Source organism: Ammospiza caudacuta, chromosome 7, assembly GCF_027887145.1.
Source record: "Ammospiza caudacuta isolate bAmmCau1 chromosome 7, bAmmCau1.pri, whole genome shotgun sequence".
In the NCBI taxonomy this organism is placed as follows: domain Eukaryota; kingdom Metazoa; phylum Chordata; class Aves; order Passeriformes; family Passerellidae; genus Ammospiza; species Ammospiza caudacuta.
The window spans coordinates 19309584-19429281 of record NC_080599.1 but is presented as its reverse complement, the minus strand read 5'-3'; the positions used below and the strand labels follow the sequence as shown (position 1 = coordinate 19429281).

The 119698-nt window shown below is 45.1% G+C and overlaps 3 protein-coding genes across 11 annotated transcripts; all 3 read left to right on the top strand.

Moving 5' to 3' along the window:
• The first annotated feature begins 27819 nt into the window (after positions 1-27819).
• Positions 27820-37442, top strand: FMO1 (flavin containing dimethylaniline monoxygenase 1). The gene is made up of 9 exons (XM_058809049.1): positions 27820-27867; positions 30007-30161; positions 31008-31196; positions 31904-32066; positions 32405-32547; positions 33634-33833; positions 34306-34661; positions 35218-35290; positions 36448-37442. Exons 2-9 carry the CDS (start codon positions 30036-30038, stop codon positions 36788-36790), a joined length of 1593 nt encoding a protein of 530 aa, XP_058665032.1. The 5' UTR covers positions 27820-27867; positions 30007-30035; the 3' UTR covers positions 36791-37442.
• A 1679-nt stretch (positions 37443-39121) lies between these two features.
• Positions 39122-48065, top strand: LOC131559927 (dimethylaniline monooxygenase [N-oxide-forming] 2-like). The gene is made up of 8 exons (XM_058808496.1): positions 39122-39283; positions 40729-40917; positions 41840-42002; positions 42354-42499; positions 43617-43816; positions 43996-44348; positions 44857-44926; positions 46222-48065. Exons 1-8 carry the CDS (start codon positions 39152-39154, stop codon positions 46595-46597), a joined length of 1629 nt encoding a protein of 542 aa, XP_058664479.1. The 5' UTR covers positions 39122-39151; the 3' UTR covers positions 46598-48065.
• Positions 48066-49670: 1605 nt separating this feature from the next.
• Positions 49671-117430, top strand: PRRC2C (proline rich coiled-coil 2C). 9 transcript variants are annotated; one of them, XM_058808489.1, is made up of 35 exons: positions 49671-49804; positions 65581-65748; positions 66836-67013; positions 70341-70444; positions 73311-73442; positions 75352-75524; positions 75873-75952; positions 76560-76693; positions 76775-76862; positions 77114-77255; positions 78210-78284; positions 78997-79600; positions 80408-80574; positions 81612-81858; positions 82887-83100; positions 83702-86068; positions 86704-86912; positions 87504-87658; positions 88143-88476; positions 88822-88907; positions 89799-89987; positions 92333-92584; positions 97165-97254; positions 98970-99071; positions 102963-103170; positions 103979-104182; positions 104860-104972; positions 105510-105646; positions 107461-107695; positions 108056-108163; positions 109579-109797; positions 110579-110653; positions 111803-111906; positions 113130-113256; positions 115599-117430. In XM_058808489.1, exons 2-35 carry the CDS (start codon positions 65634-65636, stop codon positions 115863-115865), a joined length of 8034 nt encoding a protein of 2677 aa, XP_058664472.1. In that variant the 5' UTR covers positions 49671-49804; positions 65581-65633; the 3' UTR covers positions 115866-117430. The 9 variants fall into 9 exon arrangements, with proteins under 9 accessions (XP_058664472.1, XP_058664474.1, XP_058664469.1 ...); XM_058808491.1 differs by having other exon boundaries at positions 80405-80574; positions 87585-87658; XM_058808486.1 differs by having other exon boundaries at positions 80405-80574.
• Positions 117431-119698: the final 2268 nt, after the last annotated feature.

Sequence of the window (119698 nt, the reverse complement as noted above, 5' to 3'; positions counted from 1 at the left end):
CCTCCCTCTGGGCTCTGGAGGCCTAATTAGCACCTAATTAATTTATCTCCACGAAGAGCAGAGGAGATGCAGCCCAAAAGGGTTTTCTTCCATGTGATGGTGTTCACAGGGGTTCTTGGATTGGGGAAGAGATGATGATCTGACTCCATGTTTCAGAAGGCTTGATTTATTATTTTATGATATATATTACATTAAAACTATACTAAAAGAATAGAAGAAAAGGTTTCTCATCAGAAGTCTAGCTAAGAATAGAAAAGAAAGAAATGATAACAAAGGCTTGTGGCTCAGACAGAGAGTCCAAGCCAGCTGACTGTGATTGGCCATTAATTACAGACAAACCAACATGAGACCAATCACAGATGCACCTGTTGCATTCCACAGCAGCAGATAACCAATGTTTACATTTTGTTCCTGAGGCCTCCCAGCTTCTCAGGAGGAAAAATCCTAAGGAAGGGATTTTTCATGAAAAGATGTCTGCAACACTTCCACACAAACATCCTGAGGAAATCAGGATCTTCCTCATTGCTGGTGATGCTGTCTCTGATGTTTGGGGGAGGAAGAGGGGTTGATTTGTGACAAACAGCACTTGTGTCCAAGCTGAGATGGGCAAGGCCATGGCACAGCCCCACTGAAGGCAGCAGAGCTGCTCCATGGCCCAGGCTGGACCATCAGGGAAGGAGGATGGAGCTCAGCCATGAGAAATACCAGAGAGGCTTGGCTCTCCAGCCTGGTGGTTGCTGCAGACACCCTGGGCATGTGGGGATGTCTGACAGTGGGCTCTGATAGTCTACAACAGCATGTTGCAGGAAATGAGGAATTAATCTCTTTAAGGTGTAGGAGAAAATTAAACTGGCAGAGGATGAATGGAAATCCAGCCAAAATATTTGAACTAGCACGAGGGAAAAAGCCCCAAATCCACACTGGAGTAAGTTTTGCCTGTGATTGTGTGCATTGCTGCTGGATTTATTTTTTTTTTCCTCCCTGTGTGGGTATTTTTGAGGAAAAAAACCCCTAATTTTGATCAGGACAAAAAGCTGAAAGTCACAGGCAGAACCAGGAAAAGGGAGGCAAGGTGAGTACTGTGCTTTAAGAAATCCATCACATTCTGTTTGATCCCTTTTCTTGGAGAACCTCACATGTGTGTAAACCAGAATATTTCTGTCCTGCACAGTGCAGGTCCAGCTCCTAGAGCCAAGCGATGATGTTGGAAATCTCAGCCTGCACTGAGAAATTCACTCCTGCTCCCTGCGCCCACACAAGCACACAGCAGAATTGGTCACAAAGGACCCAGTGCCTTTGAGTATCACCACCCAGAGGCTGAACTGAGTACCTTGAGCTGGTGCTCTCCCCTCCCTTGCCCTGCTGCCTCCTCCAGAGCCCACCCCAGCAGTGCCAGCAGCCTGGCTGGATCCCCCTGGGCTGCCCTGAGAGCTCTCCCTGCAGTTTCAGCTCTTTCCTTTTCACCTTTCAGCATCCCTCTGGCTTTCCCCCAGGCTTTGCTCAGCTTTGCTGCAGTAGAAAAACCCCCCTGAGCAGCTTTTGTAGTTGTCTGTGTAGGGACAGCACTTTCTGAGGGTATCAGGGGAGCATCCCTGTGCCCACCCTTTTTCAGCCTCCTTGCTTTATCTGCATTGTCCTGCATGGGGCTGCTCCTGCAGTGAGGCTGTGGGAGCTGCTGCACCTCCAATCTGAGCTTCATCTTGCCTTGGGTTGGGCTGCTTGGCCAGGGGTGCCACCACAGCTGGCTGGGCTGTTGTCAGTTCAGATAAGACCTTTACATCCCCAATCTTGCTCTGTTTACATGGATTTACTGCCCAGGGTCCAGCTGGATGGACAGACAGCTTCTGGTGTTGGCTTGTTGATTGCTGGTGACCTCAGTGAAAAGACAGCGACTCTTCGTCCATCAAGCCGAAGTGAAATTTGAGAATTGCCTGTGTCTAATCTGTATTTTATTAAACCATGTAAATATATGTGCAAATCAAGGGCCTTATCCTCAAAGAGCGGAGTTCTCCAGGGTTTCAGCTGGATTCAGGATTTCCAGTTGCAGCTCTGGGAAGTTGCCATGGTTACCATGGTTCTCATTAGGTTTGGGTACCATTCAGGGCAGAAAATGTGTCTGAAGGCATTTTCCTCTTGCCTGTTTTCTCAGGCTCCCCCTCTCCCAGCAGACAAATAGGTGACTGGTTCCCTCCAAGTGGGAATTTTGTGCATGGCAGGGATGGTTGGTTGGTGAATCCATGGGATTTCCAGATGGGAGCATATCCTGTAAATTATCTCTTGCTTTGTGATGTAAAATGTATAGTGTTTGCCCTAGAATAGAAATTATAACTTTCAATAAAAAGGGGGAAGAGACTCCTCCAGCCTTTCTGTGAGCTGCCACATCTGTGCCATGTGTGGGTGTCCTGCAGCCTTGGCTGGGGCTGGGAACTCTCTGGAGCCCTTGAGGGGGGATCAGGAGCCCGTGGAGCTGGGCTGGGGGTTCAGCAGCAGTGCAAGGCAGGAAACATCCACAAAGCCTTCTCCTGGAAGAGATGGAGTTCGGGAGGGATGGAGACACAGCCATGGCTTTGTGCCAGCTCCCTGCACCCCACAGGGCTGGTGGGGCTGAATGTGGGGCAGAAAGGGAGCAGGGAAGGGAGGGAGGGAGGGAGGGAGGGAGGGATGGAGATCCCCCTGGGGGTGCTGGACATGGCTGACCAGCAGGGACGGAGGGAGAGCAAGAAATGAAGATTTAAAAAGGTTTGAGTCCCGTCCCTGTGCAGGAGTGAGCAGAGCTGGGCTCAGCAGGGAGATCCCTCCTCACAGCAAGGCAGGGGGGCAGAGGGAGCTCAGAGGGTCATCAGGGCTCATTAGTGTTAAAGCAGGGTGGGAGTGGGGCTGGGTTTGTCTCCTGAAGATGAGGAGCTGGGCTGGAGTCTCTGTTGGGAGCTGTAGCTGGCTGGGGGGAGATGCTGGGGGGCTTCTGCAGCTTCCCCTCTTGGTCACTGAATGATGGATTCAGGTTTGAGGCAGCTGTTGGGAAGCTGTGTCTGGCTTGGCATCCTATTTCCCTGCTGGTCTGCCTTCTGAGCCTCCCTGGGCAGGTAAATTTCAGCAGAGCAATCCCCAGAGTTAAGGGGAGATGGGTGTCTCTGCAAGGCCCTCAGCACTCAGCCCAGGCGGCATTCCTTGGAAAGCAGATTATTCCCTCCTCTGAAGCTGAAATAATAATAATATCACCCTCTTGCTTATTATTTGTTTTTGCCAAAAGAACTAGGCTTGTAAATAGCATCACTTCCCAGTTGATTTAGAGACTGGAGTGGTTTGGGGAGAGTTGAAACAAGGCTGGGTGCCCATGCGTATTAAGAACTTATTTTTGTTGGACACAGGAGCACAATTTCAACCAACTTTGCCCTGCACACTGTGGTGCTCCCATCATGGACCTGGGTCCGGCTTCAGAGCAAAACCACACCTCCTGCTCAGGAGGAGCATCTCATCTCCCTCAGGGGCAGCAAAGTGTCCCCATGGCTGAGGGTTTGTGTCACAGACACATTTTATGGAAAATCCTTTCCTTAGGATTTTTTCCTCCTGAGAAGCTGGGAGGCCTCAGGAACAAAATGTAAACAATGGTTATCTGCTGCTGTGGAATGCAACAGGTGCATCTGTGGTTGGTCTCGTGGTTGTTTCTAATTAATGGCCAATCACAGTCAGCTGGCTCGGACAGAGAGCCGAGCCACAAACCTTTGTTATCATTCTTTGTTTTTCTATTCTTAGCCAGCCTTCTGATGAAATCCTGTCTTCTATTCTTTTAGTATAGTTTTAATGTAATATACATCATAAAATAATAAATCAAGCCTTCTGAAACACGGAGTCAGATCCTCGTCTCTTCCCCAATCCAAGAACACTGTGAGCACCATCACAGGGAAGGGTTCCTCCCCTGGGACAGGGAGCAGATCCCATTCCCACATCTTCCCCTGTCCCTGTGGGATGGCAAAGCCCTCTTCAGTGTCCTGGCCTCCATTCCTTACAGCAGCACATATCCACCAAAATCCCACACCTGGCAAGGCTGGGAGGCCTCAGGTTGGTCTAAGAGCTCCCAACCTGCAAACCCAACAGCACCAAACAGGCAGGAATGACATTTAAGTGCAAAGCTGGTTGAAATTGTGTTCTCCTGTGTCCAACAAAAACAAATTCTTAATAGGCATGGAGCTAAGTGGAGTCACCCAGAGTCACAATTTCCTTTCAGCAGATATTTCATCCCCAGGCTGTCATTTCCACTCAGTATGCCATGACTGAAACAGCAAACCCTGGAGAAGCCACCCTGCTCCCCCAGCAGCAGCTGCTCCTCCTCCATCCATCACCAAAAAATGGAGGTGAAACAGAGACAGATTGTTGCTATTTATTGTTCCTAAAGCCATGTTTGGGCAGCTAGCTGTCCCTGGTGAAGTGAGGCTGGCCACAGCTGCAGAGTGAGGAGGGAGAAGTCACCCTGTGGTGCAGGAGATGCACCAGTGCTGCACCAGTGCTGCCTTCACCTCTGGCCTCTTGTGACATTGCGTTGGAAGGATTCTCCCATTTACCTCTGGAAATCTCCTTGGGCGTCTGCATTCCATCAGTGAAACCCCTCCTTGACAAATGGTTTGCAAAGGGAATGGGAAGAAAGGGAGAAAAAAAAAGGGGGGGGAACGGGGAAAAAAAAAGGAGAAAAAAAAAAAAAGGAAAAAAGGGGGGGGAAGGGAAAAAAGGGGGGAAAATGGAAAAAGGGAAAAAAGGGGGGGAAGGGGGAAAAGGGAAAAAAGGGGGGGAAAGGGGGGGAAAGGAAAAAGGGGAACAAAGGAAAAAAGGAAAAAAAAGAAAGAAAAAGGGGGGAAAGGGAAAAAAGGGGGAAAAAGGAAAAAAAGGGGGGGAAAAAGGAAAAAAAAAAAGGAAAAAAAGAAAGAAAAAGGGGGAAAAGGGAATAAAAAAGGGAAAAAGGGAAAAAAAGAAAGAAAAAGGGGGAAAAGGGAATAAAAAGGGAAAAAAATGGGGAAAAAAGGAAAAAGGGGGGGAAAGAGGGGAAAAAAGGAAAAAAGGGAAAAAAGATAAAAAAGGGGGGAAAAAAGAAAGAAAAAAGGAGGAAAAGGGGGAAAAAAGGAAAAAGGGAAAAAAGGGGGGGAAAAGGAAAAAGGGGGCAAAAGGGGGGGAAAGGAAAAAAGGGAAAAAAGGAAAAAAGAGAAAAAGGGAAAAAGGGAAAAAAAAAAGAAAGAAAAAGGGGGGAAAGGGGGAATAAAGAAAAAAGAAAAAAAAAGGAAAAAGGGGAAAAAAGGGAAAAAAGGAAAAAAGAAAGAAAGAAAGAAAAAGGGAAAAAAGGAAAAAAGGAAAAAAGATAAAAAGAGGGGAAAAGGAAATTAAGGAAAAAAGGGGAAAAAAGGAAAAGAAGAAAGAAAAGGGGAAAAAAGGGGAGAAAAAAAGGGGAAAAAAAAGGGGGGGGGGGAGGAAAAAAGAAAAGGAAGTATCATGCATCGCCAAAAGAAGCAGTTAGCACATTCACCATGGTTCCTGTGCTTTTGGGCAGCCCATCCCTCCTGAGGTTCTGCCTTTCCCACCCTGAGTTTCAGCCTGGACAGCACTGGGAGGTCATCATGGCCATAAAGAGCCATGGGCACGGTGCAGGGACACGGCTGTGCTTGGGTTTGCCAGGCTGTGTTGTCCATGCACTCCATTTCCTGAGAAGATCCATCCCCTGGGCACTCACAGGAGACACCAGCACTGCCCCACAAGAGAGAAACCAGCCCAGGTCCTGCCCAGCTCAGGAGCCCTCCCTGGGGGCACAGACATCACTGAAATACAACAATTTTCTTGGGGTGTTTTTGTTCCAAAAGCTCAACGTGCTCCACTTCAGCAAGGCTTCCAAATCTCCAGTGTCAGCTCTTCTGCCATGCCTGTGCATATCTGCATTTTCCTTGCAGTATTTTTAGAGATTTTCCCCTCCCCAGCCTGATCTGGGACAAAGTCAAATATGTAAATCTTGGAAGCTGCCACAGGAAAGGAAACTCCATTTTTCAACCAGCCTCAGATACAGCCTTCAGCCACAGCCACAAATCATCTGCCAGCCTGGGGAGCTGTGCTAACCCCTCAGATAAGGGCTCCAAACGTGGTGCAGGAGGTGTTTGTGCTGCAGCCAGCTTGGGGAGGTGCTGCTGTCCCACCCTGCAAGGATGGGCTGGATATTCCCACAGGATGCTGGTGGGAGGCAGCAGAGAAGGGGGCAATGGCAGAGTTCCAGATGTCCCATCCAGATGAGCAAAGAGCTCAGCTCTCCTCCAAGACACCCCCTGAGGGTGCTGGAGCTCCAGGACTCGCATCCCTTTGCTGAGGCAAGGGAGGAGCTGATGGGTGAAGGGTTCAGCTCCCGGGTCTGGAGCAGGATGAGCCCCAGCTCTGCCACACCAGCACAGGGGGCAGCTGAGGAGTGCCCAGACACAGACACAGACACCACTGCACCGCCCCCAAACTGGGGGTTCAGTCCCACAAATTTTGGGGTGCAGCCCCACAAACTCTGGGAGTCGCCTCCTTCCGACGTGGGATGGATCTCATGCCTTGTGCAGGCTGACCCAGAACAGAGGCTGGACAGAGCTAAAGAATAAAGCAGGGATTTATTAAAGGCCTCAATGGATCCACCTTGGGCAGCACAAGAGCCCAGCCAGGGCTGCACCCAAGATGAACCAAAATGGTCACAAAATGCACGACTGCTCACAGGGTCTCTCACTTTTATAAGTTATGCTCCATTTGTGTATTGGAGTTAATTGTCCAATTCCAGCTTTAGCCCATGCAGTCCCATCCTTGTTTTTCTCTCTCCAGCCCACGTTGTTTGTGCTCTTGGGGCTGAGATTTGGATCATTTGTCCTTGGTGCCCAGCTGGAGCAGGAATTGTTTTGCCTCCCTGCTCTGTGCACAGAGCTCACCATCCCCTCATATGAAGCCCAGACCCCCACACTAAAGCAGCACAGAACCTGTGCTGTGTTAAACCTCTCCTGGTTTAACACACTGGTCTGTGCTGAGCTTCCCAGCAGGACAGCTCCCACCTGAGCTCCTCCTCTGGGGACTGAGAGCCCCCCTCATCCTTGAGGAAAGCTCCCCAACCTCTTCTGCTCTTGGGGGTGGCTGTGGAGAGCATCATCTCTTCCTACAGCAGCTTTCTGGGCAGTGGCACTGAGCCCATCTGAGGCCACTGAAATGTGGTGCTTGTGACATCCCAGGATGGGTTTATGGAGCTGGTGATGCCCCAGGAGGGGTTTGTGGTATTTGGTGTATCCCAGGATGGGTTTGTGGTGCTTGGTGTGTCCCAGGGTGGGTTTGTGGTGCTTGGTGTATCCCAGGATGGGTTTATGGCCTGGCTGGTTTTAGCACATCCCATTTGAAAGGAGGGCTCCACCTGGCCCTGCTCTGGGCTGTGGGACAACATCTGGCACAGCTGGGGCAGGCAGAGGCAGGAGGCAAAGGAGAAGAGTGTCAGTGCAGCCTGCAGGGACTGCAGCATTTGGACAGGACGCTGGAAAGAGCAACTCTGATCCTAAAAAAGTTATTAAAAAAAAAAAAAAAAAAAAAAAGAATTAGACATCCTAAGGTGCTGGCTGCCATTTATCACCCTTCAGGCTGCTGTGAGCTCCCTGCCATGGCACAGAGATGCCCATCCCTGCCCCACCAGAGCCACTTCAGCTTTGATTTCACAGCTGGAGACCCTGGGGCCCATCCCAGCAGAGCCCCAAGGTGTGGACAAGGCACAACCATCTCCCAGCCCCCCCTGGGAGGGACCACTCCTTTCCATGGCGTTTCCATGGCATTTCCATGGCGTTTCCATGGCATTTCCATGGCGTTTCCATGGCGTTTCCATGGCATTTCCATGGCGTTTCCATGGCGTTTCCATGACCTTTCCATGGCATTTCCATGGCGTTTCCATGGCGTTTCCATGGCATTTCCATGGCATTTCCATGGCATTTCCATGGCATTTCCATGGCGTTTCCATGGCATTTCCACGACCTTTCCATGGCATTTCCATGACCTTTCCATGGCATTTCCATGGCATTTCCACGGCGTTTCCATGGCATTTCCATGGCGTTTCCATGGCGTTTCCATGGCGTTTCCATGACCTTTCCATGGCGTTTCCATGGCATTTCCATGGCGTTTCCATGACTTTTCCATGGCATTTCCATGGTGTTTCCATGGTGTTTCCATGGCATTTCCACGTCACTTCAGAGCCAGCACCTGGCTCTTGGAAGATCCCCAGATGTCAGGAGCCAGGACATCCCTCTGGCTGTCCTGAGCAGCCCAGACCCCTGCCAGGGGGCTCAGAGACCCCAAAATGCCCCTGTGGGTTTGATTATGGCCCATGAAGCAAGTTACCAACCTTGTATGAAGATCAGCAAGCCACAACAGTTCAGGCAGAATATTGGTGAAGTTATCACGGGGTGGAAAAGTAGATTTTAGGGTTTTTGGTATGGGGGTTCAGGAGGAAAGATGGAGGGAACTGGGCATGTCCAGCCTTTCTCCTTCTTCTTCTTCTTCTTGGCCTCCATCTTCTGCTGTGATATATATATATATATAATTACTTTATATATAAAATATATAAAGTAATATAAATGTAACTACTTTTATACATCAAATAATATAATTACTTTATACCTCCCCTACCTACTTGGATTTTTTTGCAAAAAAAACCTTGCAAAAATCCTTATCACCTATATTTGTAGCTGAAATACAAAAAGGGGGAAGTGTGGATGAGCTCAGCAGCTGGTCTGCAAGCCAAACAACCAAGAAATTGATAAAATATGAGTTTATAATAAATAATTGATAAAATATGAGTTTATAATAAATAATTGATAAAATACGAGTTTATCCATAGCAAGGAAGAAAGCAAGGCTGTTAGCATGGAAACCAACAAAATAGACACAAAGGGGATATTTACAGTTGGAGGATCCATGCCTTAGTGAGCAGTCTATATGCCTCAACAATTTGTAAATAATGTTGTAAATAATGTAAATTATTTGTAAATAATGTAAATAAATAATGTTGTAAACTCTTACCAATTAATTGTTGACATTAATTGCTTTGTACCAATAAAATACAATATACAAATATTGTACAAAAATACAAAATACAACACAAATATTGCTCTGTCCAATGAATAGAACGAGCTGGTTTGATGTAACTAATGACCTAAGATCACACTTTGTATAAAATTTGTATAAAATTTAAGAACAATTTGCAATAAAGAAGCCATTGTTGGCTTCCCCCACTGTTGGCAGCCTCCAAGGGGATGCTGGTTTTGGGGATTCTCCAGGGACGGATCATTACTGGTACAATTACCCACTCAGGATGTCTCACCAGCCTATCCCATCCCATAATTTCCAAGTGGACACTCACACATGTAAGCCATCAAAACCAATAAATGCTTCTCTTTCATCTGTGCTCCTCTCAAAAAAAAACATTTGCAGCATTATTGGAAGATCTCAGGAGGTCAAGCCCTCAGTTAACCTGCTTGGTAGCATGTCCAAAATACACAGGACCAGGTAATCAAAACTTTTTGTGAGCTCACTGGGTGCATGCAGCCACTCTCAGTTCCTGAAAGCAAGAATAAAAAATTACTTTTTTTTTTCAGAGTTAAAAATAAACACAAGGATTGCTGATAACTTAATTGGGAAAAGGGCACATGGAAATGTCAGCCCTTTAAAGATTATGCTTTAAAACTGGAACATCTTGCAAATGCCCCAAGAGCCCCAGGAGACTGGTTTCAAAACCCTTCTCTTGGCAGACAAAGTCCCTTTGAGACAACGTGGTCAAAAACCAGCTGGTTTTGAAAGTGGAAGTTGGGTGTGTGCAACAGGCTGTCAAACAGCAGCCAGAAAAAAACATTTTCAGTACCCCAATACTGAAAACATTGGGAAAAAACTGAAAACATTGGGAAAATACTGAAAATATGTTCAAAGGAGCCTCACATCATCCTGCCCCTTGCTCAGAGCAGCCCCACAGTGCCAATCCATGGGGCTCCTTCGTGCCCAAAATCTTGGCATCCTCTGGGCAAGCAGCACCTGGCTCTGGCTGGTAAAACCCCTGACACTGCTGGGTGGTCTGGAGCCAAAATCTGAGCACAGCATGCAGGCTGAGCCCTTTTGGGGGCTTGGAAGGAGAGGCACAGCAGCTCCTTTTAATAAACCCAAAATCTGAGCACCACATCCAGGCTGAGCCCTTTTGGGGGCTTGGAAGGAGAGGCACAGCAGCACTCACTGATATACTAAAACGATACTAAAGAAAGAGAAAGGAGACATCAGAAGGCTGGAAAAGAATGAATAATAAAAACCTGTGACAGAACAGAGTCCTGACACAGCCGGACTGGGATTGGTCATTAAGTTAAAACCATTCACACGCTGAGTAAACAATTCTCCAAACCACATTCCAGAAGAGCAAAACATGGAGAAAGTGAAGCTTCCCAGCTTCTCAAGAGAAAAAAATCCTAGCAAAGAGATTTTAAATGAAATACCACAGTAACAGGAGTGGTGTGGCCTTTCCTCCCTCCCCCAGTCCCTGCAGTGTGCCTGGAGGCTCTGTGGGTCGGATGGAGCCCTCTGAGCCCCTGGTGCTGTGGGAAGCTGCTGCTCTGGAGATGTGGAGCAGTTTGGGTGTCCCTTTGGGTTCTTTGTCCCCTTTGGCATGGCAGGTGCCCAGCCCTTGCAGCCTTTCCCTGCCTGCAGCTGCTCCAGGAGCAGAGCAGCTCTGGTGTGCTCGTGTTTGGAAACCCCTCTGGGAGAGCTCGAGCCATCCCTCTGGTGCCTCTGTGTTGGACATCCCTGCAGGCTGCTGCTGCTCCTCTCACACCCCCGAGGCTGAGCTGGTGCCAGCAGCCCTGCCCTCTGACATGGACGTGGCCAAGCTCTGTTTTTGGTGTCCCCGCTGCCTTTGAAGTGCTGCCTGCTGCCCCCAGCCCAAGCTATTCCCTGAGGTGCCCCCTCTGTCCCAGCAGCCATGAGAAACATCCTCCTCGTGGTGCTTCCAAAAGGACAAAAATGTCCTTGGGTGCTGTAAATAGCGCGGAGGAATGGTTTCTCATGATCCTGCCAGGGCCAGGGATTCTGCTGCTTGAGCCTGGGCAGAGTCAGCAGAGCCCTGCTCAGTACTGGGGCCCATTGCAATGCTGGGATGGCCCCAAAGAGGGGAGAGAGTAATGAATCTGAATCCATGGGTATCAGAAGGCTAATAGAATAGAATAGAATAGAATAGAATAGAATAGAATACAAATTTCATATACTATATTATATATATTAATATATAAAATGTATATTGATATGTAATTATACAAAATTAAGTATAATATAATATAATACTATATAAATAATACTATATAATATTATACTATTATATTACATAGTATTATATTATATTATATTATATTATATTATATTATATTATAACATAATATTATATTATAATATAATATAATATAATATAAATATACATAATATGGTATACTATGTTATATTTATATCATATTATATTATATTATATTAATAATAAATATAATATAATATATACAATATAATATAATAATATATATAATTATAGAATAATAACATATATAATATAACATATTAATATATTATATATACATTATATTATATTATATTATATTATATTATATTATATTATATTATATTATATTATATTATATTATATTATATTATATTATATTATATTATATTATATTATATTATATTATATATCTAAACTGAATCTGCCAAGCACTCCTGTGGGAATTTGCAGGCAGCCCTGACATGGGAAGAGATGAGAATCTTGACTCCATGTTTCAGAAGGCCGATTTATTATTTTATGATATATATATTATAGTAAAACTATACTAAAAGAATAGTAGAAAGCCTTCATCAGAAGGCTTGAAAGAAAAGAATGGTAATAAAATCTTGTGACTGACCAGAGTGTCTGAGTCAGCTGACTGTGACTGGCCATTAATTAAAAACAAACACATGAGACCAATCACAGATACACCTGTTGCATTCCACAGCAGCAGATAATTATTGTTTTTCTTTTCCTCTGAGGCCTCTCAGCTTCTCAGGAGAAAAAATCCTGGCAAAGGATTTTTTCAGAAAATACCATGGCTACACACTCACTCTGCACACAACTGCACACTGCACACTGCATCTCGTGACTGTTACCCAACAGTCCCAACAAACACACACGCGTATAATAATATATTATATTATATATTGCCTGACAGGCCAAGGAAACAAAACACCATCACTCTGGGTAAACAATCTCCATATTGCATTCTACTTTTGCACAAACACAGGCACAGCGAGTGACAAGAACCGTGTTTTCCCTTTTTTCTGAGGTTCAGCGAATGCGAAACCCAGAAATATTCTTGGGAAGAACTGTGCCTTGCTTTTCTCTGTGATGAGAAACGTGGGGCCACAGTGGCCCTTCCTGCCCGTGCTGCTGCTGCACCCAGCCCTGGGAGCCCCTGGGATCCAGGAGAGGCCCAGGTGCTGTGGGAAACAGCCCTTTCCTCTGGGAAGGCAGAGGGAGGGTCCCTGTGCCTGTTCTGCACGTGCCAGATGAATCCTGGACCCCTCGTTGACCTCAAGCTGCTGGATAATTAGATGGTGAATCTGCAGGAATGACTCTGGGGTCCTTTCCCATGGATAGGAACTGACCCCCTGATTGTCTGTGCTACCACAGGTGTCTCAGAAGGTGCTCAACAAGTGCTGCTGTCAGATTATGCTCTTTTCTGACCCAGAGATGGGGCAACTGAGAGGTGTTTTAAAAACTTTTATTCCATTTTCAGTCTCATGTGAAGCATAAGACAGTACAGATGTTATAATTCATGCTATCACAATCAGCAGCAAATTATTTCTTAATTACAATACACTAGAAGTCTTTCTTGGCCTATCAACTTTTACCACACCATGCTGTAAATTGCCTTAGAGCCAATAATCTAAAATTACCCCTCTACAATGCACCTCTCATAGTTCTATTTCTCTAAAGTACCCAGTCTTATTTGCAAAGCCATCTTTTAAAGCTTGTTTCTGGTTCCATTTCTCTCTCAGCAATGTCTGTCCCATTCCAAGGCATTTCTAAGCCAGCATTTCTTACCTCAAGGTTTGCATACGGATGTGGGCCTTCAGTCAAACTTTAAGAATTCTCTACGAATCCATTTCCCACAAGCTGGCAGTGATGTCTGTGGTGGGATGAGGTGATCCCTGTCCCACGGGGGACAGTGAAGCACATGGAGTGTGCCTGCCCCTCTTCCTCTCCACGGGTTCCACACGGCTCACACCTGTTGCATTCCACAGCACCAGATAACCAATGTTTACATTTTGTTCCTGAGGCCTCCCAGCTTCTCAGGAGGAAAAAATCTTAAGGAAAAAATTTTTCATGAAAAGATGTCTGCGACACAGTGACAGCATCTTCCAGGCCACCTGTGTGGCCACAGGCAGGACAGACCATCCCAAATTCACACCCACGAGCTGTGCAGAGATCCAGCAGCACACCAAAGCTGTCCTGGCCAAGGAAGGCACAGGGAGCGGTGGAGCCACCACTCCCTCTGCAGGAGGGTGCTCATTCCCTTCCCAAGGCAGTGGCAAAGTGTTCCCAGAGCAGCCCAAGGGCAGGCTGGCACCAAACAAGTCCCTTGCAGGGTGTTCCTCGCTTCTGAGGCTGGCACAAAGAGAAGATTGGCATGGGAAAAAGGAGGGCACTTCCCATATGGAAATAGGGCCATGCCCAGGGAGCTCTGCCCCTATGGATCACCCTCCTCCCAGCCCCTGGGGGGAATGTGGCATCAGGGGCAGAGCTGGCACATGGGAATTTCAGCTCTGAAGTCAAATATTATTTGGAAGCTAATGACAAACAAAAACCATTTTTGCAGTGGCCTTGTTTAAAATATTTCCCCTTAATCCCCTTTGCAAGAGCAGTAATTGAAAACGGGTCCCTGCCATGCCAGGGCACACTTCTTTAATTACATCCTTCACTGCCTGTTTCCAATGAAAGGGCCCTATCTGTTTGCACTTACTGGCCTTATGAAAACCAGGCTTGGCAGGAACCCAAAATAAAAAACATTTCCCTTCAGAGGCATCATTTGAGCTAATTAACTTCAATCAGCCCAGAAACATCTCTGAGATTTCTTCCCTCACCTTGGAGCTGGGGCTCTCCCAAGCAGCCCCAAGGGGGATGGTGATGAGCTTTGACTTCCCAAAAATGCCCCCAAAACGCTGGGACTGGGCTGGTGCTGTCACCCGGGGGCACGTGAGGCTGTCCCACAGGTTAAGGGGGTGATGGGGACAGGGTCTCATCCCACTCCTCCCACCTTGGCACCAACCCAGGGACAGCAGCTCTGTGCTGGACCACAGTCAGCTCATCAAAACCTCAGCCCCAGGCAGGGTTTGGAGAGATGGGCAGGGGCTGAAGAGCAAACCAAAGTGAATTAGGAGCCACCACATCTCCCCATGTGGCTTGTGGGGGCTGCTGGAGGTGCTGGTACCCAGACAGGGCCTGGTGCTTGGAGCATCACGTGAGGGAAGGAGGGGGATGCTGGCTGTCTGCTCCATGTGCCCTCCCCTTGCCCATGTCTGGTGCCTGGGCTGTGCATGGGGTGGGATTTGGGGCAGAACCAACAGGTTTTCCCCATAGCCCAAAGCCCAGAGTGTGACCATGTTCACAGGGGTCTGAGGATGAGGGAAGAGACGAGGATCTGACTCCGTGTTCCAGAAGGCTTGATTTATTGTTTTATTATATATATTACATTAAAACTATACTAAAAGGATAGAAGAAAGGATTTCATCAGAAGGCTAGCTAAGAATAGACTAGCAAAGAATGACAACAAAGGTTTGTGGCTCGGGCTCTGTGTCCGAGCCAGCTGACTGTGATTGGCCATTAATTAGAAACATCTAACATGAGCTAATCAAAGATCTACTTGTTGCATTCCACAGCAGCAGATAATCATTGTTTACATTTTGTTCCTGAGGCTTTTCACCTTCTCAGGAGGGAAAATCCTAAGAAAAGGATTTTCCATAAGAGATGTCTGCGGCAGTTGGATATTAGGAATAAGTAAAAAACTTTTCCCTAATATCAGCCTGTATTTCCCTTGGTGCAGCTTGGGGCTGTGTGCTGTGGTTCTGTCAGTTCCTGCAGACAGAGCCCAGCCCCAGCTGAGCACAGGCACCTTTCAGGAGCTGTGCAGAGCGATGGGGGCACCCCTGAGCCTCCTTTTCTCCAGGCTGAGCACCCCCAGCTCCCTCAGCGTGTCCTCGCAGGGTTTGTGCTCCCAGCCCCTCTCCAGCCCCACTGCCTCCTCTGAGTGTCTCAAAATCCTTCCCAAAGTGAGGGTGTGCTCAGGGCGTGCCCTCAGCGCAAGGACAGGGCCACAATGACCTCCCTGCTCCTGCTGCCCACCCCACTGAGCCTCAGGGAAGAGCTGAACTCGTCCATTGAGCGTCTGAGGGATGCTGGGCTTCAATTGCCCCAAGGAGACCCAGCTGAGCCCTCCCCAAAACAACACTCAGTGCTGCCAGTCTGATTGCAGCCGAGACTCAGAAATTTGTCTCTTCCCTGAGACTTTTCTCAAGCCAAAAAATTCAATTCTGCATTAATTTTGGGTAGAAGGGTTCAGTTTGACAGACTTTCTGCTGCTAGGGGTCAGGTTTTTTGGGTTTTTTGGTTTTTTTTGTTTTTTTGCCTTCTCAAGGACAGTGTGCCTCCCCAGTCCAGGGTGACTAATTTTCTGGGGGGTTTTTGTTTGTTTTTGGGGTTTTTGGTTGGTTTTGGTTTTGGTTTTGGGTTGGGTTTTTGGGGATTTTTTTTTTGTTTATTTTTTACTTGGTTGGTTTTTGGGGTTTTTTTTGTTTGTTGGTTTGGTTTTTGTTAGGCTTTTTTGGGGGGGGTTGGGGGGTTTTTTTGTTGTTAGTTATTTTGGGGTTTATTTTGTTTTGGGTTTTTGTTTGTTTGGGGATTTTTTGGTTGGTTTTTGGGTTTTTTTTTGGTTTTTTGGGGTTTTTTTTTTGGTTGGTTGGTTTTTGTTTGGTTTTTTGGGGGGGTTTTGGAGGTTTTTTGGGGTTTTTTGTTGTTGGTTATTTTGGGTTTTATTTTGTTTTGGTTTTTTGGGTTTTTTGTGGTTTTTTGTGTGGTTGGGTTTTTGGGGGGGTTGGGTTTTTTTGTTGTTGGTTTTTTGCATTTTATTTTGTTTGGGTTTTGGGGTTTTTTTTGTTTTTGGGGGGGGGGTTTGTGGTTTTTTTGTTTGGTTGGTTTTTGTTTCGTGGGGTTTTTGGGAGTTTTGGGGGTTTTTTGTTTGCTGGTTTGGTTTTTGTTTGGTTTTTTTTGGGGGGGTTTGGAGGGTTTTTTGTTTTTTTTTTTTGTCGTTGGGTTTTTTGGGTTTTATTTTGTTTTGGTTTTTTGGGTTTTTTTTGTTGTTTTGTGGTTGTTTGGTTGGGTTTTTTTGTTTGGTTTTTGGGGTTTTGGGGGGTTTTTTGGAGTTTTGGTTTTTTTTGTTTGGTTGGTTGGTTTTGGGGTTTTTGGGGGAGTTTTGGGGGAGGTTTTGTTTTGGGGGTTTTTGGGGGTTTTTTTGTTGTTGGTTATTTTTGGGGGGGGTTGTGCTTTTTTGGTTTTTGTTTTGTGTTTTTTTGGGGGGGTGGGGGTTTTTTGGGTTTTTTTTTTGTTTGTTTGGGTTTGGGATTTTGGGGGGTTTTTTTGTTGTTGTTGTTTTGTTTTGTTTGTTTGGCATTTTTTGGTGTTTTTTTTGGTTTTTTTGGTTTTTTTTGTTGTTGTTTTTAATTTCAATGGTTGTTTTTCATTTCAACGAGCATCCAGAGATGTAAAGGACCTGCTGGAAAGGAGCAGGAGGTGCTGTAGCAGCCCTGTGAGTCCCTGGCTCTCCGTTTCCCAGGGCTGGTGATCCAGGGAAATCCATCAGCAGGAGACACTGGCTGTGAATAGAAACCACTGGCACAGAAAATGGAGGGGGGGGGGGAAACATTCTTGTGAGCTTGTTGGCAGGGCATTTAAAAGCAGTTACAGGAGCAGAAATGAGTGATTGCTCGCTTTGCTGTCTGCTCCCTGAGCACTTGGGGAGATTTATTAACTGGTAGCAGAAGATCAGATCCCTTCATTCCAGACTGTGTGTGCAACTGAGCACTAATTATGGTTAATGGCCGTACTGAAGTGGAGCATTTTTTTTTTTCCAGCGTGACAGCAAGAATAATATGATTTAGCAATATCCCTACAGCAAAAATAAAAAGGGCCAGGGACTGTTCTGAGGTTATTTCTGCAAGCTTTGCACAACGGGCAGAGCAATGGCGAGGAGACAATGGGAAAATGGCATGGAAAGAAATCAGTCCCGCTCTTGTGGGGCTTGGGATGGGCTCAGCCAAGGGAATTGCTCATCCACAGCTCCTGGGGCTGCAAACCACAGAGGAACAGCCCCAGCAGAGCTTTCCCATGCAGAGATGTTTCTCTCCAGCTTCCAGGGGCTGTTCACAGAGCCGAGAATGAGGGAATGGGGGAGCAGTGACAGCCACAAGTCCTCTCCGGCCAAAATCTGCCAGCTCCTTCTGAGTAGGAGACAAAAAAAAGGGCAGAATTCTGTAGGTGAGTGGAAATGCAGGTCCCAGACCCAAGGGATGTGTGTTGCACCCATTGCTGGTCAAAGTGTTCTGTTTGTGCCACCAGGAATTTGGTGCTTTTTCTTCAATCCCCACCTGCTCATTGGGACCATCTGGGAATAGGGAATGGGGAATATAAACAGGCTGTGGAATGGGAAATAAAAATATAAACAGGCTGTGGGTGTTGAGGTGAGCAGGACAAGTAACACAACACAAAAAACATCCTAACAGTAGGGATATTCCTATTGAGTGTGTGATTAGGGAAGGTTATAATTATATAAATCAGCTCACAGAGTTATGGGGTATTATAGAGATATTCCTTTTGAGTATGTGATTAAGGGAAGGTTATAATTACATAAATCAGCTCACAGAGTTATGGGGTATTATAGAGATATTCCTTTTGAGTATGTGATTAGGGAAGTTTATAGATACATAAATCAGCTCACAGAGTTATGGGGTAAACACCCAAATACACCTTGGAGGAATCTGAAAATCAAATAAAATGTGTGCTGGGGAAGCTCCTCTGGGCTGCCCTCCTTGGGACAGCAGGGATTTAGGATCCTGAAAGGCCAGACCCAGTTGGAAGGAGAGTGTGGGTGTGAAAACCCAAATGCAAGGTGCACTTTTGGATTATAAAATCCGGGTTTGGAGAGGAAAGGCATCGGTGTTTCACCTGCTGGTTCAGAGCTTCTCCCAGGTCTCCTGGCACAGCAGCAGGACAAACTGGATCCTGTGTGTGATGTCAAGGCCCGTTTAAGCATCTGGACCCATTTTACTTTAATTGTGTGTTAAGTAATGCTAATACATGACTGGGAGCTATAAATATTCCCCCAGTGACAGTAGGAAAACTTTATCCAAACCCGGATTAGAGCCTGGTTTTGGATAGGACAGGAGTCACAAGAGGGAGCTCGAGGTGAACTTTAGGGATTTTTTTAAGGTGTAATTTTTTTTCTCCTTTGCAGCAGGCCAGAAATCCCTGGTGTAAAGAAAGGTGATGCTCCGTTTTAGCAGCTTTTCCCCCAGATTGTGAGGACCAGGCTGGGCATTGTGCCACTGCCTCAGAGGAAACAGCCAGGAGAGCACTGAAGGTGTCCAGCCTGCAGGAGCCCATCATCCTGGCAGCCCTCAGAAATTACGGAATGGGGAAAGCTTGGGAATTCTGGGTTTGCACCAACCTGCACCCTGTGTTATTGTATTTGCAGGGTGCCCCATGAATCTGACTCCATGTTCTCAGAAGGCAAATTTATTACTTTGTTATACTATATTATATTAAAGAATACTAAACTAAACTATACTAAAGAATACAGAAAGGATACTTACAGAACGCTAAAAGGATAATAATGAAAACTCATGACTCTTTCCAGAGCCTCGACACAGCTTGGCCTTGATTGGCCAAAGAGTCAAAACAACTCACAGCAGAATCCAATGGAACAATCACCTGTGGGTAAACAATCTCAAAAACAACTCAAAACCAAAAGAAAACAACCCAAAACAATCTCAAAACAACTCACAGCAGAATCCAATGGAACAATCACCTGTGGGTAAACAATCTCCAAACCACATTCAAAAGCAGCAAAACACAGGAGAAGCAAATCAGATAATATTGTTTTCCTTTTTCTCTGAGGCTTCCCAGCTTCCCAGGAGAAAAACCCTGGGTGAAGGGATTTTTCCAGAGAATGTGAATGGCACACTGGGTCTCATTTCCACTGGAGGAGGTGGGACCAGAGCTGCCCCCATGGAAATGCAGCCCTGGAGGGGCTGGGCTGCCTTCTTTTGCAGCCCTCATCCCACTGAATGTCCCAAATCCCTGGAAAATTTCTCTGCAGAAGCAAGGAGGGGATCCTTGAGTTAAATGTAGTGGTTCAAGCCATGGATGGCAGCTGGTCTGTGCCCCAGGGGCTGGGAGGCAGCAGGTGAGGGTGAGGGGTTTGCTCTGGGTTAGTCCCTGCTCAGTTCCAGGGGGTTAAACCAGACCCCTCCTGCTAGGTGCCTCTCTCCAAGGACCAAAAAGAAGCACAAATAATCACCAGGAAATGTGGGAGCATTAAATCCACAAAAACTGTGCGGGCAGGTGGGGCCACAAAGCATCCTGGAGCAGCTGGGTGCTAAAGCTTGAGCTGCTGGTGCCCTGTTGCTGAGCAAAGGCTGGGTTTGTTCCTCACACAGAAAAACAGGGCAAACCTTGAAATCCCAGCCTCACCAAGGCCTGGGGCCCCAAGCAAGGCTTGCTCATGGGTGACAGAGGACAGCCCTGTCCCTGGGAAGGCCACTGACAAAATCCTGCTAATGCTTTTTTGGGCTTACCCAAAAACAGAGGCCAGACAAAATTGAGGGAATAAAAAAACTGTTATATTTATTGATTTTGATATTTTTTTAATATTTATTATATTTATTTACCTTCAGGTACATTTAGGGCAGACAAAGCCCCCCAGGGCTTTGTTACACCTAAAAATGGATGATGGATCACTGCTTTTCAGATTTTTATAAGTTTGGTCCGTTTGCATATTGGGGGTGAATCTTCCAATTACAGCTTCAGCTAATGAAGTCATTTACCCCAAGTTTGCTCCCCCCTAACTCACTTTTGGTTACATTTCTCAAGGTCTGAGACAGTGAGGTGTCCTTGATTGCCAGGCCTGGAGAGGAATTGCTGTGTCTGACCAAAATGGGAGAACAGAACTGGATGTGGAGTTTAGAGCTATACACTAAAGACTCTCTTTGTTTTATTGTCTCATATTGTCCTAATCCAAATTGTCCAAATTATTATTACTCTAATTATATTACTATTTTTATAACCATTTTATTACTATTAAACTTTTAAAATTTTAAATGGCGTTTTTCACACTAGGGAATGGCAAAAACCAACTTCCAGGGCAGATGGAAGCCTTAAGGAGGATGAAGAGACACTGTAACATTTTCTCCCCTATCACAAAGCATTAGCTTCCCCTTGGGGTGCTCCATTCAAGCACCCCAGACCTACTGGGAGCAGCCCTGCAGCCTTTTCTTGGAAGGATTTTGCTGACCAACAAAAAAGTGGGAGAAGGGTGTGGAAAAGCAAATGAAATATGGACCTTCAGCTGCGCTCAAGAAAAACAAGAGCTGGCTGGGGATGCAATTAGAGCAGAGCCAAGGCCAGGGGAATGCTTTGTGCCTGGCTTTGTGCTGCTCCAGCTGCAGATTTATTGTCCCCTGAGCAGCCTTGGCTGGTGCTGCTGCTGGCAGCTCCCACGGCTCCAGCCAGGCTGTTCCTCATCTGGGGCTTCAGAGCTGCTGGAACAATGCAGCTGCACATCAAAGGGCTGAGGGAGGGATGAGGGGGCAGAGGAGGATCCACAGGAGCTGTGGGTGTCTGTGAGGCAGAGTCCCAGTGCTCCCAGTGCTCCCAGTTTGGAGCATCCCTGGCTGATGAGTTGGGAGCTGTTGAAGATTGCAAGGCAAGATGTTTTCCATCCCCATCTGTATGGCAGATTACCTTTTGTCAAGTGGGCAGTTTGCCTTATCTCTCTCTTTGAGTGACCACAGTTACACCTCCCTCGGGAGGGGACATTGCTGATAACAGCTATTGAATGTCACTGCATGGCTGATAAGAACTACAGCATCCCATTGGGAGATGTGAGCTCAGAGGGAGGAGCCAAGCATTCCTGCCTGGATACAATCTGAGGTTTCAAACATTCCTACCTGGATACAATCTGGAGCTCCAGGAACACCAGCACGGGTTTCTCCACTGGATTCCCCAGAGGAACAGCAGCTGCCTCTTCTCCCACTGGATCTTCAGAGGAAGAATACATCCTTCTCTACAGATCCCTGCTCCCGCAGAACCACCCCTGACACTGCAGGAGGGCTGAGCCACATTTCCAATGGGACTGCCACCAACACCCTGACCCACAGGGTGTCAGGCTGGGTTCTGACTCTGTCAGTGTTGTTCTAGTGTACTGCATTGTTTATTTTATCCTTTTATTTTTCTTCCCTATTAAAGAACTGCTATTTCCTGCTCCCATATTTTTTACCTGAGAGCCCCTTAATTCAAATTTTATAGCAATTCAGAGGTGTGGGGAGGGTTCACATTTTCCATTTCAGGGGAGGCTCCTGCCTTCCTTAGCAGACTCCTGTCTGTCCAAACCAAGACAGAGCCCAGCTGAAGCTCTCTGGCCAAAGCACCGTGCTGAGGTTTGGTCCTTTGAGGTACAGTGAGGAATCCTTCTGTTCCCACTGGAATGCTCCCTGGGGGAGTGTCAGAGACATCCTTTATGAAAAATCCTTTCCTTAGGATTTTTCCTCCTGAGAAGCTGGGAGGCCTCAGGAACAAAAGGTAAACATTGATTATCTGCTGCTGTGAAATGCAACAGGTGGGTCTGTGATTGGCCCATGTTGGTTGTTTCTAATTAATGGCCAATCACAATCAACTGGCTCAGACTCTCCATCTGAGACAGAAGCTTTTGTTATCATTCCTTCTTTTTCCATTCTTAGCCAGCCTTCTGATGAAATCCTTTCTTCTATTCTTTTAGTATAGTTTTAATATGGAGTCAGATCTTCATCTTTTCCTTCATCCTCGGACCCCTGTGAACACAGTCTGGGGGTGTTGGGGCATGAGCAGCACAGCAATGGGGCAGCAGCTGCCCAGCCTGGGGATTCCTGCAGCTCCTGCCCCAGACAGTCCCTGCAGGCAGCCAAGGCATCAAAGCTGGATGGGTTTTCCTCTCTGCTTTGCTGCTGCTCCCAGTGGGAAGGTTGGGGATGGCCAGCCCAGATGTCCACCTGCCCTCTGGGAAGGAATAACGTGTCCTGGAGCAGCACACAGAGCTGCAGTCACAGCAGCTGTGCATGGTGCATGGCCCCAGGGTCACACTGTGCCACTGACCTCCTGCAGCTCCTGCCACTGCACCTTGTCCCTGATGCCTCAGGATTTTGGCTTTTATATTTTCCAAATCTTGCACTGCTTTAGTGTATAACTGTGAACTCTATAGAGTGTCAGCTGCTGTCTTCACATTTTGGTCAGACAAAACAATCCCTCTGGGCCTGAAACTCAAGGACACCCCACAGCCTCAGGCCCCAAAAAATGTAAACAAAAGTGAATTGGGGGGAGCAAACTGGGGGTAAATTACTTCATTACCTGAATCTGTAATTGGAGGATTAACCCCTGATATGTAAATAGACCAAACTTTAATTGTCTGAAAAACTCATGACCTTTGTTCATCTTGGGTGTAGCCCCTCTTGGAGGCTTCTGGCTGCCCAAGCTGTGCCTATTGAACACCTTCTATAAATACCTGTTTTTATCCTCTTAATCTGGTCCAGCCTCTGTTCTGGGTGCCACTCCAAGGCTCCATCCCCAGCAGGATCCCCCTGTCCTGTTGTGACACCCCCGAGCACCTCAGGAGGCACCTCCAGCCCCAGCCAGGGCTGTGGGGCAGCTGCAGCCTGGAGGGTGCCAGGATTTTGTGGGTGAGATTCCATCTCTTTTCCCAACTGTTTGTGCTCTTTTGGATGTTGGAAGCCCTCTCTTCTTGTTTTCTTCCATTATGTGACAAAAATTCCATCAGAAGTTTGCAGATGTTGAGCAGAACTACTTCTATGGACATTGGAAATGTTGAAGCCTTTGATTTTATTTTTCTCTCTCTCTCTGGGGATATTTGACCACCTTTTCTTCTTTTCTCTGCCTTCCCACACCTGCAGTTCTTCTTTCCTTTGTTTCTCCTTCTTAGAGAGGAGAGGAGAACATCCACAATGCAGATTTTTCTCTTTTGAGGGAAACTGCAGTTGGGAAATGATGAGTTAAGAGGTCCATGGCCTTTCCCTGTTTCAGCTGCTTGACATGTGTGTCAATCCAGGTAAATGATTAACTTTTCCTGCAGCTTCATTCCCCTCCCTCTGCCCTGGGATGACCTTTCCTGTCCCCAAGCCCGGGGCAATGAGGCAATGAGGCAATGAGACAAAGTTCTCATACTGTCCATCACTCCTGGGTGTTGTTTTCTGACAAATCTTTTTTATTTCCTAGAAGTCCTCCTGCAGGTTACAAATAGGAAACAGCAGCCAGTGGGGTTCATTTCCAGTGGTGCTGAGAAATCCAGGAATTTTCAGTGGCTCCGGGATCACCTGTGGGTGCCCAGCAGCTTCTCACATTAATTAGCAACCCAAGGCATGAGCCAGTCAGAGCTGCTCCATCCCATTAATCAGTTCTCATTTAAAATGAGGGAGGGGTGAGGCTGCAAAATGCTCTCAGTTATCCTCAAGTGTCAGCCTGGCTTGGATGTGGGGAGAAAAGATAACTCAATAAAAACCAAAAAAAAGAACAAAAAACCAAACAAAAAACAAACAAACAAACAAAATCCCAAGAAAAAAACAACAAAAAAACCCCAAACCAAAACAACACCAAAAAACAAACAAACAAAAAACCAAACAAAAAAACCAACAAAACCAACAAAAACAAACAAGCAAAAATAAAAAACACAACAAAACAAAACACAAAGTTTAAAAACCCACAAAAAACAAAAAAAAACCAAAAAACCAATCAAAAACCCTACTAAAAAACCCAACAAAAAACAAACAAAAACCATAAAAACCAACCAAAAAACCAACAAAAACCATAAAAACCAACCAAAAAAACCCCAAAAACAAACAAAAAACAAACCAACAAAACCCAACCAAACAAAAAAAAAAAAAAAACAAAAAACCACAAAACAAACAAAAAACCCAACAAAAGAACCAACAAAAAACAAACAAAGAAAACAAAACAAAAACAACAAGGAAAACCAAACCAGACCAGAAACCCAAACAAACAAACGAAAACCCAACCAAAAAACCAACAAAAAACAAAAAAAAAAAAAAAAAACCACAAAATAAAAACCAAGCCAAAGCAAAACAAAAACACCACAAAAAAAAAAAAAAAAAAAAAAAAAAAACAAACCACCAAAAAAGCAAGTCTGGAGTTGTATGGGAGTCTCCAAAACCAGAGGTTTTTAAACCAGGAGATGGAGACAAGGTGGTCCAGGTCAGCTGGAGCTTAGCTGGGAGGAGATGGATCAGAATCCCTGAGGTCCCTCCCCATGTGGGGGCTGGTGGAGAAGCTGGATGTGGAAGCTATGCTGGCTGCTGGGAGCTCCTGCAGCTCCACAGAGCCTGGGCTGGCTCCTCTGAGGGCTCTGGCAGCACTGCCTTGATATTTTGGAGGGTTTTCCTCCTAAAACCCTAATTTTGGGCAATAAATGCACAGAATTGCCCCTAGTGGGAGGCTTGGGGGTGCAGGGGCACATCTCTGCCTGGATTGGGAGTGCTGCTGTGTCCCTGTGCCTCAGGAGACGCTCTGGGAGAGGCAGCAGGAATTGGAAGCATCCAAAGTGCCTGGCCTGGCAGCTCAGTCAATATTTAAGGGAAGGGTCAGCACTGAGTGGAATTTTTGAGGCTCAGCTGAGTGGAATTTTTGAAAGCACTCAAAGGCTGATGGATGCCTTCAGCTGCTGGTGGTGGTGGCACCTCCTGCTCAGGCTGTGCTGCCTTAACTTTGTGCTCCCCAGACAGCTCCTCTTAGGATTATTCTGCTCAGGAGTTACCAAAATCCTGTTTGCTGTGCCATCCCTCCAGCAGCTGTGGTTTATTGCCTGTGGTTTATCCACTCTGAGTCCTGGTGGTGCTAAAGGGAGGGTGTAAATGTCCATGGAGGTTGGGAAGATGTAAAATGTACATTTGGAAAGCTCCAAAGAAGTTAAAACCTGCAGCTCTGCAGGATCTATTAACACAAGCAGCCTTTTCTTTAGAAATTCCACAGGTTACATGCCTGGAAAACATGGTGACTTATTAAATCAGGTTAAATTTTGCCATGGATGTTGGAGTAAAACCCTTCAGAAACCTCCATGCTTAACAAGCAAATCCCTCTCCCAAAGTCACTCTACAGCCCATGTCTGCTCCAGTGCATCCTTTGGATCTCCTTAAAAGTGGTATCTTTTGAGAGGTTTCAGAGAGAGTTCAAGATATTGAACCTATCCAGCTCAGTTTAAGCAGAAACAGAAGAGTTTGTCACTGGAATTATCCTCTGTGTGCTGGGAATAGTAAACAGGACAACAGCCTCCTTGGGGAGGGATTTTCTTTGGTTTGGGGCAGGAAAATGCCTTTTGGCCTTGGAAGTGAAGGAAAAGCTTTTTTATTTTTTTATTTTTTTATTTTTTAAAGATCAAAATCCAGGCTCCAAGAAATGGGGGGGAAATACATTTTTATTTTTCCAGCAGCAGCTTCTTCCCTCACTCTGTGCATGGCCTTGTGCTGTAGCTCTGCAGCAAGCAGGGGAGGCAGCTTTGGGGCAATAATGGCGATTAAAGCCCCTAAAGGACAGTGAGGGAGGCAGTGAGAGCTTTGGAGAGGGGACAATGAAGTTCTTCAGTGATGAGCCCAGAGCTCCCATCCCACCAGGTGCTGAACAGCTGCCTTGCTCTGAGACTGGCATAACAAGAAACTCCACTTTTGTTTTCCTTTTTCTGTTCCCCCTTCAGCATGGCACATGTCCAGAAGCTGCTGAAAGAAACCTAGAAAACAGCAAAGTGGGCTGTGCTGAGACTTGTTTGTGCAGAGATTTGCCCCTCCTTGGCCTGAAGTGTCATTTTAAACAGAAATTGTAAAACTGGTGCCAGAGTTTCCCAGAGAAGGTGAGTTTCTCAGAGAAGGTGAATTTCCCATCTGATTCAGACTGAATGGATATATTTAGTTTCTCCTTCCTCCTGCTTTAAGGATTAAAAAGGCTGTTTCAGAGCCCAGGTTTGTGCCACAGTGCTGGACAGCTTTGCTTCTCAAGGGGTTCACCAGTGGACCGGCACATGAGGATCCCATTCCTGGTTCAGGCACATGAATTTCCCATTCCTGGTTCTCATCCTCAGCCACTGGATATTCACTGCTCCTCGCTCCTCCTGAGCTGTGCCAGGGCTGCCATGCCCAGCAGAGGTGAGGAAAGGAGCAAGAATGCCTCTCTGCTTTCTGACAAGGCCTTTGCAGTGCCCTGGGCATGTGTGTGCATAATTGCAGTAATTGCTCTCTGCTATCTCATCTCCATCTCCTCTGAGACGTTGTTCTGCACACCTGGCCCAGACCCTGGCCTGGGATATTTGTGGAGGGGAACACCACAGCCCTAAGGCAGATGATTGAGGTTTTGGAGGTATTTCTACCCTAAACTCACATGGTATCACTCCCTGCTGGCAGCAGCTGCAGCAAAGCCACCTGGTCCCATTTCTGCACCAGCAGCTCCTCCTTGCCAAAAACAACTTGTTCCTTCAGAAAGCTTCCCTGAGCTGCCCTCCTGAAAGCACTAACACCATTCCTGGAGTGCTGCCATGGCATCCCTCTGAGTGCAAGTCACTTGAACCCCTGCTGAGGAATTCAAGAAAAGCAGAAGCACATCAAGAACAGAGTATTTGCCTTAGTGGATTCCTGACTCTTTTTCTGCTGAGTGCTGGTGAGCATCTTTGCAGGAGCAAGGTCCTGTGCACCCGGGAAGGGTCCAGTTTTTGGTAAAAACATCCCTCAGCAAATCAAACACAAATGACACAAATTCTTTGTCTTTTTCTAAACACTGCTTTTCCTAAAGACCCAGTCCTCCATCAACTGCCTCTCCATGGCTTCTGCATTCTCCATGCCCAGCTGGATTCATTTGCAGTGATTTCATACTTTCTCCCCAGCCACCCTTAAAAATATTGAATATCTGACCATCCAAAGCCTCTCTTATAATTTCCATGATCACTTACTCCTGGGAGACACCTGGATGGGCTCTATGTCCTGCATGACGTTTCAGCCCTGATATATTAATTATATTATATTATATTATATTATATTATATTATATTATATTATATTATATTATATTATATTATATTATATTATATTATATTATATTATATTATATTATATTATATTATATTATATATTATCCTGTTTGTCTGCACCTTCAGCCCCTTTTTGGCAAATGAAAACACTTGGCAAATGAAAACATGGGGCAAGTGAAAACATGTGGCAAGTGAAAACATGTTCCAGCTGGAGCTGCCCCCTCACCCATGGGTGCCCCTGGAGCACAGCTGGATCACCCCACTCCCTTCAGGGAGCCACATCTGGGCTGTGCAGGGACAGCAGGACACTGCAGCCACTCCTCCCCCAGCAGTTGTGTAATTCTCTGGCAGTGCCTGCCCTCCCTGCCCCTGCCCAGCTCCACGTCTGGCTATAAATCCCAGCAAGAGGGACCCTCCATTCCCACAGCAGAGGTGACACTGAGCTGCCTGGGGCTGGAGGTAAGTGCTCCAGAGGGGTGAGAAGCCTTTCCTTCCCTCCCTGTGCCACACCTGGGCGCTTCTGAGTCTGGCTGCTTGCAGGGTTAGTGTGGAAAGTGTGGCAGGATTGGTATTTTTTGGTGCTGTTTGTAACTTCTCCTCGAGAAGGCAGGGAATCAAATAGCAAATGTAGCTGGGAGGTGTTTGTGATATAAGTTAGTTCCCACCATGCAAAAAAAAAAAAAAAAAAAAAGCTCCCAAATAGTTAACAGTGAGCAGCTCTTGCTAGTGCTTTGTTGATTTACAAAGGGAAAAGTCCAGGTTTTATTCCAACCTGGCAAAGCAGAGTATTCACTGGGTGTTGCTTTATGACTGAAAGTTGAAATAATTCTGGAGAATTTGGTGGGCTTTAGAAAATACTGTGTCCAACCCCATTTTTTTTACTGAAGACTGTGGGGTTTTTTTTTCCTTTTTCCTGATGATTACACCACCCTCTGTGTGTGGTGGGAACTGAAAGCCCTTCTCAGGCTACCCCAGTGACATCCTGCCATGCTGAGTGAATCACTCACCTGAGCGGGGGGTTCCATCCAACCCTGGGGTCACACCACAGATGGCAGCAGCACCCCCAGGACACCTGGGTGGGGGTCCTGCCTCTGGAATTGTCCAGCCCAAGCCACAGAACCTGGCCTTCATCCCTTCTTTTATTCCCTGACACTGCCAGGGATTAGGATCCACCGTCCCCACTGGGAGTTTTGTAGGGCTGGATGCCAACCCAGGGGCTGTTGCCTTTCAAGCCCTACAAGGGACACAAAATCATCCTCAACCCAAGGTGTGCCACACCTGCAGCCCCTCTGTCACCCCAATGGCCATGTCAAAGCCAGCCACCAGGGACAGGACCCTGCCAGAGAGGCACAAACTGAACAGCTCCAGTGCATTTCTTATATTTGTCTTCTGAGAGAGGCAGGGGCAGATATCCAAAGATAAAATACAGTGCATTTTCAATTACAGTGAATTTTTATTTTTTTTTAATTCTGTGAGAGGCAGGGGCAGATATCCAAAGATAAAATACAAATATTTGCTAGTCTGATAAGGCAGGATAGTTTAAACCCAGCTTGTAAATACAAACTGGCAGCGAATTGTGGCTCAACTACATTCTTTCAAAGCCAGTTTTCCAGGGCAGCTGCAGGGGTTTGGAAGCAGCCCAGGGAGCACGCTGTAAAAGTGGAGAGGTTTTTTAAAATAAAGGGGAAAAAAGAGAAAATGATTAATTAAGACATTTAATCTAACTTGTAAACAAAGAGTGCTGGGAAATGAAATGGGGTTTGAGGGCAGCCCAGGGAGCACACTGTAAAAGTGGAGAGATTTTTAAAAAATAAAGGGGAAAAAAGAGAAAATGATTAATTGAGACATTTAATCTAACTTGTAGACAAACAACCCAGAATGCTGGGGAATGGAACGGGGTTTGGGGAAAGAGAAATTGGGAAAGCAGATAGAGAAGTTCCCTATGGGGGGGCATGCCAGGAGCTGCCCCCTGAGAGTGTGATGATCATCTTGTGAAAAAGGCCAATCACTTGCTTTTAAATTTTTAAAAATGTAATAGTAATAAAATGGTTATTAAAATAGTAATACAATTAGAGTAACAATAATTTGGACAATTTGAATTAGGACAATATGAGACAATAGAGTCAAAGAATTATGGATGTCTGGGTACCTTTTTCTGGGCAGCACGAGAGGATTAACTTTTAAAAGCAACAGCCTGTTGCATATTCATACACCTCATCCATGATGCATAAATTCCATTCAAACACAGGATTCTGTCTGGCCAGTGTCAGCTTCTTCCTCTGAATCCTGACAGTGTCTTCAAGGCAGGAAGAAGTTCATTTCTTCTGATAATGGAGCAATAAATTCTTTTTCTCTGAAAGATTCAGGTGTCCTGTGGCTGCTATCTCATTGCAAGCCCTTTCTTTAGAAAAAGTATCCTACATAGCATCGTTTCTATTTTAACAATTTTTATAACCTAAAACTATATTTAACACGCTACTTAAGAAAATTAGTACAGCATTACTTTCTAACACAACACATATAATATTCATTTTAATATTTGCGACAAGGTAATCATAAAATACATGCAATTTTCACAATCTGTGGGGTTTTTTCCAGCTCCTGGGAGCCCAGCAGAGCCCGCAGGGATGCGAGTGGCCGTGGTGGGCGCGGGGGTCAGCGGGCTGGCAGCCACCAAATGTTGCCTGGACGAGGGGCTGGAGCCCACCTGCTTTGAGCAGAGCCAGGACATCGGAGGGGTCTGGCGCTACACGGTGAGCCAGGGGACATGTCCTCCTCCCTGCCACTGAGAGGTGGGGACACACCACACACACACACATTTCTGCAGTAACAGCAATGGCTTCTTCTTTATTGCAAGTTGTTCTCAAGTTTTATACCCCTAAAGTCATTAGTTACATCAAACCAGCTCGTTATATTCATTGGACAAAGTGATAGCTTATTGTATTTTATTGGTACCAAGCATGATTATATGATATGATATTATATTATATTACATTACATTACACTATATAATATCATATTATGTTATATTATACTACATTATACTACACTAGAATTTTACTATAGAAAGAGAAGAATACAGACAGAAGGCTTAACAAGAATGAATATTAAAAATTTGTGACTGACTCCTCAGAGTCTGACACAGCTGGCCATGATTGGTCATTAAGTAAAAACAATTCACATGGAACCAATCAAAGATGGTCCTGCTGGTAAACAATGTCCAGAGCACATTCCAAAGCAGCCAAACACAGGAGAAGCAATCAGATAATTATTGTTTTCATTTTTCATTTGTTTCTGAGGCTTCTCATCTTCCCAGGAGAAGAAATTCTGGGAAAGGGGATTTTTCACAAAATATGACAGTGACATCTCTTCTGTTTTCTCAGTTGTTTGGCCTGCAGACCAGCTGCTAAGCCCATCCTCACCTCCCCTGGCAGCTGCAGCTTTGCAGGGTTATGGGGTGGCTGTGAAGGGCTGTGAGGATTTGCTGGGTGCTGAGCTGCACCCCTGAGGCCAGGGCAGCAGGGGGACAGTGCCCAGGGCAGCAGGGGGACAGTCCCCAGCCTGGGCACGGGGCTGATGCACCCGGGGTGCCGTGGCAGGAGCACATCGAGGCCGGCCGGCCCAGCCTGTACCCATCAGTGATCAGCAACACCTCCAAGGAGATGTCTGCCTTCTCTGATTTCCCCTTCCCCGAGCACTTCCCCGTGTTCCTGCCCAATGCCCTGCTCCTGGACTACCTCCGGCGCTACACCGAGCACTTCGGCCTGAGAGAGCACATCAGATTTGGGGTGAGTGATGGGTGCCCTGCCCTGCCCTGCTCCCCACCCACCCTGGGTGCCCGTGGGCACTTGTGGTATTTTCGGGGTTCCCCATTGGAGGGGGAATTGATGAACCTGACTCCATGTTCTTAGAAGGCTGATATATTATATTATATTATATTATATTATATTATATTATATTATATTATATTATATTATATTATATTATATTATATCATATCATATCATATCATACTTTTATAATATTTTGTTATATTGTTTCTATTTTATCATATTATTATAATTTTTATATTTTATTATATTTTATAATATCATATTATATTACTTTATTATATTTTATTATATTATATTTTTATTCTAGCATATTAGTAAATGCTATACTAAACTATGCCAAAGAATGGAGAAAGGATACAGCCAGAAGGCTACAAAGAATGATAATGAAAACTCGTGACCCCTTCCACAGTCCCGACACAGCCTGATCGTGATTGGTCATTAAGTTAAAACAATTCACGTGAAACCAATGAAACAAGCACCTGTTGGATAAACAATCTCCAAACCACATTCCAAAGCAGCAAAACACAGGAGAAGCAAATGAGATAATATTGTTTTCCTTTTTCTCTGAGGCTTCTCAGCTTCCCAGGAGAGAAATCCTGGCAAAAGGATTTTCCCAGAAAATATGATGGTGACAGTGACTTTTCTTCACTCCCACGTTTCAGAGCACCGTTGTCAGCATCCGGAAGCACCCTGACTTTGCCACCACGGGCCAGTGGAATGTGGTCACAGAGGCAGGAGGGAAGCAGACATCACACGTCTTTGATGCTGTTATGGTTTGCAGCGGCAATTTCTCGGAGCCATCCCTCCCCCTGCAGTGTTTTCCTGGTATGGTATACAAGGAAATGTTGTTACCTGCTTCAGGGACTGGGGAGGGAAGATTTAGGGGTTGTTCAGGGAAAATTTCCTTTCTTTTCTTGCTTCCGCTTTCCAAACCTACTGGCATTGACAGCAATACTGTCCTGTGCTTCAGCAGCTTTGTCTTTGAGACCCTATTTTGGAGAGGAAGCATCAATTAATTCTGGAGGGCTGGACCTCTGAGACCCTGGTGGCCAGAGATTGCACATCCTTGCTCCTGCCATCTGGATTGCTTTTTAACACTAGTTCTCCCAACAAAATCCACAACTGCTTGAGTGCTTCAGAGCTCTGTTTCTTTTTCCCCCGAGGCATTGAGAGGTTCCGAGGGCAGTACTTCCACAGCAGGCAGTACAAGCATCCTGACGTGTTCCAGGGCAAGCGTGTCCTCATGGTGGGCATGGGCAACTCGGGAGTGGACATTGCCGTGGAGGCCAGCCGGGTCGCTGCAAAGGTGCCACCACCCTGCCACCCCAGGCCTCTGGGGACAGGGACACTGGGGACTGTGGTTATTAATTGTTGGGGTGTCATTGTGGGTTTCAGGATGAGGTGGGAGATGAGAATCGACTCCAAGTTCTCAGAAGGCTGATTTATTATTATATATTATATTATATTATTTGAAAATTATATACTAAAACTATTGTGAAGGTGCCATCTGTGACCGTATTCACAGGGTTCTTGGATGAGGGAAGAGACGAGGATCTGACTCCATGTTTCAGAAGGCTTCATTTATTTTATGATATATATTACATTAAAACTATACTAAAAGAATAGAAGAAAAGGATTTCATCAGAAGGCTAGCTAAGAATAGAATAACAAAGAAAGAACGATAACAAAGGTTTGTGGCTCAGGCTCTCTGTCCGAGCCAGCTGACTGTGATTGGCCATTAATTAGAAACAACCACATGAGACCAATCACAGATGCACCTGTTGCATTCCACAGCAGCAGATAACCATTGTTTACATTTTGTTCCTGAGGCCTCCCAGCTTCTCAGGAGGAAAAAATCCTAAGGAAAGGATTTTTCATAAAAGATGTCTGTGACAAACTATACTAAGGAAAGAGAAAGGAGACATCAGAAGGCTAGAAAAGAATGAATAATAAAAATTCAGAGAGTCCAACATAGCTGGCTGTGATTGGCCATTGATTAAAAACAATTCACATGTTGGGTAAGCAATTCTCCAAATCACATTCCAGAGCAGCAAAACATGGAGAACCTGAAGCTTCCCAGCTTCCCAGGAGAAAAAATCCTGGCGAAGGTATTTTTTCATAAAATATCACAGTAACAGGGGACAGTAGCTCAGTGTGCTGACATCACAAACAGTCTTTCTGAGCCTGAATTTTTTGGTCAAAAAGCTACCTTGAAAGCAAGCTGGTTTTGTTCTTGTCTCCTGTTTCACCTCCATCACCAGCAGCCAGAAGAAATTAAAGATGCTGTTGCTGCTTTTCCATTGCACAGCTGTCTGTGCTGTGCCCCTCTGAGTTTCTTTACAAAGGGAAAGCAGCAAATTCATCACCTGAAGCATTGGTTCTTCTCTTGCAGGTCATGATTAGCACCACTCGAGGAGCCTGGCTGCTCAGCCGTGTGTTTGAGCACGGCTACCCTTGGGATATGATTTTAAACACTCGCCTGATGAGCCTGATCAAAACCAACCTCCCCGGACCCCTTTCATGGTGGTTGCTTAATTATAAGGTGAACCAGTGGTTCAACCATGAAAACTATGGCCTTCAGCCAGAGAACAGGTACCTCTTGGTGGTCCCCATCCCATGCTGAAGGGCTTGTGGTGTGGGCAGGGGGAGATGTTCAGCAAGCAGCATCAACCAATGCCCAGACTGAGGTGATCTCCAGCGGGGAGGAGAAAATAAGCTGTAGCTCCCTTAAGTGGTGAAAGATTGGGCACGCTGGAAAAACCCAGGAAGGCCCAGAGGAGGGTCTGTGGGTAAGGAGGAGAAGGAAGGCTTAAAGCATGGATCAGTTCTGGAAAGAGATGGTTTGAAGAGTAAATGAGTGGAGGGAATAAGGCGGCAGGAGATGTCCATTAATCACTCACGCTGTGGGGCAGGGTGACATTGGTGACAATTGCTTGGAGGTGGGAGGCAGGGCTGTTTGCTCAGAGAAAACGACAGCAGGAGGTGTGAGCTGGTGGGAGGAGGAGCAGGGGAGCAGCAAGGCTTGTTTGTGGTGCCCCACTCTCAGAGCCCTGGCTCTCCACAGCTGGCTGGTGCGGGAGCCCGTGCTGAACGACGATCTCCCGAGCTACATCCTGACAGGCAGGATCACCATCAAGCCAGGTGTGAAGGAGTTCAAGGACAACTCAGTGGTTTTCCACAACTGCCCTGAGGAGGAGCCCATCGACATCGTTGTCTTCTGCACGGGCTACACCGTCTCCTTCCCCTTCCTGGAAGAATCCATCGTCAGGGTGGAGAACAAGCACGCGTCCCTCTACAAATACGTGTTCCCACCCCAGCTGCAGAAGCCCACCCTGGCTGTCCTTGGGCTGATTAAGCCCTTAGGAGCCATCATGCCCGTGGCAGAGATGCAGGCACGCTGGGTGAGCCGTGTCTTCAAAGGTAGGGGAGCAAATGTGAGCCCTCCTGTGCCCCAAAATGCAGCTCAGACAAAACTGGAAATGGTTTTCCCCTTCACCCAGGGAGATCCCAGAGCTAAAACGCTCAGAGTGGACAAGGGAGCTTTTCCCAGGCTCAGACTCCCCAAATTATTTCACTTCAGCTAAGCTACAGCAACATGAGTGAGGAAAGAAACCCACTGGTGTTTTTTGGGGGGGGGGTTTAATAAAAATAGTAAGAATAACCTTGTGGAGGGCTGGGTCAGGACTGCTCCACAGAGATGAGAAGCTCTGGGGTTTCTCTTTGGGAGGATCCTCTCTGGGGCTTGCACTGCCCATCTGCCCCCACATCACCTGCCTGTGCCCCGACAGGACACATCTGTAAGAGCAGGAGGAGGTGCGGGTGACTTTGGAATACTGGTTTTGGGCAGGACTGCAGCACTGCCAAATAAACTGCCTGCAATGAGAGTTTCCTGCCCTCCCAGGGAAGCGATTCCCACATTTTGCATCACTTTCCCCCAGGAGTTAAACTCTGCAGAACACTCTCCTCTCTCTTCCAGGCCTGTGTCAGTTGCCTCCCCAGGCTGTCATGGAGAAAGAAGTAAATGAGAAGAAGAAAAACCAAATCCAATGGTAAGTCATTCCCCAGAGCCCCAAAGGTATTTTGGTGGATTGAAAAACCTCTGGAGTTTTTGGGGCTTTCACTCTGTGCCTGTTCCCTGCAGGCATGGCAGGGGAGAGGGGAGGATTCCTGGATCCAGCTTCCCCTTTACTCACTTGCAAAGAGCCAATGTAACCTTTGATTTAACACTGATATTTTGCCTGTTGGTGACAGCAAGAAATTAATTCAGGGTACTCAGGGCTATGGGAGTTGGGGAAGAATACCAGGATCCCCATGGACTGGGAGATAAAATAGAGAAATTAATGGTAATAAATGCAAAGTAATTCAGCTTGGGGGGGAAAAAACCAACCCATAACCAGCGAGGTGTACACACTGATTGTCTCATCTCACAGCATGGAGACCTGACTCACTGTGAACAGGCGTCTGAGCACACTGGTGTGTGGTTCACAGGCAGGCAAAAGGCTTAAAAGGTTTAGGGAATGAATGAGCCAATCCCAGGAAACTGGGTGATAGATAAATCCAAGGCTCAATTAGATAGCTATAGGAGAAAAGGTGTAGGAGAGTGAAGTACAGAATTGCACAGAATACAATACAAGGTGAAGTACAGAATACAGAATACAATACAATACAAGGCTGAGTGGATATGAGCTTTTGCAGACCTCTGAAGGTGGGACAAGAAGCTGTGAATTCTGCAGAGAAGGTGAACTGGAAGCAATTCTCCAAGCCACTGTGTATTCTTGCAATATTTGGAGGAAATGAACATGAGGGATACTAAAGGGTGCCACCTTCCTCACGCTGCATGTGACTTTTCTGCAAAAAGCAAAGGGATTTGGGTTGGAGGGGTTTTTTGTTTGCTTCCTCTGAAAAAGACTCCAAACTGGCTTGTCAAAGTCTGCTAACAAAGATTCACCAAGGGGAAGGGGAGGAGCAGGTGCAACTTGTGAGTGCAGAAGAGAAAGATTGACTGGAGCCAGCATCACTTCACAGGAGCTGTGTGGGGGCCAGGATTTGTGTCCCAGGCTCCCACTGCACCTACATCCAGTCCTTTCCCAGAGAACCCAGCTGCATTCCAGATGCAATAAGGATGCAGAGGATGCCCACCCCCGTTCCTCCAAGCCCTGCTGACACCAACCTTCCTCCTGCCTCTTTCTCCTCTCTGATCATTCAGGTTTGGCCTGACCTTTGACGAAGTGCTCAAAACCGAGTGGCTGGTCTACCTGGACACCCTGGCCTCCTTCATTGGTGCCAAGCCCAGCGTGCTGGGGCTGCTCTGCACAGACCCAAGGCTGGCTCTCACCATCTTCTTTGGGCCCTGCTCCCCGTACCAGTACAGGCTGGGGGGTCCTGGGCGCTGGCAGGGGGCACGGCAGGCCATCCTCACCCAGTGGGACCGCGTCCTGAAGCCCACCAGAACACGAGTCCCTGCTTGCTCCTCCAGCTCCTTCCTGTCCCTCCTGACTGTGGTGGGATTCCTTCTGCTCCTGGCTGCTGTGATTTTCGGTTTCCTATAGCTTTTTTGTTTGTTTATTGTTTGTTTGAGTTGTTTGGGTTTGTTTTGTCCTGAGGGATTTTATCTCAGGTCAGACAGCCCCACGGGACTGGGGAAAAGGATTTCAGTAGCTGGCAACAAACTTTCATCTGAAACCTGCAGCATAAACCTCCCTTTGTTCCAACCCAACCCCAAGCCCAGCTTTACAGGCCTCATTAACCAGGGATGGCAGCCTTGCCCAAGTGTATTTTGCCCCTCTGCTCCCCTGCCTGCTGCCAGAAGCAGAGCAGGGATTGATGCCACAATTGTGCCTGGATCACATGAGACAGGACTCAGAGAGGACGAGACCAGCAAAAGTGGTAGTGTGTCCCAGGAGCAAGAATTATCTGGGAAAATATTCCTGTGATTATCTATCACAGGAACTACCTGGGCTGTGTACACAGGTCAGGCTGTCCCCTTCTCCAAACCTAAACACTGTAACCCCAAAATCCCAGCTGGGGTTGAATTGGTACATCTTTCCAGTTGTCTGGGAAGATTCCAGGTTTGTCCCACAGGAGCCTGCGGGGCTGAGCACTCCTGCCTTTGCTTCCCTGCGTGCCCCCCCACTGGACAATCCTGAGGCTTTGTTTTGTGCGTGGAGAGACTTTAAATGAATAAAATCTCAGTGGCTGTGGCGGGAAGTGTGCTGCAGATGCCTCCCTGTGCTTTCCTTGTGTGCGTGGGGGGGAGAGCTGTGTCTGAGTGGGGCTGTGCCACCAATTGCTGTGGGCAGCTCACAAGGCTGGGGCTCTCAGGGCTCTCCCTGGCTGCCCAAAATGAAGCTGCACAGTGCTCCATGTCCCACATCCACGCTGTCTGCTGGCCAAGGGAGCATGTTCTGCTGTCTCCTGGGGATGCCAAGGGAACAAGAGCCCAGCACAGGCACCACAAAAGGATCAGCACAGCCCCACGCTGCTGCCTGGGCTGGAGCAGGGACGAGTTACAGCGTGGGAGTCCTCGCAAGCAAGTTCACTTTGGGATTATCTCTGAATTTTCACCTGGCACTGCCCCAGGGAGGCTGAGAACTTTCTTCCAGTGCATTTAAGCCCACAGGGCAGGGGGAATGCAGGTGTAAAGGTCAGTGGTGCAAGAGCTGGGGCTGTGCCTGGACTTCAGCCTTCCCTTCCAATCCACGGCCAGAGGAACTCAAGGGAAATCTGGAGAGGGCAGAGCGGCAAAGGCACAGCGCTGTCCTGCAAGGTTTGCTCCTCAATTCTCTTGGGTGGGCTTGGCAGGGTTTAAAAGTGGGCAGACAGCTCTCCAGGGTTTTGGCATTCACTGCTGGCTTTGCCTTGCTGCTGGTGGGGGGAGAGGGGTGTTGCAGGGACCCTCTGGAGCGAATCCATCTGCAGGCAGCGCTGGAAAAGGGGGGTGGCTTGAGCACCCTGAGCTTGCCAGCCCTTTCCTGAAGCCAAGGAAGGCTCCAGAAACGAGGCAGGCAGCTGTGGGCATGTCCTGCCCTGTTCCTGCAGATCAAGGAGTGGCTCAGGCCAGGCTTGTGGATGCCAAAGGGGTTGTTTTGCACCTCCGTCATTTTTCTTTCTTCGGTTTCCTCCAGGTTCTGTTTGTGTTAATTTAATTTTTGACACAAAACCGGTAGAAAAAGTTACAAATTACTCTTTCTGCTGACCCTGCAGTAGCAGTATTTTTTATCTAATCAAAGTTCATGCGAGTTCATTTTTTCCTAGCTTGCTTTCCACTCAAGCTCGGTGCCGCTCAGTTTACACAGCCCAGCTTTGAGTTCCTCCCATTTATCCCCAGCGTTTCCCGGGTTCCTTACCTTTTGTATACCCTGTAATCCCAGCCTTGCTTTCACAGAGCTGTCTAACTTCTGAATGGCTGCACCCTGCTCCTGCTCAGTCAGGCATTGCTTTGCTTTCCCCCCTCTTTTTAAACCCTTTTTGTTTTCAAGAGATTGCTCTTTAATGGGAAGTTAAAAGGGAAAGCGTGAAAACGAGCCAGCTTAGCTGGAGTTGCTTCTCCCAAAGGCCTCAGGATGATCAGGCAGAAGAAGATAGCTGCAACTCCTTTGCATGCATGCAAAAGAGAATAAATTAAAGCAGCAGAACAGCAAGGTATAAAAGTGCCTCCTTTTTCATCCCATGGAAGAGAGAGATTCCTGGACCCCCAGAGTGGGTTTAGGAGGGTAATGAGCAGCATCTGTGCACCAACAGCTGGCTGTGGGGTTCTCCCAGGACAGTTTTCCTTCATGAACACCTGCAGCTGGAGAAGACCAGGGGTGTTTTGGTGGGGATGGGAAGAAGGAAATGGCATTTCTGCTGATCCCTGGGCTGTTGTGCTTGCAGCTGCTGTCACACCAGCCTGTCACCTGCTGCAGGCCACCATGGTCCGGCGTGTGGCTGTGATTGGGGCTGGGGCTGGGGGCTTGGCCTCTATCAAGTGCTGCCTGGATGAGGGGCTGGAGCCCACGTGCTTCGAGCAGAGCCAGGACATCGGCGGCGTCTGGCGCTACACGGTCAGTGCCTCCCGCGTCTGCCCCCGGGCTTGTCCCTCTCAGGAAAATTAACCCACAAACACCAGAGGTTTATGTCCAAAAAGGAGACAGAGGAGTCCTTTTATTTTATTTGAATAAAGGGAGAGGCCATGGGGCATTCTCCTGGGATCTCTCGAGTTTTTGGAGGATGCATCCTCCCTTTTTATCCCAGTTTCCCAGCTGCATTTCCCTTCTCTCTTTCCCCATTTCTGAGGGACTTGAGAGGTACAGACTTCCCAAAACATCTGATCCCAAAGATTCCCCTGTAATGTACAACCTTCCCTTTTAATTTTTAATTCTTTTGGAATTTAGGGGGTTTTATTCCCCATTGTTTCTTTCATCTTTCAGTATCTAATTTAATTTATCCGCAAACCTAAAGTTTATTTGTAAAATCAAATCTCTTTTTCCATTCATCGGTCAGTGGAATCCTTCCCGTTGTTTCTTTTCTCTCCCAGTGCTGGTTTTATCTACCAGCAGACCCACAGCTTGTTTGTAAAGACAAATCCACTATTCCTCCCATCCCCTTCCTTGGATGCTCTGGGACTGCAGCAAAGAGGAAAGGGTGGACTTGCCCTCAGGGACTGTCCCTGTCCCACTCTTGGGGCTCCTCCTGACTCCAAGATGGAGAAGGAAATGGAGGGGGTGGGAAATGGATGGAGTTTTGCACCTTGGCTAAAGGAGCTTTGCAAAATAGGTTTATATGCCTTGATTGTTGTAGTGACAATGTTAATGATTGTGCCTTATGTACTTCACTTGAAAACGATAAACAAAACCATCAAAGAAGTTTTTTCCATTCAAGAGAGAGGAGGAAATGTGGGAAATGGATTTGTAGAGAATTCTCAAAACCTGGCAGAAGGCTTACATAGTGTGCATCTGTATGTAAACCTTGAGATAAGAAATGCTGATTTAGATATGCCATGGAATAGGACAGACATTGTTGAGAGAGAAATGGAACAAGAAACAAGTTTCAAAGGATGATTTTGCAAATAAGACTAGATACTTTAGAGAAATAGAACTATGAAAGATGTATTGTAGTAGGATACACGAGGGGTAATTTTAGGTAATTGGCTTTAAGGCATTTACAGCATGGTGTAGCAAAAACCGATAGGCCAAGAAACGCTTATAGTGTACTGTAATTAAGAATTAGTTGGCTTCTGATTGTGATGGTGGGAATTATAACATCTGTACTGTCTCACCCTTCAAGTGAGACTAAAAATAGAATAAAAGTTTTAAAATGCCTCTCAGTTGCCCCATCTCTGGGTCAGAAAAGAGCTTAATCATACAGAGGGAGCAGTAATGATTGTCTCCAAGTGCTAGTCCTGGCTTATTCCTTGTACCAAAATGTGAGGAAGAAAAATACTTATATACTTGATGGGGAGAAATTCTTCCCCTGCACACCTGGAAACATCAGCACTGGCTTCACACAGGACTCCACAGACAGCAAGAGGATCACTGTGTACCGCTCAGTCATCACCAACACCTCCAAGGAGATGTCCTGCTTCAGTGACTTCCCCTTCCCAGAGGATTTTCCCAACTACCTGCCCCACAGCCTGGTCCTGGAATACCTCAGGATGTACACCCAGCACTTCAACCTCCTGCGGCACATTCGCTTCCAGGTGAGCAGCTCTCGGGTTTTGTGTTGCTGCAATGGCTCCCAAGGTGTAAAAAAGTTTTTTTCCCAGCCCCATGACCAAAGAAGAAGTTGAGATTCCTCAGCTCTGCTTTTCAATGTTGTTTATTTTCTCTTATCTGTTCCATTCTTTCTCTGACCTGCTGAGATCTGTCCAGCAGGTCGGGTTATGGCACAGTCCCTGCCCTTGGGGTGGTGTCACCTTTTTATACTAAGAACTACGTGTACTTTATTTACAACAATTTTCCAATACGTATCACCTATGTTAGACAGTCTGTCTCTACTTTAAACCAATCCAGAAGTGTCACCATCACAGCAGAAGATGGAGGGAAAGAAGAAGAAAAAGGACAGGACACCCTCAGATTCCTCCATCTTGCCTCTTGAACCCCCATTCTAAATCCCCAAAATTCTACTTTTTCACCCTGTGACAAATTAGCTATCATTCTACTCAAACTCTTGTGGCTTTTAAATCCTCACACAACGTTGGTAATCATTTCCATGGGCTAAAATCAAAGGCACAGGTGTTTGTGACTCTGTGCCAAGGTCTCTGAGCCCCCTGCCAGGGTCTGGAATCACCCAGGGCAGCCAGAGCAATGTCCTGGGTTCCGACAAGCAGGGACCTCAAACCCATGGGGAGAAGAACCATGCACAGCTGCAGATTGGAGGTGGGATGGGACCAGGCTGGGTGCCAGCCCTCAAGGGCCTTTTGAGTCCTGAATGCAGACTTTAGGCCCATGTTTTAACTAACGCTGGTTTAACACAGCCTTGCCCCCCAGTGCCATCACCAGGAGAAATGCAGGGTGGGCTTTAACAGCTTCAGAAGTGTCACGCAGCTCCCCAGGGACCCAGCATTTCACAGGCACGTCTCTATGATCCCTGACTGCTGTTCTCTTGGGCTTCTGTGCAAGACAACAGTCCTCAGTGTGAGGAAGTGCCCAGATTTCAGCACCTCAGGCCGGTGGGAGGTGGTCACCGAGAGCCACGGTGTCCGTGAGTCCCACGTCTTTGACGCTGTCATGGTGTGCACCGGCCATTACCAGGAGCCCTACTTGCCACTGGCTTCTTTCCCAGGTAAGGCCTGTCCCAGCAGTGGGGTTCCCCCAGCAGCCATGGCTGGATTTGGTTCCCCCAGTCCCTGGTTGGATTTTCCTCTGTGAGCCTGCCTGTTCCATGAAGCCCCATGGAAATGGTGGGGGGCATTGCAGGGAATCGAAAAAACACCTTGTAAAGGTGCAGCCAGGCTTTTCCCTTAGGATTTGCAAAGCAAGACTGAGCTGAGGAGGTACAGGGCACTTCCATGGGCTTCTCAGCTGCCAGGGGAGGTGGGAGCAGGGACAGTTGGGGGCTGCAGAGGATCTGAGCATGAGGCTGGGGTGAGTAAATGTATCTGGCAGTAGGAAATGCTCCCTGCTCTCTGCCTAGGCATTGAAAGTCACTTTAAAGGCCAGTATCTGCACAGCTGGGAGTACAGGGACGTGCAGGCTTTCCGAGGGAAGCGTGTCCTGGTGCTTGGCATCGGCAACACTGGCGGGGACCTCTCCGTGGAGCTGAGCCGAGTGGCTGCCAAGGTACAGTTCCATGGTGCTCCAGACAGGGCCTCTGCCGCTCCATGGTGCCCCAGACAGGGCCTCTGCCAAGGTACAGCTCCATGGTACCCCAAACAGAGCCTCCCCCAAGGTACAGCTCCATGGTGCCCCAAAAAGGCCCTCTGCTGCTCCATGGTGCCCCAGACAGAGCCTCTCCCAAGGTGCAGCTCCATGGTGCCCCAGACAGAGCCTCTGCCAAAGTGCAGCTCCATGGTGCCCCAGACAGGGCCTCTGCTGCTCCATGGTGCTCCAGACAGAGCCTCCCCCAAGGTACAGCTCCATGGTGCTCCAGACAGGGCCTCTGCCAAGGTACAGCTCCATGGTGCTCCAGACAGGGCCTCCACCAAGGTACAGCTCCATGCTGCTCCAAACAGGGCCTCTGAGAGCCAGTGGCTCTGATGCCTTGTGAGGGCTGACCCAGAACAGAGGCTGGACAGAGTTAAAGAATAAAATAGGGGTTTATTAAGAGGCCTCAATGGATCCATCTTTGGCAGCACAACCCAGAATGGCCACAAAAATGCACGACCGGTCATGGGGTCTGTCACCTTTATAAGTTCTGCTCCATTTGTGTATTGGAGTTAATTGTTCAATTCCAGCTCCAGCCCATGCAGTCCCATCCTTCTTGTTTCCTCTCTCCAGCCCACGTTGTTTGTGCTCTTGGGCCTGAGATTTGGGTCATTTGTCCTTGGTGCCCAGCTAGAGCAGGAATTGTTTTGTCTCCCTGCTCTGTGCACAGAGCTCACCATCCCCTCATATGAAGCTCAGACCCACACACTAAAGCAGCACAGAACCTGAAAAATATAAAAGCCCAAACCTGAGGCATCAGCTCAAGGTACCTCAGGGAGCTCTGCCCCCAGGTTCCTCTATAAATTCCACTTCTCACTGAGGGCAGTTGAAGAAGCTTTACAACTCCTGGAGAGTTTGGGCTGCCTGAGGAGTGGCAATTGAGCAGCTGTGGGAACTTTATCAAAGCTGTTTGGTTCATCTGGATGTCATCTCCTCCCCTTGTGTTAGCTCAAGTGCAGGAGATGGGATTTGCCACTTGGGGCAAAACCAAGCAGATGCCTGGGCAGGAGGCTGAGACCTGCTCTTCCCCCAGGTGTTCCTCAGCACCAGGAGCCACACATGGGTCGTCAGCCGGGTCTCAGACCAGGGCTTCCCCATGGACATGGTCAGCACCACCCGCTTCAACTCCCTCCTGGACTGGCTTCTCCCATCAGCCCTCACAAGGAGGATCAAGTTTCGGAAGTTCAATTCATGGTTCAACCACACAAACTATGGCTTGGCCTCCAGCAAAAGGTGGATTTTTCTGGTTGTTTTGTTGGGTGCTCAGGGGGTCTTTATAATATGAAATGCTTAATTCTCAGTTTTGGGGGATATTTTTGGGATAGCAAACCATCGGAGGGGAATTCTGACCATAAAAAAAGTCATTTTAGGTCCCTCCCAGATATTAACACCTCTCTTTTCTCTGCTGCAAGCTCCAAATTTAAGATAATTATCAATGAAGAGCTGCCCTTCTGCCTCCTCTCTGGAGCTGTGGTGTTGAAGCCCAACGTGAAGGAGTTCACTGAAAGCTCTGCTGTTTTTGAAGACGGCACAACCGAAGGAAACATTGACGTGGTGCTCTTTGCCACGGGCTACAACTTCTCCTTCCCCTTCCTGGAGGAGTCTGTTCGGGGCTCCATCCACGACAACCGTTCCCTCTACAACTGCATCTTCCCTCCCCAGCTGGAGCAGCCCACACTGGCCATCATTGGCCTGATCCAGCTGACAGGCTCCATCATGGTGGGCTCAGAGATGCAGGCTCGCTGGGTCACAGGGGTCTTTGCAGGTAGGACATGGGGGAGATCTTCTGGCTGGGAGGTTTGGGGCAGCCTGAGCTGCTGCCCACACAGCTTAGGGTATATTTCAGCTCTGTGGGTAGCTTCTGTCCACCAGCTGCATCCCACACCTCAGGAAAGGTGCCGGGATCTTGGGAAGGAGCTGAACATGTCTCTTAAGGTGCTGCTGGAGCTATTATATAATTATGAATATTGTCTAGGTTTACCCCTGCTAGAATCAAAAACTCTGACATAATTGAGACTTCAAGCTTTCAGAAAGTGAAAAGATAATATAAAGCTCTAATCCAGCTTCAAATCAGTTAATGAGACCCCTTCTAGACTTAACAAATTGGCTCATATAAAGTGCAGGTTGAAACTAAATTGAGGCATTTGGAAAACATTTTTCTTTGCATCCGTGGTATCTCCTCCTGATACAAAATAGAAAAGACCAAGAGTTAAAATCCCAAGATTCTTATTTATTTTGATTTCATGGGCAGTTGCTGGTTTCTCTGTTCTCAGGCTGGAACAAGCTGCCTCCCCCCAGCAGGATGATGGCTGAGGTTTTGAAGAGGAAGCCAGCAGTCAAAAGGTGTGTGATGCTCCTGCAGTCGGGATGAGACAGGTTCTGTGTGCCAGGACAAGCTCAGGGAAGGGGGGAACTTGATGGCTGACATGGCAGGGACCTGCTCAGCCCACCCAACTCTGCATTTATTACCTCACCACCCACAGTGGGCTGGGAAAATGCTCCCATGGCTCCTTTATGGAACAAGACACCAACTCCCCTTCCCTCCCTTCCCATCTCCTTTGCTCCCTCCCTTTCTCTCCCGTTCTCTGGAGATCCCCCCCTGCCAGGCTTCCCAGCCATGTCCTTGTTCCCAGCACATCCAGATGAAGGTTTGGTTTCCTCCAGACTGAGGGTGCCATCTCGTGGCTTCTCCCTCCCAAATCCAGGCCCTGGGGAGAGCTGGGTTCCGTCCAGATTCCATCCAGCACCCCCCTGGAGCCGGGAAGTGTGGGTGGGGAACACTTTGTGTCACTTTTTGGCAGGTCAAGGTGAGTGTCCCACCAGGCTGCTGTGTGTGTGGGAGCTGGCAGCCTGCCTCCTTGGCACTGGGATTGATTTTACAGGAGGTGGAGATGTGTCCACGGGGATGTGGGATGGATGATGATGGGGCAAGGAGGAAACGTTGGGGTTGGGTTTGCCAGCAGGGCAGGGCTGGCTCATGGGACATGGGGGAAAAGCTGGGACAAAACAGAGCCACAGGGGTTATGAGCAGGAGCCCAATGACTGCACCATGGTGCTGTTACACAGAAATATGGAAATTGCTGTTACACAGAAATATGGAAGCCTGAGATGCACAGGGAACAAACTTGAGGCTGTCCCAAACTTTCCTCAAGCAGATCAGCACGTCCTTCCTTCTTGTGAGGGAGATAAGGTTTCAAGCAGAGAAATCCTGGAGGTCCCTCCCAGCATGGGAAGCTTTCTGCATTTCCCAGATTTCCCCTTGGCATGGTTATCTCTGAAAGTCTATATCTCTACTTCTCGAAATCAGGCAAATCCACACCCCTGAACCTCAGGGAAGGACACAGCAGGCTGCTTGTGGCATTACGATGATGCTACTGTTAAGTTAGAGCTGATTTTGAAGCCACAACTATGCTGCAGAGACAAAACAGGTTTCTGCTTATCCTGTGCCCCAGGGAACTGCTAGCATCAACCCCACAGAGGCTCCTTCAGTGTTTTTGGCTTTGTTTGGGGCTTAGAGGGCTCTGCTCCAGAGCCTGGGGCTCACCTGGTATCTGAACCTGAGGCTTTTGGTGCCCATGGAGCTGGGAAATGAAGGAAGATGATGCCACCTGACTTTTGTTTCTCACATCCCATCAAAGGAACCCATCTGAGAGGGAGAACCTGAAGATGAGTTTCATCAGCTATGTGGACAAAATCGCTGCGTGCGCCGGCGTCAAACCCAGTGTGCTGAAGCTGCTGCTGACAGATCCCAAGCTGGGCCTGGCCATCTTCTTTGGGCCCTGCTCCCCCTACCAGTACCGGCTGCAGGGCAGGGGCAGCTGGATCGGGGCCAGAGCTGCCATCCTCACCCAGTGGCAGCGCTCCCTGCGGCCCCTGAGGACCCGAGTACTACGTGACAGCTCCAGCAGCTCCTGGGGATGGAGCTGGATGTGCCTCCTGGCTCTGCCAGCAGCTCTCACTGCAGCTTGGCTCTGCTCCAAACACCCCCAGGCAGGCTGGAGCCCCCGGCTGTAGGAGGAACATGGAGAGATGCGATGCCAGGTGATGCGGGCATGGTGCAGAGCTGTGCCAGTGTCTTGGTTTGGAAAGCCAGGAGTCTGCTAAGGAAGGCAGGAGCCTCCCCTGGAGAATGTAATACATGGAGAATGTAAACCCTCCCCACCCCTCTGAATTGCTATAAAATTTAAATTAAGGGGCTCTCAGGTAAAAAATATGGGAGCAGGAAATAACAGTTCTTTAATAGGGAAGAAAAAATAAAGGATAAAATAAACAGTGCAGTACACTAGAACAACACTGACAGAGTCAGAACCCAACCTGACACCCTGTGGGTCAGGGTGTTGGTGGCAGTCCCATTGGAAATGTGGCTGCAGCCCTCCTGCAGTGTCAGGAGTGGTTCTGTTGGAGCAGGGATCTGTAGAGAAGGGTGTATTCTTCCTCTGAAGATCCAGTGGGAGAAGAGACAGCTGCTGTTCCTCTGAGGAATCCAGTGGAGAAGCCGTGCTGGTGTCTCAGAACCTCTGGATTATATCTGGGTAGCAATGCTTGAAACCTCAGATTGTATCCACGTAGGAATGTTTGAAACCTCAGATTGTATCCAGGTAGGAATGTTTGAAACCTCAGATTGTATCCAGGTAGGAATGCTTGGCTCCTCCCTCTGGGCTCACATCTCCCAATGGGATGTTATAGTTCTTATCACCCATGCAGTGACATTCAATAGCTGTTATCAGCAATGTCCCCACCCGAGGGAGGTGTGATTGTGGTCACTCCAAGAGAGAGATAAGGCAAACTGCCCACTTGACAAAGGGAATCTGCCGTACAGATGGTAATGGAAAACATCTTGCCTTGAACAGCCAGGTGCTGCCAGAGGGATGGAGCTTGCACCAGCAGGAGCCTGGGGCTGTCTGTGTCTGTCACTATAGGACATGGAACAACACAAGCACACACTGCTGCTCTCAAGGTGAAGAAAAGGAAAGTTTATTTTCTGACCTTAACATTTATCGTTTTCTAAAAGTGACAGTGGGTTGGAGGATGACAGTGCCACCTCTCCAATGACACTGGACAAACCAACAGTCCATCAAATTTCTCTTCCTCCATAAAAGAATGCAAAACAATAAGTTATTTACAGAAAGTGTGTGAGAAAGTTTGTTACAAGAATGTAAACATCAGAAGGCTTAGAAAATCTTAAAAAATCAGGGTGACATGTGTCCAGCCATCTCCTGCTGATGTTCTGTAGGAAAGGCATTTTGTGCTGCTCTTGTGAGCCAGCAAAGGCTTCCTGAAGATAAGGAAAGCCCCGTAATTGTCTCCAGGAAGACACCAAGGCTGTCCCCATGACAACGTGATGGAAGAGGGAAAGTTCAAAGATACGGACTCGAGCTGGCTCACACAGAGTGACCTGGCTCCTTGCTCACCTACTGAGAACTTTGTTTCTTTCTTATGACCAACGGGCAGTGAATGTGTCTGTTCAGTAAATGTAAATATCTTGAAAAACCACAAAGGCAACATGTTGCTGTAATAAATCTCTCTTATGCACCCTTCTGATGGAGTCTTGGTGTTTTGCACTGTGTCACACCCTATAGTGACAATGTTCCTTCTGACATTGCACCAAAGGTGACACAGAGAGCTCACCTGAACCATTCTGAGCATGAAGCCAGCCTTTGGAGAAATGAAATTTCCTGCTCCCTGAAATTTGGGCAGGACCCACACCACCTTGAGGTTTCATGAAACATGAACTGTCTGAAGAGAGCTATTCTGTGTCTGGTAACTTTTGGGACGTGAAGGAGGGAGCCACAAATAAACCTCACAGATCTGCTCTTTGCTGATGGATTTATTGATGGTTCATTATCAGGGGGTGTGAGGTGGATCCCAAGCTGTGACAGAGAGGAGAGTCCTGCCCTAATCTATCCATTGTATAGATAGAAATATCAACAAATAAGGTATATGAGAAATGTTCTATATGTTCATATATTGATATACAGTAATTAATTATACATACAGCAACAAAGCCAAGCAGGGATCCCTGACATTGCCCCAGCAGCCTTAGGATTATAGGGAACCCTGAATTCCTATGATGGGGACCAGGATGGGAAGCAAGGTGGAGCTGGGATGGGAGCAGGGATAGGACTAGGATGAGAACAGGGATGGAAAGTGGGATGGGACAGGGCCAAGATGGGAACTGGCATGGGGCCAAGATGGGAACAGGGATGGGGCTGGAATAGGAACCAGGATGGGAACAGGGAAGGGGCCAGGATGGGGATTGGGAAGGGGATGGGATGGGAACGGGATGGGAACCAGGATAGGACTGGAATGGGGTCGGGATAGGGCCAAGATGGGAACCAGCATGGGACCAGGATGGGATTGGGATGGGACCAGATGGGAACAAATATAGTACTGGGATGGGAACTGGGATGGGGCTGGGATGGGAGCAGGGATGGGACCAGGATAGGGCCGAGATGGAAACCAGGATGAGGCCAGAATAGGACCAGGATAGGGCTGGGATGGGGCTGGGATAGAACCAGGACAGGACTGGGATAGAACTGGGATAGGACCAGGATGGGGCCAGGATGGGGTTGGGACAAGACTGGGACAGGACCGGGATAGGACAAGATGGGAACCAGGATAGAACCGGGACAGGACCGGGCTAGAACCAGAATAGAACAGGATAGAACCGGGACAGGACCGGGATAGAACCAGGACAGGATTGAGATAGAACCGGGACAGAACCGGGCTGGGGCTGGGATGGGAACAGAGATAGGAACCAGGATAGGACCGGGATAGAACCAGGACAGGATTGAGATAGAACCGGGACAGGACCGGGATAGAACCAGGACAGGATTGAGATAGAACCGGGACAGGACCGGGACAGGACCGGGATAGAACCAGGACAGGATTGAGATAGAACCGGGACAGGACCGGGACAGGACCGGGCTGGGGCCGGGGCCGGTTCCGCTCGGCCCCGCCCTCCGCCCGCGCCGCCAGGGGGCGCTCCTGTCCCCAGGAGCCCGCGCGATTGCGGCACGGCTCCGTCACGTGACCGGCGACGCGGGGGCGGTCCCGGCGGCTCGCGCTGTGCGCGGTGACGTCAGACGTCGTTGGCGCCCGGCTTGGCCGCCCGCCATCTTGGCCCCTGTGTGCGAGCGGCCGAGGCGGCGGCGCCGGGAGAAGCAGCGGCCCCGCCGGCACCGGGACCCGCGGGCAGCCGAGCGCCGCCCAGCGCGCCCGGTAAGCGGCGCGGCTCCTCCGCTTCCCCGCGGCGGAGCGCGGGCTCGCGTGGCGGCACGGCGCCGGCAGGAGCGGGCGGGCGGCCTGCGCCGCATGGCCCCGGGCGGGGGCGGCTTCCGCCCGGGCGGGCCCGCGGCCGGCGGGTGAGGGGCGCCCCGGGCCGGCACAGCCGCCGGGCGGAGCGGGGCGGGCGGCCGGGCCGGGGTTCGCCGGGCCGCCCCGCATTGGCGCTCGGGGCCGGCCGCGCCCCGCCGGGCACAGCCCGGGCCGCGCCCGGGGCCGGCGGGAGAGGCGGCCGTGCCGGGAGCGCTCCTGCGCGGCTGCTGCTTCCTTCTCCCGCTCTCCTTTTTGCCCTCCGCTTTTCTCCTTTTTTCAACAGCGCTCGGTCTGCTCCTTCCTTCCTTCCTTCCTTCCTTCCTTCCTTCCTTCCTTCCTTCCTTCCTCTCCCCCTGCCTTTCTCGCTCTGGGGTTCCCAGGAAGGCGCCGAGCCCTGCGCGCGTTGGCGCTCGCTGCGCGCTGTGATTCCTCTGCAGGAGCGCGGGGGGAGCGCAGCCCTGTCCTGCGGCTGTAGAGGCAGAGCGCCTCGCTTTTCCAACTTGGGATCCGCATCCCGGCCTCTCTGGCTCCTCGCCTACGGTAAAAGGCGGCTCTGGGGGGGGGGGGTTTGGTGCGGGGTGAGTGAAGGAAGGCATTGTTTGTGCTCCCGGGGTCGGGGTGCGCTCCTGGAGAGCGCTCAGAGGATGGGGGAGCGTGCTGAGATGACACGGCTGAAATTCAGGCAGCTGCTCTGCAGTGGGCATCATCCAGGGATGCGGGGATTGAAGATTTTCAGGCTAAAAGATCATTTTCAGGCTAAAAGAGAATAGTTTGGGCCCTCTTCCCGATAAAGGGGACGTGCACCAGAGCGTGGTGCTGAGCCCCGAATGGAGCATCATGGCTTTTCTTCCTTTTTGTGTTTCACGTGGGTTCTGTAAATATATTATTCGGTGGAATGTCTTGAAGTCAGTATTTTCAAGTATTTTTCTCCTTGTAGCCCTGATTATTGGGGTTAAATAGGTATATTCCAGCAACATTTCCAACAGAAGGAACGAGGCTGTGATTTTTAATAGTTTTTATTCCTTGTGCAGTGAGGCACCTGGCCTGCTTCATCTTCAAGAGCTCTGTGCTCAGACAAGAAACTGCTTCTGAAGGGGCAGGAAACAGGACATGATCTCATTTGTCCATGTATGAGAAACAAAAGGATTGACCTTAAATACTGACTGCCAGGAGCTCTGTGTGCCTGTCAGATTTTTTTATTTTTTTTTTTTTAATTCTGTAGTCTGGAGAATTTTGCTTCTGCATTAATTTTGTGGTGTTTTGGTGCAACTCTGCAACCATTTGGTTGAGAATAAAGAATCTCAAAGTTTTGGGAGTTGGATGAATGTTAAGTGGGAAGGTGATTTGGTGATGTGGGCTTGAGAGGTGACTCTTAAAACTGAAGTGAGAGCTTGGTTCTCTCTTAGAGGATTGAGGCTCTGTCTGCCACCTCAAGCTCTGCCTTGCTGGGTGGATTTGCCTGTATGAATTTCTTGGCTTTTGTAGATAATAGGCCATGAAATATGTATAACTCAATATACAGTTGCTTCTGTGACTCTTGCTAATATAAATATTCTGTGTCTTGGCAGTTTAGTAGCAATTTATAATATCTTTGCTCTCAATTAGACTTTCCATAATGGGAGCCCTGGTTTTTTTTGTAGAGCAGAATGTTGCATCAGTCTCCAGTTTTAACTTTTAACTGCAGTTTTAACTCCTGCACCAGTGCTAGGGATTTATGGGATGCACCTTCCATGGGTCCTGTGTCCCTGGCAAAGTGAGCAAGGGAGGGATGATGCAATTCCAGAGGGAGCTCCCTGTGGGTTTGAGGCTGTCTGGATGAATTCTGGGTGGCAGTTAAGAGAAAGAATGGAAGCCAGAGCAGGATTCTGGTCTGTGGGGCCCATTTCAGCCAGGTGTCCTGCAGGACTGGGAATTGCTTTGCTCCAGGCTGATTTCCAGGCTAAGGAATGGCAGGGATGTGAGAGTGGAGAGAGGATAGGATAAATACCATATAAGGGGTGCTGTGGATAAAATGAGGAGATCAAAATCTCACCCAAGAGTTCAAGCCTTGCACAGTGTGCTCTTGCAGAGGAGGAAATCCTTGTGTAGGAAAAACACTTCTCTTCAGAGGCTCCTGCAGTGGTGGAGGGTTTGAGGGGAAAAACTCCAGCACCTTCCCACTAGCTGAGGATGGATGCTGGGCTTGTAATGACAGCACTGCTGGTGGTGTTTTACTGGTAGAACCAGTTCATCCTCTGTAGGAAATTTTTCCTTTGCTCAGCTTCGTGTGCTCTCATTGTTTTTTGGGTTTGGGTTTTGCAAAATGCCCTGGAAGCTCATAGCTGAAAGCAGTGTGAAAATAAAAGCTGAAATTCGTGTGAGGACGTGGGAGAAAAGAAAATAACACTGAGCATTGGTGAAATGAAAATGGAGTGCACAGGAGTCTTAAAAAATGCATCAAGAGCAGAGGAAGATGAAGTCCTAATAAAAATCAGATGAAGACAGCTTTTATGTCTCTGAAGAACAGGCTAACAGAAATAGACTGTTTTTATTACAAATACCTCAGCCATTACATAACATTCTAAGTCAGTGCTAACGAGCTCGTCTGTTACACATTGCAAACACACACTGGAGGGAGAAACTGTTTAACATTCCCATTGTTCATGGTTTAAATTATCTGCCACTGCCTTGATTAACAGGCAAATTAGAGTGCAGAATCAGCCTTACATGTCTTCAGTCTGCAGCATGATGGTGAGAAATTTTAACTGATGTTTATTTGAAAATAATGTGGGCTGCATTTCCAGCATCAGGGACAGGAATGGCTGCACTTTGTGTTCAGCTACAGCAGTGATGCCTGAAGAACTGGGTAACTGAGTGAAGAGGGGGTCTCTTCAATACCAGTTTAATCAATGTCCAGCTGATTCCCAAGTGAAATGGCAGCCTCACTGGGGTTTTACAAAGTTGGGCTGTAAATTGTAATTTGGCAATGATTAGGCTGCCCTTTTTTGCTGCACTGCTTGCTGAAGTTAGCAAACCAAACTTTGTGTGCAGCCCTTCTCAGGCTGTCCTCATGAAATCAAATAAATCACTACAAAATACATCACTTGATTTAAGATTCATATTTTGTAAGCAAGTGACTGTTGCTAGATTTTATTGTTTGTACATTTTAACTTACAATTTCAGTCTACAGTTAAAATTTTAAGGAATGTTTGCAGCAGTGATGATTTAAGATGCACTTAAAATGATTTGTGCCTTCAGTTAAGGTGGAAGTGCAGCAACATTTGCTTTTTGTTTGAGGTGCCAATAATTTCCTCTCAGTTAAAGACCTGATACTGCTTTAGGACTTCTGTTTGAAACTCACTGAAGGACCTGTCTTAATATCAACGAATTGATGCTTTCATTTTGAAAAATAAATAAATACTGATTTACAGGGCTTGTTTTGTAGTCATGTTTAGGACAGGCTGTGCACAGCAGAAGTGAAAAGGAGCAAGAACATTCCTCTAGTGAAAAGGAGCAAGAACATTTTTCCTTGACAATGCAAATAAGAAAGATGTATTTTAGCAGGAAAAGCTTGCCTTTGGCTTGTGGCATTTCTGAGTGGTTGCTTTGCTGGAGTCACCTTGGTTAAGAGATGTTTTTCATGCCAGGGATGAAGCCACCAGCATGGACAGAGCTTCACGGGACACACAAAGCTCTGGATAACAACAAGTTCCTTGATATGTTTTTTAATAATGTCTTGAGCCTGAATTGTTTACTGCATCTTGAAAGCAAAGTGTCAAGGGATGTGTGGGTTGGGTTTTTTTTCTGAACAGAATAAACAGAAGCCAGAGCAAGTGAAGATGTTAAAGCTGCTCTGCAGCCATTTGGCAGATGCAAGTTAACTTCCATGGAAAATGGATTCTGTGGTGCTGAGAGACACATGCATAAAGCTGCCTGTGCTGATAAGGCTTTTTGAATTTAGCTTCTCATCTTTTTTTCCCCTTCTTTTTGTGGTCAAACCCAGTCTGAAGCAGAGATCTGGAGCCCACCCTTACTGTAATGAACTGCTGCTGTCCAGAGCTGTTGTCAGTGTGCTGTTGGCAGCTGCATCTCTTCCATGCTGAGCATTCCTCAGTGAGCAAGGAGATGTGTCTGTTCCAAGAACTGGGTGAGTCACAGGCAGAAGCATGCAACCAGAGCTCCAGAGGATAATGGGCAGCAGGTAGAGAGCCTGTGAGTGCCTGTGAGCTCTCTCCAAGCTGGACCACACCGAGGAACAAAATTGTACCACCTTTATTTGCATTGCAGGGAGATTTTTGTACTGCTGCTGACAGTGTGTTGCAAGCTGGAGGGTTTGGCAGCCCTGGCTCTCACTATCACAGTGGGAGTATCTTAAAAACCTTCAAAATGTGCTGTTACATCTCTTTAATACAGACAATAAATTGTGGGGTTTTTTGATGTACATGGGTCTGGTTAGGAATAATAGGAGTAATGGGCAGCAAAGAATTTGGACAAGGTGGGAAGTTTTAAATGTGACAAGTAGCTTAAGTCATTACATAAGTGATTAGAGTAACTGTTTTAAACTTTTTTATATAATGCTGAGGTTGTACAAGAGTTCAGAACTGGTTTTTCTGTAGGTTCTTCTTGAGTGCTTTCATCTTCAGGTTGGACCCTTCACAACAAAATTACCTTGAGAAGATGAACAGAAAAGAATTGGGGGGAAAAGCTGGCAAAGAGGGGAATAATTTTGGCACGTGTGTTCTGAAGAAGAGGGGAAATCCTTAAGGATGTGGCCCTAGAGTGGTTCTTGTGCACTCTCAGAATATTCTGTAGGAGCTCATGAACAGAGGAGCTTGCCTGAACATTATTTCAAAGCAACTAATAAATTTCCAAAGTAAAACCCCTTACATGTAATTATTTCTTATTTAAACATTAATTTATGAATAGGGGCTTTGGAAAAACAAGTATAAAATTTTTTTACTTATTTGCAGTTGAGGTCAGGGATACTTTAAAGATACAGAAAAGCTTGATGAGGAATCTGCTCAATGTTGTTGTTCCTGGGGAAGAACACTGACAAAAGGTCTTACTTCCTCTGTGAAAAAACATGAATTATTTCATGGGGCTGGAAATTGTGGTAAATGAGTAGGAAATGGAAGTTTTGGAAGAGAGTTATTCCCAGCAAAGGAATGATTGAACTTTTTTCTCCTGATCTGTCCTGCTCTCTGTCCACTGCCCAGGTTTACATGGGGTGGGTGGGAAGGGTTGAAATGTTCCACCAGCTCAGTGAGGGTTGGCAATAAAGAGGTTTTTACAGTAAGTATTAAAGTGTAAGGGAAAAATGAAACAGTGGAAGGATGGGCATTGGCTGTAAATGGCTGCAGCTTCTGCTCATCTGTTGGGAATCTGGTCCTTTTTCCTGTATTTATGGATTTTCTTTCATCAGCTTCCTAGAAGGAGGTGTTTTGCACCAGTTTATCACTGGGAGCAGCTTCAGGAGGGGATCCTGCTCAGCTCAGCTGTTCCTCTGGTAATTTCCCCCAGGCAGCAGCTGCAGAGGAGCACACCCAGCTCACCTCAGCGTGCTGAGGCTGCTGCTGTAGCCTCTCTGGATTTGTCTTTTGTCCCCATTTTCCCAGCCTGACACAGCAGCCACTCCTCAGGATGCCACCAAGGAAGATGCTCCCCATGTCACTTGGTGTGTGGGGAGAAGGATTTGCTGATATTTTTGCCTTTCCAGGCTTCTGCTGGGTGGTGTGGTTCAGTTGAGCAAGAGACAAAGTGGTGCTTGTGACAGTGTGCTGAGTGTGTTTGTAATTTTTTATGGGATTGTTTGTGATCCTAACCATTAACAGATGCCTTTACAGAGAGCTGCTGGGGTCTGGATAAACTGAAATCTAAATCTAAATGAGCTATGAAGAAGCTTGGTAAATAGTTGTAATTTTTTTCAGTTTAAAATCTTTCTGACAGGAAAGACAGGTCATGCTAGTGTTCTGTATTCACAGAAAATGTTGCCTCCCAGGCTGCTGTTTGAATCCTGCACTTTGATAGCAGGTACACAGCTTCTTTCTGCAAGAATTACCCTTGATTTATTCCCTTATCTTGTGCTCAAAAATAGGCAGCAATTCAGTTTGGTGAGCTTTGAAGTTTTCTCATTCTTCCAAATAATGGAAATTTCTTTAATAAATGGTTTTGCAAATCTTAAAAATAAGTCTCATTTGGCATCTGCAAGTTGAAAAGCTAATTGGGCAAAAGCACTTGCATTGTTCTGTTCCCAGAAATAATGAGAACTCTTATCATTATGATGCTCTCTTTAATTCTATAGAAACTGTTTGGGGTTTTTTTCTGGCCCTGGCTTTCTTCCAGAACTTCAAAACTCCTGCCTCAATTGAAAATTTACAATTTATGAAAGTTTCTTAACCAGCTGCATGAAACTGGAAAATCAAAAATCTGTCTTGCAAAAAAATTTGCTTAATGTTTGATGTCAAAGAAATCAGAAAAGACTCGTAAAGACATTGTCAGGCTAAGAAGAAATAAAATAACCTGCTCTAAAAGTGACCCGCAGAGAAATCTGGGATGTTAGGTTCTCAGAAAAGAATAGATTTTTGGTTGGAACATGTTTAAAATGTCTAAATTGTAGCTGTGTTGGGTTGGTGCATTGCCTTGTCCAGTTGGGTTCTGCCCTAGGTGGGACACTCACTGGCGGTCTCTTTACTGGAATGTCTTGAAAAATCCTTTCTGGCAGAGAAAGTGGGATAATTTACAAAGGGCTGCTGTTGAAGGAGTGTTTCTTGTACAGGGTATTGGTGGTTAACTCCTCATTTGCACTCGGGCTGTGCTTGTGGTGTTGGGTTTCTCTGCACTGGTCTGGTTGTGTAGAACAAATGGGAAAATGAACTGGACACCTGCAGTACTGTGCTTGTATTTACCTGCTCACCATATTCCACTGTGCTCTTCCCATCCTACAGTTTAGGAGGCTCTTTGACATCTGACAGCTTTTTATCCACGTGCCAGTGAGCAATAAGGTTTGTTTTGCATTGCTGCCTTGCTGTGCCTCAACCCAGACTGGGAATTGCCCTGATAAGAATTAGACAAGTGAGATGTTTGTTACTCTTGGAATCTGCAAGCAGAACATGTGGAGAGCTGTTTGATTAAACACAATTCCACATCACCTCCATCAGCAGTGAGCAGCCTTACAAACCTGTGCACAGACAGACAGACAGACTGTGCTGCAGTGTTGAGCTGCTGTGCCTCTGCCAGGACCAGTCTGGACCATCCCAGCAGAGGGGAATGCTGAGCCCAGGCTGCATTTGGCACATGCAGGCACATTCTGATGCTCATGACTTTGTGTAGTCAGGTTCACAACTCCAACCTTTAAATCCCTTCTCTTTATTATTTGATTGTATGCAAATTCCATCAGTCTGATAGCCTAAAGAAAAAAAAAAAGTTAGCACTATTCCTCGTTGCAAAGAAGTTTGAAAATAACAACCAAAGGAAAGTAGATTTTCTGAACTCACAAAGCTAATTAAAATCACTTCTATCTAGATCTTTTAAACCAGTCATCATTTTTTTTTTTTTGGCTAAGGATTTGAGCCTTAAGACTGAGTTTGGACATCATGTGTTTCACTTCTTCAAGGTACCTGACCACCAGAGTAGTATTTTCTGTAGGAGTCTTACTTGCTTAAAAGTGCTGCTGCTTGAGGTGGCAGATGTTGGGCTTTTAGTCCAGAATACCAAAAAAACTTTTGTTAAAACTCTCTGGTGATTCTTGTACCATTTTTCATTATCTAACCTCTGGAAATTCAAAGAATTACCAGACACAAAATTGGCTGAAGGGAATTTCTTAATTTGACCTTGTTTGATACTCCACTTTGAAAATCAATATTATTTGAAATCAATTTTTGTTTTCATTGTAAAGTTGTCATTGCAATAGAAATACCAGTATTTCATTATAAAGCTACAGCAGACAGGGATATTCTTCTGCATGTGCAGTAGTTGAGAACTGAATGAAATTTTTAGGGAGGAACTTCCTAATTTCAGCATTTTATTTTAAGAATAGCTGTATTTATACTTGAGTGCATCTCTAAATTGTCTCCTTAGCTCCTTGTAAAAGGCAGAAGTCAGTGTAAGGGGTGTGTTGATGAACAGCTTCACTTAGTAGAAAGCTTAAGACCAAACTTGGGCCATTGGTGTGAAACATGGAAGAAAGAGACAAACATTGAAAGCATTGAATTCCTGGATAACTGCATTGTTGTAGGTAATATTTAAATAGTATTTGTGAGGATACTGAACAACTTTATTTGTTGTTCTGGCTATAAACATGCAAAAAAATCCAGTGAATGAAATGAAAACTGCTTTATTTCCACCCAAAGTTCCTAAATAGCTGCATTGGCATCATTTCTGCCTGTGAGGGGAGGGAATGGGACCAGAATCTCTCACTTACCTGAGGTCACCTAAAAAGGAGAAGATTTCCTAAGCACTAGAGACACCAGAAATGATCTTAGCTGAAAGAAAGCAGCTGTGTGAAAGTATTGAGTGCATTTTTGACAGCTTTATTGGCAGTATGAATTTAACCTGTCTGTGGCTTTTTAATCCCTTGTTATGTGGACACATTTAAGTCATGCTGATTCTCATTGAGCCTGCTGATCAAGCTGCTTTTGTCAGGGCTGTTCCACAGGAATATGGTTGCATTGAAATATTCATGCACATACAGTTAAGCAGATATTTAAATCTGTGGTTAGAGACAAATTTAAGGTTTGCTGTACTTGGATCTGTGAGGTTTTTAATTATTTTTTCTTTTGTGCTCAAGAAAAAAAAAAATTGAACTGACATAATTTTTTTTTCTGCAGTAATCATCCTAAAAGTTTGTTTGGTGCCATGTTAGCCTTAAAATGCTCCCAACAAAAATTCCCTGAGCTGTTGTGGTTTGTTGCTGGTTTTCCTGTTGGAAAGCCAGGATTTAGTTGATTTCTCCCAAAAAATGGGTTCCACAAGGTGCCTTGCAGCCTTTCTAAGGCAGCAGATTTGCTTGCTCTGTAGATTGCTGGTTCAAAGTAACACATGCTTTGAAGTACTTTCTGAGCTGAGAATTTTTTGTGGGTGGCTAATTTGGGTTGCTTTTCATTGCTTACTTAGCTTAGCTCTATTTAGATTGCTGTTGCATGTCTGTTAAAACTGATGCTGACATATTTGTGGATGCCCATTTCTGGCATCCCCAAATTCCATTTTTATAGGATAATGCCCTAAAATGGCTGTCTTGTGTCATGGTGTGTTTCCCACCTCACAGACTCAGCTTTGGTGTAGTTTTGGAAAGACTTTCTTAGGTTTTAAAGAGGAGCAGTTTGAGGAATAATTGAACTAGCAAAGCCTGCTAGTCTCAGGATGAAGTGTCTTGGTTCTGAAGAGCCAAACTAATTTTGATTTTTTTCCATTTGGTGGCTGTAACTCCTCTGTAGATTGTGCCCATCCTACAGCTCTCCCAAGGAGGTGATGGGTACATGGAGATGGTTATTAAAGAGTTTTTTTGTCCTTCTTAGCTGCCAATCTCCATGGATTTCACAGAGTCCATGCAATCAGTGCTTTGTGCCCTCTTTCAAGCTGTGCTGGAAACCAGTGAGCCCAAAATCTAGAGATGGAAGAGTGAGACTTCCTAAAGAAATGAAACTTGTATAGAATAAACTGTACTGAGATCTACCCAAGAACTCTTCAAAAATTTGAGGAGTTTCTCCTCTTGGAGGTCATAGAGCCTTGATGGGGATACATGAAGGAAAAGCTTGGAATTCCCAAAGTTTTCCTGCAATTTTCAGCCTACTTAGCAGCAACCTGCTTGATAATGAACTTTGCTGCAAGTGGCTCTTGAAGGAAAGGGAAATCCTGATTTCAGAGGCTTTATTAGATACTTAAATTTGACAGAGATTTCTTTGCTGCCTGAGTGTTACCAGAGGTTCTCCAAGCTTGTTTTTGTGTCATATTAAGCTGACAGTGCTGCAGTTATTAAAATTTCTTAATAGTGGGATAAATGGCCAGAGCTTTTGTGTATTTGTTTTGTTGTTATGTTTTTGTAAACAAAAATGGGCTAAAAATGGTGGCTCCAGAGGGGAAAATATAAAGCCATCAAGAAGAGATTGTTGATAAACATCCATGTCAAAGGAATGTTTAATTGTAATTCCGTTTTTTATCTGTGTGCAACCTTCCCTCTTCAAAACCACATCCAAACCCCATGTACTAAATAATTGCACAGTATTTTGGAGTGTCCTTTTAAAATAATAGGATTCCATGAGACTGGGTTACAAAAAGCACAAAAAAAGGCTTTCTTGGGTTCCAAGTGCTTTGACTCCAGTATCCTCTGTTTCTTTGTTTTAAGTTGTCATTCTCTTTCTGTAATTGATTTAAATTGGTCTCTTTTCTGAAGATCACACAGTTGTTTTTCAAAAATTCATATCTAGCTGGAGACTATGCTTAGATTTTACAGTAGTGGGCAGTTTCTTCAGTTCTAGAATCTAAATATGCCAGACTTACAGTTGAAATGAAAACCTTGTCTAAAATTTTTAATGCCACATTTTTATGTGCAGTGAAATTTTGTTTTGAATTTGATTTGGGAGCATCTGCCTCTAAAACCAATGGCATATGTGGTTGCCATAAATGTTTAATTTTATATATATATATGTGTGTGTATAAATATATATATTTAATATTTATTTAAAATGTATGTATAAATATGCATATTTTATATATTTATATATAATTTTTAAATTTTTTTGGTAGTTGTATTTGGTTCCAGGATTTACCAGAGCCACATTGTTCAGTGTCCCAGAAACAAAGCTATTCTTAGAAAAGTGAAGTTATGGCTGGATACAAATAACAGATTTGTATAAGATGAGTTTTACCCTTTCACTGCTTTTAGTGTGCTTAAAATAGTGTATGGAAACTCTTTCTGGATTGGTTTCTGTTTTGAGAGAGGTGCTAATGTGTCCCAGTTATGAATAAACTTTCATGTAGTGTTTTTGGTGATGTTTCCCACTTCACAGATGGATTTGAGGCACTGAGAGTTCAGATCTCCAGCTGGTTTGAGTCCTGAGTGGTTCTCTTTGCCTTCCATCATTCCAGTGCATCTTTCTCCAAATGTGGCCAAAACTCAGCCCTTGGAGTAGAGGTGACAGGGACTAGAGATCCTTGCTGTGTTGAATAGGAATTGTGAGAATTATTGCAGTATTTTTAATGCTTTAAATTTTGTGAAACTCCTGTCCAGGTTACCTGTTCTGATTGAGCTTGTAGGCTGAAGAGGTGTGGTCTGAGGGTTAAGATGGAAGGACTGTATTAAATCTAACTGGAATAATGCTGAAGAAGTCTCTTGACATGTTGCACTAAAAACCAGACCTTTTTTGTCTAAGGGTTTAAATATGCAGTGTATAAAATATGGTTTGTCATCTGGTCTGACAAGAATTTAGGAGTCAAGCTGTTAAATGTTTTATACTTCTTGCTGCTCAGTCCTCAAAAGTGACCTCAAAATATGGAATATTTTTACCTTGTTTAAGTAAAACTTTTTTCTGAAGCAGAGGTGGCACCTTTTAAAGGCTGCACTTGCCCCTAATGGAACATTATCCAAAGTTTGCAGGAGTAACAAATTGTATCATTAAATTCTAAACAAGTCATAGAAGTGAGTTCTAAAATGATCAGGAGAGCTAGGAATTTAGTGGGATATGTGTGGGGTTTTACTATTAAAAACATGTTTTTGTAGTCTGGAACCCACTGCATTCAGTTTGTTCTTTACCAGATCTAAATGTCTAAGAGGACACAAGTAAATGTTCCTTAACAGAGACCAGGATATTTAGAATTTGTGGCAGCCCCTTTGTGTGCTATTTTCTGTACAAAAGTTTCTGAGTTCCTTGAGGATTTAAAACAGTTGGAGTCTGAAAAAATAGTCTGCTACAGAAATTAGAGTAATAATTTTTACCCTGAAATCTTCAAGACACAGTGAAGTGATTTAATAACATTGCAGAGCAGGTTTGCTGCAGAATTTTGGGAGCACTGTGCTCTCTGTAGCTGTAATCATTCACAATGAACAGCTGACTTGCTTAAATTTCTTGAACCCTGCCAAGTGCCATTGTGGCTTGTGCTGTTCCTGTGCTTCCTTAGCTTGGAAAGTGCTCCTGACACCTTGTGTGTGTTCTCAGGGCTGCTCACAGCCTAAGCCTGGTGCACAGCAGCACTTCACTGTGAGGGTTTGAGTAATAATAACAAAATATGGAAATATTGGGCAAATTGGGAATCACCTGGGGAGGAAAGGGCTTGATGTGTCCTGTGTTGAAACACCTCAGGTGTTCTGGTTCCAGTGCTCAGGTATAGGGATGTGGCACACACAGCTGAAGTTTGGATGAAAAGTCTTGGAGCTGGATGGTTTTACATGGCTCAGAGTCAGGCATTTGTCTCTTCATGGCTGATGTCAGGTGGATCTGAGTGCTTTGTTCAAGGCTCTTCAGAGAGGGAGAGTTTGTCATCCCTGGCTTCAGTACCTGGTCTAAAGTCTAATTTTGTAAGAATATCTTCTTTGGCAACCAGTATCAGGTCTAAATATACTTAAATATAGATATATTGTCAATTATTGAGTATATTGACCTGCTGAATTGAAATTATTTTTGTGCAAGTCAGATTACTGAGGAATGTGCAGCTTTAATCATTGTAAAACGGTTTATTTTCCTGTGTAATACAAGTTGGGGAAAAAACTTGTCAAACAGTATGAATTTTAATGGTATAAAAGGCTTAGAGCTCAGTTGTAATGAGCAGACAAATTTTTCTAAATTAAACATAAAAAGGGATATTCGGGGAATGTGTTCACTGCCCCGTTCTTGGAGCTGTCAAATGTTCTCGAAAGAGCAGTTGTTACAGTGAAGGTCTGCCCAAGTATGAAATCTGTATTGCTCTGTAAAAAAGAGTGTTATTATGATGAAGATTTTCCAAATTTCATCTTTACCAGAGGTGCAGGCTTTGGAAGAATATGACAGAAGATTATCTTAAACCACCCTCAAACTGCTTTCTGCTTGCTTTGTCTGTTTCTGTTGAGTCTTTGCTGCTGTTAACAATTTTGGGGATAAAAAACGACCCAAGTTGTCTTTTTTTAATTTATTTATTTTGTTTGCCAGTTTCTAGATTATTCACCATTGTGAAGCTACTTCTTGTTACAAGCTCCTTGGCTGGGATGAGTCTTGGGCCAAAAATTAAAGTTCTGGATGAGCTGTTTGCACTTGAAAGAACATGTAAGCACAGGGATTGTAGTTTATGACTTGATACAGTTACAGGCTCACCTGAAAGCTGGTTTGCCACCCTCTGCACTGGGCAGTTACTGCCCAGAACCTTCTGTGATGCTCCGGGATGATTGTGGTGGACTCTTTATCATAAATACAAAATCTAGATTCCAGCCACAGACTTGGCTGCTAGGCTGTCCCTCATCTATCCAAAAAAACAAGCTACACTGCAAGGTTCCACTGGGAGCCAAAGCTCAACACTCAAATATCTTTACAGGAAAAAACCCACCCAGTCTGAAAGATGAATTATCTTATCTTAGCTTATCTTTGGAGTTATCAGACAACCTTTCACTCTTGAGGCTGCCCCAGTGGTTAGTTGCAATCCAGCATGTCAGGCTTTGCCCATCGCTGTTATTCCTGGCCAGACTGCTGCTTCCAGCCTGTCTGCAGCGCTGAATCCAGGCAGACTCGTTTAGCAGGCTGGCTCTGCATCACACATGAGGCTCTGCCTTGGCCCTTTCTTCTGGAAGGAGATTCAGTTTACCAGAAGGAGTTCTGTGAAAGGGCCTGGCAGGCTCTGTCCCTTCCACTCCTCTGTTCCTCTCTGTTCCCAGCCTTGTATTTATGATAGAAAATCCACCACAGTTATCCTGGAGCGCCACAGAAGGTGCTGGGCAGTAACTGCCAGGAGCACAGGGTGGCAAACCAGCTTTCAGGTGATCCTGCAACTGCAATCACTGTGCTCACACGTTCTTTCAGGTGCAAACAGCTCATCCAGACTTCTGATTCCCAGCCCTGTTTCACCCTGCTCCGGTCCTGCATTTTGTATTTTTGGATGACACATAAAATAACTGTTGGTGTAACAGTTGCTGTTGAAATAGCCAAGTGCTGACTAATCTGGAAGAAGAATCTGGGAGTTGCTGTCTTTTTCTGAGGGGAGAATATTTTCTTGGCCCCATACAAGGCTGGAGATTGTCCCCTTTGCAGCAGTCTGCATGGATTGTAACAGAACAGCTTCTGGCCCAAGTTGTGCTGAAGCTGAGCCATCCCAAGGTTATTTGCCATCTTCATTTCTTTTCAATCATGGCTTGGAAATTGAGGTACAAGGCAGAGGAGGATGGAAATGTTATCATACCTGTATAAATTAAATTTCCATGGTATTTGACATTGCTGAATGTCTGTCATGACCAAGTAGGTGCTTTGTTCTTTAGATTGCTTGTCCTTGCAAACTCTTAATCCACGAGCACCTTGCATGGGAATCCCATTCCCTTTGAGGATCTGGGTTTGACATGGGAGTTTGATCACTAAAAGGTTTGAGCAGGATGTCTTGCTTCTTGCTGCCTGCTTTTAGATTGAAACACAAGTCTTTGGGCATATATAACTCTTCTGGAATTCATATAGAAACAGATGAAAAATTGTTGTTGTAAAGAGGGGTGGCAGGATTTTTGTCTGTGAAGAGAAATCAAGGTGTATAATAATGTTCTGTTTGAGGGAATGCTCACTTGTGTTCCTGCCTGGTGATGAGCAGCAGCTCTGCAAGTTCCTTCCAAGAACTTCTAGAGAAGGATCACAGTTAATTACTGGGTTCTTTCTCTCCAGGCCTGTTATTCTGGGGGAAGGAGGGAGGAGAGGAATGACCTGCTCCAAGAGCCCTGTAATTTACTGCTGCAGAAAGAATAGTGTAACTCTTGGTTTAAGGAATTCTCACTCTCCTCCTCTGAGCAGACTGTGTTCTGGTTTTGACAAACAAAAAATCCTTACTCTGTGTATTTAGTGTCTCTGGCTGCTGTGTTCGTGATGGTTTTAATTGGAGAAAAAAGAAGCAGATTCCAGAAATACTGTACTGCAGTAACTGTTAATTGTCTCAGTACTTGGCTTTGGGAGTGGGTGAGGTCACTGAGCTTCCCCAGTGGGGAAGGAGCTGCTGGTAGAAATTCTGTGTCTTTGTGGGCTTTGGGATTGGCTTTTTATTATTCATTTTCTAGTGAAATCATGGATGGTATTTACCATTTTATCAAATTCAACATCAAACCAGTGTTTGATGTTAATTAAATGCTGACCCTCCTGATTTTGTGACATTTATATTGAAGAGATAGAAATACTTTAAAATTCCTGATGTTACATAAGGATAAGGTTTCTGGAGTTAATGCATTCCTTGGCACCCTGCAGAATTCTTAAATGAAACAGTGCTAATGGTGTTAAATATGCTGTCCACTTCTGCCCTGTGACCTCTGACTTCAATCTTGGCTCCTGTTGAGATTTTTTCACTTTTGTGTTGTTTTTCTCCACAGGCAGATTTTGGTTCAGGTTGTTTCACTTTTGTGTTGTTTTTCTCCACAGGCAGATTTTGGTTCAGATTGTTTCACTTTTGTGTTGTTCTCCACAGGCAGATTTTGGTTCAGGTTGTTTCACTTTTGTGTTGTTGTTCTCCACAGGCAGATTTTGGTTCAGGTTGTTTCACTTTTGTGCTGTTGTTCTCCACAGGCAGATTTTGAGGAGCGCACGGAAGGTACCGGACTCGATGAGTTTCCAGCGAAATGTCGGAAAAGTCAGGCCAGAGTACAAAAGCAAAGGATGGAAAAACAAAGTATGCAACACTCAGTCTGTTTAATACCTACAAGGGAAAGTCACTGGAAACTCAGAAAACCACAGGTGAGTAAGCTCTCTTTAGAGTTGCATTCTTGCAGTTTCATCATTACTGCAGTGCTAATTAGGAGTGCAGAGTATGTGAGCACTTAACCACAGCATGGTTTTTCATAACTGCTTGGTGCAGCAGCGAAGTGGAGGGACTGGGGAAGGCAGCATTCATTAGAGCTTCTGCTTAGCTGTAAGCAGGAGTGTCAGTTCAGAGAGACAGCATTTGCAGCCTAGTAGGAAGTAGAATGTGGGTAAATAAAGATGTGCCATTCCCCAGCTGTGCATTTTACTGCATTTACATTTGCCATGCTGGAATTGTTTAATTAAGGAAAAGGCAGTGCTCACTTACAGCTCAGAGACTTTTGATTTTTTGACAAACACTGGATAAAACTTACGCTGATATCTTGAATAAGGTGACTGTGAGCCTGCTTTTCATGAGTCATTGAATGGAGAACCAGGGGGAAATGATGTTCTGAAGGTTTTGAACTTGACAAAGTTGCCTAAATTGTTTGTGAAAGAGAAAAAGAGTGCCCAAGCTTGTTGAAGGTTGCCACAATATTGTTTTTTTACCCAGGGCAGTAACTTGGCTTGTTGCCTGAGTTGGGTACTTGGTAGGTTGAATGTCCTGTGGGGTGCATTAGCTTTGTACTTGTGGTCTGGAGTAAATAGAGTTTGTAGGAATGTTTTTGCAAGGGCAGCAGCTGCCAGCTGAAATTTGCAGCAATAAAGAAATGGGCCAGACCCATAGGGGTATTCCTGGACTCATCAATGTACATTAAGCTCCAGGAGAGCAAGAGAATAATGCTTGACATTAACATCATGTTGTAATTGGCTTTTTTAGCTTTGTGTCACTGAATGTTGTGTATAAAGGTGGGGCCATATATCCTTTTTAATTTCTGGAATAATGACTCACTGCTCAAAAAGTACTCAGGTCTTCCCAAACCATGTGTTTTCAACTCCCTTCTTTAAATAATAAATTTTCAAGCATTTAAAATTTTTAATTCTTAACACTCTTAAATTTTTCTAACTTTCTTACAAACCATTTTTATGTAGCTCTGCCTAAACAGAGTTGTTAACTTGCACTTTCTGTTCTGGCACCCAGTTGCTGCACGCCATGGATTGCAGAGTCTTGGAAAAGTTGCTATTTCCAGGAGGATGCCTCCCCCAGCTAATCTGCCCAGCCTGAAAGCAGAGAACAAAGGCAACGACCCCAATGTGAACATTGTGCCTAAGGATGGCACAGGATGGGCTTCAAAACAAGAGCAGCACGAAGAAGAGAAGTGAGTTTTCACCTCTTTTTGCTCTGAGAATTATTCTAGTTACTCCATTTCTTGCTGCTGAATGTTCAGTGTTCTGCAGTCACATAGAGAAACTTTTCTCCTTTAAGCTTTTATAGGATTTCTGTGGAATTAAAAAAATAAAATAAAAAAGAATTAACACTAGCTTAGTTTGTAGGGCCATTTCTCTCAGGTTTACCCAAAACTGTGAATTGTCAGGACCTGGGAAGAAATTTGCTACACTGGAGTGTTCTCAGTGTAGCTATCAGAGAGGAAATAGCACCACTATTAATTTCTGTGAGGAAGAATCTTGATAGTAGAGAGATATTTAAAAGAAAAACTTTGCACAAAAAAACCCTCCTCACATTTAAGTTGAAAATGATCTGCTTATAAATTCCATATGAGGGGAAGAATGAATTTCCTTGGACATGTAAGTTTTGATGTCTGCTGACAGGAAATACTGCAGCATGTTTTTGTAAGATCAGTGTCATCACCTTAAATAAAATTCTCTTAAAACCCCAAGGAACACAGCAGGAAAATTAGAGAATAGCTTGCAATTTCATGAGACTATGCAAAAATCAGCTGGATTGTGCTTGTGCACAATTTGAGTTTGAGGAAACTCAAAAATTCCTGATTTGCATAAGTTTAAGTCTCTGCTTTATTTTTCTAATGATTTTTAATATTTCCACTTTAATTGTTTTTTGCTAGAATGCCATAAATTCTAAAGACTTTGAATTTTTTTTAATCTTCAGCTCTACACTATTGTTGCAGACTCCTCCAGTATGTGAAATAAAAAGACAGAATTGTGGCAGTGTTGTATACCTTGTATGATACAAATTTCCCATTCTCAGTGCATGAGTTGTTTCACACTTGTACAACTAAAGAAAATTGGATGAAAGGATCAGAGGATCTTAGCATATGCTGAGTTGGGAGAGACCTGTCAGGATCATTGAGTCCAACTCCTGGTCCTGCACAGGAAAAAATTAAATGGAAACTGAAGCTTTTCAGCTTCTAATTGCAAAGTATTTTAAAGCAGTTCTTTTGTGCCATGTAAGCCTAAAATAGGATGTGATTCTCACTGCTCAAGGTTTAAGTGTTAATTCTTTTCATACAAATTGCTCTGAAAACTGAAATTTAGGGGCAGTGGTTGTATGTTCCTAGTGCTTGTGAAAGCAAAAGATGAGTTTTAAATGTTTCCTCCCTCATTTTTCTCTCCCTTTACTTTTCTTTGTGTACATTCCTACATTTAAATACCAATTTTAGACATCTCCCTAAAAAGCTGATAGACTTCAGGAATATAGTGTTGTGTTTAACCTTTTATTTTAAACTTTTGAAACTGCAGAGTCACAGTTTTCTGCCCTTTGGTATTTTAACAACCTCTCCCTGTGCTTTAAGGTCACTTACATTTTCCCAGTTAAATCTGTGTTGTAGCTTGTTTGACTAAAGCAGGCCTTTGCATGGCCATGTGTTTGGAGATACCAGCAGTTGTTCTCTTTACAAACAAATGAGTAACTGTCCCTTATCTGCAACTGGAAGTTGGTTGTATTTCCATATGTATTACTCTGATAAAGGCCTCAGAATCCAGATAAAACTAGTGAGGGAGAGATTGTTCCCAGGAACAGGTGTGTATGCCCAGGCCATGAGGAAATTCTCCCAAGTTTGGACCATCTGATGTGTTTGCTCAGATCTTAAGATCATTTGTTTGACTACTGCTGTGTTTGTGATATTTCAGTGTGCTTGAAATGCTGCAGCTTACATGTGAAGTGTTTTATTGTTCCTCTCAGAAGTGTTGCAGATAAAGGTTACATCTTGATAACAGCTTGCTTGAGTTTATTGCATTTTCTCTTGTATCATTTCATTTGCTCTCGTATCATTTCATGTGTTATTCCCTGTAATTATGAAAATTAATTACTTTACTGCTTTCTTGAGTTGCCACTCATTCCTGTGGGTATTGCTTCAGTCTCTTTCTTGGATAGTGCAGGCAGGATTTGATAAATTCAGCTGAGTTCTTTCACTCATCCATATTTGCAGGGCAGTGCTTAGATAATTAAAATTCTAAATGAGCTTGTATTTGAAACAGGAGAAATGCAAGGAGTAGCTTCTTTAGCGCTCTTGTTCCTTGTTTCACTTGTGTCACAAAGTTCAGCCATGTAAGTCATAAATTCCCCAAAGCCTGCTGTAAGAAATGCAAGTGAAAAACAGAAATAAAATGAGAACTGGGGTTTTCCCCCTTGATTGTAATACTCTCTTGGAACATGAAAGTTGCATTTTGTTATCCTTATGAGAAGCTTGTGTGTTTCTGCCCAGCAGTGATGATTTTGATATTTGCCTCTCTGGCAGTTCTGAGAGTCCTGTGGAGTGCTTTGAGTTGATCACTGTAGAACCCAAATGGAACTGATTTCTTACTAGTAGTCCTCAGAAATTTAGGATCATTTTAGGATCTACTTGGAGCATTTATAGTTGTTTCTTGTCAGTGAAGTGACATGATGCCACACTGCTTCTCTCTTTACTGGTGTATAAGTGATTCTAGACTACAGGATTTGCCTCATAATTCCTATTTTATCAAAAGGTCCCACTAAGGAGCTAAGGAGTCTTAGTTGGTTTTAGACATTAATGCATTGAGTCTTAAGTTACCTCAATATGCAGGTTACAGAAATAGCTTTTATTGAAAGAAGTTGAACAATATGACTGAATCTGCAGATTAGAAAGGGCTTGTGTCTGGGATTTTTACACTGGACAAAAAGAGTGCTTGTGCCTCTTCATTAAGATGGTGAGACTTGAGCCCATTTCTTCAGACTTAATGTTCTAAGCTTCAGTTCATGGTACCCATAGAGTTATTCATGATATCTTTAGCTTTCCTTATCAGTTCCTTTTATTTGGGAATTCCTGACATGTGTTTGACTTCTTTCTCTCAGTTCATGGTGGTCTTGAAGTGCTTTCCTCTGTTAACTCCCAAGGCAGGAGAACATTAATCCAAATTATTGCCTTTGATGGTTGTAGATGGATTGGTTTTTTTTGATTGTCCAATACAGTTCTTTTAAAAGTGTAATTCAGTTCATGCCTGGCTGCATTTCCTGCCCAGCCATTTTCATTCATTCCTTTCCTCTCTGGGAAATGGAATCTTGACATAATTAGCTAATTTATTCAATTTTTTTTTACTGTTATAACGACTCCTTTTATATAAGAAAATGCCTTTTCTGAGGAAAAGTAGTTAGTGGTTTTCAGCTGCACAGCTCCCCTGTTTTATTCCCTTGTTTGCAGAAGCCATCCTGGCACTATTATTGTGTGCTCACCCTCTTGTATTCACAAGTGCTTTTGCTCTCATTGCAGACAGCCAGACGTGCCCCAGACCCAGCCAAAACCTGCTGTTCCTGCTCCTCCAGAAGCAGCTCCTGTTGCCAAATCCTGGGCCAACACCAAGCCAGGACAGGATGGTGAGTGCTGCTCAGCTTCTGCACTGCACACCAGGCTGGGAGAGACCCCCACACTCAGCAGTCCCTTCAGCCTTGGCCACTTGGGACTGGGGAGAGTTGTGGAAGCAACATTCCAGGCTGGGAAATGAGCCCATCCCAGCCACTGCATTTATCAGCAGGTCTGGCTCACTTCTACAAGCTTGGTCACCTCTTTTGAAGTGCCAAAGAAGTGATGGTGACAGCATAAAATCTTCAGTGTGGCTGTGGTGAGGAGGGCAATTCACAGTCAGTTCTTCTAATACAAACAATTTTGGCATGGGAAGGAAAGATGTAAACAGTTGGTGGTCATTCTGATCATAGTTTTGGATCATTTTGTGCAAAGTATGTGTAGTTTTGCTTCTGTTGAAACATGTGAAATAGCAGCACTTTTCCCTTCATTTTATAAATGCCTTGGTTATTTTAGTATCAAAGTGATAGTGTTTAAGTAGTTTTCTTTTTGGGAAAAACATTAAAGGTGTGTTTGGAGGTTTATTTAACATAATTGGATGAAAGGATGGAAAATTGTTTCCATCAATGTTACTCTCAGCTTGAGTGTTTTCATTACAGATGTAAGTTCAGAACTAAATCCTCTTTTAAAATGCTTGTAGACTGAGAGATTATCCTCTGTCTCCATTATGATAAATAACCTGCAATGTGTTTGATTCCTTAAGTTTGAGACTTGTGAACTTTCCATGACTATAAAATGGAGTTCAGGCTTTCCAGTTGAAGAATTGAGTTCTTTAAATAATAAAATATTAATAGCATGGAGGTAATTTCTTACCTATTATATGGAGTTTGTTAACATCACATATCTAATGATTTTTTTGCACTGAGAATTAGAAGTGACAATTCTAAATACTCCATTTATGCTGCTTAGTGTTCAGTGTTCTGCTGTCAAATATAGCAACTTTTCTCCTTTAAGCTTTTGTAGGATTTCTGTGGAATTAAAAACCAAGAATGAGCACTGATGCAAAGTGATCTGCATAGAAGCTGATAAGATCATCTCCATGACACAGGAAATAGTGATTGGGCTCAGTAGCTTCAAAATGCATTTAGCTAATTATTTCATAGTTACCATGGCAGCTCGTGTGCCAAGCCCAGATGGCACCCTCATTTCATTCAATTAATGCAGCACTGGGTTTGCAGTTTGAGGCTTTCAGGAAGCAGCACTGGATGGGAATTGGCAGCAGCTGTTTGCTGTCCTGGGTTTAAAAGCCAGGCTCCACCTGTTGTGCTCCTGCTCTCCTGGGCTGCAGTTGGCTCTCAGACCTTGCTGTTTTCCAGCACTCACTCAGCCTCCTGCTCTTGTAAAACTTGAGTGAGGCAAGGCCCAACCTTGCTCTGATCCTCTTGGTGGCCATGGAGAAGGGAAAGACTTAGGAAATGTAACAGCAGTGTGTATTTTTCAGCTCATGCTTCAGCTAAAATTTGGAGTAAACTACTACCAAAGTATCTTTTAACTTCTTTCTGAACTGCTGGTTGCCCCTCTGGCTTTTTTAAACACAGTCAAGAAGATCTCTGGTGCTGTTACTTTGCCATTAAAACGTTGTTCACTGTGTAAGCTTGAGCAGAAAACATTTTTCCAGATTCATAACACTCATGAATGTTGCATGCCACAGGATCTCAGAAGGGGCTCTCTTGCCTGGCAGGTCATCTGGTCAGTGGGACTGCTTTTCTTTCCACTTGAAGTCACTGCTTGTAGCTGTTTAGGAGCAGCAGCAGTCCAGTGTCCTTTAGAAAAAAACAGATTAATGTGGTCTGTAGTATGTGAAGTCAGAATGAAAATTGAAAGAGTTCAAGGAAATTTGTAGACACAGGGATAAATACTGGTATTTGCTAACATGTCTTTACACAGCACAGAGTAAGGAGTTTATCCTGTGTTTAACTCTTTAAAAAACCCAACCAAATGAAAGCCCACTGGGATCCCTGCATTTTATCTTTGTGAATGATTCTGTCAGAGACTGGAGAGAACAGAAGTTTTTTGGTGGTTAAAAAAAAAAGCCAGTAGTCAGGATTGGGGGGGATTTGGACACCATATATTCAGATCCTTGTTTATGAGTTTGCCCTCTCCCCTAATCCCTGTAGCCTAGTACCACCACATCCCTTAGAGGGGTCAGTAGCAGAGACAGGTCCAGGAACAGGCTGTTATTCAGGCTGTTGGAATGGAAACCTGCACTCAGATTATTGGTGATTTGGCACAGAAATGCTGCTGATCTAATAGGTCACTATACATTGTGTGTATGGGGAGGAAAGTGATGCAAAGCAAACCCAACAAAACCTTCTTACAAGGAAAACAAGCTTTATATGTGGCTTCCATACTATGTGCAACAGAGGTCTTTAAGGAATATGATGTCAAGGGTTTTAGAAATCAAAGAATGTTTTTCTGATTTTTTTTTTCATAGTGTAAAAGCTGTAGCCTTTTAAAGTCATAGAGATTTCTTAGTAGAACAATAGTTAATCATAAATGTGTTTGCAATTACATAGTTGTCCATTCTTGGGTGGACTATAGTTTTAGAGTGAAAAGAAGGAAATTTTTGTCTGAAAGGAGTGGAGAAAAGTGTTACAGAGCTGAGGAACTCCAAGTACTCCCTGGGCTAAGACTTGTTCCATTGTTGCTCTCTAGTATTTCTGGATTTTTCTTCAGCAGCTGTCATAGTTGGTCCAGTAAATTTAACAACTTTAGAATTGGCATCCTTTATATTGCCAGTAAATGACTGTGGCTTTAACACTTAATGGTTTTTATTTTAAAGCTTTAATGTTCACTCCTAAAGGATGATCAGGCTTCTGTTGCTTTCTGACCAGTTTTGACTACAGCAGGTTGTGACCCTGTGAATATCTTGCTGTGCAGGTCCACCTATTCCAATCAATAGTTATTTCCAGCAAGAATTCCCCAGTCTGCCGGCAGCTGGGGATCAGGAGAAGTCAGGCAAGGATAAGGATGCAGCTGAAGATGGATCAGGAGCCAACCTACGACCACAGAGTAAGTGTGAGCTCCAAATTGTTGTGAAATTGCTTTGTGTGGAACTTACTGCTTGTGCCCTGTACAGGAGAAATAGATGAATATGTTGTTTCAATCATCACGCTCCTACATGGAAGAAGTGGATATTTGGGCCTTTATTCTGCTTTTCTGTGTTCATGGTGTGTGGAAAATAGCGTTTTTAATCACTTCCCATTTTCCCATGTAGTTGTGCTCTGAGGAACATTTCTATTTGCACAATACTGGCATTTTCTTACTTCAGCTGCTGATATCACAGCAGGTGGGACACCTCTTTAAAGAACTCTCCTAGACTTAACTAATTACAGAAATGGTGATCAGGGCTGGCCTTAAGTTGTTCATACTCCTAAGAGTGGAGCCTGAAAATTCCTGAAGAGGAAGTTCAGTCTACAGCATGCCAAAAGAGTGGGGTGTGCCTTTAAAGGCATTGGCATCTTCAGCTCCTGGGTGCAGTGCTCTGACCAGCTGGATCTCTTTCAGCAGTGGGGGATTAAATCTGGTGAAAAGAACTGTAACAGTGCTGGGTTTACATCTCTCAGGAAAGAAATGTATATTTCTTCCCCCAGATAACTTTAATGGGAAGGTATTTGGGACTGTGCTTGTTACCAGTGGAAAACAAAGCTCCTTTCTCCCTCAGAAGTTTGGTTTTGATGAGGTTTGATGGACTAGATGTCCTGTCCTGCACTGTGGCTGGCACTGTCCCATGCCAGTGATAAGCACTTCAAAAAGGAGTCTGTAACTCCTTTCCTTGTTACAGGTCTTGGTTTTACTTGATTTGTTTGTCAGGTCCTGCAGACCAAGGCCATGTGCCTGTTCATGTCTTGATTTGGATCTAAAGAATAAATTATCAGGAAAAGGGAGAGGTGTCCAGCCCCAAAGGAGAGCAGCTCTGTGTCTGTGCAGCCTCCTGCAGGCACTTACAGTTTTGGTCAGCACTGTACATGCTATATTAAGCCCTTCTTTCCTGACAGCAGCAAGCTAAATGAACTTGGCAAGTAGTCAGTCCCCCTTTAGCAGCTGTGCTTCCCAGCAGAGATAAGTGCAAGAACTGTAATGGATACTTAGGAGCAGAGTTTAACTCTGCTTAAAGGGTTTGTGTCCCTAAAGGAACATCATTTACAGTGTGTCTGAATTTTTGTCTCCACTGATCTGAGCACTGCTGCTAAGTTTACTCTGGTGGGGTTTTTTTCTTTTAACCCATACTCTGCAGGCAGAAACTTTTAAAAGAATGGAGTGCCTGGCACAAATTATAAGTAATTAAAATCCCTGACTTTACCTGGACAATTTACTAGACATTCACACCAGAAGTACAGCCCTTATCACTTCTATTCCATCCTTATCAGGCAGAGATGCAAACCAGACTATACCTGTCTTCATTTGGATGCATTCTGTGCATTACCTTTCTTTTTGAGCTGCTTGAGAATTTCCTTACAGGCCTTTGCTGCTTAGGAACCTTGATCTCTGCCTTGACAGCATCTTCACACTGAGTCAACAGTGGCCCACTTAGCACAGCTGAGTCTGTTTTTTTCTTGTGCTATAATCAGTATCCTTCCAAAATTGTGCTGTGTTTTGGAAGGTAGAATGAGACAGCTGGAGCAATCCATAAATTTAGCCCTGACCCTTGAGGAGCACAGCTGGACCTAGGGCTGAGGGGGATCAGGAGCAGCTTCTGTTGATTCTGGAGTGGCCAGTGCTTGTTGCAGTAGCAGATAGGAACATATATCTGTTGTGTCACCCAGGGCTGCGTGGGAACAACGTGTTCCTCACCATCCCTGGCTGGAAATCTGCAATTTCAAGTCTATTTCTGGCTTTTTGTGTGCTGATTCTGTCCATGCAGATGCTACTGATTGGAGGGATGGGGGTAATAAGAACAACTCTCCTGCTTCTCCAACAGATCAAGATGCTAAGGGACAAGAAGATGGCAGTGCTGCATCAGCAGAACAGAATGATGGCCAGAAGGCAGGAGACAAGAGGGATGTGAGGTTGCCCCAGGTCCCTCAGCCCAAGCTGAATGGCCAGCAGCAGCCTCCCATCTCATCCCAGTACAGAGCAATGATGCCTCCTTATGTGAGTGATGGTTGCATGAATCCTTTTTAAGCAGCAGGGATTGGTTTTTGGCTGGTGGGATTTTCTTGGGCCCCCTTCTGTCCCCTCCATGGAATTCTTATCAGTTCTGCTGGAAGGGCAGGACTGAAACCCAGCACAGGATGTAGCTCATGGAGTTTGAACTTGTCAGGGGTTGATTAACACTTCCAGTCACTTCCCCTTGGGGACTTGATGTCACCCACTTGAGATATTAAGCAGACTTGAGTGGAGAGTTTCACTTTATTTCCATTACTTCTTTTGATGGTCTCAGTGTATTTAATGCAGTAATACTTTTTTAATGAGTGGCTCCTCTTTTTAATCCCTTTTTAGATGTTTAATCAGTATCCCAGAATGGCATATCCTCCCTCCATGCAAGGTCCAACAAGATTTCCTAATTCTGAGCCTAGCAGGTAAGAAACCTAAAAATGGTTGTGGTTTTTGTCTGGGTATGAACTCTGTGACTTAATTTAAAAAAGGAATCATTTGCACTGAGTATCTCAATGGTGATTATACCCTTTATAAGAACTGACACTGATCATCCTCCCAGGTTTTGCTTGTGTGGAGCAATGTCAGGTGGTGTCTGGAGTTTGAAAGCTCCACTGGAAAACTTGAGGCAATTCTGCATATTACAGGGATTTTGATTGTGAAGAGCAGGAGTCACTTGCAGGAACATCTTTGAAACTTAAAGCAGTATTTTGCCCATGAAAAGATTTTTCCATTGTTACAGTAAGAGTAGTCAACTCCTGGTTGTCAACTTTGATGCTTTCCAATTCAAGTTGAGCTCTAATGCACTATAAAACTAATTTTCCACTTTTCTGTGTATTTTTCCATAGTGTAGGGTAGCTGTGCACATGGAACAGTAATTATTTGAATTCTGCTAGACATCCAGTGCATGAGAGTTCACTGTGCTTGAAACAACAGTGCTGTATATTTCAAATAATGATCCTACAAGTTGACCTTTTCTCTGTCACTTGTGGATAAGTAGTGACAGTGGCTTTTGTTTCTCTCATTTTTTAGAGGCCCAAGGGGAAGGGGCCCACCCTCATGGTGCTCAGAACCCATTGAACGCCCATCCATCCTCAGTGCTAGTGAGCTCAAAGAGCTGGATAAATTTGATAATCTGGATGCTGAGGCTGATGAAGGCTGGGCAGGTAAGAACATCAGCTTAATGGTCTGTTATTTGTGTGCTGAATGTTTCTGAAAGGTTAATTGAACATTTGTTTATGCATCAGGTGCTCAGAGTGAAGTGGATTACACTGAGCAGTTGAATTTCAGTGATGATGATGAGCAAGGAAGCAGTCAGAAGGAGAAGGAAAGCGGGTGAGTTGGTGCTGCCAATTAGATGGGAAATGTCACTTAACTAGATTTTGGAGAGATTAATGAAATGAGTGCAAGTACTCATTCCAGTAGCCCTAATTCCAGTAATTTAATACTGTATTCAACTGCCTGCAGACTCCAGCCAGCTGGGTGTGGAGTAGAAATTACCCTGACTAAGAAATGCTGAGGCTAGGAGATGAATCACCAAATACCTGTGTGGAGTATGCATCCTGTTTTTATTTCTTTGCACATAGTGATGAACAAACACCATCAAAAGATTCCCAGAGTCCTGATGGCCAGAAGGAAACTGAAGAACAGACAAATGCCAAGTCTACCACCCAGGTTTCCACAGCAGCAGCCAAAGGGTCTTACAGCAAAAGCTCTCAGCTTGATCAGGTTTGTGTGCTCCTCTCTTCAGCTCCTGTGACAGCAGCCTTGTCAGGAGAGCTCCGACTCAGGTGTCTTTCCAGACTGTCAGGTCAATTAAGGTTATGAACATGAGGGAAGGCATTAGCTGCTGAAAGCATTATCTGAGCTCTGCTAACTGATCAGGTGCTGCTCAGACAACTTAGCTGCCTCTGGTTGCAGCACGAAAATAGCCTGGCTTTATGCAGTGTGTCCTGCCCCACAGCCCTGGGGGGGCAGAGCTCTTCATCAGGCACTGGGGCTCAGCTGACAGGCTCCATACTCTTATGTGTCCATCCCTGGAACTGGATGAAGCCATTCTGCTGTTCATCAGGTTTGCCAGTGGATAAATAGCCCACAGATTTTTCATGGCTGTGGGGATTTCTTTTAGTAACACAGTCCACTTTGTGCAGTGCAGCTTAGCTGTAATATGAATTCACTTCTCACACTAGTGGATTTTATACAGACCATGTAGAATTCATCAACTCAGCCATTTTTTGTTTCCTCTGGTAGAGGAATATTGCCATCCACCTCAATTTATGCCTGCTACAGTGCTATTTTCCCCCCTCCCCTCCCCCAGGAAAAGCTACTGTTGGTTTTGAAAATTTCCCAGAAGTGTTTTCTCTTGACACCAGTAATAATGAAGATGGGAAGTCTGAGAGTAGTTTTACTTGCACTTTCTCTCTGTATTAAAGATCACACTGTTCTTGAAGGTTTGATGCTGCATTGAATCTAAGGAAAAATGGTGCAGAAACATAAATTGTTCAGCTCTCAGTACATAAAAGTGAAAGCGTTTTTGCCTTGTTTCACTGTAGATTTGTGTTGAATGCAGATGCCTTGTTAGACGGAGTATCTTAATGCAGTAGAAAAGAGTAAATCTAAAATGTTTCAGCTTAGCTGTGGTTAGAAGCTTGCTTAACCTTGGTACTGTGTTTGATCCTACAGGATCGAGGTCCAGCACAGCCTTCTATACATGAAAGAGGTGGCCCTGCTCTTCCTCCAAAATCTATTCTACCACCGGTAAGAAAGATTAGAATTGTCCTCATTTCCTTGAGTTAAGTTCTTTAGTCTTTGGTGGAGGGATTTAGACTAAGAAAAGTAAAAATATGCTTCATATAATGATAAAGCTTTCCTTTGACAAGTAAAATGATTGTAGTGCCTGGGGCTGGTAGGAATGGGACCCCAACACAGCCACGCTGCAGTTGTGTAAGGCTGCCCCATCTTGTAAGTGCCGTGTGAAATGCACAAGAATTTCAGGAGCTTTCAGTTACCCAGCCCCACTTGGGAACTGGAGAGGACAGGAGCATGGGGAACAGTGCTGGAGGGATGGCTGCCAACACAGATGAGGAGATGGAGTCCCAAATGAAATGTGAACTAAAATCTCTCTTATCCTGAGCTACCTTGAAATTCCTTGGCTCCTTGAGGGTCTTCTGCCTGAGATTTAGAGCAGCCTCTAACCAAATCTGAAATATGTTTGTTATCTTTGCTGTCACTTTGCCTTGATGGTGATGGGGAAGAGAGCAGACATGAGCTCAAGTCCTTCTCTGCCTCTCCTTTCTGAGTTCAGGTAGTGAGAATCTGAACCAGATCAGGAAAGTGGGGGCTGGTTTTTCTTCCAGGTATTGCTTTTTAAAGATGCAAATACACAACTGTTGACGAATAGTTAAAATGTAGTATTTCAGCTGGCTGCTTATGCAACACATGTACAACCTGACTGATTTTCTTCCTGCAGCACCCTCCTCCCCCTGACCGGCAGATGGGAAGGCAGGGACCCTTTCCCCCTAAACCAGTGCCAGATGAGGATGAAATTTGGAAGCAGAGGAGGAGGCAGCAGTCAGAGATCTCAGCTGCAGTGGAGCGAGCCCGAAAGCGGCGAGAGGAGGAGGAGAGGAGAATGGAGGAGCAGCGAAAAGCAGCTTGTGCTGAGAAACTCAAACGGTTAAACGAGAAATTCGGCTGCGTGACAAAACCCTCCCGGGAAGACCCTCTGAAAGAGAGAGAGAGGGAGAGAGAGAGAGAAAGGGAAAGGGAGAGAGAGAGGGAACGGGAGAGGGAAAAGGAGAGGGAACGAGAAAAAGAGAGGGAGAAGGAAAAGGAGAAAGAGAGGGAAAAGGAGAAGGAAAAGGAAAAAGAAGAAAAAGAAAAACTGGAGAAGGCAAAAGAACAAGAAGTGGAGAAAGAGAAAGAAAAAGAGGTGGAGAAAGAAGAGAAGGAGAATGAAAAAGAAAAAGAAGAGGAGAAACCAGCACATGAGGTTCCTGAGCCTGTAGAACCTGTGGCAACGCCTGTAGTAGAAAAACAAGAAAGTGAAACCAAGAATAACAAGGAAGAAAAAGGTATGCTTGCAGACAAGTAGGAGTTGTCTTTCTTAAAGCTGAGTCACAGAGCATAGCTGTTGTCTAGAAGTCTCATTTGCATACCTAATTAACCTAGTGCATCTAGACCAATTATTTTCCTGGTGCATTACAGCTGATAACTGTCCTTTGAGCTAAGCCTGTTTGCCCAGCTCATCAAAAGATTAGGGCAAAAAATGGCTTCTGAGATTTAGGCTGGACTTTGAGGAATACAGAAAGAAAAGCAGGCTTTCTTCTTTTCTTAAAGAAGGGTCAGCCACCCATGTTGTTTAAAAAGCAGTGCAAATTATTTCAGCTATTCTGTTCTTTCAGCAAGCCTAGAGAAGTAGACACAAAGGGCACCTATTTAAATGTGATGCCTTTTTTTGTATTGAAACTTGAATGCCATGAGAAAACTGTTAGACTGTGATCGGTAAGGTTATATAAATTTAAGTGGATAAAATTGATTGTAAAACCAAACCTTACTTAATGAAAAAAAGTTGATCCAAATGCAATATGGTGTCATTGATACAGCATTTCTTAAATCACATAATTGCTGCAACCTGAATGCCAGTGGTTGATTTCCCAATATATCTAAGTTTAAAAAAGACAGAGGTGTATTAACAGCAGTTCTTCTGTTTTGAGGGGTTGTCCTTGACTTTTTGTGCCTTTACTGGTTTTGGTAACTGTCAAGTTAGAGAAATCAGGCATTTTAGAACATTCCTTAGCTGATATTCTGGTATAATTGTCAGTTTTAAGATTGACTGTTGTCTCACACAGGTGGGGGTTTTGTTGGTTTTTTTTCAGAAGATCAAGCAGTCTTCACTCGCCAAGACAGCGGTCGGAATGAGAAGGAGCTTTCACAGGTGACTCATGAGAGTGAGCCAGACTCAGGATCCCAACCTCGTCCTGCTGTTTCCTCAGGCTATTCTAAACAGTTCCAGAAGTCATTACCACCAAGATTTCAGAGGCAGCAGGTAACAAAGCAGTTCATTAAAAGGAGGCTCTTTTAAAAAAATGCTGTGTTCTGCTTCATTCTGAAGAAGAAGGTGACCAAAGGAGGTTCAGAAATCCTGAATTTTTGCTTCTCAGCTTCTAGAAAATCATATTGGCAGGACTTGATCTGCCTGAAACACCTTTTGTAACTTGTAAGGTCTGTAAGTGAGCAGAAGGCTGGAGAAGCTTTGAAACTGGCCCACACTGGCATTGCCCTAGGCTTCTGTGGAACCTGAAGTCTGATGCGTGATTATTTCTGCAGCTTATCCTAAAAGGGTGTGACACTCACATTTAACTTGTGTCCTGTGGTCTGAGGAGCACTTTGCATTAATGACATGCACAAGGTATAGGTTGTTCTGTCTCTCAGCTGCACACCAGTTAAGCTGTAGCTATTGTAAGTTGTCCAGTCTGGTTTTCTCCCTTTTCTCCTACATCATCCTGATGCATGTTCACAATTAACTTTCAGAATACTTGCTGTCCTGGAGATAATTGTACTTGTTGTTCCCAAGGCTTATTAGAGCTGTGCTCAAGTCTTCATCTTATCAAAAAGTCCTGTAATGTTATTGTAGCCTCCTCAAGCTAGGTCTCATAAGCTCTCAAAGGCCTGTAACACACCCAAGATAGCTCAGCTGCTTTTGGAGGCATAAAAATCAGCAGGATGGCTTCTGTTGCAGTGTTGGAAATAAAAAAGTTTAATAAAAGGCAAAATAACAAACAGAGAAAAACTAAGCTAAGTGTAGGAGATCTTTGCTCTTAGTAAAACACCTCACAGAAGTGATTAGTTTCTTTGTTCACTTCTTTTTCTAGTCAATTGCCTAAGCAAGACTTTGGCTTCTATCCAATTAACTATCCTTAAGTTTGAGGTAAAGCCCTTTAGGCCTATGAGATATCTTTTTCACCTAACCAAAAAGAAAAACTTCCAAGCTTCTTTCCTTTTTAAGAAGACGGAGAATAGTTTTGTCACTCCATCAACAAGAAGCGCACTCCTATACTGTAACACTGATTTTTTCATCTGCAGGAGCAAATGAAACAGCAGCAGTGGCAGCAGCAGCAGCAAGGTGTCCTTCCTCAGTCTGCTCCCTCCCAGCCTTCCAGTGGCCCTGTGCCACCCCCCCAGCACAGACCCCTCTACCAGCCCATGCAGCCCCATCCCCAGCACTTGGCTTCCATGGGCTTCGACCCCCGCTGGCTCATGATGCAATCCTACATGGACCCACGCATGATGTCAGGGAGACCTGCCATGGATATGCCTCCTATTCATCCAGGTAAACCTGGGAATGTTTTTTTGCTGTTGAACTTATTTGATTTTGAGCTAGAAGTCTTTCCTTGACCACGATTTGTTTAGTGAATGAGTGGGTTTTTAAGAAGAAATCGACATTATTTTATTGTTTGAGACAAAATCAATTTTAGTCACATATGACTACAATCTTAGTCTTATGAGAATGTATACCTTTGACTATAAAGTAAAATCCCAGCTGTCACACTGCAGGCATGTGAGTGACACTTCATGTGATTAAAAATGTCGTCATAAGCCTTTCTTTGTTACAGACAAAGCTGGCAAGAGTTAGGTTGAACTGAGAAAAAGTGTATTTACCATTTGTGTTTCATTACCTCATAACACTTAGCACTGCATTGCTTCCTAAAAAATCCCATGAAGCTTTGCCATTTTTACATTACATATTAACAGCTCCAGTGTCTTAATAAATTTGTGGTTTCAGGCTCTTGACCCTAAAAAGTCCTTTTTAATTTGTGGAATGGCCATCTGATTTGCAGTTAGGAAAGCTGTTGGGCATAAATAATAGAAGTCTGTCATGTAATGTAATGAAGATACCTGCCCAACTTAAGAGCAAGGGAAAGGGTATCCTTAGTGAATGAATGGAGGAAATGGCAGGCTAAGCAGAGATAGTGAAAACTACAAAATCTCTTTGAAATGGTGCAAAGGAAAAAGCTGGAAATAATAGAGTATAAAAAACTGCCTGTGTGTACACTCATCTTGAATTTTGCCATTCAGATGTTACCACACAATTTTCATCCATGAGTTTATGGGTCCACAGGCTTGGTTCTTCCCATTACAGTGAAAGCAGACAGCTTTTTCCTTTTGCTGGGACATGGGATACAAGTGCTGAGTGTGATTTAGTCAGTCTGAGGTTGGCTGGCAGGGAATAGAGGGAAGAAGATTGAAGGGGAGAGAACAGCATTCCTTAGTACCTCCTGACAGACTTTGTTTGTATTGAGGTTGGTTTCTTTGCTAGTGTTAAACGTGTTTCAATTGTTGAACTTGACTCTGGCACAGGAATTATGCCTCCCAAGCCACTGATGAGAAGAGAGCAGCTGGAGGGCTCAGCAGCTGGCTCAGATTCCTTTGAGCACATGGCTCGCTCTGCGAGGGAGCACAGCGTGCCACTGTCAGAGCCACGCATGATGTGGGGCTCAGAGCCCTACCCCCACGCAGAATCCCAGCAATCCACTTCTCCTCCCAAGGTCTTAGAAGAGCCTGATGATTTGAGGTAAGGCTTGTGCCATTCTCCAAGTCACACAGGGTGTAAAATGCAGTTTTGACTGACTGGGTTGTAGCTTCACACAAAACTTGAAAGGAGGAGGTGTGACTGGGGATGCAGAGTACTTGGTGCTGTTGTACAAAACAGAAGAAGACCCTGCTCTGTGGCAGAGTCTAGAAAGACATTTTAGTCCTTGTTTAGACTAGATGAATGGTGATTGGCAGAATATTTTGAATTTGTGGATCTGTAGAACATTCCTACAGTGTTCTCCTCCATTTTCGCTCAGTTCTCCCCATTTTAGAGAACTTTTGTCCAATGTGTATTTGTTTCAGAAGTGGTGCGTTAAGTCCAAGTGGTTTAGAGCAAAAGTCCCTTTTGGCCCTCGATCCATGATGAATGGTCAGGATTTTCCTCTGCTTCTTAGAAGTATTCAGAAATTCCTTTTATTATGCTGCCATATGTATAATAGTTGCTAGCTCCATTAAAAATTATTTCCTGTTACTTCCTAGAGCCAACATGGATCCTTAATAGAAAATTATTTGATTTGAGTAATTATGTATTAATAATTTTTTTCCCCACATGCTAATACTCTTAATTGCTTTCTGCTTAGGTCTGAAGCACACTTGGAGCAGGAACGAGTTGCTGTCCCTGCCAGTGCTTATCCTGTAGAACACAACCAGCTGGACTCTCATCCAAAGACAGAATTTTTCAGAGAAACAGGAGAGGTAGAGATACAGAAGTTCCCAAGCAGGCCTTTGGAAGATGTACAACCTCTCCAAGCTGACACACCTAACACAGCAGTTAATTTTGAAGGAGTGAGTGAGAAGGTTACACGTAGTTCTCCAGAAGAATTGGTGCCTGTGGGGGAAAGTCACTCTTCATTAAAGAGAAGCATTTCTCATGGTTCAAGCCACTCTCTAAAATCAGAAGACCAAAGGAGTGAAACAGCAGCAAATATCCCTAAGTTAACTAACAGACCTATTGAGACAAAGGAGACAATTGAGAGACTTGAGATTAAACCGAAAAAAGAAATTTTGATCACTAATAGAACATCAGAAGGACCAAAACCTGAGAAAACTTTCAAACCTAAGTCTGAAACAAGATGGGGTCCTAGGCCAGGTTATGGCAGGCGAGATGAAGGTGGTGACAGACCAGTGAGAAGATCAGGTCCTATTAAGAAACCTGTGCTTAGGGACATGAAGGAAGAGCGTGAGCAGAGAGAAGAGCGCGAGCAGAGAAAGGAGAAGGAAGGAGAAAAGACAGCTAGTGAAAAACCAGGCAAGCCTGAAAAAAGTGACAAAAAGGAATCACCTCAAGTGCCACTGTCTCAGGCTGAGCCCGAGAGATCCTCCTCCAGCAGCGCTCCTCTGGCTAAGAAGATAACCCAGGATGCTGCCCCAGCCCCAGCAAGCCAGGAGAGCAGTCAGCCCGAGGCTGCAGCCAAAGCTGTGGTGCAGCCCCCTGCAGTCCCTGCAGTCCAGCAGCAGCTCCCAGCTGCCCAGCCAGCCACTGCCCAGCTGCCCCCAGCCCTGCCACAGCCCCCGGCCACCCCAGCAGCCACTCAGCCCCCGCCCCACACACAACCCCCCGCGCCCCCCAGCAAGGAGGACAAACAGGCTGAGAAGGTGGTGAGCAAGGAGGTGGTGGAGAAACCACGCCTGGAAACCAGGCCAGTGAAAAGAGAGCCTGGCTTACCACCTAGGACATACTGGAAGGAGGCCAGGGATAGGGACTGGTTCCCAGAGCAGGGATACAGAGGCAGAGGTCGGGGTGAGTATTATTCTAGGGGCCGTAGCTACAGGGGTTCTTATGGAGGACGTGGTCGGGGCAGTAGAGGCCATAACAGAGAGTACCCGCACTACAGAGATCCTAAGCCTAGATCAGAGCATGTGCCTTCAGGGCCTGTTAGGCAAAGAGAAGAGAGTGAAACTCGTAGTGAAAGTTCTGACTTTGAAGTGATCCCGAAGCGGCGGCGCCAGCACGGCTCGGAGACAGATTCTGACAGCGAGGTGCACGAGAGCGCCAGTGACACCCTGCTCTCAGACAAAGACAGCATCATCAAGGGCAAGCACCCGAAAAGAGAAGAAAGAGCTGATGGCAAGAAGCCTCCAAAGCCCCTGTCATTCAAACCTGAGAATAATATCAGAGTAGACAATAGATCCCTAGAAAAAACATACATCAGAGATTATGAGAACAAGCCCAAACCAGGATTTCTTCCTAAAGGAGAGCCTTCCAGACGAGGCAGAGGGGGAATGTACAGGCGTGGTGGCAGGGATCCTGGGGGCCGTCCTCCACGTCCATCCACTATAAGGAGACCAGCCTACAGGGACAATCAGTGGAACCCCAGGCAGACAGAGATCATTAAACCAGAAGATGGTGAGCCTCCAAGAAGAAATGAGCATTATGGTCCTATACCAATTGATAAAAGACCTCCAAAGTTTGAGAGGAAGTTTGATCCAAACAGAGAGAGGCCACGAAGACAGAGGCCTGCTCGGCCTCCAAGGCAGGACAAGCCACCGCGCTTCAGGCGCCTCAAGGAGAGAGAGGCTGCATCCAAGATCAGTGAGGTGGTGACCAGCACCACAACGAGTGCCACAGTTAATAATGCAGTTAGTGAGCCCTCCAACCCTGCTCTGGATGTGTCAGGAAGTAAGACACCAGACTTGTCCAACCAGAATTCTTCAGACCAGGCAAATGAAGAGTGGGAAACAGCCTCGGAAAGCAGCGACTTCAATGAGAGACGGGAAAGGGATGAGAAGAAAACAGCAGATGCAGCAGCACAGGTTGCTGCAAAGGCAGGAGAGAATGCTGGAGCTCCAAAAAGGGAAATAGCCAAGAGAAGCTTCTCTAGCCAGAGGCCTGGGATAGACCGTCAGAACCGACGTGGCAACAACGGGCCAGCGAAGCCAGGGAGGAACTTCTCAGGGCCCCGGAGCGAAAGGCGGAGTGGTCCTCCCCCCAGAAGTGGAAAACGAGGGTGAGTACCCAGCCTCTGTGAGGATGCACATGGGGTGATGGCCATCTGTCATCCTCTTGTGCTTTGAAACCATAAGCAGCTAGTTTAGATCTGTAGAGCTGTAGAAAAGACACTGATACATGCACCCATGTCTCTCTACTTTCTATTTTTTCTGTTCACGTACAGACATCTGGAACCTGAAGCTGAGAGTGAAGTGTTCTTGTATGCACAATGCCAAAAAAGCCTAATTTAAAAAAATTGCATTGCTGTTTCTGAGTTGAGCTATGTTTCTTGAGATTTGGGTGCAAGCAGAAATGTTCATGTGAGCAGTTTTGCAGTTAACACATAAATTGCTGCATTGCATTTTAGATCAATCAGCTAACATGGACAAGTAGATTGAGAGATGCTTACCCTTTAGACTAAACTTTATTTTTCCATATGCTTAATTTGATGGAAAATTTAGCAGGGCATTTGATATTTCCCCAAAACAGCTTTTGCTGTTGAGCTTCTCATTAGGAGCTGAAAGTAAAAAGTCTGGACCCTACTGAGAAGTCAGTAAACACATACAGCCCTACAGTGGGATCTGAATTAAATTGTTGACTCCCTCCTAAGCATTCTCTGTGGCATAATTTTCAAATGTTTGCTTTCTAACACAGGCCATTTGAAGAGCAGGCAGCACCTGTGCCTGGTGTTGATCCTGCCAATGGCACCTCTGTACATCAGGAGGATGGAGGTGTCACTGCTGCAGGACAGAAGACAGCCAAGGATGCAAGTGGCAAAAAGAGAGAAGAACCAAAGGCTGGTCCAAAGAAGCCTAAGGAAAAAGTGGATGCCTTGTCTCAGTTTGATCTTAACAATTATGCAAGTATGTATTGCTAATATCCTAATAATTTTTGATAGTTCTGCTAGTTTTGTTGCATATAGAGCTAGATGTTTGAAATTTTTAAGAAAAGGGGATTTTTTTAAAACACCAGAACAATTGTGCACTTGGGCATGGAATATCTTTGTGATACCTGATAATTTATGTGCCTCTAAAAGACAAACCTAATTGTGTGTTACAGGTAGATGAGAACAATTTTGTATAATCATAACCTTTCATTCCTACCGTTCTCCATCGCATTCCCATAATTTAGTTAATGTTCAAAAGTAAGGGCAGTGGTTATCACTGCTAGGCTTAGACTTGATATCAGGGAGGGCTGTTCATTATTCATTACTGTGTTTCAGTAATTTCCTGGAGAATCTAGTACAGGAAGCTCCAGTTTTAAAATTCTTAAATATGAACTCCTTGCCTTTGAGCTCAGCAGCAAAGCACTTGGCAAGCAGAAGCTTGCCATTGATCAGGGCCCCCATCTTTGTCTGTGGGGAAGTAACTTCCACTCCAAAGCCAATTTTGGCTTGGTGCATTGCACCTGAAGCTGTTGAAACAGCAGCATCTATACCTTTCCTTTTCCTATAGGTGTTGTGATCATTGATGATCACCCTGAAGTGACAGTAGTTGAAGACTCCCAATCTAACTTGAATGATGATGGTTTCACAGAAGTGGTGTCTAAGAAGCAGCAAAAACGTTTGCAAGATGAAGAGCGCAGAAAGAAGGAAGAACAAACAGTGCAGGTACAAGACCAGCATTTATAGTGGGGAAAAAGCTGCTTGCAGTACTGGGATTGTCAGGGGTGCAGAAACTTCCTTCCAAAAAAGCTCTATTTTCTCCCTCTAAATAAATAAACAGCTCCCTCTAAATAAATAAGCAACTACTTCGTTATAATGAAAGTTGTTCCTATTTAGTAAATAAAATTAATTTTTATTTTGTCACCTTGGGATTCTGTAGTTCTCAATTGGGCACTGTCAGGCAGGTGGAATTGGCAAACTGATAAAAACACCATTTTTCATACTGTGATAAAGATTTACCCTATTGCTTGTATATCAGTTGATTCCAAGAAGAAAATGGATGAGAAATCATTGCTCTTGTGGTTAAGTACCCCCCCCCCAAAAAAATTAGATTTCCTGTAAGGCTGGGTTGATCAGTTTGCTTTTTGCATTTTGCACTCTGCAATTGCTGTTATCACCTGGAAGAATAAAACTGGCTTCTCCTTTACAGGTTTGGACCAAGAAAGGATCCAGCGAAAAAGGCCGAGGTCAGAATTCCAAGCTGCCCCCCAGATTTGCCAAAAAGCAGCAGCAGGCAGCAGCTGCAGCTGCACAGCAGGCTCAGGGTCAAGCTCAGGCTCAGCCTCCCTGCCCAGCCCAGTCCCCAGCCCAGCCCCAGGCTCCTGTTCCAGCACAAAGCCAGGCTGCAGCAGGGACAGCCAGCACAGACTACAGCGTGTCAGGCAAGGTCCTGCAGAACACCCAGCCTCACAACGGCCTGGGAGCTGAGTTATGGGACAACAAAGTGCCTCCTACAGCAGTTCTGAATGACATCTCCAAAAAATGTAAGTGCTGGCTTTTGGATTTGAGGTGGGGGAAGCAGCATACCCAAGTGCAGCAGAGTAACCTCCAAAAAGAGGGGTTTGCAGTAGAGTGTTAGTCAGTATTTTGTTACTGTGTTTTTCACTCAAAAGAAATGAGCAACTGTCACACCCTTGAGGAGTCTGTTTTGTCTGACTTGGTCATTGTTCCAGACATGTTAATTGCCCCACTTGAAAGCCACTGAATAAGTTAATTAAAGCTTATTTACTCAAGACATCTGTAATTTACTTCTCAGTCAATACATTGATTTGAATACCTCTGGCAACACTGAGGGGTTTTTTAATTCTCTTTCTTTTCTTAATTGCCAGTGGGACCCATTAGCCCACCTCAGCCACCTTCAGTCAGTGCCTGGAACAAGCCTCTGACATCTTTTGGTTCAGCTCCATCTCCAGAGGTAAGAGTGAGGGGAAGAAGAGAAGCTGTGTGTGAATTTACCCAGATTATATCTCATTGGGGTTGGGTACAGATTATCCATTTATCCAGGATGCAGATACTTAAACTAATGTGTAAAATTCCATGAAGTCAGGAGATAGTACAGAAGCATGGGATATAGGCTGGTGGTTTTATAATCGCACCAGGGAAAAGCTGTTCTCCTGATAATAACTCAGCCATTCACAGATTCTATTGATAGCTGTTATTCATTGCATTTCCAAAGGAAAAATATTGCCCTGTTTGTGTAGGGATCAGTAATGTAGACAGAAACAGGATGTCTCCAGGGAACTAAAGGGGTTTTGTGTTCCTTAAATTGGAGGTTAAAAAAGTCAGTGCTTTATGACAATATTATCTGTGGATATTCCCATGGAATTTGCATAGCCTTAAATTTTACATTTAAAGTGCTGTGGTTTTACTTTCCTGGTAATTCTTTGGTCTTAATTGTTTTAAACAGCAAGAATTTTGAGACAGCTGTTGTGGGAGACCATTTGAACTGCACAAGAGATCTGGAAATACTTTATATTTCTTACCGTTTCTCTTGAATTGAGCATTAAATTTTGAACTTCCCAGAGAATGTTGTGAACCTGAATTGCACTTGTTCCTCTTGATCTTGGTGATGTTTACATGTTTCTTCTCTGCTTTTTTCTTGAGCTCCTTTAACAATAGACACTTGAGGAAGAGGAAGTGTAGGTTCAGATATTGTTTATTCTTGCAAATCTGTTGCAGTGCAAAAGATAAAAGTACCCTTCTAGTGGTTTTCAGCTGAGCATGTTTTGTGTTCTTTTCTGATTCATTGTCATAGTACTGACACTGAAATATTTCAGAATGGCTTAAATGTTTGCTTTTTACCCAGGGGACAAAACCTGGACAAGAAGGTGGAGTGGATCTTGGTATAGAAACCATTCAGTTTGGAGCCCCAGCTTCCAGTGGCAGTGACAATGAAGTTGGTCCTGTGCTGTCTGAGAAGTCCACTGACAAATTACCAGAACCCAAAGAGCAGAGACAGAAACAGCCTCGGGCTGGACCCATCAAAGCACAAAAGGTAAAATGTCATAATTGCAGTGCAAAGGTCAATCAAAAGAGGGTTACAAATAGCAGAATAGAATACACTGAGTTAGGACTAGACCCATTAAAATTATATCCCTTTTTATATTTCCTAATACAATCAACAAGGTGGTTCTTGCAGAGAGGATGTGCAAGGTAATTAAACTGCATTTCAGCCCAGCAGAGGCTGCACATTGATTCTGTGTTGGGAGCAAGGGATGGGAGCATGGATTTGTGATAGCTTTGTTGGAAAGCTGTGGATGTGCTGCAGTGCTCTGCTTTTCTCTGTAGTTTGAGTTTCCTGTTTTTTCTTGAGCTTGCCTCAGTCAGGCCTTGAGAGCTGTTTGGAAGCAGCATTGCAGTGCTGCCCTGGCTGTGTCTGCAGATGTAGTGGTTCTTCCTGCCCCCTAAAGTGATGAGTGGTGCCCTGCTTAGTTTTGTAGCCAGGTTATAGCTGATCAGTACATGAAATTGCAGAAAAAGTGTTCTGAAGAAAGGGAGGAATGTTAGGGACATTAGTTGGAGATCTCCAGTTCAAATGGATGAACTGGAGAAGTCAGATGTCTGAATAATTAAACTTTTTCCAACTAATACTAAATAGTTAATCAAACTTATATCAGCTTAAAAAGTGAGTGTATTGCCTTCCAGAGATTTTCTGTTTCCACCTCCAATGCACACTAATCTGTGCATCACTACCACTCAGCACCAGCTTCTAATTCTCAGAAAGAGAAGGTTATAGCAGATAAACTTGTCTGGTGACTTAGAGCATCAGCTATTCCAGTCCCTCTAGATGGCTGAGATTTGGCAGCAGTCCTGATGTAATTAAAGGCCTTTTGTCTTTCTGGAAGAGTGGGTGTTTCTTTGTGTTGGTTGTTTAGGTTTTGGTTGTTTGTTGGGTTTCTCCCCCCCTCCAAAAAAAAGCTGAAATCTGGAAGTTCAGCCACAGAATGAATTTAACTTCTGCTGTAGGAGATACTGAGTGGATTTGTTGCAGTTCCTGACTTTCACTGCAGGATATAAAACTTGTTCAGCAGAGAAATATGCACTGATTAAAACTGCTGGTGTGCAGTACCCCATGTCTCAGATACACTGCAGCATGCCTGAAACTGACCAGTAAAATCACTTAACTCCAAAGTTAAATATATATAGAGACAGTCTACTTGACACTGTGTAGAAAGTTCCTTTTTTCTGCTTGTTTAGAGCTCTCAAGACTTCTGCAGTTTTTATTGAAAGACACTTGGGTGACTAAATAGTAAATGCATTGAAGGGTAATGTTGTTTACACTCCTTTGAATGAGGCAGCTGTAAATCTTAACTGCCTTGATGACAAAAAATAAATCTCAAACAATTCTTACACACCCACCCACCCTTGTGGTGATGCTGTTTGCTGTGAAGCTTAAATGCAAGCTTATATTCAAGATTGGAGGTTGGTATTGTTGAATTAATATGGGCAATGTAAGAGGACCATACTTGAAACAAAGCAATTTTCCTTTCCAAGGTGAAGTGTGGAAGTTTAAGTGACCTTAAAGTGTCTGGAGGAATTTCAGCCTCTACAAACTATTAGAGAAAAAATTATTTGGGGTATTTTAGAGAGTCTTCATCCACTCCCAAAATACCTGGTTTGTATTGGGAAAAACAATTACCAGCAGCTTCTGTCTTTCTGCTGTCAAAGCTTAAGGAATTGGATTTTCAGGACTGCCTTGCAGGGATTTTAGTGCTGCTCAGCAGTGAAGTGGACTGAGAGTCTGAGCCAGGAAGGACATGGCTGTTGTAACAGCAGAGCATTCAGGTTCCCTAATTCTGCTGTAGTTCAGCTGCACAGAAAGGAACTGCTGAATTGCAGCAGGGATCCAGCCATGGTGTCTGCAGTATAAGGCAACACTTGTCTGTAGGTGTTTTATTTCTTTCTGGATCCCTTTTGTGATCAGTTTCCAGGAAAATTGCTGCCAACATCCATATGTCAAGATAATCTCAAATAATTGTGTTCTAGTTTCCTGGGGTCCCATAAAATCCTGAATCTCTGAAAATTACAATAACCTGTAGATATACAAAGTCATGGGGTTTCTGTATTTTTTTGTGCTTTTCTTGTAAGGACAATCCAACTGACATTTTTATTTTGTATTTTGCTTGAACTCTGCCACTTCACATAAAAAATTCATTGCTTGAAAACAATGGTTTAGATTCCTAATGTTCAAAATCAATGGCTTTATGACTTAGTCTCAGATTCTTTACCTGCTAGAAAAAGCTTTGTTCTGTTTAAACAATAACTTTGAGCATGTTAAAGTGTTTTTGTTGGATAGGACACTGAGAGGAAGGCATGACTGACAAGTTAACACTAACTTAGCTTCCAGACTTGAGCCCGGTAGAAAACAAAGAGTATAAACCTGGTCCTATTGGGAAAGAGCGTTCTTTAAAGAACAGGAAGGTGAAGGATGCCCAGCAGGGAGAGCCTGAGGGACAGGAGAAGCCATCTCCCACCTCTGTCAGAAGCCCAGAGCCTGTCACTGCAAAGGAAACCAAAGCAGCGAGTGAGCTGAGCACCGAGATAGGAACCATGATATCTGTGTCTGCTCCAGAGTTTGGGACAAGCACAAAGGTAAGAAAAATCCTGCCAGATGACTGAGCACTGGATGTAAAATGTGATTTCAGTGAGGTGGTTGACACTTGGGTGCCTGCTGGTGGTGCTTGGGCAGCAGAGCCCACTGAGTGACTGATAGGAAACACTGGTGCTGCTTGAATTACAAAGTGCTGCAGAGATGTGCTGTCTTGTCCCTTGGAAATCTGTTCTGCTGAATGGCAAAACTCATTCCTGAGCACTGCTGGGGAGAGTGGCACTGGAGCCTGGTGTAGGCAGAGTCTGTAGACTCAGATCAATGTGATGAATGCAGGATGATTTCCAGCAGGGAAGTGAAGTCATGCATGGTTGCTGGATGAGTGTATGGATGACCTCGAGCTGTGAATTAAGTGCTGTTCTGTGAAAAAAAGAAATCTCTAAACTAGCAATGTGCTAAAGCTTTAGATAAGGATTGTTCTGTGTCCCTAGATGGTCATGTGTATCCTCTTGGCTTGGATATTGTCTAGGTATTCCTTGCAGAACTTCACAATATTTAGGGCTCATCATAGCCCCCTGTTTTCTTTATAACTGCTCAGCAGTGAGATGGTGATCTGGTGTTGGGATTCATTGTTCTGCAGGTCAGTTCTTAGATGGGGCTGAAAAACATCCCCAGAGGCATCTCCTTTCTGCCTGTGTCTTGAGCAGGTACTCTGGTTGTCATCTCTCAAATGTTTGAGTAGCTACTGCTTAATAGTTACAGCTCCTTTGGTACAGGAAAAATTCTCCTTGCTGGTTTGAAAAGCAGTTTTCTAAGCACAGACCCAGGTTGGTTACCTGCTGTCTCAACCATCCTGATTTTAAGCAGAAATCTTCTGATGCCATTTAGGAAAACTGATCCTCTTTAAGAGTTTCATTAATAGTTGAAGAATATGAAGTGTGGATCACCCCCAGTTCATTTTTGTCACCCACAACTAGGGAAAGGACCCCAAAACAAGTTTTTTAGGCAGCTTTTTGCCATAAAAGATACTGTCTCAATGAAATGTTGCTACAGAGCAAGTGGTAGGATGCTTGTGTCCAACATGGAAGCTGCAGGCTTCAGAAAATTCAGTGCAGGGATTTCTCATCCTTCTGACATTTCCCATCTTGTAGGTAGGTGTGAGTGGTTTATGTTCATAGCAGAAATTGATAAAGTGTCCTTGTATGAGAATCAGAAGTGCAGAGCAGTAAAACCTTGCTCAGGTCCTTGGTGAGCCTGTTTGGATCCTGTGCTTCCCAAGGTCCCACAAACTCCTGTGGCCAGAGCTCAAGACAGGAGAAGAGGTTTCTTCTAAGCCACAAACAGAAAAGGAAACAGAGCTTTGATTACTGCAGCCTGAGTGTAGTTAATAGCTCTGCTAAAATCAGCAACAACATTTCCTCTCTACAATTGTATTTTTGAAGTATCAGTTTGTCAAAAGGGGAGTCTGGACTTTGTGCCAGTCTAGGTTTAGTTTAACTTGGGTTGCCAAGGTTCTTTGAGCTACCACAGTACTAAAGCACTGAGGTTCTGTCTTCTGGAATGTGAACCAGAGTGGGAAGAGGCTTTCCAGTTTGTGCTGCATATCAAAGTTCCCAATAATTTCTTAAATTGAGTGGTTGCTTAAAGAAGCCCTTAATAATAGGCCTAAATACTCCTGCCTTAACAGCACCAGGTTTGCTTTTAAACTCCTTTGTTAGGAATTGTTCCTGAGGCAATAGTAAGTTGTTTTTTCTAGGAAAGAAGTGAAAGTTAAACCAACAACCTGCAAATTTACTGGATAAGATAACCTTCAGGAATAAACCTGCAATAAATATCCCTTCTTTTTTAAGAGGCTTTTTAAAGGGGTTCAAATACTGTTCCAGCCTTGGAGTTCTTCTACCAATGTACATTGCAATTGCTTTTTCTTGTCTTGGTACTCTTTCCATTGCTTGCTCCTGAGGGAAGAGGTGTTGACATCTTTAACCTGTTGTTTCAATGTCAAATGTTGAAGTTTTGGCAAACCTAAATGTCTTTTCCTTTGATAATCTTAAACATTCCTCTCAGAGATTCCTGCTCAGCTTCCAGGAATGCACACTTGTGGTGTATTTGATTGAAATGTCTGTAAAAGCCAGCTGTCCTCCTTCAGAAGCTTTGCAAGAATACCCCATCCATTCCAAAACAAACATCTTGATAAGAGCATGTGCTTTTAATCATACAAGACTGCTTAGAAACTGTATAAATATAAATGAGCTCCTACAGTGAGATGTTTAAGTTTAGTACATAAGTATGATGCTCAGAAGCCATTGCAGCTGTTTCTCTTGGATTTTACAGTATTTTTGTAGTAAAGGCAGTCTGATGTGTAACTTTGTGAATTGGGTAAAACATCTTGGCCCTTGCCTTTCCCAGCCTTCCACTTGAACCTGTCAAATCCCAGGAAAATCAATACCTGGTTGTGGACACCAGTGAAGTATTTGTACAGGTAGCAACAGCTGTGTCTTACAGATCATGGCTAAAAGAACACACAGACTGATTTTCAGAAGGTTTTGAGTATCTTTCAAGCTTTAATTTGGGGGATTTATGTAAATCAGGAACCAGTCAAATAGCTAATTCATCCCATAAAGTATCCTGATCCTTTACAGCAGAGTCAGCTCTGAGGTTTGCCTTGTGCTTTGTTCATCAGTCACTGGAGGTTTTGTGATCTCTTCTTTTTCAAGGAGGTAGTCACAAGAAGTCTGCCTGTTCTTTTTCTTCAGGTGCACACAATTTGTGGAGAACTCAAAAAACCACTTTTTTCTCTAGCTGCTTCTAGTTTATAATAATCAGTTGGTTTCTTGTACAGGAGAATCACTTGAACTGAATTGCAAAAGCTTATGGTGCTAAGCCACATCTGACAGAATCCTGGACTTAATGTACCAGGAAATGAAGGATGGAGATTAATCTGCAGTTTATGGGGTGGTGTTCATGTGGTTAAAGCTCTGTCTTGTCTGCATGTTGAGCCTGTAAACCACCCTTGTGCTTCAGCATTGCACATGCACTTGTAAGGGCACCAGAGTTTGGGTTTAATTCTAGTGAAAAAGCTCTTTTTGTGCTGTGAGTTTGCAAATTAAGAAAGTTAGCAGTAGTCTTGATCCATCTTCTTTCATTAGAAATTTCACTGCTCAAACCCTGAAAAAATTGCATCTAGACCTTGAAGGAAATTTAATAAAAGCACTTCCTCTTAGGCAGTAATGCATTCTTTAAAAAACATGGAGCCATTTAATTACTTCATTAGAAAGCTTTTGTGATTACAGCAGCCTTGCATGCTTGCCTTGTTTTACCCAGATTAAATTTAAATTTGCCTGTTGGAATCCAGTGCAAATGTGCAACTTGCAGTTTGGTGGTTGGCATTGTGGGAAGCACCATATATCTTGTATTTCAGCAGTTTAACAAGTAAAGGAAGTAAATAAACAGAGAAAAGAGTTCTCTGTTTTCTTCATAAATTATAGAAAGAAATCACTGTGCACATTGTCCTCTCACCCTGTTATGGTTTAGCTTGTTCTGGTCTTTTACCAAAATGAGCTCATCTTTTTAAGGAGGATTCTTTGTCATTGGTCAGTTACTATCTCAGTGCTGTAATTGCTTTTTTAGAGGCATTGCCACAAGCCTGAGGAGTAAATTGAGTGTGCACTTTTTTAGTAGCTTATCATCCTACTGGTTGGATGCAATGAAACAAGCATTATATAGCTTGTGTCTTCAAAATCATTGTGGGTTGGCAAGTCCAGACACTCAGTAACAGTTCTGCTGCTGCTTTGTCCTTCAGTTCTTTTGTGGTGTTTGGTTCTGTCAAGATGGTGGAGCCTTTCCTGGCCTTCAGGGATGTAAAACCTCAGACATTTCAACTTCTGCAGCTGCAGGAGTCACTGCCTGCAGCCAGCACTGAAAGGACCTTGTTTGCTGAGCACATGAAGGGCCACTTAACTGTGACAAAGAAGCTTCAAGGAAAGTCTCTGAGCAGACTGGAAACCTCAGTCCTTTTCTTCCTTGAAGTCATTAAGCAGTGCAGAAATCAGAGGTAGCCTGCACCATCCAGAGAATCTGAGTCTTGTGATTTTCAGAGACAAAACTTACAGCAGAGAAAATTGATTTACAAATTGCAACCATCCCTTTGTGTTCTTTTTAATCTGGAGGGCCTTTCTTGTCATTCTAAGAAATTTCTGTATTTATTTGAAGCTACAGAAAGCTTTCAGCTAAGGTATTTTACTTTTTAAGCAGACTGAAAGGGCCTGCTGGTGGCTGAAGCACCTTGGGTGACATGATAATTGTCTGCACCACCACAGTCCAGTTTTACAGTGCCCAGGAGATACATTCTGTATGTTCTTGCCTTACAGACTGTATTTTGGCTTTTCTCCAGATGTACATTGTGAGGTCATGAGGCAAACTGTAATCTTCTAAAATCCTCCTGACCTCAGTAGCAATTCTGCAGCAAGGATTGCTAGACATGACTCGTAAAAAAACAAAACAGTGTGAAATTCTAATCTTCTGTTGCTTGCTGAACTCCTCCTGTAGACAGGCTGCCATCTGTCCAAGAAATTGAAATGGAATTTAGGTAAGGGAGATATTTTAATGGAATTGTTTTTCTTCACAGGAGTCTGTAACAGACTACACTACACCTTCTTCTCATCCTAACACAGTGGCTACTAGCAGTACAAAAATGGAGGAGACTTTGGTGACGAACGTAAGTCCATTGCAGCGATCGTCTTGACTTTGAAGACAAGAAAATATTTTCACACTTCTTTTAAAGCACCAAATAGTGCCTTCAGTGAACAAGTCCACAGGGTTCCTTTCATGTGAACTAGCTGGGCTTTTTCCTGTAGTCTTACTCTGAAGGACATTTGGTTTGGTTAGTACCTGCTCTGGAATCCTTCAGGTGTTTTCTTGTCTTTTGAACAATCACAGTGAGCTAAAGAGCACAGAAAGTGGAGATGTTGGTAGGGACAATTCTAAAAAGAGCAGAGATAGTCACAAGGAGGGAGGAGTGTGTTCTTGGCAGCAGTTGGCACTTGAGCCTGGTACCAGGAGCAAAGCTCTGGAGGCTGAGTTTGAAGAAAGGCTCTCACAAACAAAGGAGTTTGGAGCTGTAGCCTGAAATCACAGCAAGTGCATGCAGAGGGAGCAGCTGAATGGTTGTGAGAGCAGACAGCAGGCTTCAGGTGTTCAGTTGCTGTGGAGATGAGATGTTTGCAGCCCTCAAAGCCAGTGCAGTGGTCCTGACTTGTGAGCGTGGCACAGTGATTGAGAGAACCAGCTGGGTTGTGACTTGTAGCAAAATCAAGTTTGTCTGGAGTGTGCTGGGGCATCAGGGAGCTTGGATCTTGTGATTCTTGTTGTTTGAGTAACAGAATTAGCTCAGGGTTGAGTCACTTGTTGATGGGGGAAGGTAGAATCATGCAGTAGGATCTCAGTTTTTTATGAAGATGTCTTGTGAATTCCATCTAAAAATGCTTTTCAGCTTACTGCAGCACCATTTTGAAGCAGTACTGATTGAACTTCTTACTCTTCTGCTGGCTTTCCTGGTAGTGTTGTGGTTTTTGACTTTGGTGGTTAGTGTGGAAGACTGAATTCTTTTGTGTTAATGAAGTCCAATCCTTGTGGATGTTAGAGTGGAATTTCTCACATGGGAATTAGGGGTTCCTGGCCACCAAGGATCTGTGCCATCCCCTGCTTCAAAGCTTCAGGATCTGTCTTGTGGATTAGCCTTACCTCATCCAGTGGAAGTCCATTAGCTAAGCTATGGATGGAGAGAGGAATAGTTAGGAGTAACAGACTGGACACTGCAGTATTTTTGATTCATTTCCTTTAAAACTTCTAGGAAATCCATTGGAGTTTTCATAGGCAGAGACAGCAATAGCATTATGTCAGATTTATTTCCCCAAGTATCACATCTTTCATCTTGTGAAAGAGAAAATAACTGAACTCAATTACTGGATGGCAAATCTGTTGTAGTTTGTTTCATGGTCCTGTGATTTTGCAGGTCTGTAAAAGCTTCCTCTTTTCAGAAACTGCATCTCAGAACTCAAGGTTCATGACACCCCCTGTACTGTATTGGTACAAAAAGGGATGAACCTGGCTTGGGAAGAATTTTTGCATATCAGTAAACTGAAATGGTGCTTGAAATTAAATCCCCAAACAGACAATTGGTGTTTGTTTATGCAGAGGACATGGACACCTTAAAACCTTAATCTTCAGCCTCTTTGAGAGATGAGAAGCATCTTGGCACCTGCTGAGTGGCCTTTCCTTGCCTACCAAATTTTCACCTTATTTTATCAGTCTCCCTGCCAAATGCTCAAGCCTTGAAGAAATTGTAGCTCACTTGATAAAGCTTGAGCTTTGCTTTCTGGGGCTTTTCTAGTAGACTTAGTTAGAATGTGATGTGTGTTGCCTGCCTTTCAGGTGCCCCTGCCCCACACCCTTCCCCTCCCTAGGAGGGAGACTTTACAACAGAGCTCCAGCCTAACTCCAGTTTCTCCCGCTACCGTCGACCTCACCCTCAAGGTATGTACCACATCCCTCTAAGGGTCGTTTTCTTGCATGCAGGGGAAAAAAAAGTTATTGGAGAACTTGCTGGTGAACCTTTTTTTAGAGCCTTCCTTTGTTTCCTCTGCTGAACTGCTTTTGCATATAAATGGATGGCTGAAACACAGACTCTGTCGAAGGATGCATTTAAACCATAAATTTCTAACCCCGTTTTGCATTAACACTTGGCATCTCAACCAATCTTGGCTCCCACTGCCCTGAAAAACCAAGATCCTAGAGTTTTAGCATTGGGCCACAGTGCTCATGGCAAACCATCAGAATCTGGCTGAGGTTTTTTGAGTGTTGAGCTTAAAATAAGTTGCCTGGTTTGGTGTAGAGGCTTCAAGGATTTGCTTGATAAGCCAAGCTTGACTTCTTAGTTCTAAGGCTTAGGTGCAGTGATAATGTGGTTTTGAGTTGGATGGCTGAAGTTCCAAGTAGTGACATGTAGCTGGTGTGTTGGTGTCTCTGGAGGGCAGTTAGATCAGTGAGTCAGAACATTTTGTAGTGTTGTAAATGTTCTGTTGTTTCCTGCTTTCCAGTGCAGAGCAAGTGTGGAGAGTATTTTGAGTGCTGTTTTCCCATTTTGTTGGATTTTGGACTGTGTGCATTGTATAACTCACTAACACAGAGTTGGGCTCTAGCTTTGCTACTGTATTTTTAGAAGTTGTTGGATTTTTTCTTCTTTTGGTGTCCTAGATCTGCTTTGTCATTGTGACTGCAGGTGACTGAGCCAGTAGAAGTGTTGTTGCTGGTATTAGGGAATAGTGGTGTTTGACCTTGGTTTGTCTTAAGTTTTTAAAAGAAGAAATGAAACTTGATTGTATGCAGAGCTAATGCTTTAGAGGAACTTGCTTGTCAGTCCCAGTGAGACTTGTCTCACTGCTTGGTTTGACAGCTGCTTGCTTGTGTTCTCTACAGATGAGAAATACTCATGTTCTCTTGTTGAATCTCTGCTTTTCTTTTGTTAACACTTATTATAACACCTTTCAAACAGTAGACCTACAGAAATGGGGAGAGCACTGTGGAGGGACAAGTAGTTTAAAAAAAAACTGGGTTTCTGGTACATTCTTGTGTAATGAGTTATCCTAATGTGACTTTCTGGCGTCTGAAAGTGTTCTGAAATAGTCTCTGACTGGAGATGCAATCCTGTGTCACACAGGTAGGGCTGAAAGTTACCTGAAAGTTACCTCAGGGTATGGGACAGTGCCCAGTTACAGAGCAAACTGTGGTGTCTGTGTCATTCATCCTGCATTTCTTTTCCTGCTCTTGTGGTGTCAGTGATTTCTCAGTGGGTGACAGATTTTTGGATGTTTGGTAACAAAATAGGATTTTGAGGATTTGTTTTGAGGATTTCTTGAAGAACCCTCTGACTGAAATCTGGATGGAAAGCTGTTTGGAAGCAGCTTTGTCCCTGATTTCTTCATTCCAGCCACTGGAGCGCTACCTCCTTTTCACAAACACAGAAAGCAGCACACTGTTCTGAAGCACACTCTGAGACTGTCACTGTCCCTGCAGGCACAGCTCTGCTCTTTGTCATCCTCTTCCAGTGCATCTTTCCAAGGATACTTCTTGCAGCAGGAGAGAGGAAAGTATTTCCTTCAGTTTCTCAAAAGAACAAAATGTCCAGGTTCTGCCTGCATAATGGATCAATCCTTGCTCCTGCTCTTCCCTCCATCCCCTGTCACAGAAAGCTGTGTGTGAAGAGACTTGTAGGGCACTTGGCCACAATTGCATCATTCTTCAGTGGGGGTATGAGATGCTCCTTGTTGAGATCTTGTTTCCTTGGAGTAACTTTGCTAAAGACACCTTTACTCAGTCATCCTCTTTGCTCAAAGGGCTGTTGTAGGTAAGGAGCTGAGCAGAAAAAAGTCCAAAGCAATCTCAAACTGAGCTGCTTGGCCTTCTTCATATCCAAGGTTTCATCTAAAATTCCTCTGTAGGCATCTGGTCAAGAAACTGACAGGTTTGAACTTTGTTTTTCCAACCATTGAGGCTTTGGTGTATTTAGGGAAAGGCACACTGGGGTTTGTCTCCAGTGGAGGTTTTGGGTACCATGGGCAGGGCTGCTCTGCAGTGAGGGCCCCAATGGATCAGTGATGAAGAGAAGCCTCAGGCAGCCATGATCTCCTCCTTGTTGCTCTCCTTTCTCCCTAGCTGAGCAGTGAAACTACAGCACTGTCCCTAGTCTCAATTTAGAGCCTCTTATTCCTCCATATCTGGTCTGGAGATGGTGCTGAATAGGCATTCCTAGAGTATCAATCTCTCTTGCATCTTTGCATCTTTTTGTCTAGTTTATAAAAGTTAGATATTGCTAAGAGGCTTTCCAAAAGAAAACTTGAGGACTCTGTGATGTGCTCTAGGTGTTACAAAATGCAGTGTGTAGCTTTTGCTATCAATAGTTTCTCCAGGACATCCTGAAAACCAGTGAACATAAAACCTTCTACACCTTCTCTAGCCTGACAGTCACAGGTTCTTACTCACTTTGTCTCAGTGCCTAAACAGAATCATTTCCAGCACATCAGTGGTGAATTAACCTTGCCTTGTGTGCAAGAATCAGAGCCAGTTTGGAGGAGAATGTTGTGGAGGGGAAACAGTGAGAGATTGCTGGGGAAGATCTCAGAAATGAAAATAGGTGACTTGCCCCCAGAGGATTTAATGTGTAACTAAGTTTCCCTCCTCCCCCTTTATTCTCTTCAGGAATCCAGAACCTCATTTTCCACATGGGTGTGTGTTGATCACCTGTGACCCACTTCTTTCAGTATTACTCTGCTTTTTTATCATTCCTGAACATCTAGACAAATAACCTGAGCCATGTTTGGTCTGTCCAGACTCTGCCTGACTCATGTAAAGCAGGGCAGGGTGGCTTTGAGACTGAGCTAGGGGGGCTCTGGAGCAGGCAGTGAGGGCAGCTGTGTGGTGAGGATGTATTTGCCCCTTAATATCCACCACTAAAGGCAGCACCTGGCCTTGAAAAACTTATAGTGAGCAGTTTCAGCTCTGCTAGCTAAACTTTCCACTGGAGACACCTGAAGGTTGTGCAGAAGTCCATGGACCATGTTTGAGCTTTTAAATTAGTGAGTGTAGTTTAAACATTAATATTTCTTGTTCATTGGACCCTCAGAAGTGTTTCAATTTCGATTTTGCATTGTCTGGCTAACGTAGCAAGAATTAGATTGTATTGGCTGCAGTAAAACAATGGTTGTTTCCACTTCTGGGGGAAGATAACTGTGTCCAAAATATTTAAAGTTTCATCTCCCTTGCTGTGCAAGACATAAACTTATAATTATAGAAACAGAGGAGCATGAAGCATTTTTTAGCTTTAACATAAAGCAGTACACCCAAGCTATGTGAGCTTGTGGCTGCTTCTTGAGCAGGAGTTGCTTTGGAAATCCAAACTTGGCTGCTTCATGTTCACTGAAGTGTGCAGTGGGTATCCTTGGTGGTCACTCAGAGTGGATGATGGACCAAGAAAGCAAAGGGCTGCTTCATTTGAATGGCCCAAGTAACTTGGAATTAAAGGACTTGATGGAAATGTTTAGAGAGAGTTTTCCCTTTCTTTTGCTCACTGTGTCTTTGCTCTTCATGTCAAACAAAACCAAGCCAAATTAGTGTGAGTGAATTCTCTCCTGAGCATTGGCTGTAAGATGATGAACTGTGCACATGTGCAGTTGGAGCAGATGAGCAGCTCCAACTTGAGGCTGTTTGCTTTTTGCATGAACAGAGTTGCACGATGACAGCGACTTCCAAAAGAGGCTGGCATGAAGCCCCAGTTGCCTTTTCACTAAAAAGAACTGTTAAAAGAGAAACAGGGACTGCTTGAAACTTCCTAATAGATGAGAACATTTTTTTTTTTTTTCTTTTAAATAGATGGAGTCTGCACGCAAAGCATGGGAGAATTCCCCAAACATGGGGGAGAAGAGTTCACCAGTGACCTCAGCAGCATCTCCCATTGCTGGTGGCAGCAGCAGCAGCAGCAGCAACACTGGGCCAAGCAGTGGCACCTACAGCTCTTTCTCAAGTGCATCAATGCCTCCTATTCCTGTGGCCTCAGTTACCCCCACAACATCCCTCTCAGGTAACTCATGTCAAGGCAGTGGTGTCCCCTTGTGTTGTTCCTTGCTTATGTTTGGATTCAATTCCTTTTGGAATTGTTTAATGCAAAGCTAACAAAAGGTTTGTGCTAGGAATGGAATGTCAGATCTGAGCAGCAGCTTCCCAAATAACCTGTTAACTGACTTCACTGTTCCACTTCAGTCACCTGAAAATAACATTAAACTTCTCTCTGCCTAAGGAGGAGGTAAACTTCTCTTGTCTCTGGTTTAATTTTGCTCAGCCAAATGGAGGCAAGCACACAGATTTTGGGGCAGAGGATAATTCTGATGTCTTACTTCTATTTGTACTCTTGCTTTTTAAGTTAAAGCTTCAAGAACTCATATCAAAACCTATTTGCAAAAGGCAGAGCAAATGTCCAGCTGCTCTTCACAACCACTGCTTGGTTGTTTACCACCTTGGTTCTTGGCAGCAAACAAAAGATGCTAAATCTGGTTAAGTCTTCATCCCTTGGAATATTAGAGTCTATCTCCATGAGAGGCACAACCACTGTGGGTTGCAGTGTTTTGTTGAATAACTGACCCAGCTGCCTCCTTCAGTGCCTCTGTGTGCTGCTGTGCCTGAGAAGGGAGGTGTAGCAGGGTTGCAGCACTTCCACAGTGAATCCACAGAACTGGCTCCATGTGTTTCTTGTGTTGCTGGAAACAGCTGCATCAGGTTTCAGTGTTCTTTACCAGTTCTGTGCTCACAGAGCTGCCCCAAAACTTTCACCTCTGAATGAGGAGGCTCTGAAATGTCTTTGATTGTTGCATCCCTGGCTTCTCTCCTCCTAGGAGCTGGAACATACACAACCTCTTCACTGAGTACAAAGACTGCAAGCACCTCAGACCCTCCTAACATCTGCAAAGTGAAGCCCCAGCAGCTGCAGACAAGCAGCCTGGCTTCTGCCAGCCACTTCTCCCAGCTGAGCTGCATGCCATCCCTCATTGCCCAGCAGCAGCAGAGTCCCCAGGTCTATGTGTCCCAGTCTGCAGCAGGTAATGCTGTTTGTGCCTGAGAAGCCACACATCTGCTTTTTTTTTTTTTTTTTTTTTCATTTTGCTCTGCAGTCAAGACAGAATGATAAAGATTGTTCTGTACTCAGAATCACTAATTGTCTTACTGTAAATCTGCACTGCTTTATCAGGAAGTACAAACGTAGTGCTGTATAGATTGTTGAATAAAGTAAGTTTGAGTCTCTTAATGTACCAATTTCCTGTTGCAGAATTGTAAATTGCTGTTTAAGACCTGGAGTGATTTAGTTTTCTTAAAATGCTACAGTAGTTGAAAGTTGTGACAATTTTCTTTAAGGAAAATCCTACATCTAGTTAACAATCCAGTTAAATTACATGGCAGTGTTTCATGTTCTTGCCCTTCCTTCACCCAAATGCCTTTTTTGCTCAGAATCTGTTGTTCATCCCTCCAAAATTGTGTGGGATTAGTGATACCTGTGCAAGACTGATAGATTCTGGGGGTGAATTGGAAAAGGTACCAAAGCTTTTGAGGCAGCCAGAGCTCTGCAGTGCTGCTCCTTCTCCCAGGCCCTCTGGAGCTGTTACAGGGGGAAGGACTGACATGTCTAATTCTTGATGAAAACCTTTCTAGAGGGGATGGTGTTGGGAGTTAGGTGCTAAAATCAGGTACTAATTGTGTTGCTCTTCCTGAGGCACTGCAGCTCAAATCCCAGCATTCTACATGGACACCAGTCACCTGTTCAACACCCAGCACGCCCGGCTGGCACCACCTTCCCTGGCCCAGCAGCAAGGCTTCCAGCCAGGCCTTTCTCAGGTATCTGGGCTTCCTCATTCACCTTGTTCCCCTCCATCTGCCTGTTGCCTTCAAAGTTCCACTCATGATTTGATGAGGCAGTGGAGAGTGAGAATAAAGACTGCAAAAAATGAGAACGTCCCTCCCTTTGCTGTCTGTTCTGGTGCAGCAGGCACTGCTTGATTGCTTCCCATGTATTTGTGAGTGGAAGTTTATTCTCTCAACTTCCATGGCAAAGTTTCTCTTCCTGGGAGGTGTTTCTGTGGCAATGTGAGTGCAGACTTAACTTCTGTCATACAAAATCCTATGCAATCTCAAGCAGTTGTTTTATATGCAGATCTGAGTATTTCACTCAGTTTCTGCTGGTTGGTTGTGAGGAAATGTATAAAATTCAACTAGAAAATAATTTTCATGAGGGCAGCAATGCAGCCTTGGGGATTTGACATTCTTATTTTACTTTTCATAATGCTACACAAATCCTCACACACATTCAGCTGTAGTTTTTCAAATTTAACATTTTCTCTTCTTTCTAACCTAATTTTAATGTTTTTTATGCAGCCTGCTTCAGTTCAGCAGATCCCCATCCCCATCTATGCACCCCTGCAGGGACAGCATCAAGCTCAGCTGAGTTTAGGAGCAGCACCAGCTGTTTCACAAGCCCAGGAGTTGTTCAGTTCCTCCTTACAACCTTACAGGTAGGTAGCATGTGCACATTTCTTTGGGGTTTTAGTGTCAGAATTATTCAATTTGGTTCCCTGCAGATTTGTCATATGTGCTCCATAGCTGCCTCATCTTGCTGTCTTCCCCGAATTTTTTTTTGTCTGAGAACTCTGTATGCAGATTGTCTGCCTTGTGCAGATGTAGTTGTGAATCTGGGTTAAAAACTGATGCATATTTGTATCTTTAGAAACCAGGCTAAAGAGCTGAGAGTATCAGTCTGTCATAGTAAGAGAACAGAAAATGTCTGTCCCTTTAGTTCAGCAAATTTTTTTTAATCAAACCAACACTGGGGTCTTGAAACACTGTGAAATTCCAGTTTGAGCTCCTAGGTAGTAAAGACCTCATTGCAGGGTATGTTTCAGAATGTTTTTTTATTTGCTGCAGAAGGTACCAGTAGCACCAGTATCACTGCACTGGCCCTGACAGACAGACAGACAGACTTCACTGTGAGCCTCTCAAATCTCCCTTGCCCTTCCTAGGAAAGCTGCTCCACAGCAGGGTAATTCTGACAAATGTTGTTAGTTCCACTTTGAGAAAGCTGCTTTGCAAGTTTAATTAGAGGTGTTTGCATGGGCTGTAGTTCAATCTGCTTGTTGCAGTGTAGAAGGCTGAGGCCACAGAAGGTTTAATTAACCACATTTGTATCCTGACTTTGGTGCTTGGCTGACTTTGTGGGACCAAACATTGCTTGTCCTGCTACAGCTGACAAAAGCTGTTGCAAACAGTTGGCTAATTGCAAACACACAATCAGGCTGGCATGTGGTCCAGATTAAATAAATCTGATCACAAACAAACATGGCATTAATGGAGTTCTAACAGTGGGAGTGCTTCTCCCACATAGAAGATTGCAGAGGAGGAGAAGCTTGGAGATGCACAGGTTGCTGGTTTAAAACATTACAACCAAAAGTTAAAAGTGAGCTAAAAAACAGCTTGGAGAAAAAAATTTGGCTCCATTGAAGCCAGTCCTTTGCATCCAGTCTGGAAGAGTTTTTCCAGTGTTGTGCAGTGAGGGGAGGGTGCAGAGCAAAGCTCACACCAGCACCAGGGAAAGTAAAAGGTGTTTTTACACATAAACACTCTCCTGAGCTCAAAAGCTTTCAGAGGAGCCCTTACTTCAAAACTCTTGATTCTTCAGGCTGAAGGTGGCCACTCACCCAAGTTCCTAGTTGGGATGTTCAGATAAATATTTCTGATGGACTAAACCTGTGTGTGGTGCTTTGCTGTGCTGGTTTCAGTCTTCTTTAAACAAACTGCAGCTTCCCCATGCTGCTCACAGAGGGATTGAATAGCTGGTTGAAATTAAAGGCTGTGAAGTCTTTTGAAATCAAAACATTCATTTGGAAGCTACCATGGTCAGCATGCAGTGGTTTAAGCTGTAGTAGAAGTTGGCCTGTGGAGTGAAGAGAACAAAGCATTTCCCTTAGTGACTCAGTGGGGCTACTCACAGGGGCTTTCCCATCCCACCTTGGAGCACAGGAACTAAAAACTGGCAGTTTTTTCTGTGTTAATTATCCAAAAATTATTGCAGCATGAACATCAAAATAGCTAATTGTGATTTAAGATTTTAGTAAGAAGCCTCATTGTTTTTTCCTGTGGCCTTCAATAGCAGCTGTTACTTTGTTGTATGCAGAGTAAATTGAAAAAAATCTGCCTTTCTCAGGTGAAATTGTGTTCAGTAAAGCTAAGCATATTAATTCTGTTTAAAGATAATAAACTGTGCTGTTCATTTTGGTGGTTCATTGTTCAGCTGTGTCAGAATTTTTATGAATTCCACTTGAATCTCTTGCAGATCCCAGCAAGCTTTCATGCAGAGTGGTTTGTCTCAGCCATCCCCAGTGGTTCTGTCTGGCACAGCCTTACACAACTTCCCAGCAGTGCAGCACCAGGAGCTGGCCAAGGCCCAGTCCAGCCTGGCATTCCAACAGACCTCCAACACTCAGCCTATTCCCATCCTCTATGAGCACCAGCTCGGGCAGGCTTCTGGCCTGGGGGGCTCTCAGCTCATTGACACACACATCCTGCAGGTAGGAAATGCTCCCTGCAGCCCTTCTGCTCTGGCCTGCTACAGGACATCTTGCTCAGTTTGGGTGGCAGCAAACTTCAAACACTTGGAGGAGAGTGTTCTTTTAATTTAATAAATGTATATTGGCTTAATCTCTGAATTGAGGCTTGTTCCCCAGATTACAGTGCTCCTTGTGCTTTTGTCACTAATTAGAGCTTCAGGTTTAAATTCCTTAATTGTGATAAAGAGCTGTTCCACCAGCTGCACATGAGAGCTTTATCACAAAGTGAAACCTTCACATTTATCAGCTTCCCTTGCTGGGCTTTCTGTGGCCCTGCCTGAATGCTCCTGATGGGAGATGTCTCTTCTCTTCTCTTCCTAGGCCAGAGCTACCCTCACTCAGGCTTCAAACCTCTACTCTGGGCAGGTCCAGCAGCCTGGCCAGAGCAGTTTCTACAACACTGCACAGTCTCCCAGTGCTCTGCAGCAGGTAAACTATGGCATGGTAAATTTCCTGCATTGTATTCTTCCTAAAAGCATGTCGTGCTTGGTGGTGTCTGTGGGGTTGGAACAGAGGGGAGGGCTGAGACAGCCTCTAATTCTTCTAAAATAAAACTGGAATGTTAATAGTGAAGGCTCAGGTCATGTTGGTCATTTGTCCCTGGCATCCTTCCCTTGAATAGTTCATTTTTCAGTGATGGGCAGATACTTCATTGGCACAGTGCTGTTGCTAATTGACTGAGGCACATGATGCCTGTATGGAAGCAGATACCAGGAGAGGTGGAGAGAGAGAGAGGCAAAGTCCAGGTGCTAAATGCAGCCTAATTGTTAATACCAGTTCTAACTGAGCTGGAGCCCAGGAGTGCTCACAGAAAATAACTGAGGAATCAGCAGATAGGTGATCATGCAGGTCAGTAAAATAACTCCACTGATTTGAGGGCTTTTTCACTCTTCTGTGAAAGAACTGCTAAATTATTCTGTCATATTTAAGGATACTGTCTAGTGGTCTCCATCTTCTGGTTGATTTTTTTTAATTGAAATGACTTCCAAAATCAAGCTGGGGATGGATTGATTTATTATAGCTGCCTACCTCCTACACTGGAAAAGGTGCCAAGACAGAAATCTAGAAGAGTTGTAAAAGATTGGATGTTGGAAATCTAGCACAGTTTGAAGGACCTTTTAGAAGAGTTGGTACTTTCAGTGTGTTCAGTTCTGGCTGTCTCTCTGATTTTAATCTGTCACCCTTCAGAGCAGAATCTTTGTAAGCCTTTCACATTTGGGAATCTCTCATCATTCTCCTTGTGACCCTTAGAATATGATTTTGCAGATAGTGGATTGTGAGACCAAGGCATGCAGTAACTCCTGCCAGTCAGGTCACTGCTGTTGTATTTCCATGTTTATCACTACCACTCTCTGCTGGTTTCAGCCCACAGCACAGTGGTAAATGCAAGCAAGGGACAGGCTGTGTGTTTTTGTCATTGTTTTTAAGCTCAAAGTGCTGGTTGTTGGAACTCCTGGAAAGTAAAATCTAATTTTTATCCCAGTGTCATTTGACTAGAATTATTTGAAGTAAACAAATAATAAGCCAGTCCTGTCCCTACCTGTGCCAGAACTGCCTTTGTTTTTCTGAGCTGAATTAAATTTCCCTGTCACACAGTGAAATCATGTTGAATGATGTTGGAGGCAGGAGATCTCATGCACCTTTGTTTCTGAAAAGCAAAGGCCCAAATGCCATTAGAGCTGATTATAAAGGCAAACTGAGCAATAAATGCACTTACTTGCTTGCAGCTCTCTGGTTAAATAAAGAACTCATTAAGGGATAAAGCTGAACTAGAGCTAGCAATGACAGTGACATAATGGCCTTTGTGTGTCTGTTACTGGTGATGTTGTGCTCTCTCTCTGCAGGTGACAGTACCTTTGCCAGGATCACAGATTTCCCTGCCCAACTTTGGATCCACAGCCCAGCCTCTGATAGCCCTGCCCCAGTCCCTGCAGCCTCCACTCCAGCACACCCCACCACAAGCTCAGGCTCAGAACCTGAGCAGACCTGCCCAGGTGACCCAGCCCTTCAGAGGATTGATCCCAGCAGGAACTCAGCACAGCATGATTGCTGCAACTGGGAAGGTAACAGCACTGCCACAGCTGCAGGAAAAAATTCCTGTGAAGCACAGCTGCTTTTTGGTTTGTGTAACCAGCACAGCAACTCATGCTGACTGCTTGCATCTTAAAAATCTGCCTCAGCTTTAAAAGATGAAAAAGCCAGTCAGGGTTAATGCCTGAGTGACTGGCTCTGTGCATTTAGCTGAGGTTTTGTAGCTAACTTGGTGCTGCTCCATTTGCACTGCAGGAATACCTGGTTTGGTGGTGACATCGTGGACTAGTAGGGGATTTCATGCAGAAGCCATGTGGAAAACAGTACTGAGATGTTGTGGGAGCAGCAGGACTCTGCCAGGGCTGGTGGCAGATTCTGGGCCTGCCTGAGTTGGTTGCTTTGCTTCTGGACTCAGACCAGAGCAGGCTCTTTGGGCTCAGGGGTTTCCAGTGCAAAATGGGGAATTTTAGAGTTTTAGGGGCTTCAGTGGACTCTATCAGCCATGACCTTAAGAATTGAACTCTATAATTGTTGCTTGGGGATCTGCCTTCTGAACAGCACAGCATGGTGCACATTAAGAATGTAGCATTGTATGCAAGACAGGATCTTTCTGTAATTGAAAAAGAAAAGTCTGGTCTTGCAGCTCAGGAAAACTGAGGAACAGCTCTAGGAAGGAAATACCACTAAAACAGTGCAAGAATCTCGTGTATCATGGGGGGCAGTCTCTCCTCTCCTTTATGTGAAGCTGCTGAGGTAATTGCTGATGAGGGGATGTGTGGAGCTGGCTTCCAATCACAAGGTCTCTTGTCTTAGATGGAATCCCAGCTTTACAGGCACCGGGGATTCTCGGATAGTGTGCAGCACTCGGCAGTTGCAGTTCGCTTCCAGGTGAGCACTGGGTGACACCCTGGACATGGACACAGCTCAGCTGGCTGGCAGCCACAGCAGGGTCCTCCCACCTTGGGGGACTGAGGCACCTCTGCACCTGAGATCCCTGCACCTTCTGGCCTCCATTTTGGGGTGCTTGTGAATATAAAATAACCCCACAATCCCAGTAATTTAAGCTGCAATACGAAAAATCTCGGGTGTTAATTCCACGTCTTGGACAGTAATGGCAACCAGAATTTCAGACCACCTAGATGAAGCTTGCATCTCCTCACCCCCAGAGTGTGTGTGGTGGTTTTTGCACAGTGCAGTTTTCCAGTTTCATGGGATCTGGCCAAATCTTTAGAGCCTGGCAGTTGTTAGGAGCCCATTTTGCAGGCAGCAGCATGTTTGTTGCTGCAGTTGTCACTGGAAAATGATTGCTCATTTCAGCAAAACATGAGGGAAGAGCTGCAGTGGGATGCTGGCCTTGGATGACTTTCCTGCCCTGCTCTGAGATTCCCATCGTGTTGCTGCTAAAGAAAGTCAGCTTAAAACAGCCTCTCATTTCTAAGTGATTTATTGTTGCTGTTATGCTTCATGGCCATGTGTGGAAATACACTGTCCCAAAGACTAATTTATTCTGTTGAGTGTATCTGCAAAATAGCATTCAAGAGTCACTGCTCCAGTTAGTCTGGAGATTGTTTTGCATGAGTGACAGCTCCATTTTTACTGTGCTTTGGCTTTGTTTATTTTTATAGACCTGGACTATTTGGTGATATTCTTCTTCTCAGCGTTTTTCAGGATTATTTCTAAATATTTTCATGTGGTACCTGAGATGGGAGTCTTGGAGAAGGAGATCTCAACCCCAAAACATTTTTTTTTTTTCTTTTTTTTAGGGCCAAATAGATAAATGACTCTCAAACCCCCTGTCATTATGCAGGAGGAGCAAGTTAGAAAGCCAGTACCATTGCTGCAAGTGCCAGATAGGGCAGGAAAATTGTACACAGAGGTGCTTGTGGTGCTGGGCCTGTCCTAATTATAAGAGGCTGTTCTGCAGTCAGGCTTTCATCTCCACTTAAGTGACCTCTTTTCATTGAGGTAAGCTAACAGCTGCTTAGCAAATGGAATTTTTTTAATTAGACTTAACATGTCAATTGCTGTGTTTTTCAGATATCAGAAATGGACCTGAAGGCCTTTGGAGGTGGCATTGATGTTAAACCTGGAACACCACCAGTTACTGGCAGGAGCACGACCCCAACCTCCAGTCCCTTCCGGTAAATCTCCCTTCAGCTCCAAATTCCTTAAAACCAGAGCTAGAAAATGTACCTAGTCATGCATGAGCAGCCTTTTCTGGAGGGTATGAGCTGAGGGGCCACTGATAAATGAGACACTGCTTGATCTGAGCTCATGAGCAGCATTCCAGTAGGTCAGCACATCTGCTGTATTAAACAGAAGGAAATGGCTCTGAAAGAAAAGGTGGAAAATATTTGTTTGGGTAAGTGAAGAAACAAGAAGTGGCAAGGAAGGTGTGGTTTGGGATAAAACTGTAAGAGTTTATCTGAATTGTGGGGTTCAAAGTAAAAAACACTTTAAAGCTTAGCAGTTGTGGCAACAGTTCTGTTAGAGGAGTAAGTGTTGTTGCCAGCTCTGTAAGCTCCTCACAAGTGAAATTAATAAAGAAAACAGACTCCTTTAAGCTTACAAAATATTTATATTGAAATATTGACATTAATAAACAAAACAGACTCCTTTAAGCTTACAAAACACTGGTGTGTGGAGCTTAGCTGGTGTCCCTCTGCTCATTTTGCCAGGAGTGCATCACCCACACCCTCTGCACGAGAACACTCTTCAAGGCAAGCTCTGTTTCCTCAAGAAGGCTCTTCACTCTTTCTTCTTTTTCTGTTCACTCTTTCTTCTTTTTCTCTTCACTCTTTTCTCTGAGGGCTGTTTGCTGCCCTTCCCTCAGATAATCAGTCAAGCTTCCTGTAATTCCTGGTGATTGAACACCTTGGAAGTTTTAGTGGAGGGTCACGTTCTCAGCCAGATAAAACAAGGAGAGCATTTTGTGTGAATTCTTGAAATCTGTTCAAGTGCATTTTGAAACATGGGGACAGCAGGTCAGAGTAGAAGCAGCTGCATGTTCACTGCCTGCTGGGACAAGCCCTGAACTTGCCATGGTAGAGCAAAGAGTGACTGCAAAGGAACATAAGATAGCAGGGATGGAAACTACATCTAACATCACAAATCTGACATCAGTGTTCATACAGATGTGCCCTGGACCCTCTTCATAGCCTAAATATTTCTGATTATGCTTTCTCCTTGAATTCTGAAGTTCTGAGGTTTTTTGAGCTTCTATATAGAAAAAGTTTCACACTTTTTTAATTCAGACATTGATTCTTCCCCCCTCCAGTGCTGAATTTCTAGTTAAGTTGTAACTAGGGGCAGAAACATCCTCTGAATGAAAGCAGTTGATTTTAACTGGAGTTCTTTCTTTTAGGGCCAGTTCTACAAGCCCTAACAATCAGTCCAATAAAATGAACAGCATTGTGTACCAGAAGCAGTTCCAGTCAGCAGCTGCAGCTGTGAGAATGACACAGCCCTTTCCTGCACAATTTGCACCACAGGTAGGTGACTGGTGGCTTCCCTTCCTGCAAACAGATTTGTTCCTCTGTGTCACCTGGTGGCTCTGACTTGACCCTGTCCCCTCAGCCTCTGTCATGGGGAGATAAAAAATGGAATCCTTAAAATGAAATGGTGTAAGAGACCAAGATCAAAGCAAAAAATTACCTCTGTGATCATGCTTGCAAGTAGTGCTGATTTTGTGGTGTTTAATTTAGAGTTCTGTGCAAGTTGTGAATGATGTAGAACAGATGGTGCTGTGGCTTCCCCAGGAGGTGTAATGGCCCTCATCCTGCAGAAACAGGGGAAGGGGAGCAGCTCAGTGTCTCAGAAGGGTCCCAGTGCATATTTTACACATGTAAAGACAAAGCAGATTTGCAGCTCTGAAGTATGGAAGGAGCAGCTCAGGTTGGAAAGGATCCCTGAGGTCACCCAGCCCATCCAAGGCAGGGCTGAAGGCTGGGGGTTCTGCATGGTCAGATGCCATCTCAGATGAGCACAGGCCTCATGAGCCCTCCTCAGGCACCACGTGTGGCCAGAGGTCCCTGTGGATCAGTGCCTGGGGCCAGAGGCACTTAGGGCCAGGCTGTGCTGAAGGCTGAACCTCCTGTGAAGGTCAGGATGTGAACAGCAGCTCAGTCTGACAGCTCCCAGGCAGGCATGTGTCTGCAAGGCATGGCTTTAAAAAGTGCCTCTGGAGAGTTACTCTGTCCTGCTTGGTTACTGGTGATCAGGTCATTCTGCCTTAACCTCAGGGGATGGCTGAAATTTGGGCAGAAGGTTTCAGTTGTCCCTCTGGCTCCAGTGAAATCAGGCTGTTGCTGCAGTGCTGCAAATGAGAGTTCACGGGTTTGTTTTCTGTTCTGTTGCTGCTTGACTTACTTGGAGCAGCTACAAAGTAGGAGAGCCAAGGCCTCTTGTTCCAGACTTCTGATGTTTTGTCTCCCTGTTGTTGTGTGTGTGTGTCCCAGCCCTGTTTTTTGTAAAAAAGCAGAAAATATTCAGAGAGGTACAGGGAGGTTTAGTGCCTGTATTGTAGTTGGGGTTCCTTGTGTTAAGGTACTCCTTTCTAATTTAAAATAAAAAGGTGTTTGACTGCACTGGGCTTTATTGTCCAACTTCTGGATGCTTGAACTCTAGATGGAGTCTGGGCAGGACAGACAAGTGCTTGCTCTGAAGTGCCTGATCAGTATCAAAACTGTAACTGGAAGGTGTCACAGGGGGAATTGCACAGGTGCAGGTCAGGGTTGCTGGTAGGATTCAGGGGGAAGGCAGGCAGTTTGTGCTGGTAGGACTCAGAGGGGGAAAGGAAGGAGAGGAAGGAAGGAGAGGAAGGAAGGAGAGGAAGGAAGGAGAGGAAGGAAGGAAGGAAGGAAGTAGAGGAAGGAAGGAGAGGAAGGAGAGGAAGGAGAGGAAGGAAGGAGAGGAAGGAGAGGAAGGAAGGAAGGAAGGAAGGAAGGAAGGAAGGAAGGAAGGAAGGAAGGAAGGAAGGAAGGAAGGAAGGAAGGAAGGAAGGAAGGAAGGAAGGAAGGAAGGAAGGAAGGAAGGAAGGAAGGAAGGAAGGAAGGAAGGAAGGAAGGAAGGAAGGAAGGAAGGAAGGAAGGGGGAGGAAGGAAGGGGGAGGAAGGAAGGGGGAGGAAGGAAGGGGGAGGAAGGAAGGGGGAGGAAGGAAGGGGGAGGAAGGAAGGGGGAGGAAGGAAGGGGGAGGAAGGAAGGAAAGCAGTTAGTTTGTGCTGGTAGGATTCAGAGGAAGCAGGGAAGGCAGGCAGGCAGTTTGTGCTGCCTGGGATTGCTCAGAGCAGGGAGCAGATGAGGCTTCAGCTCACCCAGAGCACAGCTGTGACCTGGTTCATTCCATCCCAGTGCAGGCTCAGTCGGTGCCCAGAGCCACGGGAGGGAAGGGGGAGCTCAGGCTGTGCTGCTGGGAGGGAGGGAGGGAGAGAGAGCCCTGTGCTCTGCAGGGCAGCAGGGACAGCTGGAGTGGGCCCTGGTGGGGCTGTGCAGGGACAGCTCCTGCTCCTGGCTGAGCTGCTGTCAGCAGTGCTCCTGCTTGTACAGCTCTGCAGTACCAGTGGCATGAGAATAGGGTGGGTAATACTTCACACTGTTGTCCCTGATCCTCTTTCTTGGGGAAGGGTTGGGGAAGCCTAGGCATGATGGTAAACTACTGCTGAGGAGCCAAGCACCCAGCCCTGGGGACATCAGGGCAGCAGCAGGATGGGCACTGCCTGTCTAGGAAGACCTGGCCACTGTGGTCAGTCCTTCACTTCCATATGGGAAATGCTTTTGAAGTCACTCCAATTCCAGTGTCCTCTCTGCAGTAAAATTACTTTCTCCCTCTCTTAAGGCAAAGCAAAGAGCAGAGGTCCTTCAGTCCACTCAGAGGTTCTTTTCTGAGCAGCAGCAGCAGCAGCAGAACAAACCCATAGGAGGCAAAGCCCCCAAAGTGGAGGAGAACGGGAGCAAACCCAGCGAGGCAATTGCTGACTCTGCCGGAGTCTGCCAGGACAAAGGCGAGGAAAAGGCCACGCCCGCGCCTGCTGCCACACCCAAACCCGTCAGAACTGGACCAATCAAACCTCAGGCAATCAAAACCGAGGAAACAAAATCTTAGAGGCTGTGTTGCCGTGGAGGGGGAGAGGGGAGGGTGGCCGAGGTGTCAGCAGCGTCAATGGGTGGCCCGAAGGATGAAGAGCAGCCTGCCCTCCCTGCCGGGCTCTGCGCAGCCCCACGGGCCCTGGGTGCCAGCAGCAGAGGTGGTGCCAGCTGCTGTGGTGCCAGCTGAGCCCTGGCTCTTGGGGTCACACCTGCTCCAACAGCATGAAGGCTGCTTTGGGGAGTGCACGTGCCACACGTGCGTGCCCCCTTTGGCTCGCGCCCGCCCGCTTCCCAAAGCCGCGGCCCGGAGCAGCGGCGGCCGTGGAGAGGCATTGCTAGCTGACACAATGACTCCTTATTCTCTTCAGGCTCTGATCTTCAGCTGCTATTTATCTTTTTATAAACCCCTGAGTATGAGAACATGCAGATCTGAAGATGGTGCTGGGCCAAGTAATGTGTGTTAAGTTTTTAGTGACTTACGAAGCTTCTATCTTGTATAAACAGAGGGATCCACGCACCTGCCACGCCAGGCTTAACCCAACACAGAGTAACACTGGCAGTGTTGGATTTCCCTCTGAAGGCAGTGCTTTGCTGGCTGCTGCTGCTTGGATGACAATTTACTGCATTTAGATCACCATATGAAAAAGCTACTTGGCCGCCTGTGTCCTCTCCACCCGCTGCCCCCTCAGTGGCTCCCACCCCTGGAGTTGAAGGTTCGTTGCATCAATAGTCAGATTTGTTCCGTTCACCCCTGTCCAGCTGTCTTGGTATGATGCGAGTGGTCCCTAAACCGTTTCCAGTTTCTGTCTGTAACACAGCAACGAGCACTTAAACTGTGCCACGAGAATAAAAGAAACCTTATCAGATGAACGAGAGTTTTATCTCAAAGGTGCATTCTTTATATCAGAGCTGCATTGCACCACCTCCTTGCCCACAGTGTGCTGGAAAGTAGAATCAAGTCAAATAAATGCCTTTTTAATTGTATCCTCTAGTATTCTAGCTGTAGGACAGTACTGTATGATACTTCTGTGAATGTAAGATATCCTGTACCTGCTTATGATATGTAGTAGTGACTGTGCTATACTGGAGCTGTTTTTAATAATGTTATTCTAGAGGTTTTTTTCCAGACAATGATTGAAAAAGCTAATAAAAAGCACCAGGTACCACATCAGTAGCAGAATTTGCTGGTTTTTTCTGGGATTTTTTTTCTTTCTTTTTTTTTAATGTTTTTTGGAAGGAAGAGTTGAAAGTCTAATGTGTATAATTTTGTTCAAATGACTGCAGAAGCTGGAAAGGCTGTTGCTGCTATTGATGCCTAGTGAATCGCTATTGGTTATCTTTTTATATAAATATATATATAATTTGAATTTTTGGAAACTAGCTGTGATGTCAACTTTGGAAAAAAGTATCCCACTTGTAGTGTGAGTTGGCATTGTACAGAAATTAACAGCCATATTGGTCTAGAAATGTTAAACTTAATTTTTTTTCCATTTGTACAGGGGTAACGCACTGTATGAAATATGTACGGTCTTATTTACATGGGTTTGATTACAGAAACTAATAAAGTATTCTCTAAATAAAGCCCCTGGCTGCTCTCATGATTCTGCAGGAGGCAAGCAGTGCTCCCAGGGAGAGGATTCTGAAGGAAAATGCTCCCAGAAGCTCCTTGGTTATCCTGGCACTTCCCAGCCCTTCTCCAGCCAGGGGCTCGCTCGCAGGACGTGGCCTCCACTTGCCCCAGCAGGAGCCTGGGGGTGTTTGCTGGGAATTCCATCTCCAGCTGATGGAGCTGGGATGGTGCCACTTGTCCCATCAGCCAGTGATGCCCTAAGTTTGAGCCTTCATATTTTCCAGATTCTGTGCTGCATTAGTTTATAACTCTGAGCTCCACAGAAAGTGCTGGCAGGCTCTCCTCACAGCTCAGTTACACAGAACAATCCTTTTCCAGCCCCACAACCAAGGGCAGCACTGCAGCTTCAGGCCCAGAAAGTGCAAACAAAAAGGTCCAAAAGGCCCAAGAAGTGCAAACAACAGGGAATGGAGGAGAGCAAACTGGGAGGATGGGACTGCATCACCTGGAGCTGGAATTGGACAATGAACCCCAAGATGGAAATGGACCAGAACTTATAAAAGTGTGAGAACTCCTGACCCAGGGTCCATCCTGGGTGTAGCCACAGCCAGGCTCTGGTACTGCCCAAGGTGTATCCTGTAAAGGCCTTTAATAAATCCCTGCTTTATTCCTTTAATAAATCCCTGCTTTATTCCTTTACTAAATCCCTACTTCATTCCTTTAATAAATCCCTACTGTATTCCTGTAACTCTGCCCAGCCCCTGCTCCAGGGAGCCTCCCAAGGCAGCAGCAGCAGCAGGGGACAGGCGGGAGTTGAGGGAGCCCTGGCCACCAGAGGGAACTTGCTTCCCACAAACACCAGGAACTTGTGCTGTCGCTCTCTGGGAAGTAATTCCTGCCTGGGGAGAAGGTGCTGGCTGGCTCTGCACCTTTCCTGCCCAGGTTGGTTTTGTTCAGGGTAAAACTGCAGCAATGTGGAGTAAATCAAAGGTGCTGGAATCTGTGGGATCTCAGCACCTCAGGATGGAGGTGCAGAGAGGCCGAGACCACCCTTGGGGGGCTCGGGAATCCTGGAATGTTGCCAGAAGTGTCTGGTGGCAGGATTTTGATCCTACACAGGAGATGAGACCTGTATGAGGGCTGGGAGGAATTCACTGGGTGAATGGTGAAGGGATAAGTTAGTTAAAGTGTAGAACACAGGGTTTAGGATTTTGGTACAGGGGGGTCTAAAGAAGTAAGATGGAGGAATTGGGGCGTGTCCTGTCCTTCTTCTTCTTCTTCTTGGCCTCCATCTTCTGTGGTGGTGGTGGCACTTTGGGATTGGTCATTACTAGAAGTGCACAGGTTAATAAGAGTAGAAAGTATTGGAGAAAAATGATAAATATTGTACACGTAACTTAGGGTATAAAGATAAGTGACCGCCTGGGGGCTTCGGGAGTGTGCCCATGGCTGACATGCTGTGCAGACCTCTGTCGGGCTGAAAGAAAATCTTTTAGATAAACAATTAATAAACACCAAGACCGAGACAAGATCAGAAGTCTCTCCTCGTCCTTTGAAGCGTCGGCTCTCCAAGGCCATCCCTGGGCCTTTCCAGGCCACCTAAACAGCAACAGCCAGAAAACCCTACAGGAATCCACAAATGCAGCCATGGGCAGAAGGAAGATGTGGGCAGGTCACACTCTGGGTAAATCACCTTTTTCACAAGGATCTGTGTGAGCACAGCTCAGGAAATGCTTGGGAAGGAGGGTGGACATGGGGCTCTGAGTGAATGTGGACACTGCTTCCATCTAGAAATGTGCTATAAAAGTAACTGAGTTGTGGTACAGTTTCCCTGCTTTGAGGTTGCCTTCAGCCTGTTGGACACCCCAAAACTGGGAACTCATTCCCCAGAGTGTTCTATTTTTAAAGAAGTGCTGCTAAAAGGATTCATGTTCAATTCTGTAGTAATACAGAATAATTCCATAGGGAAATCAGAGGAATTTCCCACAGTCGGCTGTGGGAATGTACCAGGCTTTGGACTATTTTGTGCTCAGAGCAGAACAAGGGGAGTATTTCTGCAGAAGTTTAATTAAAGTAAATATTTGGCCATTTTGTGCCTCTAAATAACCCAGGTTTTATGTGTGCTTCTCCAAAACCCCAAACCACGCCAGCTGCCTTGAGGCCAGGTGGAGCTTTCAGTCATTGACCCCACTTGATTGAATATTTTATGACATTTAATCAGATAACTTTGCTCCTGGCTATTTACACTGGAGTAGCTCTTGCTTTTTTTTGATTTGAGT

Bases quoted from the DNA above. Each gene is read 5' to 3' on its own strand.
- FMO1 (XM_058809049.1), top strand. From the start codon at position 30,036: ATGCGAGTGGCCGTGGTGGGCGCGGGGGTCAGCGGGCTGGCAGCCACC. The intron at 30,162-31,007 runs GTGAGCCAGGGG...GTGCCGTGGCAG, and splicing joins GAGGGGTCTGGCGCTACACG to GAGCACATCGAGGCCGGCCG. The intron at 32,067-32,404 runs GTATGGTATACA...TTTTCCCCCGAG, and splicing joins CCCCCTGCAGTGTTTTCCTG to GCATTGAGAGGTTCCGAGGG.
- LOC131559927 (XM_058808496.1), top strand. From the start codon at position 39,152: ATGGTCCGGCGTGTGGCTGTGATTGGGGCTGGGGCTGGGGGCTTGGCC. The intron at 42,500-43,616 runs GTACAGTTCCAT...CTCTTCCCCCAG, and splicing joins TGAGCCGAGTGGCTGCCAAG to GTGTTCCTCAGCACCAGGAG. The intron at 43,817-43,995 runs GTGGATTTTTCT...CTCTGCTGCAAG, and splicing joins GGCTTGGCCTCCAGCAAAAG to CTCCAAATTTAAGATAATTA.
- PRRC2C (XM_058808486.1), top strand. From the start codon at position 65,634: ATGTCGGAAAAGTCAGGCCAGAGTACAAAAGCAAAGGATGGAAAAACA. The intron at 103,171-103,978 runs GTAACTCATGTC...CTCTCCTCCTAG, and splicing joins CCCCACAACATCCCTCTCAG to GAGCTGGAACATACACAACC. The intron at 107,696-108,055 runs GTAGGAAATGCT...TTCTCTTCCTAG, and splicing joins TTGACACACACATCCTGCAG to GCCAGAGCTACCCTCACTCA.